A 144,179-nucleotide genomic window follows, 5' to 3' on the forward strand; every position below is an offset into this window, starting at 1 on the left:
ACCATGTTCAGAGATAGGATTTAGGTCTTAAAGAGTCAAGTGAATAAAGAAGAGAGTCAGTCTTGGGGGAAGTTCATTTCACTGAACTCAAGGAACAGATGAATAAGCCCATGCTGGCTAAGAGGATTTCACTCCACCCAATAATTAAAGTCTCCAGGTTGCCTCAGCTCACTGGTCACGGAAGGTCAACCCAGGGAGGTGGCAATTAAACCAAGACCCAGAGAATAAGGAGGTTCCAGCTTTGCAGACAGGAGAGGGGCAAATCAGATGTAGGGCAAAGCCCCCAAGATAGCTAGGGAATTCCTCTGTGCTGAGGCTCAAGGAGTAGGGGGGAGGGAGACAAGGTGGGCCCCTTAATGACTGACCTGGACAGTGGGTGCTAGAGGAGCTCAGAGGTCAGATTTCAGAAGACAGGACTGGAGGGCATCTTGAGGAAATGTCCCTTTATTCCAGGAAGCTCAGCAGAAGCGGGCATGACAAAGAGAACTATAGGCCAAAGAGAAATTATTGGTAAGCGATGAATAATACTCAATCTCTGACTCTGTAAAATAGGAGAGAAGGCTTGAGGCTCACTGGGGTCCCTCTTAGATTACTCACACCAACCTAGAAACTGAGTCCACAGCATCTTGGCCTGGGAACTGGCAGGGCTGCTCTCAAATCTCCTGAATTCCCACCAGAGCTGGCTTCCCATCCCCCACCTTGGCCCTCTGGTCATTGCCCCTGCTGGAAGAGGCTGGCAGGAAGGGGCTCGAGCTGCGGTCTGATGTGAGTGCCAGACCTCAGTAAAGCCCCTCATGGGACTGTCTGCCCAGAGGCCCCACAGCCAGCACTGCAGCCCCCAACTCTCTGATCTCTGAGCCAGTTCCTGTGTTCCCCCAGAAATTTCCCAAAGACCTCGGAACCCCTTTGATTCCTTTTTAAGCATTTCTCCACAAAACAATGTGAGGAACAGAGGAAAAGCCTCATCCTTCACGAAGTTGTTACCATCAGAAAAACAGGCCCGAGTTCTGCCAATTCTACTGAGTTTTGGAGTCTTCCTCAGGGAGGGAAGGGACAGAGAGATGAAGTTAGAGAGCACCAAGCAAAGCCCCATCTGCTGGTGGGGGCCCCTGCTTGCCTGACCTGGAGCACTGTCAGACCTCCAGACTGCAGCCTGGGACACTCACAAGAGCATCAGAGTGAAAGGCCCACAGGACTCACGTATCCAACCCTCCATTGACAAATGTGGAAACTGAGGCCCAGAAAGGGTCACCTTGCAGGTCAATCAGGTTGCTTCAAGGGGAATGACGAGTAAAGTGTATAGAACACTTACTAGATGCTGACAGTGGGCTAAGCTATCTTTCTCTCTGTCATTGCCCTCGACGCTCACAGCAGCCACCCCTGCTTTACCAGGAACCTCTGGCCTGGAGAGGTAAAGTCACCGCCCAGGAGCACACAGCTGAGAGCAGAGGCACTGGGGCTCTAATCTGGAACATTGCATCCGCTGCCCCCTGCCCCAGTTTCTTCACGTCCCCTAGCTGCATGAGAACTGGACGCGAGATCTCTGAGCTCCCAGCCCAGCAGAGCCACTATGAACCAGGCCCCTTAGTCCTGAACGTGGCCTGATCTCTCTCAACTCTCCCACAAAGAGGCCATCAGACCCAGTGGAGGCATCCAGCCCCACCTGCCCTTGAACCTGTGATTCTCTTTTGCCACTTGGTTCTACCCCTTCCCTGTCCCTACTACTCTGCCCAGATGGCTGGTTTCCTCTTCGGTCTCAGCTTAAAAGTCACCTGTTGAAGTAGACACACCCTTTTATTGCTGCCCCCTCTTCACTACTTTACAGATGTAATCATAAGCTTGCAATCTCCCCTCCAGCAGGCTTCTGCCAAGCATGGTATCTGACCTGAAATAGGCCCAACGAGAAGTTGTTGAATAAATGAACAAGTGAATGAAGGAACTAAAAAACCTTGGTTATTCTTCAAATAAATGTTTGCCTAAATCTCTCACACTTTGCTCTTGTCTAAGTGATTTTGTTAAAAGTTTGTCTAAATCCAAGGAAGTGGCAATTAAGAGGTTGCCTTTCTAGGTCCTTCTTTATGTTTCTATGCTTTACAAAGATAAACAGATGTAGTGGGATCACATTTGTGGAAAATAATTTATATGATATACAGTGTATATTCTACAAGTTCCATATACTACATATAGTATGTTGCATATAATACAAATATCCACATAGTTACATGATCTAAAGAACACACTATACATATTTTTCTGTAATTTCTTTTCTTTTTTAATGGTATACCATGGGGCCTCTCTGGTGGCCTAGAGCTTAAGTCTCAACACTATCACCGCTATAGCCTGAGTTTGATCCTGGCCAGGGAGGTGACCCACATGGCACAGCAGACCTCCTCAGCAGTGTCTTTCAGTCAATCTGCCTGTTCTGCTCCCCACTCTGTCTCTGGTGAATCCTCTCACCACCACTTCGCCCATACCTCTTAGCCTGCACCCCAGTTCTTCCACATAAAAATAAATATTTTTAAAATAATAATAATAATTACATACCATGAAAATATTCCCTCACAACTACATCAGATCTACACCACGTTGTTAATAATTACATATTATCTTTCAAAAAAAAGTCCTCATTCTTAGTGGAGACGGGACACAGGCACCTCTTCCCTCATCCCCACACTTCAGAGACCAGGAGGATTCTGTATGCAGGATGAGGCTGGATGAGGCCAGGGGTGAGCAGGGGCAGGATATGTGGAGGAGGGAGCTGGGTAAGAGCGAGACATAAAACATAAAGGCAAATCAAGGAAAAGCCAGGGCCTAGAACTGTATCAGTCAATATTAGCAAGGGGGGTGGGGAGGAGAGAAGAGGGGGGGAGAGCTGTAGACACCCCAATTAGGCACAGGGAAGCAGGAAGGAAGGGGGCTCTTCGAGAGTCAGACAAGCATAGTGGGATAGCCAGCAGCGGCCTGGGTGAAGCTGGCCCCAAAGGTCTCCCCTTTCCCCTTGAAGAAGGTGGAAAATACATCTCCCAACAGTTCTGCCACCTGGTTCTCCAACACCCAGGAGCATTCGTCTGCTTCCGAGTGTGACTTGTTTATCTCCATTATGGAATCACCAAGTTCAAAACAAACTTCCAAACAAAGGGACCCTCTGCTGTGTGGCTCTCACCTCCATTCTCCTGCAAGGACAGAGCCAAGATCCTGCGTTCCTGATGACTTTCACAGCCAGTCCACTGAGGGTCCCACCCCCAGCTTCCTCCTGCGTCCTTCCCATCCTTCCCTGCGGCCTCCAATTGTTGTGGACATCCTCACCGGGATAGCTTTTTTAGCTTCTTTAACCCTTTTCTTCCTACCATTCTAATTACGCCTGGGAAATAAGATTGTTTCCCAACAGAAGCTATTTGGAACTCTCTGAGTGGTCCAAGGCTTGGTGGTCTCCCCCAAAGGCTGAAATCATCAGCACCCAAGTGGATGTGTGATCAGAAAGAACCTAGGCCAGAAGAGTTGGTCACCAAGTGCCCTGTGGCTGGTGACTTTGAGCTTTATTCTCACAGCACTGCTCTACGGAAAAGACCAACAGGTTGATATAAGTAGAAAATGACAAGACTGTTTCTGAGGATAGGCATAAGTGAGGGGTGATACTAATAATTAGCATACATCAAGTCTTTGTTTACATGCCTTACACTGAATATTGTAATGCACACAACCATCCATGAGACAGGTACCATATTATGTCCATTTTATAGATGAGGAATCTGAGTTTGAGGCTGAGTATTTTGCCTTCATAAGTGATAGAACTGGGATGAAGATCAGCAAGACTGAAATAGCTGCTGATCTATTTACCAAGATATCATTGGGTTTACCAAATTAATGTCTTGCTTAATTACTGTTAGTCCTCTCTTCACCCCACAGAGCTTATGCTCCAGGGGGTACAGTCCTCATCTGTGCTGTTCAGCTGTATCCCTAACTGACAATACAGAGTTTAGCACAAAGTAGACAGTCAATAAATGATTGCCAAGTGAATGAATGAATACCATGATTTTATCTGGTTGTATCCAATAATATGGAAATTTCTGAATCTGAGACCTTGGGAGCTAACTAAATGGAACAGTCCTGTTAATTTTACATGTTTGGTTTACCTGCACTTTCTCCCAGAAATAAATATCATTTTCCAAGCATTAGAACCTAACAAGTTACGCACAACCTGGGAATTGCATAAGGAATATCAGTCTGAAAATGTAAGGGGTCACTAAAGAGATCTTTTGAAATAATTTAAATATTTATTAATCACTTATTATTTTTTCTAAATTATTCTATTTCTCTGCCATTTTCAGTAGCAAAGAATACCCTAGGCATCACCCAGATACTTTTTTAAAATGCAGAGCAATGAACCTGAGAGTTTGAATGTGAGCACCTCTCTCAGGTGATTGTTATGCTTTGAGAACCACTGTAAGGAGGTTGGAGTTATTTCCTTTCCCCTGGGAGAAATAAAATTAACAGGCTACTAAAATGTGTTTCAAATCCACTGATCCTTCAGTTTATCTAAAGATGGCTCATCGTTATCACATCCTGGGCTTATGAGCTCTATCTGTTTTTTTCATGAGGTGTACAGCAAAAATATTACAGGTTTCCAACAGGTGCACTTTCCCACTTTTAAGGGGTAGTGACCTACCCTAGTCCTGACATGCCACTCTCTGGTGTATTAAGGCAGGACTAAGCTAGAATGAGAAGACCTAGTCCAGTTCTGTCACAAGATGCTGTGTGTCCTAGGGCAGGTAACTCAACCTCTCTGAACCACTGTTTTCTTGTATATAAGTTGGGAGTGGCAGTGTTCGTAGCTCTTTGATTCTACACATGCTCTAACCAGAGTCATTCTATCGATCGGACTTACGTGTCCTCTCAGTCTTGTTTTTCGACACTCAAAAGTCATGCTTCAGTGACCAGTAATTAGGCTCAGAAGGTGACAGGGCAAGTAGCCAGGGGAATGTAAAAAACTCCACCCTGATGAATCGATTATGACCCAAAAATCCCAGAATAGGTTTCTATAGTACACACCTAAAAGAACTAATTAAAACAATACTTTTGGGCAAGAGTTCGCTGGCCACACAAGAACTAGGTGATCCAGTGAGGTTGAGTCAGGAGGCCCCACACCCGCTGTTTGTCTCAGATGGGGCTTGTCTCCAGGTGGGGTTCCTAGAGCGCCTCCTCTGAGTGCTGTCCAATATTCCATGCGGTAAAGACCTGGGGCATTCTGTCAAAAGGGTGTATTGATACCTACTGTGTGCCTGGCACTGTTATAGGTATTGGGCGGCCCTCAGTGAATCTCCCTGAAACACCCATACTTTATGAAGCTAACAGTCTGGTGGGGAAGAGAAAATAAACAACTGTCACAAATGAATCCAGGATAATGGGCGTACAGAGAGAGGTAGGGATAAGACAGCAGTCTGCAGGAGCCCCTCAAGTCTCTCCCACTTGGTCCACCCTCCCCCTTCTACACTTCGGGAACGCCCAATAGGGGCAGCCTGGCCAGCTCAAAACTGGCCAGCTCAAAACTTAGAAGCAGGGCTGGCAGTGAAAACCCCCGGGGACGGGTTTATATCCCCATCACTGGCTAGCCCTTCGTCCCCACAACCAAGGGACGGGAAACCAGCGCTGAAGCGCCCCCCTTGTTGGCCCCAGGACAGAGCGGCCCCCTCCAGCCTGGCCCACACCCGGGCCCGAGCCGCGCGGCCGGGCGGGGCGGGGCCTGGACCGGCGCCTGCGCGTCCAGCAGGTGGCAGCAGCGAGCGGCCGCGCCCCCCGCGCTGCGCCCCGCGAGCCCGCATCATGGATGTCGAGCTCTCCCATTTCGCGTTGCTCGCCTGGGCATTCGAGACCCCAGCCGAGGGCCAGGATTCATGAACCGGTCGCCGGGGCCCGGGCAGGGGCCTCTGGCTCCCAGCGCTGGCCGAGAGGTGGGTCCCGGGGCGGGCGGAGGCCGGGCGGGGAAGCGCTGCCCACGGAGCCCGGCGCCTCGCGCGCTGCCCCCGCCCTGCCTCCCCGGGGTCCACACCCCCTTTGGGCTGGCGAGGCGCCGGGCTGGCATAGCCGGGGTGCGCGCCAGCAGGCGCAGCTGGTCCGACTTCTGCCCGGGCTGCGGGTCGGAGGGGCCGCCGGACTTGGAGCCGGTGTGCTCCGCGCCGCCTGCCCGCTCTCACCTGCGCGGGGTAGTCCCCTGGCCGTCAAGGCCGGGGCTCCAGCCCAGACTGGAGAGGACAGCGAAGGGAGAGGGAGCACCGGAGAATCCACAGTTGGGACTGCACTGCCTTTTCACCCCCCAGGTGATGAGTGAGGTCAGAAGATCAGAAGATTTCAAAAGCCACGGGGGCCTCCGTATTGAATGAAAGACCCAGTGCAAAGGCATCGCCATGAACACGAGCAGTAAGTGGGTCCTCCTTCCTTTGCCATGGGAACCGGGTGGGGGCGGAGGTGCAGGAGCCTGCGCCTGGGCTGCCAGGAAGGAGGAAGGAAGCCTGGCACCTGGGTGGACACCTGGCCCCCGGGCCTCTTTTTGGTGCTTTCTGCCTCCCAAGCAGAGGCTTATGGGTCGGGCTTTTCATAATAATTTTGCTAATGTTCCATCGGCAGCACCACTTGCCTCTCCCGGGAAGGCTGCGGGTCTCCTTCTGGCAATGCCTGGGAAGGCCTAGAAGCAGTTGTGTGGCCATTGTCTGCGGTGGGGGCTCTAAGGAGACATCCCTGCACACAGCTGGGAAGCCAGGAAGGGCTGGGTTGGTCCAGGCGCTGGAGGATCAGGGAGACTGTCTCCGTGGGACTGGTGGGTAGGTGGGTGTGGGCAGGCAGTGGGATGGGAAGGAGCAGTTTGATAGCCAAATCATCAGGGAGCTACCTTTGGGTCAGGAGAGGGTGAAAGCTCCTGCCTCCGGCACCTGCAGGCCGACAGGCCCTGGCCCTGGTTTCTCCACCCACCTATGGCTGCTGGCCACCCTGAGAAGTAGAAAAGAGGGGCAAGCCCTTGGGCTAAAGTCTCTATCTTGCCAGAGGCAACTGCTGCTTTGCAGAGCCAAGAACAGACATTTTGCCGCTGGGCTGAGCCCCAGCTGCTGAGAACTGCAGTCAGAAATCAAGGAGGTGGGGTCCCTTGCTCTAGAATGTGGTCCCTTTGACCAGGGCTCAGGCTGAGTTACGTGGTCTGGGCTCCAGTCCCCTCTCTTACTCCCTGGGCAGCTGAGCTTGTCTGGCTCCTTCCAACAGAAGATAGGGTTCTTGAAGGGATGATCCTTACGCCCTCCCCCGCCCCCCCTCCCATCAGTGACTGCCATCAGCATCTTATCTGGATCCCAGATTGCTCATGTGTAAGATGTGAAGGGTTGAATTAGAAACCCTCCCAATTAAGAATCTACAAGTTTCTCTTAAAAAAGAAGCTAGAGCTGAGCAGCAGGGCCAGGAAAATCATTGCCTTGAGGCTCTGCCCACACAAACCCCACTGTGTCTTCACTCTCCGTCCATTTCAAGGCTGTTGGAGTGGAGGAGAGAAGGGAAGCAAAAGCCACGGAGATGGAAATGAAATATATTTATTTACTATGTATTTGTGTGACTCATCTCCGTCTTCCTCTGTGTATTGCAGAGCTGTATGAAGCTAGTGCATGTGGCTGGACTCCCCCTACCTTTTCCAGCCAAAGAATTTTGCTTCTTGCCTTTCACAGTCTGGAGTGGGGCTTTGGCTTCACACCAGGTGCAGGAAAATAGCAAAATCCTACAGACCTGTCACCTAGTGGGCCACATGTTTGCATCTGAATGCTTTCAGACAAGGGAAGATATGACCTGCCTGTCACTTCTCACTATCTCAAGGGGGAGAATGTATTTATGGGAGTCCTTTCTCACTAAATGACAGAAGAGAAAATGGCTCATCTGTTTTTCGAGGAACTCAGAAATAGGTTAGCAGGCAGCTGCCCCTGACCCTTACTCTCTCTGGAATCCTAAAATGCTGTAGTCCAGTTAACAACACTGAGTAATCCTGAAAGAAGGAAGCAGAGATTTTACTTTTCTAAAAAACAAATAGTGACCTATCAAGTGGAATACTGCATAGGAGGACTAACAAAAATGCCATTCCAGCCTCCTGCGCTTTTTCTAAGGAGGGGGTGTGTGTTTATTTTGCAGGAGTAGTGGAAAATAAGCAGAATGAATGACGTAGACAACCTTGGGGGGAGCCCTGTGGTGCCCTTAAGAGGGAGCGCTTGCTAAAGGGCTGCCTGGGGGCATGCTTGGAGGCATTCAGGTTCAGGGCTGGGCTCCATCAGCTCCAAGGCTCCTCCCGACCTGGAGAGTCTGCAGATGGAGAGAGGAGTCAGAGCTCATACAGTGAAGGAGTCACGGCCACGGGTCCTGGAGACAGGACATTGGCAGGAGGTCTTACCTTAATCTGCATGTGTGAAGTGGAATCTAAGAGAAACCCGACCTGGAAGATGGGTGTTAGGACTCCAGTTTTGTAGGTGAAACCTGTCGCTAGGGTCCCCTGACTCCTTCAAGCCGTGCAGTTGACAATGAGGCGGTGACAGATACTTGGACGCTACCATTTTTGACAGCGCGTACCATTCCCTGCTAAGGTTCATAGGTCACCACTGAAGCGGGGCAAAGCAAGAGCTGATGATTAAGTCGCCAGCCGCTTCATCCGGAGAATGGGATCGCAAGGCTGTGGTCTTGGGGCAGCGAGGAAGAGCTGTTGGGGTCGGGGGCTGGAGTCAGGTGGTCCCAGTTGCTCTTGTTTCCCTGGTTGCCGGGTGGTCTTTGGCTCAGTGATCTCACCTGCGTGATGGGAATGTTGGGGCCACCTCCACGTGCAGTGGGGGGAAAGGTGACCGTGTCGTGGCAAACACGGATGTGGTACATGGGGCCAGGCTGGCACGGGTGGTCCACCGAGGCGGTCCGGTCGTCATGGTCATGCGACTCTTGTCATTGTTGACTTTACAACCTCAGCATCAGGTCACCTTCCACATAAATTGAGAATACCAGAAGTGTGATTTCAAGGACTAAATGAGGTTATGAAAAATTGTATTGCAAACATATGTAAATTGTTATTAATAAGAAACAGGCATCTCAGCTGGCAGAGCAGGGCAGTGCTCAGCCATCGACTCCTGGAGTGTGTTCTGGCTTCATCAGGATCCTTTCTGCTGAGACCTAACTGGGCTTGAGTACACTGCAAGGCAGGAACTTGAAAAAAGGTGATTTTGGAGACAAAGGAGCAGGGTGGTGGGGCAGACCTGGACAGAAGGCAACAGCAGACCTTGGGGCCAGAGGAGGGGGAGTAGTGCTCCTAGGAGACTCCATAGATACGAGCAGGACCCTAGGGTTCGGCAACCCTGTAGGCAACCCTTCTCCAGGGTAATACTGTACCCTGGAGAACACTCCCATGGGGGAAGGGCACCAGCACCAGCTCCCCCCCCCCCATCATCCAGGCTCCACCTCACCCCGTGGAGTTGCAGGAGCCCTCCCAGTCCTCCAGACAAGTCCCCCGATGGACACTTGGCCCTGGTTCTTCATCAGACACTCATCCATGTGATCGCAGGCCACTCCTGGATCCACAGAGCAATGAAGGGGCTGGCCCTACACCACTCTCACGTGGTCCCCAGAGCCATGGGGTACAATGTGCCTCTTCTCAGGCAACAAGAAATCTTTGGCCATTCCTGCCAATGTTTCCCATTCCCATGTTGGCTCCAGGAGTTCCCAGACCCTTGGGTCTAACGTCGGGAAACCGAGTTGAACCCAGACAGCCAAGGCCCCGAGGGCCAGCGTGATTGGGTGCATCTGGAAGGCCATGCTCCCAGAGCTCCTGAAAGGTCCGGCTCTCCCAGATGCAAACTCTGGCCTGGCACTTCTCTGAGGGTGTGGAGTGCCTTGTAGGCCTCGTTCAGTTACCAGGAGCCAAACTCCCTCGTTTCCGAGGTCTCTTCCTGCCCTCCAGCCCCTCCTGGATCTGCTCATAGGTCAGTGGCTAACAAATTACTGCTGGGAGTCTAGACTTTGGAGAGTCTACTCTTTTTTTTTTTTTTTTAAGATTTATTTATTTATGCATACAAGTACTGGGGTATAGGCCAGAAGTGTGGGAGTGAGAGGATTCACCAGAGACAGAGTGGGGAGCAGAACAGGCAGACTGACTGAAATACACTGCTGAGGGGAGCAGTGGGCGAAACAGGAGAGGTCTGCCGTGCCATGTGGGTCACCTCCCTGGCCGGGATAGCTTCACAGTGCTGTGCTGAACCCCTTGCGCCACCAGGGAGACCCAACTTTGGAGAGTTTAGAGTTTGCTGTTTTGGACTAAGTTTTGTTGAAGAGAGCACTGAGGGGTCACGTAACCCCCACAAAAGCAGCCACCATACTGAGTAGTGAGAGCCTGTGCTGAGGGGGTGGCTTCCAAGTTCAGATTCCAGACCTCTCATGTGCTCTTCCTGTGACCTTGGACAGGATAGATCACTTCTGAGCCTGAATTTTATCGTGTCCAGAATGTGAGCAGTGATGCCCATGTGCACGTTTGTTGTGAGGATTAAGTGAAAAAACAGGAGAAACTCCTGAGGGTGGTCTCAGGGAATGGAGTTGAATTTGAAGTTGACTTGACCTTTGTGGAGAGCCAAGATCTGGAAGGAAGGTATGTAGAGAGCCAACCCTCAGATTGAAAACTAGCCTGTTTTTCTAGTACTGTAGCCACACTGGGTTCTGTACACAGGAAAGCCATCACTTTCCAGAGGTCTTCAGGAAGTTCCTTATCTGAATATTGTATATGCCATGGGGAAAAGAAAAGAATAAAATGGAAATTAGGATCCTAGGTGGGAGGCGGTTCCCCTAGTTCAGAAAAAGCCTGAGGATTTGGGTAGTGGTCAGAATAGAAATAAGAGGAAATGAAGTTTGTGTGGCCTAATTCTTGTTGGGTTTTAAGGGGAAGGAGAAGGGCAGTCTGTAAGTCCAGGTGTTGGCAAGGAACAGATTTGAGGGCAGTTTGAGGGGGGTTAAATAGAAGGAGTCTTCACAAGTGGGTTACTAGGGCGAGAGAAACAAGAGACCAGGAGAGTCCAGTCCTGGGAGAGCAGTGGCAAAGGCCAGTTACCACACTAACCATAACTGCCCGTAGGCCTGAGGGGCAAAATAAAGGAACCAGAGACCACCGAGGGATGTAGGGTGAAGAGCAGCCAACCTATGGCAACACCCCAAGGAAGGAACCAGGAAATAAATATCCTGTCCTGCCCCCCACCTCCGCCAATCCCCTCCCACCCCCGCTCTCCTGCGGCCGGGAGCCAGCGGGCTAAGAAGGCAGTTGATGGCCCAGAATGGTTGGCGCCCAGTACGTGCAGGCAGAGACAGGAGCAGGGTGTTTGGAGTCAAAGACACAGCTCAGGAGCAGATGACTGCCTCTGGTAATGTCATTGCCCTTGTCAGGAACTCTCAGAATTCCATGAGAAAAACATCCATGCCAAGCACAAGAACAGCAACATCCCCTCTAGAGAAAGTCTAAATTTGCAAAACAGATAAAATAGAAATGACTGTATATTTATAAAGACAGAGATATTTTTAAACAGTGCTTCCCAATGAGTGAAGCAGGTGTTGACAAAGGATTACTTGAGGCCAAGGGGGGTTAGAGGAATAATGTAAGAAACGATTTTAAAACCATCCAAAATGAATAACACAGCTCTGAAAATCACAATGTGATTTCAAGAGTCCTTGTATTGCATAAAGGAAGTGATCACAATGCTGAGCGCCAACTTTCCTATCTGGCAGAAGCTTTAACTTGCTGAGATAACATCTGCTATGGGGTAGGGTCAGCAGCTGGCTGATACTCACCATTGTGAAATGCCATTTTAAAAGTATGCAAAACAGGTGTGTGAGCACCTTTTTAGTTCTGGGGTATCCTGATAGGTTAACTGTCCTGCATATCTTACAGGCACCAACTGGAATGAGATAGTTGAGGTCAGATTCCACCGCTGCCCTTCACTTACTGTGTGTCCTTGGGCAAATCATTTACCTTCTCTAAACCTTTTGTTCCTCATCGTAATTCCAGGGAGTATAATTACAGTGCCCCTCTCATAGTGTTGTTATAAAGAATCAATAAGTTAATGCTTGTAAATTGCTTTAAAAAGTGCCTGGCACATGACAACTATTTATAAAATGAATAAAGATTAATGTGTATGAGTTTGCTAGGGCTGTCATAACGAATACCCTAAACTGGGGTGGCTCAAACAACAGAAATATATTGCCGCACGGTACTAAAAGCAAAAACTCCAAAATCAAGGTATCAGCAGGCGTGTTCTTTCTGAGGGCCGTGAGGAAGGTTCTGTCCCAGGCCTCCCTGCTTGGCTGACTTTTCCCTTCAGCCCTTCACGCCTGCTTCCCTCTGTGTGTGCCTCTGTGTCCAGATTTGTCCTTTTATAAGGACACCAGTCATACTGGGTCAGAACCCACCCTAATGACCTCATCTGAACTTGATTTCCTCTATAGAGACCATGTCTTCATGTAAAGTCACATTCTGGAATACCGGGGTTAGGACTTCAGCATATGAACTACCCGTAACAGTGTTTAAGTCAATAACTCTTCAAGGAAAGGACTTCCTGTGGATTTGGAGTAGTCAAGGAAGCTCCACAGTTGCACCCACACTGTTAAACTGTCACAGAGCTGTCTGCCCGCTCTTGATGTTTAAATCCTATTTTCCCCACCCCTGGCCACAGCGGTGGAGACTCCCTGAGAACTGAAGGGATATGTTGGCACATGGAGGCTCCCAGCAGGGAGAAGGCAGGGACTGAGCACTCCACAGTGAGTCTGTCTGCAGAGCTCACTCCTTGGCCCAGCCCCAGGCAAGTCCTTAGGCTCCACTGCAACATTTCAGTTGTGTAAAAGAACTTAGTCTTCCAGTGCAGGCTTCCGATCTGCCTCATTCCTGGGAAATGTTCACTGTGACGGCTAAGGGTTGGATTGTTTGTTTGTTCACTCAATAAACAGACCATCAATTCTGTACCAGGAATAACACTGGCTACAGTCATGTAGTAAGATGGCCTTGCCTTGGGGAATCACCAGGCCCAAAAACGTGATGAAACATGTTTATTTGCCCATCACCAAGTTTTCAATGAGTTCGAATTATTTGCCAACTTTGGGAAATTTGGAAATCAAAATTGGAATTTCTAGCTTCTCTTTTTAAAACCTGGAAGATCTTGCAACCTGCCCCTATTTTCCTATGTGACAGTAGTCAGTGGGGTTGCCTATTTCTACTGGGGCATGTGCGGGCCTCCAGGGAGGCACAGTGGCTGCCATCTCTTTAAATCGCACGCGGCCGGCTTAATGTCACCTTGCCCTGGAGACACTGGAATTTTTGAATCCAGTCTAGTGGATGATTCATCTCACAACAAGCAGGGAGAAGCACCCCTCTACACAGAGATGGGGAAACCACAGCTCACCTATTTACTACCAGGGGAGAAAGCCCTGCTGGGCTTGGCAGTTGATTAACATGACCGTCAATTGCAGTGCTGCAGTCTGCCTCATTCCCCTGGCTGGTCCACTCCCAGGGGGTGATGTCATATCCTGTTGGACACATTTAGGCAAACAGTGTCCTGCCCCAGCCCCTAGAGGTCAGTTTTGTTTCCAGGGGAACCTAGCTGTGGGCCAGACTGAAGGAAAGCCATGTTGGAGAACTGATCCCTGCCCACGGTGCCTTCTCCAGCCCAATAGAAGGTGCCATGGGCAGCTCAACAGTTTCAGGGACTGTCCTGACACAAGGTGTGCTGGTCCAGCGGGGGACTTCTGGTAGCCTGAGTATGGCCAGGGAACATCCGCCCAGCCCAGGATGACTGCTAGAAGGCCATACCTTCACCCCGAATGACTGCCCACTACCTCCCCTCCCCTGACTTCATGCCATTCTCCTGCTCGAGAAAGGAAAGTGAGAACATGGATGAGCCAACAAAACATCTTCAGTTGAGGACAATTTTTCGTTCTTTGTTCTAGAGTAAATCAACATAGAAGAAATCAAATGATCCACTCAACATGACCTAGGGCCTGGTGCCTAGTCAGTGCTCAAAAACTATTTGTGGAATCCATTCATTAATGGAAAACCTGTTCTCTTTTTATGTTTTTTATACTAAAGAGCTTCCAACTAAACTCTCCCTTACCATCTGCTAAGATGCCCACCTGGATATTCTCCAGGCACTTCAGATTCATCCAAGAATTTAATAAATTTCTTCTCTTTGAAAGAAAAAACTGCTTCAGCTCTGCTGGCCCCGCTGAGTGCTAGCACCTCTAGGTACCCACTCACCTCAGTGGTGAGACAGGGGTCCTTCTTCGATTCCCTTCCCTTCCCTCTCGTGTTCAGCCTGTGTCCACATCTGGCCGTCCCTACCACCCATTCATGACTTGAAACTTGACCTCTTTCTCTCCCCACCTGCCATCACTTGCCAAGGTCTCCGGTGCCCAGCCAGGCAGCCATTGCAGTGACAGGTTGGGGGCGGGGGTTGCTGTCATATTCAGTGGGAGGCAGAGGAGCCACATGAACAGCGGCTGGTGCAGTGCCAGGCGGCATGCAGAGAAAGTGGGTAGCATCATTGTGCAGAGGCCTGAGTTCAAGATGCCTGCCCAGGAAAAAACAGCCAGAATAGGGGTGAATGTGAAACGTGCTAGGGAAAGTGCATTGAAGGAGCAGAGTCAGCCCCACACGTGGGTTTTGTGTTTGTCTGAGTAGGGGTGATCCCTTGCAGTCTCACAGGATGCTCCCTGGCTGTGCCTTGTAATTCAGAAGTCTGTATGGGGGGCACCGGCCAGACCGGGGGGTCCAGATCGGCTCCACCACGCTGCTGTCCTGATGCTCGTGGTGCTGCTGTTCCTGCTGGTTTCCCTGCCCCACCCCCTCTCCTAGCAGAAATTCACTCTACTCACTGTATCATTTCCAACGCTTCTGCTTAATTTTGTGCAAAGCACAGGTCTTTCTCCATGGGCTGTTATCTCTTGCCCTCACCGGCACCAGCAGGGCCAATTGAAACGACTGCCTTGCAGTAGTGTAATGACACAGTTGAGCTATTTTAAGCACCTGAAGTACACTCCACTGAGTGCCAATCTCCCAGCTGTGAGCTGCTCACGGTGCAGGGCCAGGGCAGCCTGTGTCTGGTCCTGCTTTTCAAAATCGAGAGAAGCAGCACAGAGAGCGGACCCCGCCTTTCCAGGGATGATCTAGGGCAACCGTAAAATCAGATATTCTCACAGTCAGCATGAGTTGTTCTGGAAGAAGAATTGCCTGTGACGGCAGGATTATATGGCACAGCAACCTCAAGTGACCATAAATCCTTCTGTGAAAGGGCAGAGACAGAATCTGGGCCCCGATGCAGGGAGAAGGGGCTGGGAGGCAGCGCCTCAGGAGCAAAGGGAAGCCCACCCCACCACGGTCCTTAGCCTCAGACCCATTTTTTCCTCCTCCTCCTAATCAGGAGACATCCCTTCCAGCTCCAGCCTATCTTGGTGAAAATGTTGCCATGTATTATTTATTTAGTCCTCACTAGAACCCCTCATGGACCCTCCCTGCTTGTCTCTAGAAGGTGCTCAAGTCCTGTTGTCCCTCACCATCGTTCCCGGAACTACCCCACATGTGATTATTTCATCCATTAGCACCTTTACTTCGTTTCTGTCTCTTAGCCCCTCTGATGTGGCCACATGGCGGCTCTGTGATAGATCCCTCTGCTCTATTTATGTCGAGTCCTCCCAGGGGTGGACACGAGTGTCTGTGACTGTCCTTAAGGGAAACCACTCTAGTTGTAGAGAGAGGAGAAGAAAATGCAGGCCAGTTTCATTGGAAATCCTGGAGAGACTTTGTGGAGAAGGTGACCTTAAACCTTGACCTTGAGAGGTGAACAGACTTCTTCTGTTAGGAGAGCAGAAGGGGCACTCCAGATTGCTTCATCCATTCATTCTTGCAGCAAGCACCGCACAACCCCTGTTTCAGGACTCCTGAATCCTGGGAGGTAGAAGGTGGAATAAATAGACACAGAGCACTTCAGGAAATGTCCGGAAGTCCTGTTGTCTGTAGCACATGAATCGATGGACAGTGAGGAAATGAGGCTGGGGAGTCAGTGATCACGATCATCAGGTTTTGAGAATTAAATGCCAGGCTCTAGAGTATGTGATACGGTCCGTGGCCAATGAGGAGCCGTAAGAGGTTTGGAGCCGGGCAGTGACCTGACAGAGCTGTGCATTATTTAAGACCATCTCCCCGGCAACATGGACTTGCTGGACGGGAGAGCCAGATGCGGTGAGAGGTGGGTGATGCGCACAGGTGAGGTGTCAGTACATGGGTGGGGGGGGGCAAAGGGTGCAGGGTAAGATGGTGGTGGCGCTGCACCCCACAGTGTGTCCCTGTCTCTATGACTGCTCTCCTGCCTGCAGGCAGACCTGTTATCTGATCCTGATTTCTGGGACTCTGCGAACTGATACTCTGAAAACTAGGTTACTGACCAAATCGAGCTGCCTAGATAGAGCATTTGATAAGCCCTTGAGTTGAGGAGTCACTGCTGGGCTTCAAATTCCCTCTCAGCCACTTGCTCGCTGGGCAGTGTTCGGTGACTTGCTTTACCCCAGAGCTTCGGTTACCTCTCAGTGCTGTAATATTAGGGGAGCAGTGAGGCTCAACACAGAGTGAGGGAATGGATATTCGATGCGGGTACAGTGCCTGGTGCATGGGAAACACTCAATAATGATTAATAGTGATAAAGTCAAGAAATGTATTTGAAGGTGTAGGGAAACCCCTTTAAATTAACCAACACATCGTATGGTCAGGATACTCCTGGATCGTGCCGTGGGGAAAGGAGATCAGAGGTATGTATTGATAACCCAAGACTGGCCCCAGCTGACATTTGGGGAGTAATTTCTTAGTTCAAACCACAGTCTGAGCACTGTCCGTGAACTGTCTCCTTTGATCCTAGACATGAGGGGGGTGAATTAGGACAATCCTAATTAAATAGAGAGCATGTTATGTTAGACAGAGGACTAGCCAGCTTTTTCTGTAAAGGGCCAGGTAGTAAAGGTTTTGGTCTTTGCAGGCCTTATGGTCTCTGAAACAAAAAAACAGTGCAGACTAAGTGTAACCAAACGGGTGAGGCTGTGAGCCAAATAAAATCTGTTTGCAAAAACAAAGGTGATTTGACTCACGGATGGAACATAATGACCCCTACATTAGGCAGCCTCCAAGGTCTCTTGCAACTTTGGAATTCCAGTCCACACTGATGACATAGGCATGTCCAGCCCTTCTTATTTCTTTCATTTCTACCTACAAGGGGAGTTTCCTTTAAATGTGATAGCAAAGGTACCCTGGAAAGACACTCTAGATGGGTGTCTCTGTTCTTTGTGTTACTTTTACCCCATCTTCACTCACAGTCATACATGCTGGCATTAATATGACTCTTCTCAAGTGGCCACTAAATGCCAGGCTACCTACGATCTGTCCAGTAGACAGCCCTGGGGCTGCAGCAGAGATCCTCAGCAGAGATTTCCCACTTGAGAAAAGACACAGTGTGGTATGCATGCCAGTGCTTTAATGGCCAGAACAAAGTCTCTCCCACCCCACCCCCCCGCCACTTTGCTCCCCGTTCTCATTTCCTTTCCCTATCCAGGGGAAACCCACGTTCCCTGGTAATAAAACACAGAAGCCAGATGATCTGTCCAGCATGTTTTATTGTGTCACCTTCTGATTCTTTGAAAAGAGCTTCCCCCGCCCCCACCCAAGGCTGCCATTTTTGGTTCTCTGCCCCTGCCACAGGGCATGGCGCTGAACTAGACTAGCCGTTCAGAGTATGCCATCTAGTTAACCACAGGATGCGTTCATCATGGACGTTAGACCCAAGGTGGGTCAACCAGAGGGACCCTGGAATTAGTGAGGGAGAAACTGGGAAGAAGTATTCACTGCATTGAGGTTGCTGAGGCGATGAGGGTCCGGGGATACCAGTGGCCACTCTTTCCCAATATCTGGCCAGGAACTATCTAAAAAATAGAGAAAGTCATAACTAACAATATAGTAAGTCTCCTGAATCCAGCCAGACCTGAAGCCAGGGCTCCCGACCCCCATCCTTGCCAGTTGCGAGAATCAGTTAATTCCCTTTTTGCTTAAACTAGTTTCAGTTGGGTTTCTATAAATTACAATGGGAAAGGACCCTAACAAATGTGTTTTTAACCATTCCTTCCATTCAGCCATTGCCACCTATAATTACCCCATTTATCCAAATCCTAGCCATCTTTAAGCTGTAATACTCTTCCATTCCTGCTACCTCTCCTGAAATGATTTATTGCCTTTTATTGCCTGATCTACTCCTGAAGTGATTTTATTGCCTTTTCTGAAGTCCTGGCCCTGATTTTAAAACATTATTATGATTGCAGGTCATTTACTGTGAGTCAACTGAGTTTATTCATGTGTATTTCCTATCATTTCCCTTGGAGTATAAACTCCTTGAGGACAGGAGACTTGCATCAGCAAGGTAGAGTGCTGTTGTTCCCCAGCTGCAGCCACTGGGGAGGCAGACAATTATTGCTTACAAATCCATGTGTGCATCAAGCCTCAAATGTATAAATCCTGTCAAATGTATGTTTGAGAAAATTCTATGTGGCCCAAAGCTACCATAGCTATTATTTGAATGTAACACTAACATAACAAGGCTAATAGGTATTTTTTGACATTAAAAATGAGTCCTCGAAAGATCTGAATATGGTTACATGGTGGTATACAAATGTAAGGAAACGTGACCCTACCCTTGACAATCCTGCCCATCAATACACAAAAATTAATTTGAGATACCTCTTAGAGCTGGATAACTAAAAGCTAAAACTAACAGCTTCTAGAAGAAAATATGGGAGAATATTTTATGACTTTGAGGCAGGCAGTGATTTCTTCAAATGTTAAAAGCTGCAAAAATGGGCATGAAGTTCTCTCAGACGGCTCACAAAATAACATACAATTGCTCAATAAGCACACAAAAAGGTGCTCAACACCACTTATCAATAGGGAAACGCAAATTCTGTTTTTCCTCTTTTTATTGGATAAACTTGATATATAACATACTTTTAAGGTATACAGTGTGTTACTTTGAGATCTTGGTATTGTAATATGGCTGCCATTGTAATGATATTTACCACATCTCATACTCACAGTACAATATTATTGTGTCTATTCAGAATGCTTTACATTAGGTCTCTAAGGCTTACTTAGTACTCATAAAAGTAATACACTTAAATACCATATTCTTATCCCCCCACATTTAGCCCCTGGTAACCACCATTTTGCTCTCTGTTGGTTTTTCCAATAGGTTTGACTTTTGTTAGATTCCAAATATAAGTGATATTATAATCTTATATAAGGGCTGGTCTTTCTCTGTCTGGCTTATTTCACTTAGCATGATGTTCTCCCATTCATGATACTGCAAATGACAAGATGTTCTCCTTTCTCATGGCTGAATAATATTCCATTGTGTACATGTAGCATGCATCTTTTTTATCCTCTCATCTATTGCTGGTTGTTTGGGCTGTTTCCATATTTGGCAATTGTGAATATTGTTGCGCTAAACATGGGAATGCATATGTCTCATCGAACTCCTGTTTTCATTTCCTTTGGATTTATCCCCAGAAGTGGAATTGCTGGATTGTATGTTAGATCTTTTTAAAAATTGTTTAGCAACTTCCATATTGCTTCCTGTAGTGGCTGGAGGGAAATGTAGATTATAACTGGCTCTTTACACCACCAAAATGGCTCAAATTCCTTATACATTGTTGGTAGGAATATAAAATGGGACAACAACTTCAGAAACCATGAGTTTAGTAAAAATTCATTATATACCTACTTATGACCCAGCAACTCTACTCCTAGATATTTACCCATGAGAGATGAAAACATATATCTGCAAAAAGATTTGTATAAGAATGTTTCTGACAATTTAATTTATAATTTCTCAAGGCTGAAAATGAATGTTCATGTACAGACAAATGGACAAGCAAATTGTGTTACATTATACAATGGAACGCTACTCAGCAAAAAATGAACTATTGATATATGCTGGGAGATGACTAAATCTCAAAAATATGCTGAGTAAAGGAAACCAGACTTAAAAGAGCACCTAAGTATGATTCAATTTAATGATGTTCAAGAACAGGCAAAACTAATCTGTGTGGATGGAAATGGTAATAGTTTGCCTCTGGTATGGTAGGACGAGTGATTGATTACAAAAGATTGCAGCAGATTATCTGGAGGAATGAAATGTGCTCATTCTTGATTGAGATGTTTGCTTGGGTTTGCTTGTAAGTTAGACCATATATGTGATCATATGCAATAGACGTATACCAGATATACACACATATGTATACACACACACACACCCCACATAAATTAGACCATATAGGTGATCATATGCAATAGACATATACCAGATATACACACATATGTATACACACACACACACCACATATATATTTAAAGATTCCTAAGCCTAGAAACAGAACTGACACCAATCTCAGTTCTCTTATCAACTGTGAGCCACTGGTATCCTTACCAGTTCAATAGTACTGTCCTATTAACCTTGCTTGCCCCACAGGGCCATTTCAACTGTAACAACACCTGGAAAAGTACTTGGTAAACTTCTAAGCACTGTATACTTCAAGAGCCTATTCTCCAACTTATTTTGTATAGGGCTCTCCCTGGTCCTGATGTGCCAGCTACACTGGCCCCCTGAACTCACCAAATGTTTTTCAGCCCCAGGGCCTTTGCACATGCTATTTTCTTCATATGCATTGTTCTTGCCCTGGATCTTCCGTGGCCGGTTTCCTCTCCTTCTTGCAGCCTCAGCTGAAATGTTTTACCTTCAAGTTACCTGTCCCCACCCTTTATTCATCTCCTTCATTCTACTAGTTATACTTTTTATTTGTTCATTTACTTACTGTATAACTTTCCCATGGAATTGCAAACTCACAAAGGAAAGGAAACTTGCTTGTTTTATTCATAAGTGTATCCCCAGTCCTAAGCACATAGAAATTACCCAGTTAATATTGTTGAATAAAAACTGTGCCAATGAACTTGAGTGTTAGTCCACAGACTGTGTAATCTGTTTGGGGACTTTCTGCCTGGAGCCAGCTCTTCCTTGGGGCTTGGTGGATGCCTTACAAGTGACACCAGGGCAATGCTGGTAGTTTTTTGTGCCAGGGACTCAGGGAGACCTAAGGACTTCCGATCCTTAGGAAGGCCAGGACAGTTTATACCTATGGTTGTGGTTTATGGCTCCTCTGTTGGGCTGTAACCTGCAGTTCCTGCATCTATCTCCAGGTTGAAAAGAATCTGAAGCACAAATAGGCTGACTGTTCAAGGTCAGGAGAGGCCACCCCCTCCCAGCACTGTGGAATGAATGAAAGCTTGTGTCCACATCCATCTTCTTTTTGGTACTTTTCAGACCGCTGGCCTATCAGAGGGCCTCTTAGTCCTAATTCCCTCCCTCTAACAGTCAAGCCACCTTCTTTTTTGGGTTTCTGGACCTAAATGGCATCGCCCTCACTAAGGCTATGGCTGTCATTGGAGCTGGCCCCAGGTTGAGAAGCTGTCCCTGACCCAGGCGTCTCCATGGGTCTCTCTGAAACCTTGTTTTCAACAGGAATGTGTTTGCTGACCTGGATTATTTTGCTTCAGGACATCAGTGGTATGGGGAAATGCTAGTTGCAAAGTCCACTTGAGGGTATGAACTCAGAGAAGACTCTAGTGAACATCTAGGGGCTTTGAAATCGGGGAGAAGCCTGCTTTTCTCCCCACCTTCTTCCTCCATAGCCAACACTTTGCTTCCTCTCTGCCTTGCTGTCTCCCTTGGAAATCCACATTCTTTTCGACAGATAATGTCAATAAGCGCTTTATGTGAGTGGGATTTGGGACTTCTCTGTTTCTCATCTGAGAATCTGCCCTGTGCCAATGTGGGCCGCTGGCACACATGTTAATTATTGTACCAGGGCTTCTGGAGTGGGCCGGGCACAGAATGCCTCTTTGGCTAGAAGAGAGGTATTGTGGTAGGATTTTTTTTTTTTTTTGAGGGCTTACTCTAGCTTAGTGAGGCTGAAAATGCTTGTATGCATCATTAATATTTTCCTTTCTTGTCAGAGCACCATATTTCACTGAGGTTTAGGGATCAAAGATTAATATATCTCTTGGGATTTCTTAAACTTATACTGGCAGTAAGCATTGCTTGCCACCATTAGTGCCAGGAAACAAAAACTTTATTTTAGGATGTAGAACGGTGGAAAAGGATCAGGAGTGTGCAAACATAGGGGCACATGAGTAGATGTAGAGAATCAGCTAGCTGGGTGAGGAATAGGGTCATGTGGGGAGGAAAGACCCCCGACCTCAGTGTGTTCATCGATAAAGTAACAGAGATCGCCTGACTCACTCATGCGTTGGGTGATGGCATTTGAGACAATGAACGAGGAAGCATTTGAGTTAGTCTCTGTTTTGCTAGTTACTAAGTAGATGCCTCTTCCCTGAGCTGTTTTTTGAGGGGCAGTCCAGCAAACAATTGAGGGGAGGGAGAGTTATTATCATTAATCTTGGTTGCTGGCAATGTTTCTTTTACTCATTAAAATTTCATACAGTTCTACATGGGAATTAAGTACAAGGCAAATCCCACTTTACTTGGATTCTGGGTAATGAGGCAAGGCACATGCGTGTGGGTCTGTGTCCTTATGTACCGTGGCTGTCATTGCACACGTTTCATCCCATTATTAGGCAGTACCTCCATACGCTTTGAAGTATCTCGTTCAGAGAGCATGGTCTCTGTAATCAAATGATGATGAAAAGAGGTGCAGGACAGGGACCCTAGGATGGCGGCTTTGCTCTTCTCTCTATGCCTGGAAGGGCAGTGAACAGTGCAGACCCAAAAAGAAGAACCTGGGCCTCCCCAGTGGCGCAGCGATTGGGCACTGGGTTGCGAAGCTGCCCGCAGCCTCTGCAGCACCGGTTCGATCCCCGGCTGCTCCCCGGCCACCGGAGGAGGGTCCCACATGGCGCGCAGACCTCTCCTGCCACCCGCTGCTCCCCTCAGCAGTGTACTTCGGTCCTTCTGCCTGCTCTGCTCCCCGCTCTGGCTCTGGTGAATTCTCTGAGCCTCCCGTGCTTCTGACTGTACCCAGTGCTTGTATAATAAATAAATAAATCTAAAAAAAAAAAACGAATATTATATTAAAAAAAAAAGAAGAAGAAGAACCTTTTTTGTCAGGGCCATCAGAGCCAGTGACACGCTTTGGCCCACAGGCCTGAAATCACCCCTTCAGTTCTTCTTCCATCCTCCATATGAATAGCGCCATTCCGGGGAGCCACGGGATCAAACTTGAGAAGAGCCCCTTGCAGGCATGTCCGTGGGACCCCTTCTTACAGTGCCCCTGGCTCAGAGTCTGACACTATTCAGTTTCTCCTTAGTTGCTGCTGCTGACTCACCTGACAGAGGCCCAGAGCCACCAGCAATCAGGACTCTCCCCACTTCAGAATGTGTTTTCCATCTGGACAGGAAACACCTCTGGCCTGTCTTCTTGAGTGGGCACCTCCCAGGGTTGAGGACGAGTTGGATGTGTTTGAGGGGTGAGAAAGCAAACAAGCCAGTGTGGTCAACCTCTGCTGCTGGGGGGCGGAGGCCTGAGGGGAAGCGGGGAGGCTCGCAGGGGCCAGGCTGTGCAGGGCCTCAGAGACCACAGCAAAGAGTCTGCCTTTATCCTGAGAGCAAGGAAGGCTGTTATATGGTGTTCAATGCCTCTGGAGGTGGCACAAGTTGGGAGGCTGGGGAAGCACCATCTGATTTGCAGCTGGGTGGAGAATGAGTGGGGAAAGGAGCCAGTTGGAATACTCGGTCCCACCAGACAGGAGATGACACGACCAAGACCAGGGTGATGAGCAGGGCACCTTCTACTCCAGGAACATTGCCTGGGCTTGATTCCATGGAAGCTTCTATACCCTTTATACTATTTAAAACAATGACTTGGAGTCTAGATTCATTTGCAAGAGCTTCCATAACAAATACCACACATGAGTAGCTTAAACAACAGAACCTTATTTTATGAATGTTGTAGAGGCTGGAAATCTGAGCCCTGGGTGTCAGCTGGGTTTGTTTCACGTGAGGCCCCTCTCCTTGGCTTGTAGACGGCTCTGTCCTCACGAGGCCATCCCTCGGTGTGTGTGTCCTCATCTCTTTTAAAGACACGGGTCATATTGGATTTGAGCCCCCTGATGGCCTGTGTTAGCTTAATTACCTCTGAAGACCCTAGCCCCAAATACAGTTGCATTCTGAGTTCGGGAGGTTAGGACCACAACATAGCGATTTGTGGAAGGAGGGACAGGATATAATTCAGTCCATAACAGAATCTCCCTCCCCGGATTTTTCTCTTCCTCTAACTTCAAGACTATACCAATATGCCCCTCTTTGGCAGTGTCTTTACAGCCTATGTTGCTGCTTTGGGAGATGGTGATCTTTCCCCACATGAGCCCTTCTCACTTGGCTAAATAACAGGTTGGTCTTTTTGGTTCCCGGCATACTTTTGTCTTGAATTCCCTATAAACATAGACATTTCTGTTTTTGTCATGCCCTCCTCACTCTCCCCGCCAGACCCAGTGACCGCACTGTGTACAGAAATAGTTGATAACCACTGGATAGATTTCATTTGGGTTTTGGTCTTCCACCAGAAAGGTGAACTTGACCATGTTGTATGTCTGTTACAGCGTGGTTCAGCCACACACATTTCCTGTACTGTTTACTTCTTGGGAACAAGTCTATTGCATTTGCCGTCCTTGTGGGCTCAACAAATACCTGTTGTAGGAAACAGTGTCAAGTTCATCCTGACCAAAAGCTCCTCTTCTTATCCCCTGAGTGTGTCCAGATGTTTATTGAGTGCCCACAAGAATATTCCAGAGCATAGAGCCATAACTTGCATCCCTCCTTGAGCAATTTACAACCTCCTGGGGAGATTAAGCAAGTACAAAGTGCCGACAGTGTAGAGACTGTGCTCTAGCGAGTGGCTCTCAAAGTGGGGTTCCCAGCCCAGCATCCTTAGCATTCCCTGGAACTTGATAGAAATGCAAATTCTCAGTTCCCACCCAACCTCCTGAGTCAGAAATTCTGGGGGTGGGGCCCAGCATCTGTGTTTTGACAAGACTTCTAGGGATTCTGATACATACTCAACTTTGAGAGCCTCTGCTTAGTCATGAGAAGTACACGCCAAGCAGTTTTAGAAAGAGAGCTCCTATTTGGACGGGAGTGAGGGGCAAATCTGGAAATATTTCTAGAAGTTTGTTGCATGTGAGATAGACCCCAAGAAGTGGGATGCGTTTTGATATTTATATGTCAATGATTGTGTTTAGTACAGTTGCCATCTGCATGTTTATGTATTTCTTTTACGAAAGTAATTAACAGCCTGGACTCTCACTCAAAAGATCTGCTAGCTGTCCCTTCCTTGCATTTTAACTGGCTCGCTACAAATTGAGGCTTCCACCAACATATGCTCAGTTGTAGAACTGGTAATTATAGTTGGAGACAACTTGTCAGAGGATACTTTCTATTCCAAACATAGCTCGAATCGGAGGTGGAGATTCTACATCTCTGTCCTTAAGACAGAATCAAACAAAACATTCTTGAGCCTCATGGAGGGAAGGCTCTTCAAAATCCTCTCACCTAATAACACAGCCAACTAGCCTCAGAGCTGGCCTTGAAAGATGGTGGTATCAGAACATCCAGCACAGGTAACACTTCTGCCAGCCCCTGGATGATTCTATAACAGGGGTGGACAAACTAAGGCCCAGAGGCCATGTGTCTCACTCCCTATCTTTGTAAGTATAAAATTGTATTGGAACGCAGCCATGCCTGTTCATTTACATATTGCCTGGATTTGTTTTTTCAGTACAAAATGCAAAATTTTAATTCCCTCCTAACACTTTTTATTAGTAAGAACTTAGATTGGAAGTGACCAAACTCCAGTTCAAACTAGCTCAAGTTAATTAAATGGAATCTATTCTCTGACCTTTGAGGTCAAGAAAAAGTCTGGATCCAGCAACTGCCTTCTCAAACTCCAAATAGGCTGCCTCTCTGTGTACCTGCCCTTGGCATAGCTGTCGAACCCCATACTGAGCTTTCTCCTGCTCACTATCTCTTCAGCCTTCCCTGCCTTTTTCATTTCCTTCCATCCAGTCCGCTCTGCCAAGCTGAGGTGGTTTGTCTGGTGCAGGGGATCCTGCAGCCACAGGGCCTGGCCACACAGAGTCAGCATCAGAAGTCCAGGGTTCAGCACTGACTGTGCTGTTAAATGCAAAAACACGAGCTGAGATGTCAAACACAATGAAAATCAAAAAGTCCTCAATAAATATAGGGGATTGCTTTTATTCTTTTAGAATCAAAGTATTTTTAAGCTGGCAAACGTGCTGATGTTTTATCTTACCCTGGAGGCCTGGGTAACAAAATCATCTGTAGCTGTGATTCGTGTGACCCACATGGTACCCTTTATAATTTTTTGAATAATTGAGACAGGCTACACCAACTGGGAGACTTTACTTTAAAATCCAGATTTCTGGTTTTCATTGAGTCCGTGTCCCCACAAGGCAGGAATCACTTAAAACCGAGTAGGGGTACTACGTGTGCAGAGTTCCCCACTCCCTTCGTCTTACCCCAGTCCACCCATTCATTTGCAAGACATCCCTACTCCTGTAAGCACTGAGTTTCTGCTCTTTATTTATTTTTGTAAAGATTTATTTTATTTATTTATGCATACAAGAGCTGAAGCGTAGGCCAGCAGTGTGTGGGGATGAGAGGATTCACCAGAGACAGAATGGGGAGCAGCATAGGAGAATTGACTGAAAAACACTGCTGAGGGAGCAGCGGGTGAGACAGGAGAGGTCTGCTGCGCCATGTGGGTAGCTCCCTGGCCAGAGATCGAACTCATGCTGCAGTGGCTGCCGATAGCTTCACAGTGCTGTGCTTACCAGGGAGGCCCTGTGCTCCCTAATTTAATATGATCGTTCACCTCTTTCCCAAAGATCCGCTTCTGCTCTGTGCAGCCTAGTGATCATGCACTACCTAGAAAGGCAACCCGTTTCCTCTCAGCAGCTCTGGCTCTTGGGAATGTTTTTGCTGCCTAGTCTGTCCTCTTCATGGGCAACTGGGAAAATCATGGGTGCCCCAAAGTGGGTAGTGACTTGCCCTAATCCCTCAGTATGTTGGGAGATAAGAAGTCAGATGTCTCCCGTGTGACCCACTAAGGTAATAGTCTCTTTGTCCCCTCCTAATCAGGGTATATTTATTCTTTCCCATCCTTCTTACCCACTCACTAACCCCAGTCCAATTGAGGATTAGGGATGCCATTTAAAAGAAGACATTCAGGTCAAGTGTACTTTTGACTGAAATATTTGCCTTTATAAATATTCTAAGCAACAGGAGTTGGCAAACTTTTTCTGGAAAAGGCCAGATAGTGAATATCTTAGGCTTTGCAAATCATGTGGAGCTCTTCTAGAACTACTCAGGTCTGCTATGTTAGCACAAAAAAACAGTCATAGGCAATACATTAATGAGTGGACATGTGCTGTTCCAATAAAACTTTATTTACAAAGACAGGCAGTGGACCAGAATTGGCTCTGGAGCTGGTGGTTGCCCATTCTTGCCAGAGAGCCATGCTGTGAGCCAGCAGAAGTGTGTGCCTATCCTGGGTGTCCACCTGTCTTGCAAGGCTCAGCTCAGATGTGACGTTTCAAGTGGCTTGTCCTGATGCCACTGCAGAGTTATCTCTCTAGAACGGCATCAGGATTCCTGTAGCACAACAGTTTTCAAAGATGTTCGAGAGTTTCTGCAACCCTTTGTGCAGTGCATAAAGTTGACGCTGTCTCTGTAACAATCCTAAGAGTTATTGCCGTTTTCATTCTTTCTCGAGGGTACAGTCATCACTTTCACAGCTAGTGGAATGTATTTTTATGTCCTTTCTTCAATTCCCAGATATGATTTCTAATATGATAAATATCTCTAGCTGTAAGTCACCTAAACAAAAGCTCTTTGAGGTCCTCAATAAATTTTGAGTGTGCAGAGAAGTCCAAAAACCAAAGCCTTCCTCACCTGCTGCCATTGAGCTTTTCTTACACTACAAAACACTTCTCATTCTAGAATATGGACTCTTCTGATGGGCCCACAAGACTGTAATTTGCTTGCGGAGTGGAGCTGTGCTAATCATCGTGTTTCATGATTGCACATGAATTTACACAAAGTAGGATAATTTATTTTAAAAATGTTTACTGTAAACCTGCTAGGGCCAGATCTTGACCTAGGCATTAGGACTAAAGAAGTGAGCTCAGTTGAGCCCATTCCCACCTCATTAAGCTTGGAGTCTAACGGAGGAAACAGAATCAATAAGGAATCACAAGTCATACATGAGCACAGGCTGAAAATGCAAACGAGGCTGACCCCCAGGACAGTGACTGCCAGCAATAGTAGGGTTTGTACTATTACAAAGTTCACAAAAGACCTTTGGCCAGAGGTCTGTGGGATGTAGGGGACCCATCTAAAGCAGGCTTCTTCACCTTGGCACTACTGACATCTTGAACCAGATAATGCTTTGATGGAGGTGGAGAAGCTATTTTGTGCTTTGTGAGATGGTTAGCAGCACCCATGGCCTGTGTCCACAAAATGCCATTATCACACCCATGGACACACACACACACAAGCACACACACTCCTCAGTTGTGACAACCAAAAATGACTCTAGGCATTGTCAAATGACTCCTGTTTGGTGAAGATCAGGTGGGGAGGTTGGGAAATTGCCCCTGGTTGAGAACCTCTGATCCAGAAAGGAGGCATCCAGAGAAGACTCCTTTGTAGTCCAGGAGAGAGATGCTCTTGGCTGGGACAGGACTGGTGGAGCTGGAAAGACTGCCCTGGAGAGTTTTGTAAGGGATTGTCTACCTGGCTTAGTCATGGGTAGACCCTGACAGTGGGTATGAGGGGGCCAGTGATGACTGTGAGGGTCTTCATGTAGGAGGACCTGTTTTGTATGAATGACAAGCCAAAAGCTGACCTGAGCCGTCCAGGTCCATGCCTCAGAATACTCTCGAGAAAGAGCAGGCATCTTTGCTCATCTTGCCCACCCAGCTGCCCCTGTTGTTCATCTCTGCTTGAAGGCGGATGGCTCTAATAATGGAGCACAAACAGCTCTTCCTAAAAGACATGAAAACCTTAGAAAAGAAAAACCATCTGCAAGACCCCGTGAAGTAAATGTGTGTTTAATCTAGCTGTGTTAGGACATTATTTCCTTGCCAGTTGACTCTTTAGAACATTTGTGGGGGTTGGCAAACACATCGAGAAAATATACTTTGTAAATAATACTCAGGCAAATATTGGCGCATTCTCTGCAACAGCACTTTTGAGACACATTAGTGTCAAATGGCAGGATCCCCGAAATTCTCATCTCAGTCCCACAGGACGTGTGAGTCTTCTAGCCACTAACCCAAGGCTTTACAACCTTCAGTCAACAGAAGACTCTGCAGAAGAATATGCTTAAAATTTAAATTCTGACTCAGTGGGTCTGGGGTGGGACCCAGGAATCTGAATTTTGACAATCCCATGACCCCCATCCTGTGATTCTGAAGCAGATGGTTAGTTGATCACTGAAAAACATTCATGAGGTAAAAAGTGCTGTGGAGAAGTTTGCTTCCCTTACCCCACTACTCCTGCTCTCCAACCACTTCTGCCCTCCCCCCGCCTCCTTCTGGCTGACTTGTTCTTCCCGAGTGGCTGACTTAGTTCACCCCAGACAGCGCAGTGCTCCCGTGATGTGGTGCCCTCGGGTCCACTGTGTGCTGAGCCCCAACTAACAGGAACTCAGACCCAGTAGCCACAGCTGTTTGACACAACCGTGCAGTTCCAGGACTGGTTAATTCAGCCCTGGATTCCTTTTGTCTTCAGTGGAACCCTTTACTGCTCAACCGCAGTTGGGCTGCGGTTCCAACTCCCAAGTGGACATCAACCTCCAGAGGCTGCAAAGAGCCAGGAAAACCTTCCCAGGACCCCCACCCTCACCCCTGTGCAGTGTGTCTCATTGGTCAGGAATATATCCCGAGCCTTTGCCTGAGTCCCTCAGTTGGCAAAGGAATGAGATTACTAGAGTCAGTTGTCACCAGGCACGTCATGATCTCCCCTGACAGCCATGGCTTCCCAGATAAGGATTTACACAAACAGATCCCCCCAGGGGAGAAGGTTGGGTTAGCAGAGAGAGGGAGGAATGGCTGCTGGGGAGGTGATGGTGATGTCTCCTCTTCCTCCCCCTTAACACAGTCCCAATATGAGCCCTGCCATTTGAGAGTAACACGAGGGCAGGGACTATCCCGCCCTGTCCATCGCTGTCCTCGGGCAGGGACTGTGGATCACATTAGATACATGATGTCTAGCACAAAGTGGTTCTGAAACGATTGTTTCATTTAAATTGATAACAGACCATGATTTAGATGGAAAACTGACTAAGGCAGAAAGTAGTTGACTGCAAGTGACAAAACTCTAGCTTATATATCTTTTAAAAAGGGAATGGTTTGTCTCATTGGGAAGTTCTGTAGTGCAGTGGCTTTGGGAATCTATTTAGGCTCTCCCCATCTCTAGTATACTGTCAAGGTCGGGGGTTAAGATGGCCCCTGACTCCCCAGACTGCCTTCTCCTGGCTTAGCAGCTTGATGGCTTCTCCGGCAGTGCCTGTTGAAGACCTCCAGAGGGGACTAGGTCACGTGCCTGCCAAGCACATGGAAAGGGGCTTGGGGGTGTCCAGTAGGTCAGGGCTGGCTGATTTCCCTGTCTTGTGTTGGAGCTGGGCAGCCCACCCAAAGCCTGTGGAAGGGGTTCCCCATGGGAAAGAAAGCTTCTACTGCCAGAAGAAGCAGAGAGCAGATGCTGAACAGGCAAAACAACAGATGCCCACCTCATTTAGGGATGAAGAAAAGGCTGTTCGCAGGACATTATACATGGGCCAAACTATAACTGAGAACTACTTGCTGATCCACACAGAGAGTAAATATTTCCCCTCCTCCCACGACTGTGCAGATTCTATTTGAAACTCGGAATGATGCTGGGTTTCCTAAAAATATAAAAGCAGTTTTTGTCCATTGACTTTTAGGGGATGGAGCTTTGCTTTTAAAAAATCTTTTATCTGAAAAGAAAAAGTATTCTTTATCTTTCCTGCTATTATCTTTTTGTCTTTTTCTTCACTCTTTTTTTCTTGGTCCTTCATCATGCGTTCATTTCTTCATCCCACAGATCACGTACCAACCTACTAAAAACAGAAAAATTTCGTCTTCCTGTAGTGCTTTCTTCTGTTCTTCATTTTCTACGCTTCTCTCCTGTAGAAATAATTCATAAAAATGCTAGCCCCTTTGTGGGCCTCCCCTGGTGGCGCAGCGGTTGAGCACTGGGCTGTGAAGCTGCGCGCAGCCTCTGCAGCACTGGTTCGATCCCTGGCCACCGGCGAGGGGTCCCACATGGCGCTCAGACCTCTCCTGTCTCCCATTGCTCCCCTCAGCAGTGTATTTCGTCAGTCTGCCTGTTCTATTCCCTGCTCTGGCTCTGATGAATTCTCTTGTCCTCCTGCGCTTCTGACTGTACCCAGTGCTTGTATAAATAAATAAATAAATCTTAAAAAGAAAAAAAAAAAGAAGGCTGATTTAAATGCTAGCCCCTTTGTTTGGATCTCTTGAATTCCTTCACCAAGTTCTGTCATAGAGTATAAAGCATTCAGGGGTATATTTTCATCATTTATTAATATGTCAAATTTTAATTGAGTGCCTGCTAGTACTGGGCCCTGGGTGTAGCATTAACAATAACAATTTGAAAATTCTCCCCTATTCTATCCTGGGATTTTTTTCGTATAAGAGACCTGTTTTATGTTTACATCTCCAAGATATTTTGCTTCATTTTATTATTACTGCAATTTTAACATTGTATTTTAATTTAACAGAATTATAGCCAAAATGTTATTTCAAAATGTAAACACTGAAAAAATGAGAGGGATATTTTACCTCCTTCTTACACTTATAGCACACTTCAATTTGGACACAAATTTAATTAGAAATATTTGATCTGTATTTAGATTTCAAAAAATTTATAATTGAAAAAGTAGGTTCCTATACCCAGTTGTTCCAAAAGTATTTAATAATTTTCCAATAATTGAGCTGAGTGTTAGTTTTTTTAATTTAAATGTAAATTAATTAAAATTAAATGACATAGAAAACCCAATTTCTCAAACATAATAGCCACATTTGGCGACTAACATGGTCAATTGTGTAGTTTCATTTTAAATGTACTACTAGTATTATTATTATTTTCAATATTATAGAAAGATTTGGTTTAGCATTTATAATACACTAAACTGTGCTAGGTGTTTTATGTATATTGCTCTGCTCCTTTCAGAAATTCTGAAAGACAACTATTGTTACACCCATTTTACAGATGGGAAAAGTGAGGGATAGTGACAGCATCTATTTAATCTCATACAGCCCCTGAGAGAGACTGGCTTTTAATGCAGATCTGACAAGTCCCTGACCTGTTCCCTCTCTGACTCGTAAAACCTGTTCCGTAATGTCCTGTAGAGCAGAGAATGAGCTTCTGCTTTTCTATGAAGGTTAAAATGCAGTTCCATCACCATGTGGGGTGTAGGATGAGGACTTTTAGTTGTGAATCCCATGGTGAGGATAAATTTATAAGTGCCCGCTTATCATGCTAATTCCGTGTGTGGACACCAGCAGACTTTTTGAGGGCTACTTCCATTTGTTCCCAACCCACACATCCACAAGTTCAAGCACATCTCTTTGAAGTACCTTGGGCCTTGGTTTCTCCGTTGGCAAAACTAGAGTCTTGTAGACCAGGGGAGTCCAATGGAGCTTTCTCTGGTGATGCAAACGTTCTGTGCGTGTGCCAACCAACAATTGCCACAAGGCACATGTGACTTTTGAATAACAGAAATGTGGCTACCATGACAGAGGACTAAATTCTAAATTTGAGGGCCTCCCCGGTGGCACAGCTGGTTGAGCGCAGCACCGTGAAGCTGTCTACAGCCTCTACAGTGCGGGTTCGATTCTCGGCTGGCCAGGGAGATTCCCACATGGCATGGCAGACCTCTCCTGTCTCGCCTGCTGCTCCCCTCAGCAGTGTGTTTTGGTCGTCTGCCTGTTCTGCTCCCCACTCTGTCTCTGGTGAATCCTCTCACCCTCCCATGCCTCTGGCCTGTACCCCAGCTCTTGTATAAAAATGAATAAATCTTTAAAAAAAAAATTTTAAATTTGAATGGTTAAGCTTAACCAATGGTATTGAACCATGGTATTGAACCATGAAAACCTAGGATAATATTTATCCTTCCCTTTGCCTTTGATCTTTTACATATCCTACAGTGGTGTATTACAACTCATAAGCAAATCCTGAAATCAGTTAATTGGGGTAAAACACCAATGTTATGGTACAAAACTTTGAAATGGAATGGAACAGAAAAAGGAGATATCAGTCCATATCCTGTGTACTCAGAATAAGTTTTGCTTGTAAACTTTTGTTTCATATACTTATGTACTGGGTCATTGCAAAATTAGTTCCTTCCAGTGGATTGTGGTCAAAGAAAGTTGGATAACCTCTGTCTGCCCCAGAGTCACGTCACTGAGATCATGAGAGGGCCTTGCTTTACAGGCCTCCCTTCTCAGCTTAGGGCTCTGCAGATGTCATTTCAGGGGTGCACTGTTCTTCCAGATCCTACAGATGGTAATTGGAACTGAGTGCTCATCTGTCTGTCTAAATTCAGAGATCACAGCTGGTGGCCCATGGCAGAAGCCACATCCACAGCAAGGCCCTGGGACCTTGGTGTGTGTGGCAGGATCTGCCTGAATCATGTAGCTTCTTCCCCTTGAGTTGGGTCAGTCTTGCCAGTTTGGTCCCCTTGAATCAATTTTCCATTAACTTTATCTGCCTGATCTCTGAAGACATTTTGTGTTGCGACTGTCTAGTATTGAATGTGAAAGCAAATGAGGGTCACAGAATGCAACCCTTTTACTTATAGATGGGAAAACCGTGAGCCAGAAATGGTGAGTGCATCTCCCCCACCCCCAAGAGCCTCACACTAAGTTAATGGCGGAGTAAAGAGTAGAAGGAAGCGGTTCCCTCTCACAGGGAAGACCACACATTAACAGAAATCTTGCTAGGACAGAGGAGAAAGAAGTGAGGGAGGAGAGGGCGAGGGAAGAGGCAGCCGAGGGAGTGGTGGGGGAGGGACTGAACGCAATAGAATGATGGAAGGCCAACGGTCCTTACAGTGAGAGGGCTAACTGGAGTTCCGTTTGTGTGAGGGAGCCCCCCTATGGTGTGTGACCGTGTAGAGAAGCATCTAGTAAGCCAATGACTACAACCATTCTCAAGGGGAGGGATGTAGAGCTTTGAGCACTGGTATAGCCCTTTAGACACCAAAGAAGGAACCCCGGGATACCTCTGTCCACTGAGAATTGGGGGTATTTAGGATGTTCTGATCTACACCTCATCTTGGCCTGCTTTGGGAAAACTGTGCCTGATCAGAAAACATGGCGTTTTCCTGCTGATCCTAGTGCAGCCAGCATGGCAGGCACCCCAAGCCATGGGACCTTGACTGAGCTCCTTCCCTCCTGTGTCTCAGGGCTGTATCTGTAAAGATGGGGATTGAATGAGTAGATGCTCTGGGGGCTACCTTGGGGGTACAGGGGGTCACAATTAGGTGGCATGTGTTGGGAAAAAAGAGAAAATTCCCCCACCCCTCTGGGTTCTTCTGAGGCTAGACGAACAAATTAACATCAGACAGTAGGAGAAGAAGACCAAAATTAATAACATACATAAGGAGAATTTATATGCATGGCAGTAAATTCTGAAGTAAATGGAACAAACTGGGGGTTTATAGCCCATGCTAAGGAATCTAGGATGTCGAGGAAAGAAGATGGAATTTCACATGACAAGAGGGGTGATTAAATGTGGTAAAACCCTGCCTGTAGAATTTTGCCCTGCCATAAGATAAGTTTCTCTGATAAAAAACTGGTCTCTGGAGATATTCCTTAATCTATTTTCATTCTTTAAGTATTAATGGTAACAGTTCCTCCCGAGGCCTCACAGGACCTTGGTTAACCTTAGCTCCACATACCAGGGTGACACATACTAGAAAAGTCCTACTCTGGACATCTTCAAAAAAGCCTATCTCACCCTTTAGAGATGGATCCAGGCCCTGCCCTACTTCAGCTCAGCAGCCCTGTGGGCTCCAGAAGGGGGTCACAACTCCAATGCCCTTGAGCACCCCACCTTGCAGGAGAGCAGCTGGCCAAGGGTAAGGCAAAAGGAAGAGGTGGGAACCATGGTGATCTGGAAGCATTTAAAAACAAACACCAGGCCGCCAAATAAAGCTTGTCTGGGAACCACATCCAAGGCACGCAACCCCTGGCCGGGGGGATTTCCCTGAATGACCACCAGGTCACCGCATGTTTGCATTCCATGTGTGGTTTGCAAAGCAATCAGTATAACCTAGCCATTTCACCATTTGAAGAAAGTGTTGGTAGATTTTAAAAAGTGGAAACTTCTAGACTAGGTGTTTTCTCTCTCTGCTCTGATACTGGAAACCTGAATGTCACGGGGGACCCAGATGACAGTTGATGTGCCTTGGTTTCCCCATGACATCTTTGACATCAGTGGCCACCTGGGTTTCAGGAAGCAAACTTTGTATAAGTATTCAAGTCTCTGGCTCACAGGCCCAAGGGCTGAGTCATTCGGAGCACAAAGACAATTGCTGGCTTCCTGGAGTTCCTCTACTTCCAATGTGGTCTCCAGGGCTCCAGATGAAACCCAAATAGAATTTTCAGATAAGTTGAGAGAGGCTGAGAAGGGTATGCTAGGCCTCAGCACAAGGCAGCCTGTGCAACCACACTGGGCAGAGGAGGCCCAGTGTCCCCTAGGAGCGGGGGGAGAGGAGAGAAAATTGAGCCTCCTCACAGATGCCTGTCCAAATCTGTTAACATGCAGACTGAGGGGTACTCCAGCACCCCCAAACTGCCCACTCTAAAAGGGTCTGGACATCCACATGCACAAAGACAAAGGAAACTCTTGGTGTAAAAGAAACAACTCTTAATAGGATTTGTGTGCGTAGAGAGAGAAGAACGAATTGTAGTTTCTCAATAAAGCACCCAGAGTTACCCATCCCCTCATGGGGAAATGCGCAGTCAAACGCAGTCGGCTCAAAGTGGGGCCACTGAGGCCTGAAAGGTTGCCACAGTATAAGGCACCTTCTGGTGGAGAACCACAGGAAGGGGATGATTGGGACAAAATCAAAGTACAAATCAAGATAATAGCCACGATTGTCAGCCTCCCCATGTGTCTCTCCCAAGTATCATGTCTCTCCTCCAAAAGTCTCTCCAAGTCCTCCAAGTCCCTGCAGCAAGTCCAAAGCCAGAAGCAAGCACACACCCTTCTCCACATGTCTGCCCCAAGCTTACCTGCCTTTGTGCTCTATAGCTTCACCTGAGCGCTCTGCTCCACCCTTAGCTGCATGTGGGCAGGGAGAAGAGGAGAAGCGTACCTCCCCTGACCATGGTGATGCCTGGGTTACGAATCTCACTCTAGCATTTACATATCATATGACTTCAGGCAAATTAATTAACCTCTTTGGATCATGGATTCCCCAATATAAAATGGGTCTCCTACGGTGGTGTCGTCCTATGGAGCTGTTGTGAGAATTGAATGAGATGAAGGGTGTGCAGTGTCGGGGCTGGCACGTGAACCCCCCACCGCAGTTCTTGATAGATGTGTCTGGTGTCCCCTAGTGGGTCTTTTGAGGTAACCAGGGACAGTCAGCAGTGTCAGGAGAGCCGGGATGGATTGACTAGCACCACAGCAAAAGGGGAAAATGCCAAGGCGGCGGCATCCTCGGATTCTCCCCTTCTCCGTGGAATCTTGTCTCCTCTGCCATCCTTGCACAGCTCTGTGTATCATATTCTTACAACGCCATGACCAAGAGTCTCAAGATGATATTTTTGACATATTAACTGGTATTTCCTCACTGCCCCTCTTTCATCCTCCCTCTGTTCTGTGAGCCTGGCCTCAGGGCAGGGATGGGGAGCTGAAAGCTGAGACAAAAGAGGTCCCTTCCTGGCTTTTGAATTTCAAAAGCCTGTGCCCTTAGAACAGGAAGAATTTATTTAAAAGCTAAATATTCTGAGAAAATCTTAAATGAGAGAGGGTACAGATCCTCAGTTGCCCCCAACTAACAACCCCAGTGAACAACAGAGGGCCGGGGGAGGGGGAAATTTGGCTAGAATTTATTTTCTGCATATCTTGAAATAGAAACAAAATAGAGTTGTAAGGAAGAAATGAGTGGGGGTTTTTTTGTTTTGTTTTGTTTTGTTTTTGAGCCTCAAAATCTTCTATGGAGGTCAATCAGAAGTCTAGTTTTTATTTTAAAAATCATAAGATTGGTCCTCCCTGGTGGCTCAGGCCTTCAAATCTCAGCACTACCATGCTATCACCAGCTACTGCCGCAGGAGTTCTATCCCCCGCCAGGGAGCTTCCCACATGGCGCAGCAGACCTCTCCTGTCTCTTCCGCTGCTCCCCTCAGCAGTGTATTTCAGTAGATCCGCCTGTTCTGCCCCCTGCTCTGTCCCTACTGAATCCTCTCACCGCCCCCCACACCTCTAGCCTATATCCCAGTTCTTGTATAATAAATAAAAATAAATCTTTAAAAATAAATAAATAAAAATTCTAAGGTTAATATAGAAATAAATGAAAAGGTAATTCTATCTAGAACAACTGAATTTGCAAAATGAGTATCGAATATTTAATTCTCATTTTCCGGAGTGAATTTAGTCAACAAGTGAAGGTGCATCCTTCTTTCCTGGACTGTGGGGTCCTAGGCCTCCTCGCCCGTGATGCTGCTGGGGCAGAAGGCTGTCTGGGCTGAGCCTAGGTCCCTGCTGCAGGTAGCATCTGTCGCTCAGGTGAAAACAGTCTGTCTGGCCAAGAGCTTGCCGTTCTGACATGTGTCCTCACAACACAGTTCTGAAGAAAGCAGCATGAACCATGGTGCCAGCTACATGCCTGGAACATGCTGGAACATGCTGACGAACCTGGCAGAGAAGCTGTGGAGAGGTTTCTGCTGCCGCAAAGGCTTTCCACTGTGGTCTTGGGGTGACAGGCTGTGTTGCTGCCCTGCTGACATGATAACTATGGCCAGGCCAGGCCATCTGTGCAGGGACCTGCGGTTCCCAGAGGCCCCTGCCTCTGCTCTGCGGCAGCTGCCAGCAACTGCAGGGCCTGCCTCTCGGCACTGGCATGCACACCTGTCGGGCTGTACCTGCCCATCCCAGGGAGGCTCCGCAAGGCTGTATCCCCTGCCCAGGGCAGCATTCACAGCCTCTATATCATCTGGCGTAAATGTGGAATTCTGGCTCCTGTTTCCTGGTCTGCACTGTAGCGCTTTAACATGGCAGGCAGTGAAGCTGAGTGTTGGGAGCACCAGTGCTAAGAATCAGATTGATACCATAATTTCAGGTTTTCAGGCCTAGTCTCCAGCCAGGAACAGATCCCAGGCTGCAGGGACAGTGCTGAGTCCCAGCCACTAGGCCACCATGGGTTGGTGTCTCACAAAGCTGCAGCAGGAACTTCACAGATGCTCGGGCAATCAAGTGAGAAGAGGCAGATTTGTTTAGAGAAAAAGATGTAAGAAAAAGTTTATTGAGGAGAAAAGGAATAGAAATTAAGGGGACTCCCAGGAAGGTGGAACCAGGCCAGGGAGGGGCAAGGAAGCAAAGTGAAGTCATGCCTCAGGGAATATAGACCTTCTTTCCCTAATTATTCCAAAGCTCCACCAGTCTCTTTGTGATTGGTTAGTTCTCTGTGGTCTCACTCACTGTCTTAATGTCTCTGTGCCCAGAACTAAGTCTCTGTGTCCCAGCACTTAGCATACTTTTCTTTATTGCCCTTGTCTGGGGACATCCGCTGCCCCTGGTCCTGGGGTGTGTGATTAACCCCCTTTGGAAGTTGTCGTCCTTATCTCTGGAGCTTCTCTTATTCCTTGTGTTTCCGTTATTGCAGAGGCCTCTTTAACTCTCCTCCAAGCCCCTGCCTGCACTGTCCCTGACTGCTTAATTATCCCTAACTTGCCCTAGGACTCAAGATGGCCTGGGATCATCCCTGCCTCAACCAGTACTGACTGCATGACCTTGAGCAAGTGACCTCTGTGACCCTGAACAAGTGACCTCAGCTTTCTGGGTCTCCATTCATCTGTAAATGAAGAAAACAATAATGTCCCCTCTCGAGTTATGAAAACTCAATGAGATGACATATGTAATTGCTGCGCATATTTCCTAACACAGAGAATAACTCTTAAATGGCATCCTTCTAGATCTTTCCTGATGCATGTGCCCTCCTCCCTTCTTGCATGACTTCCATTCTAAACTGTCAGCTACATTTCTGCATCCTAGCCTCCAGCCTACCTACTGTAATGCTAAACTTCAGGATGACTCCAGATTTATGCTAACTTGATTTTTGCTGAGCTCTCCCCTACTTTCCCTGTCCCAGCCCAGCCACTCTCTAGGCTTGCTTCTCTTCCATTATCCTAGGACAGGCACCTCAAACGTTGGCGTGTGAGCTCAGATGAATCCCTTCTCCCTTCTGGGTTGAGCTTTTGTTTCACTGCAGTAAACCATTGGGCCAGATTCATTCATTCTTTTATTCATTCATCAAGTACTCGCCCAGCCCTTATTGACTACCTGGCATTAGGGTGAGCGGTGAACAAAACAGACATGGCCTTGCCCACATTGCCTGCAGTTGTAGTGTGTGTGGACAGACACTCTTCCAGTCCCTCTCTGCTCTGAAAGTCTGGTTCCCATTATCCACGATGGTCGTAGGTGTAGTGACATAAGATGACCCATGCATGACCTTTGGGGTTACCAAAAGTGTCTCCCTCTCCAAGTTTTCAGAAAACAAATTACTCACTTATTCTAAGTAAGTGCACACAACAAACACACTCACATGTCCCCCTGGAAACAGCAGATGTGCCCAAAATACACCGCCCCAGGATACCATAGATCATAGCCTCTCATTCCAACAACAGGAAACACCCAATTCACACATTCCTCTGCAGGATATGTCAAAAGCATGTCAGCCACCCACCTCTGCAGCCCACAAAAACCCATAAACAAAGGAAGCTTGGAAAGGGGGCAGAAAGAAGAGGTTGCTTCGGGTGGCAGATGGGCTGCAGCCTGCCATTAGCAGGGAGAGGAAATCAGAAGACCTCTGCCCAACTAGACTGGTCCCCAGATGGTTTTGCTGGTGTTGGAGCAAAGCTTACTGAATGGCAAGATGGAGGAAGTAATTTACAAAGAATCCCTGCTTTGAGTTGGAAGTAGGGATATGTGACTTTGGAGATCCTTTAATATTAATTCTTGCTTAAATTTATTATACCCAAATAACATGCCAAGCGGTAGACTAAGCATGTTTATACCATTTAAGTCACTGAATACTCACAAATAGCCAAAGTGATTCCCGTTCTAGAGATGAGAACACTGAGGTGGGGGGGGGGCAGTCTTTGTGCTCAGGGTCAGGCAGCCAGCAGGGGGTCAGTGCTGGGATCCAAAGCCAGCCCACCTGACCCCCGGTGTCTGTCACCTTAACCTCTTTGCCCTGAGCTGCTTAGCGCAGGGAGCCTGCCTCTGTGGGCTCACCACAGGAAACCCAATCAGTCCTTAGGCCCTGATTCCACTCCAGACTCCAAGCTCAAACCTAAGGTCCCTGCTGTGCCTCTCAGGCAACCCACTTGTCCCCCAGAAAATCTGGCTCCACACTTGGGTCTCCTTGGTGGCATTTAGCGCATACCTGTGAGCACACTTGGGTACTTGGGGGCTCTAACTGAAGCCCTGGGGAAGCTGAGGAGTGACAGCTGCTCTGCTGGATGTTTTCTTGGGCCCCAGGCTCTTGCAAATTCATTGCTAAACCGGTTGATTCTCTACTTGATGTTTCACTGTTCAAACAGAAGCTCCACTGTTTTTGTTACACTTCCAGCCAATTATTCACAGTTGTTATACTGTCTCCAAGTCAATTTTGTCACTCTCTTAATTATACCCAAGATAGCATAGGTGCTTCTGCCTTTTAAAGACTGACTATGTTAAAGACGACTCAATTAGAATGTGGAAGCATTTTGATCTGCAAGGTCAAGTGACCCTCCACAGAGGAGAAAAATTGTGCAGACACCCATCAGTGAGGAGAATATAATTTAGGTGGTGGTGTTGATGAGAGAGGAAGCATGCCATGATCTGCTTTTCAAAAGAAACTAATCAATCTGATAACAAATAGAGCAGTCTAATTTAAGCATGGGGCCAGTCGCCAGAGAGGAGAGGGCGAAGGGGAGAGCAGGCAGCCCAGAAGTGACATACAGAACTAGGATAATTTTTAAAATTTTTTCACTGGGGGAAATTTCAGAAATCATTTTGTTCAGTCTCTTCTGTGACAGAGGAGGGGATTGAGCCACAGAAATTAGATGGTTTGCCCGAGGTCATAGAACTAAATAACAGCAAAGAAGGAATTGGGACCCATCTTACCCTCCAGCACCGTCTAGGAGAGAGAAACACAGGAGGTGATGTTAGGGGGAAAAGGATGGCCTAAATTCCATACAGGCTTTGTGGACTCCACCCCACCCCAGGTCAAAGCCAGAGACACTGGGAACTCCAAATCCCATCACCACCAAAGGGAAGGTGGCTGGGACCTGAGGGTGGGGTTAAGCAGCCAGGTGGATATAAAAGGCAGACACGTGGGCTTTGGGGAGCCCCCATTTTTGGCTCTCCGCCAGCTCGCAGCGTCTGGCCTGCTCTGAGGTCGGATCGGGTAGGACGCATTAAAGACTTTATGTACAACTCTCCCTGAGTTGTACATTTTCCTTATTTCCTTTTCTCTTGTAAATAAACCTTTTATTAACCTTTTGTGTGTGTCTGTAGTAGAGTATTCATAAGTCCCTTTAAAGCGCATGGGTGAGGACCCACAGCCAGGAACCCCTTTAATATCGGGGTTGCTCTATAACAGTGAGAATAACAGGGAGGAGGGAAGCCATGTGGAGCACTGCGTCCTGGTTTCCTTCCTGTGTTCAACCCACGTGCTCCTCCTAATTCTCCAGGAAGCCCGTGCTCCTCCCTGCCAATATGTTGTTTCGCTCCAACAATCTTCAGTTGTGTTTGTGGTATTGGGGAAGAGCTCCGCTTGCAATTTTAGTTTGTGGAATTGAGCTGTATTTTCCTACGGAACTCTAGAGGCTTGGTGTGTGTGTAAAAGAGGCTTTAATGTTTCGGACCAATGCAAAAATATTGACCAACTGTCTTTAAAAACTATCCAGACAGTCATGGCCAACTGATTTTTTGCTTTTATTCTTGGAAAGGTTAAGAGTGTTCAATCTTGTAATGCTTGGAAAATTGTGATTAAAAAAGCAGCACTTATTTCACTACTTGGAATCTTTTGTTTCAAAATCAAATTCAGGATGGGTGTGTGTAATTGGTAAATACATTTTTAAAACTCTTTTCAAAGGAACAACTTAAGTCTGAAGTGATATTCCTGAATGAATTTGTACATGTTATTTTTATAGAAATAGGACTGAACCAGGTATAATTTCCTTTCCCCCCATTCTCAATGCTGGGTGGTCCGTTTTTTTAAACAAAGGCTGCAGCATCCAACATGGTGGCCACCAGCCATATTTGCCTATTTAACTATAAATTTATGTTCATTAAAATTAAATAAAATGAAAAATTCAGTACCTCAGGCATGCTGGGCACCTTCCAAGTGCCCAGTAGAACATATGGCTAGTGATTATTACATTCGACAGCAAACAGAGAACAGCATTTCTATATCTCAGCAAGTCCTATTGGACTACTCATGGACAGTGACTGGATATGTTTCTCCTGGGTGTCCTTTATTGGCCAAATAGCGTTCACCAGAAGCCTTGTACGCATTTTAGAAACCTATCACATGACCCATCTGTCTACATTCGGTAGCTTCACAGATTATTTCACAGTGAGTAGAGCCAATGTCCTTTGAAGCTTATGACTGCTCTCCAGATAGGTTGTGCCTCCCATGAAGAATTCATGTGCAAGTCAATTTGGAATTCAAAGGCATTTGACCATAAGAAACATGTTATAAATCATGTGACTGATTTATACTTTTTTTTTTTGGCTTTTTTTTTTTTATTTTATAGAGGCATGTTTATTTATTTATTTGTTTGTTTGTTTTGTTTACACATGCACTGGGTACAGCCAGAAGCGCGGGAGGGTGAGAGAATTCACCAGAGCCAGAGCGGGGAGCAGAGCAGGCAGAAGGACCGAAGTACACTGCTGAGGGGAGCAGCGGGCGGCAGGAGAGGTCTGCGCGCCATGTGGGACCCTCCTCTGGTGGCCGGGGAGCAGCCGGGGATCGAACCCGCGCCGTAGAGGCCGCGGGCAGGTTCGCAACCCAGCGCTCAACCGCTGCGCCACCGGGGAGGCCCTGATTTATACTTTTTAAGCACAAATTATTCTATACTTTCTAAGATTAAAAAAAAAGTTGGCAATAATAACCAGCAGAAAATCAACACTAAAATAGAATGTTGCAGGAGGGTTATAGATTGGAAGGAAGAAATATAACACCCCTTGCCCAAACACACTTGTACACACAGAGAATAAGGTTAGATGAGTTGCTAGTTTCATTATCAAGGATACAAAGTCTTACCGGAAATGAGGTGGCTTTCAGGGCACCAGCAGAGATGGCCTATCTTATTGTGGCTGGACCCCCAAGTTCCTGTTGGTTCTGTCTGTATAAAGAAATGTCTTGTCACATCTAGAAGCTCAAATCTTGCTACACCACTGCCCTTTACACAATCTCAGTTTACATCAGCAATCTGAAAGAACTGGCAGCAACAATGTGTGCATCTCTACTTTGGGAACTATTTACAAACACTAGACATGAGGAGCGCCTGCCACACTCAGCATAACCAAAGCATCAACCACATCCTGGGGGAAGCAGTGGAGTTAGGGCCAGGGGTCCCATCTGTACCTCTACTGCAGAGAGTCTGCTTTCTCCATCCATCCCCTCACTCTGCGTTTATGCCTTTTTATCTGGGTGGTTCAGGACAGAGTTGTGACTGAAGAAGACCACATCATGGTTCTGTTTCTCCAGAAATTCAAATCTCATTAATGATCAAAGTTGTTTCTTGAGCAGTAAGAGGTAGATGAAAATTTGCAGCAATTCTGAGGAATTTTTATATTTCAAGAACTGTCCCCACTTTCTTTTCAGACTCACCGTTTTATTTCCCTTGGCAATAGCAGATCTCCACTGTGCTCACTGAAGCAGGGTCTGTATCTTCCTTAAAAATTGGGGGCAGAGTGAAATATTGTCCAGGGGGCAGTTTGTAGGAACCAGAAAAAGATGAAAATGGAAAGGAGATAGAACCCAAAAGAATGTTCATGGACGTTTGTGGGAGGGAGGCGGTAGGGAGCCCACAGAGATTGCTCTGAGTTGTCAGAAGGATGTGAGTGTTATGATATCAGTGAATATTTGTAGAGCATTTAATGTACTTTATGAAAAGCTTGATGGGTAATTAATGACTTAATTAACTCTAACTCATTTAACTGTCTTTAAGATAGGATAAAGATAAAAGAGTTGGTTAAGAGGCATGAACTCCATGAGAGAAACACTGTGAGAGATATTCTCCTGACTCAGATAGCAGAGTCGGTGGAAGCTACATCTCATGGCTAAGCAGCCAGCTCTACCTGTCAGCACACTGAAGATCCAGGTGCCTGATGTGGACATTGCAGAGCATACTTCTCTCTTGTCCTTTGACTTTAAAGGGAGAAGGGCAGATGGAGTCAGTTATAGAGATCATCTTTGAGAATCTGAAGAGAACTATAGAATAATATATCTAACACCAAATTTTATATTTAATTAGAAGTATTAGGTCCCAGGTGTATCAGTCAGGATATGCCGCATTAACAAAAAGTCTTAGAGCTAATGATAGCAAAAACTTCCCCTCTTCATAATAGATGTTCTTGTGAGCCAGCTGGAAGCTCTGTTCCATGACTCCTCCCTCAATCAGGGGTCCAAGTTCATGCATCCTGCACACCCTCTGGGGGTATTGCTGGTTGCTGAGGAAGGCAATATAGAAGGTCACATGCTGGGTCTAAAGGCTTCCAACTGGAAGTGACTCACATAGTTTCCATTCATGTTTCTTTGCCAAGAAAATCACTGTGTGTAATTCTTTATTGCCTGGAATACAGAATTCAAATTTCAGTGAAGAGACTGAACTACCACACTAAATCAAGGACCCCTGAGCTAGATTTCTCTAAGTTCTTGGGCAGTGTGAGGTTTCTGTAAGTCTGAATTGACCTATTATATGCTTATTCAGAATGTAGCCATTAAATCTATATGTAGAGATGATAGACACCAATTCCCCTTCAATCAGGTGCCTTTTCCTACTAGGATATGAGCAGAAGTTTGGGACTATTCTTTCAACTTTGAGTGAGAATTAAGGAATTGAATGATTCTCTCCCTGGTGCCCCTAGGGGCTTCCTACAAGAGAGATTTGTTTCCCCCAAAGGCAAAGTTATCAAAATAGCTTATACATAATGAGGTTTTACCAGGCAGCTGCTAATAGTCCTTTCAACCCAGAGATTGTTCATTCCAGGTAGATCCATATTATTATTAGATACCAGAAGAACAGATTTAGAATGGTCAAGGTATTGCAAGGAAAGAAGTTCTAGACAATTAGCCATGAGACAGTCTAAGCAAGAGAACAAGAAACTGGATAGGCTGGGAGAGCTTAGAAACATCATCAAATGCCGACCACCGCACTCCAAACCTTCACACCCTCCATCAGCTTTTTTTTTTTCTTAACTATACAAATTTGACATTTTGTCAACGTTATGGAAAGTACTATTCAAAGGCAGCTTTAACTCCTCCTCTCCAGAGTACCTACATTTGTCTCCTTAAGACTGAGAGCCAGGGAGGGGGTGTAACATTACAAAAAGACCAGCTGGAGGCAGGCCAGCCATGCTGTTCTTTGAAACCCACATGTCAACTACAAGACCCATATTCCCTTGACAAGTTTAGGGCCTGGCTTGCATCCAGGTGTCACCCAAGAAATGGTGTTTGTGGATCATGGGCCTTGAAGCATTCTACTTCCTGTTTTATTCTTCATTTGTGAATTTGACAAAGGTCCTGCTCAACCCTAAGTCTGCCTCCTTATGGAGACTCATGGGCTCACACCCCAATGCTTCTTGCTGTCTAAGACACCTTTCCTTGGCAGCTCAGCTTGATGTTGTCTTGAAGGTACTTTTCTCATCAGTTCCACCCTCTTGGCTTTTTCTTCCAGTTAAGATTATTTATAGCAAACTTTTTTAAGCAGAAGGGGCTTCTGGATGGTGATCTCTTTGTTTCTTTCTACAGTTCCTTATCAGCAGAATCCATACAACCCCCGGGGCAGCTCCAATGTCATCCAGTGCTACCGGTGTGGAGACACCTGCAAAGGGGAAGTGGTGCGTGTCCACAATAACCACTTCCACATCAGATGCTTCACCTGCCAAGGTAGGAGGTCCAATTCCCTAACTCCCTTCTCAGATTCTTGCGTATGACGTCACCCCCAGGACATACCACAGAGGGGGCAGAATAGTCACCAGCAGTAGAGATATGGGTAAAGTCCTAAAGAGTCTTCCCTTTATGGAATTCTCCTAAGCAGTGTCAACTAAAGATGGAGATATGGGTGAGGGAAGTGTTGGGATATGGGGGAGACGGAAGCCTGAACTCAGAGTAGTCATACTCACCTGCCAGGCAAGGCAACGGTGTGGGCATGACTCGCTTCTGAAGACTCCTGATTTTGCCCCTAAATCACTTTGAGAGCAAATGACAGAGCAAGCTCTCTTAGCTGCATTTCGGCACGTTTCTGAGACGAGCACCTATTCTGTGACAATGACACCTTTTCTGTTGCCCATCCTCAAAGTTAAGGTTAACAAGGGAGAAGTAGTCTTAATCTTAGTAAGGTCTGTACTTTGGAAGCAGATGGGTACTGGGTGACCCCAAATTATGACACCTTACCCCCAGCTAAGGGGACTTGTAGACCCAGCCGAGCTGAGAATTTCTCAGAAGCAGAATACCTGGCAGCAGAAATAAGAGGGGCTCAGCAAAAAAAAAGCCTGGACAGCTCTGGCCCAACCAGGACAGTATCCCCGCCCCAGCATCCCTGACAAATGCCACTCCAGCTCTACTACCTAAGCTATTCTCCCAGGTCCTTGCTCCACAGAGCACCCTGCCTGAGGTAGAGTACCTGGTGGGTTTAGAAAAAGTTCAGTGCAAGACCCATTACTTTCACCTGTCCGTTCTCGATTTCTCTGTTCTCATGGACAGGGTGAGCACGGTGTACTTTTCCCAGTTGCTGCTCTGTGGGTGTCGCTGTGTCTTCCCCATGTCCAGCTATACTCAGGATCTTAACTTGGGCCTCTGCTGAAGTGATTCCAATTTATAGCATCATCCCTGAATCTTCCTCCTTGATCCCTTCCTGATGTGTCACTATCATTCTTACAGCATGACATCCAGAGCAGGTCACAGCTCTCAAGGTCCAGCAATTCAGCCGATACTCCATGCTGCTAATATGGCTGACACAGACTTGAATTTGTAGGCAGCCACTTCACACCATTGCTGTATAATGAATTTAAGGTTCAATTGAAACCCCCAAATCTTTCTATTTTAGTAACCACTGCCAACCTCAGTCTCACGTGTCTGAGATTGACTTCCCTTGCCGTAGAGAAAAATCCCAGACTTCTTTCTTCAGGATCAAACTGGATGCTGCATTGAGCAAATAAATTACATAACTATATTCCCTAAGTTATATTATAACTTAGGATATATTATATGCACTGAAGATATATTATAACTGATATATATTATATTATATTATAACTGATGTACTTTGAATTTCCTATCGAGGCTTGCGAACACCTTTAATGCAAGAGTATTTCAATGAGTAACCATTTTTACATCCTCAGAAATCCAGACAGGACAAAGCGTAAAGACAAATAAAACTGGAGCCTCTCTGGTAGCCTAGGGGTTAAGTCTCAGTACTACCAATGTGAAGGTCTGAGTTCAATTAGATCCCGGCCAGTGAGCTGCCCCACATGGCACAGCAGACCTTTCCAGTTTCTCCCGCTGCTCCCCTCAGCAGTGTATTTCAGTAAATCCACCTGTTCTGCTCCCCACTTTGTCTCTGGTGAATCCTCTCACCACCACCCCCCGCCCCTGCGTCTCTGGCCTGCACCCCAGTTCTTCTATGCAAAAAATAAAAAAGGACAATAAAACTGTTATAAGGAGCTTCTGACCTATGGCTACGCAATTATCTTCTTAAGAGTATATCAGTTACTAAATATAATGACTTAAAACAATCTTCTATTTAGCATCTGGGTCTCTGTGTTGGCTGGCAGTTGTGCTGAGCTGCCCACGCTACTCTCTGCTGGCCTCATTAGGATGAGGTGGTGGTCATCTGGCTGCGGCTGGCAGGCTGATGAGCTGAGTGCCTCCATCTGGCTCTTCATCCTCCCACAGGCTGGCTTGGGCTCATTTGCATGGTCTCAGACTTCCAGTGCCACAGGGGAACAAGCTTCACTAAGCAGCTTGTGTCAGAGTTAATGTCCCATTGGTCAGAACAAGTCAATTGGTCAACCCAGATTCAAGATATTGGAGAAATAAACTTTACCTTTTGTGGAAATATCTTCAGTGCATATTTCAAGGATGTGAATGCAGAGGAGGAAAGAATTTGGCCCTTTTGACAATCTATCATGAGGAGGTTATAGAATCTCTGTTGCTAGAGATTGTAGGGAAAAATAGACAATTTTTTGGACTAATGTCAATGTCAACTTGCTTCAAGGTAAAACCACTGGGAGGATTTTGTTTTCAGGAGTAACCAGTACAAAGATTAGTTATCTTCATATTTGAAATCTCTCAAATCACTATGAATTTATTTTATTACTCTTACAACATACGGACATGAAAGGAAAAAATCGGTAGAGGGGGAAAAACAAAGTAAAAGCAGAAATCCTGGGGTGACTGCCAGTGCGATTTACCCTGGATGGTTTATGCTGATGCTTGGAGACTGAGCTTTTGCCTTGATGAGTAGGGACCATGGAGAAGAGGAGGCAAAGCATAGAGCCTGATCAAAGTGAGAATCTAATTCTAAGACCAAAATGTAAGAGCTGAAACTATAAATCTCATAGAAGAAGTATAGGAGTAGGTCCTTATGCCCTTGAGTTAGCAAAATCTTCTTGGATATGGCACTAAAAGCACAAAAACAAAAGAATAGATAAAGTGGGCTTTATCAAATTTAAAAACTTTTGTGCTGCAAAATACACCATCATGAATATAAAAAGTTGACCCATGGATCGGCCGCCATAGAAAATATATGCCCACACAAAAACATTACACAAGTGTTCATAGCAGTATTACACATCATAGTCAAAAAGTGGAAACAGTTTAAATATCCATGAGATAATAAGGAGATAAATAAAATATGCTATACCCAAATAGTGAAATATTATTTGGCGGTAGGAAGAAATGAAGTACTTTTACATGCTCCTTGTGGGTAAAAACAAAAATGGCCCATAGACTTAGAATAAGGGTCTCATTTTATTAATAACCAGGGAAATAAAATTTAAAATCACAATAAGAGTGTTTCAGGGCCTCCCCTGGTGGCGCAGCGGTTGAGCGCTGGGCTGTGAAGCTGCCCGCAGCCTCTGAAGCGCCGGTTCGATCCCTGTCCACTGGCGAGGGTCCCACATGGTGCACAGACCTCTCCTGTAGCGCCCGCTGCTCCCCTCAGCAGAGTATTTCGTCGGTCTGCCTGTTCTGTTCCCTGCTCTTGCTCTGGTGAATTCTCTTACCCTCCCGCGCTTCTGACTGTACCCAGTGCTTGTATAAATAAATAAATAAATCTTAAAAAAAAAAAAAAGAAGGCAGGTGTTACAAGGACTTAATGATAACATGGATCAGGGGGAACTGTCGGTGGGAATGTAAATTAGAAAAAGTCCTCAGAAAACAAGCATTGCCTCGAAAATATAAGAATGTTCAAAACAGCATTTCCAAAAAATAGAAAAACTCAGCTTGATGTCCTTCAGAATACTGCACAGCAATGAAAATGAATGAAGTACAGTTACATGCATCAACATGGGTGAAGCTCAAAATCATAATGCCGAATGAAGCAAGCACAAAAGAATGTCACCTGATTCCATCGGTGCCAATTCAAAAACAGGAAAAACTAAACAATTTGTTATTTGTGGGTACCTCGTCGGTGATAAAATTATAGAGAAAAGCAAGGGGATGATAAACACATAATTCAAGACCATGCGGGAAGGGACGGCTCTTAGGAAGAGCGAGCAGGCTGAGAAGGTGCTGGTGATGTTCCCGCTCAGACCCTTGCTAGCGGTTACCTGGCAGTGTATTTTATTATCCTCCTCTCACCTGTACATATACACTTTATATAGTTTCCGTATGTATAATATATTTCACAATTGAAACATTTAAAATAATGAATTGGATGGCTGGCAGGGACCCCTCTAGCTCCTTGATTTGGAAATGTCATAAAACTCAATCTCTTTGATAAATTGAAAATCAGCAGGATTGTATGACAGAATCCTGGAGTCTCACATCTGAATGTGTCCTTAGTTACCGCTGAACCACTTCATTTTTACAAACGAGGCAACTGAGCTCCAGAGAGGTGGGCTAACTTTTTTTAAGTCACAGAATGGTAGAACAGTGGACAATCATTCTGGATTCTCTTAAAGCAGTTCTCACTTGTCATGTTCTGTCCCATCGTCAAACGTAGGCTTTTTTTTTTTTCACAGAATAATGACTGCCCCTTGTATATTAATCCCACACCACTTCCATCCTGCAGGGCCTCGCCAGCCCTTTCCTGTTGTTTGAACACTGGGCTGCACTCAGCCTCACATACAACTACAGTGCTGGTCCAGCCTTCCATCCTCCTGCTCCCCACTGTAATTCCAGGAACCCCTGAGATTCTTATCAACCTTGACATCCTTTCTACCAAAAACTTCCTCCTTAGCTCCTTGGGGGAAATGAAGGAACTGATTGTTCCAAGTTTGCTCAGAGCCTCCTGGTTTGCTCCAGTAGGAGAGGAGACCCTGGAGGTAGAGCTGGCGGGAGAAACAAAGGAGAGAAAAGAAGGGGAAAAAACAGAATCTGCTTCCAGTGAGGTCGGAGGCCATGACCTAACTAATTCCACAGCCGTGAAGTCAATTGAACTGCCACCTGCACGGCTAAGAACAGCCTGTGCTCTCTCCTCCCCTGCTCTCTCTCCTCCCCTGTTCTCCAGACCAGGCATTGTTCAACATGAAGAATTTTCATCGAAACAAGCCCTTGTCCACCTCCCAGCTCCACCATTACCCTGGGAGCATAGACCCAGCCCCTCCTCTGGGGTGGCCTCCAGCGGCCTCCACTTCTCCTCACACTGAGTTTTAAACGTTTAGGTGCACAGTAAGCTCTGTAGGGAGTGCTCCTTCTAGACTCACGGGATGTCAGTAGCCGCAGAAAAGCTCAGGTCACTTCTTGTCCAATTTCTTCATTTTAATGGCAGCAAACAGAGGCCACAAACAAGAGGGGCCAAGTACATTATCCCTCTAACAGTCAGTGGCAGTGACCAGAGCCTGTGGGTGAGTCTCAGACTTCTGTGTCTCCTGCTGTCCTGTCCTGTTCCCCTCATGCTGTGGCATCTGGAGCCGCCTTCTCCTCACACTCCCCACTCCTTTGAGGCTGCTCTGGCCTGAAGGTAAAAAAAACGGGCGAAATAGCTCTGGTATTCACCTGCAAGTCCCTCCTATTTTTAACCTAGCTGCTCTTGCAGAACAACTCCCCCTATTAAAGATGAGGCCATATGTTCCGGGGTGGTGGCCCCTGGTCTGAACCAGATTCTCACAATTAGCGGCTTGGGAAATGTTTCACTGGTCCCCCCACCAAGGATCCTGCTTGGAAAAGCCAACTTGAGTTAACCAAGTCGCTGGGAACCTGATATGTAAAACCACGGCGCCTGTTTACTAGACTGAACAGGAGCTGTAGCTCTCCGTTGTGCTAGTCCGCGGTGCTGTCACCAGCTGCTTCTCTCCCACAGGCAATCTGTGTGCAGACAGATGCTTGGTGATTGCAGACGCAGAGCAGAGGAGCTGGGCTGGGGCTCCGCAGGGCTCTCGGTGGCTCACCTGTGCTGGCCAGCCCCTCGCCCCCACTTGAGCTGGTTTGTCACACTTAGTGCTTCTGCTGAGCCTCAGAGCCATTCGATCTCTTGGAAGAAACTGCCTCTTTCTGCTTTGCCCATAATGTGTTGATTTCATAACTTCACTCTCAGAGGGAAATCTCACTTCCCACATTTCTAAGTCCTTTGGGGGAGAAGGGTCCCCTGTGATTCAGTTAGAATACCATATGATTCAGTTAAAATACCATGTTATAATACCTATAATTAGATCTGCCTGCTTTTTTGTTATCTGTCCTGCATTTCTTCATATTGCCTGCAAGGATATCCCAAAAGACCTTATGAAACACCTTATAGAGTCATGTCGCTTCTCTACTCAAAAGCCATCAATGGGGCCTCCCCTGGTGGCGCAGGAGGTTGAGCACAGCTCTGTGAAGCTGTCCGCAGCCTCTGCAGCGTGGGTTGTATCCCTGCCGGCAGGCGAGAATCCCACATGGCGGGGCAGACCTCTCCTGTCTCGCCTGCTGCTCCCCTCAGCAGTGTATTTCAGTCAGTCTGCCTGTTCTGTTCCCTGCTCTGTCTTTGGTGAATTCTCTCACCCTCCCGTGCATCTGGCCTGTACCCTGGTTCTTGTATGCATGAATAAATAAATCTTTTTTTAAAAAAAATAAGCCGTCGATGCAGTTGGTCAGTTTTGCAGCTGGATGATGGGGAATCATTATAATCTTCTCTCTACTTCTGGGCACATTGAAGGTTTTTCTAAATAATTTTAAGACTTTTTTAAGGTGTTTTAAATTTTATTGTTTAGGGAGAAAAACAGTTTTATTTAGTAAGAACATTTTGTTGGAGTAACATGACATGGTAGCATTATATGTTCCAGGGGTGCAGCACCGTAATCAGCCTCTGCACAGCAAACATTAAGTTCACCACCACTAAGTCCAGTTCATCCTTGACCATCCACTTGACCCTTTTTACCCAATTTATTAACCCAATCTGTAGTAACCACAAATTTGGTCTTATAGCCTAAGAGTTTATTTTTGTTTTATTTAATTCATTTGTTTGTCTTGTTTATGAACATTGGCAAAACCATACACTTAAAAGTCTTTAAAATCTAGGAGGGGGCCTCCCCTCGTGGCGCAGGTGGTTGCAGTGCTGTGAAGCTGTCTGCAGCCTCTGCAGCGCCAGTTCGATACCGGCCGGCGAGAGTCCCACATGGCGCGGCAGACCTCTCCTGCCTCGCCTGCTGCTCCCCTCAGCAGTGTATTTTGTCAGCCTGCCTGTTCTGTTCCCTGCTCTATCTCTGGTGAATCCTCTCACCCTCCCTCGCATCTGGCCTATACCCCAGTTTTTGTATAAATAAATAAATCTTTAAAAAAAAAATTCTAGGAGGAATACCATTTATGGTTTCTCGGTAAACCACAAACTCTAAACTTCTTAAGCTGGACTCAGGCCCTCCTCCAACTGGCCGTATATTTTCCTGTATCAAGGCACTCTGTTCCCTAAAAATATCACCGCTATGCTTTCCTGTCTCCACATTAAGTATTGCTTGCACATCTGACTCCATCCTTTAGCATAGTCTATTCCTTCAAACATCAACTCAGATGCCCCCTCCTCCACGAAGCCGTCCATGATCCCATCCCCACTGAAAAATATTCCCTTTCCCTCCCCATGTACAACTCTTGATGCTTGCATCATCCTAAGGCCTGTCATCCATGAGGTATAATTCTGTACAGTCTTGTAAACAGTCTTCATCTCTACATTGTAAGCTCTTCCTAGGTCAGGATTCATTTTATCATTCTTGTTTGAGAACAAACCACCTTTTATGGCAATAGTGAGGACAGATTACAAACTTCAAATCATCCATCCCAGTGCCATTTGGGATGTGAGCACATGGTCCCCACACTGCTCTCCACCTCACACAGAGTCATGTAGAAAGTACCAAGGACATTTTTAACTGAATGATACTTTTATCAAATTCATGAGACCACCAGCTGTGGCATGTTGCCTGAGCCACATGGCCTAAAGCTTTTCATCCTTGTGTTGAGAGGATCACACATCAGTCAGGAGCACTGAAATCAGCTGGGGAGTGTGCAGGTGCCTGGATTTCAGCCCTGGGAGTCTGATTCCAGTCCAGGATTCTGCATCTTCAGAAGGCCCTGAGGCAATTCTGGTGCAAATGGTCCTTGGGTCACACTTTAAGGAACCTTAAGGCCCATGCAGGCCAATGCACCACCATTCTCTGATCACTCATGCCGAGTCCCCAGTGAGGACCTCATGCTTGCCGCCCTCCCAGGACTCAACCTGCCTGTTTATCTACTCTTTTCCCCAAGTGTGTGGCTGTGGCCTGGCCCAGTCAGGCTTCTTCTTCAAGAACCAGGAGTACATCTGCACCCAGGACTACCAGCAACTCTATGGCACCCGCTGCGACAGCTGCCGGGACTTCATTACGGGCGAGGTCATCTCTGCCCTGGGCCGCACCTACCACCCCAAGTGCTTCGTGTGCAGCTTGTGCAGGTGAGAGGGTGACAAGCGGAGCTGCAACCTCACCCATGTCCCAGGGAAGGGGGATATGGCCTTTCCTAAGCAGATCTGAGCTTTCGGGGCTTTATGCTAGATGCTTAAATGTCTAGAATCTCAGGCCAGTAGTGTTCCAACCTTTTAGCAGCTGAATCCTTGCCTGCAAATACAGTCTAATGTAGAACACTTGTTTGCCCTGTGATGAAGGCAGGGCCAAAGTGCACGCCTCTTATACTCAGCTTCTCATTTCGCTTCAAAAGACCCCAAAGGAGCCCCCAAGGAGCCCCAAGTACACTGACCACTGAGAACTCCATTTGGAGGCCAGCGATCTGGTTCAGGCTCCCACACCCCCCACCATGCGTGGTACAGAGATACCGTTTACAGATTTCCTCCATGACCCCAGCAAGTGGCCCCACTGCTGGAAGCCTCAGGTGCTTCATCGACGATATGGGCATCAAAGCCTTCCCACCTCATTGAGTTTTTATGAAGATAAAAGAGATGATGCAGGCCAAGACATTAACTCCGTGACTGGTACATGATGTGTCTGCTTGTATTTTTTTGTTGTTGTTATTATCATAATGATAATCATCTAGCCTCTCAGGAGATCCCTGGAGAAGTTCACCCAGTGCCCCACCCCCAGCATCCCAGTCACTTGTTAACTTAGTAAATGGATATTAAGGGTCTACTCTGTGCCAAGAACCACATTAAGGAACTTGGAAAAGATAAAGAAAACCTCAACTCTGTCCACAAATACATTAAAATTCAATGGGTTGCTCCCATTATAAGTAAAGTATGATTGCAATATACATATACCTACACACATACGCATTTTTTGTTGTGAAAAGAATGTAATTATTCTCCCCATAAAATAACCACCTGTTAGGGCCTCCCCGGTGGCGCAGCTGTTGAGCGCTGGGTTGCGAGGCTGCCCGCGGCCTCTGCGGCTTCGGTTCGATCCCCGGCTGCTCCCCGGCCACTGGAGGAGGGTCCCACATGGCGCGCAGACCTCTCCTGCCGCCCGCTGCTCCCCTCAGCAGTGTACTTCGGTCCTTCTGCCTGCTCTGCTCCCCGCTCTGGCTCTGGTGAATTCTCTCACCCTCCAGTGCTTCTGACTGTACCCAGTGCTTCTATGAATAAATAAATAAATAAATTAAAAAAAAAATAACCACCTGTTAGTTACTAGTTAGATCCAGTTAGTCATCAGTTAGAATAACTAACCAATAAGTATTTCTGCTTGAGATAATGATGGTGTATAAGAAAATATACAGTGGAATTAATTCATTCATCCAGCCCTGAAAACCTGGATCTTGGGGAATCCCAGAGCCACTGGGGCTAAGCATAGTCGGTGTCTGTAGGGTGTAAAGTGAAGCTTTTGTCAAATCCATAGAGATGAGATGCCTCCTCAAGGTCATACCGTACCCTTGTACCACAAGTAGGAGGCTGGGTGGGGGTGAGGACCCACTTTCTGACCCTGCACCTGGCCCTGAGGTTCTCCCAGGGCAGGGAACATAGATGTAGGCGCTGGAACAGCTGCACGGTGGGAACGTTCTGGGGGTTCTCTAGGGTTTATTAGTTGGGGAGGCAGGACATGTGGAGCTTGAGATCCCTGACCTGTGTCACTCAGACTACACAAATCCAGAGGTGGAGGGAGGAGGTGACCTTCTAAACTTCTCTGAGTTTGGTGAAAGTGAAAAGTATCTCAAAGCCTACAGCATTAAGATATTACTCTTGATGGAAATCATTAGTAAAAAAGTATAATACTAAATGGCAAATCCAAAATAATCTAGCACCTGTTTCCTTGCCAAAATTGAGTTAATGACAGCCTATCATAGGATTGTTACAAAAAGTTAAAAGGGGGCCTCCCTGCTGGTGCAGGGGGTTGAGCACAGCACTGTGAGGTTGTCCACGGCCTTTGCCGCGCGAGTTCGAGTTCAATCCCTGTCCAGCTGGGGAGCAACCCACTTGGCACAGCAGACCTCCCCTGTCTCGCCTGCTGCTCCCCTCAGCAGTGTATTTCAGTAGATCTGCCTGTTCTGCTCCCCACTCTCTCTGGTGAATCTTCTCAGCCACCACAACTCTGGCCTGAACCCCACTTGAGGAAAAAAAGCTTAAAAAAGAAAGTTAAAAGGGTTAATATTTGTAAAGTGGTTAAAACAGTCCTTGGCACAGAGTAAATGCTATATATGTGTTTGTGAAATAAATAAATAAATAAATATAAATAATGGCTAAACTTCGAACACTAGTTATTTGAAAGGATGAATAAAATTAACACTTCTTTAGGATTTTTTTTTTTAAAAAGGGAGAGGAGGAAAACAAAAATTTTGGAATGTTCAAGCAGCCACTTCTAATGTGGAAGAACTTCAAGGAATCTGCTTAAACATTGCATGCAACCCTATGGCAAGTTGAAAACCATGAGCAATGTATTATTCCTCTTTGATGCAAATTATCATTATTGACCTACCTACCATTAAAATTCTGGATGGACCAGTGGCCACAGTACAGATTGGTGAATGGCACCAGGAGCAGATAACTTTCTAGTTAAGTTCTACTTAATCTTAAAGGACAGATAATTTGAAAATCATTGCAGTATTTTAGAATGAAGGCAATATGACTTCAAAATCAAGACCTTGATTAAAATAAAATAAAACAAAAATAAAGACAAAAAATGAAATTTTGGAAAGTTTGGCAGTTGACGGAATTCATCCCACACAGGGATATAGGGATAAACTGGGATGGAAAAAGTCCTTCCAGAAAAAAGGAACAAGTCTGAGAGGAGTTATTAGCTTCTTGGTTCCACAGATGAGAAATATAGGATGAGGTCATGACTGGCCCGTGTAGATGGTCCCACTGGGCCCTAGTGGACTGGCTTAGCCGGCCTGGCCTGTGAACGGCATTTGACCTTACCTGGTGCTCTAGCAGGAAGCTGTGTGTGTTTCCAAAGGCCTTTATTACATGTGTGGTCAGGTCACCAGCAGACACCCTCCAGAGAGCAGGAGCTGATTTTCTCCCTGTGCCCTTTGCAGGAAGCCTTTCCCCATTGGAGACAAGGTGACTTTCAGCGGGAAGGAATGTGTGTGTCAGACGTGCTCCCAGTCCATGACCAGCAGTAAGCCCATCAAGATCCGAGGACCAAGTCGTGAGTCCCAGCTCCCCACGACCTTCCCCCACCCCTTGACCCCGCCTCTCCTGTGAGCGCCCTCTCTCTGGACTTCCCAGCACTGCTCACCACTCCCAGGCCTGGAGGGAAGTAGGGGAGATTCCTGATCTAGAGGGCTCCAGAGCCTGACCCAGTTGGCAGGCAGCCCAGACTCACCAGCTTCCCTGAGCACAGAGGCAAGATAAGCAGGCTGCTGGCTGTCACTGTGATGCCTGAGCCACTTTTTGGCCACCAAGATGGGGCTCTTTTTAGATGAACTGGGCTCCTGGTCATATCTTCCCTCTGGAGATAAGATCCATACTCCCAATAGAGTTGATCAAGTGTTTTGCTATAAGAGATTCTCAATTTTTACAAACCCCACTGAAAAAAAAAAAGACACGTGTCTTAAAAAATGGGAGATTAGGGAGCAAACCACAAGGGCCGTGCTGGTGTCTCTGAGGGTTTGAGCACAGGCCATAATATTCGATTCAGTACAGCATCAGAAAAAATAAGACTCCCTGGGCCCACCTTCGACTTCTAAGAATGGAACTTGGGAATCTATATTCAATACAATCTTTTTAAGTGATTCTTTTGCTGTTCCTAAGATGGAAAAACACTGATTAGGGATCAGGAGGACATCTGCCCTGCCATCATAAATATTATGTTTATCACCAAAGCGTGGCTCTGGAGGGACACTCAGGATAAGCTGTCCCTTGGAATGCCCTGCTCTCAAGTGAGTCTGGCGATAAGATGTCTAAATCGCTGTTCCCAACGCCCTTGTCGGGGTGCTGGCTGCACATGCATGTGAGCGACTGAGCGCCGGTATACAGGCGGTCCCTGAGTCTTCATGAGCCAGCTCCTGTGTGCTCTCATGTTACGTGACCCTCTTGCTGGCCTGGTTGGCAGGATCGATGCAAGCCCATTAGCCCCTGTGCCGCATCACTCTGCGGGTATGGGGGTGGGGAGAGGGGCTGTCAGCCTTAGCTCCCGCAGAGTCAGCACTGGTGCTCCATCTGACAAAGGGGTGAGCACAGCACACCCCGAGTCAGCAGGGCTCAGCTCCCCAGGGGCACCCGCCTAGTGTGGCGAGCTGGGAGAAAGACAGCGGAAAGGTTCCCTCCCTTGCCCTTCCTTCCTTCCAGTGTAGTCAGCTTTGCTCCCAGAAGGCACAGCGCCCTTCCTGCAGCGTCCTTGGTGATGCTCAAGAAAAGTTTGCTGCTCTGATGAGGCCTCCATCTCAGCTGGCTCAGTGTGCATGCTGTTATCCTTAATGACTCCTCAAATCCTCCAGCGAGGCCGGTCCTGCCTGAGGCTGCTGTGTGCCCAGATGCCAGCAGGAGTGTGTGGCTGCAGAGAGAGGCAGGCTGAGAGTTAGAGCTGAGCCTCTGTGTGATGCAGAGCTGTTCTCTGGCCTCCCTGAGCTCAGTCTACCCACTTTTGCGGGGAACAAATGCATTGATAAATGGGAATCAAACTAACATGCATCTCAGTGTGTGAAATTCTCTAAATATAAAGGGAGGGGTGCTGTTGACCTGGAGATTTATTCCAGAAAGCACACCAGGGAGGACTGAGAATAAGCTTTCTGAATCTGTTGTTATCTCCTTGGATTTGGGGTGTGTTACCATGTGCTGCAAGATCTCAGACAGGTGGGAGCTTTCCTTAGCAGAACGCCGGAGTCTCCCACCTGTGCATGTTCCAGGAGAGGCTACCAGCTCCACCACAGTTCTGCAGCTCTGGAGGCAGAGGAGGGCCGGGGAGCAGGAACACACGTGGGCAGTCTCCAGGGGCAGGGGCAGGACAGTGGCTCAGCCTGTCACTATGAAGCGAGGACATCCATTTTGGGCCTGCATCAGTTATTTGTACAAATGTTTTCTCCCTGAAAGTGCTCACTGCTCATGCTGCAAATGTGAGGTAGCCTGCTGGTAAGAGGAGATGTAGACTTCTGCTGAGTTCCCCAGGGATAGATGGAACCAGGACCAGGATTGAGCGAGTGCTTAGAAGAAAAATATCATGGAAAATATGTGTATTATTGAACTAGAGGAGTATGAGGCTTCATCCCTTGGGGATGACTCCAGACATTCTGAAAAAACAGGAGCAATATCAACTCAAAATTTTGATATCAAGAGGAATATTTGGGAATTATTGAGAGAAAAAAATCCTGTTATTTGCCACAGGAGAAAGAAATGCTTCCTCACAGAGTTGACTGAGGAGAATCAACAGCAGCAGCAGCAGCATCACCAACATCACCTCACCCCCATCCACCACCACCTCCACCATTATTCCCACCAATTCCTCCATCACTGCATCACCACTGCCATGCTCACCAACACCATCACCATCACAACCATTACCTTCAACCCAACCCCACAACTACCACCACCATCACTGCCAATACCATCACAACCGACACCACCACCATCATCACCATCACAACCATCACTATCAACCCCAACTCCACCACCATTACTGCCAGTTCCATCATTATCACCTCCACCACCACCACAATCATCACCCCCAGTCCCACACCCGCCACCCGCTACCATCACCACCATCACCAGCACTATCATCACCACCACCATCACCATCACAACTGTCACCATCAACCCCAGCCCCACCATCATCACTGCCGCTACCATCACAACCACCACTACCATCACCACAGTCACCACTGCTAACACAGATTGACCATTACTAATGTCAGCTACTGAACTAAGTTTCCTCTGTGTACTTTCTCATTTAATCATTACAACTCTGTGAGGCAGATAAATAGTTGTTTTACAGATGATAGACTAAGACTCGGGACTATAAGTAATGGAACCGGGATGTGAGCCCAGGCTGTTTGACCCTAGAGCTTATTCCCTTAATGCCCTATACCAGAGACATGACTTGCTAATTGGAAAGGGTCGGTCTGCCTGGAGTAGTTGGCTAAAATAAGGTAGGCAGCTTGTCATGACTCATTAACCCACTCACTTTTGCTGATCTAAGTAGAATGCATGACACAGTCAGGTAAAACTAGAAATGGCTGGCTGGGGTCTTCAAAGATCTGAGGAAACAAGGGATTTAGGAGAAACAGGTGGTGGCATCAGACTTTCTGCCAAGTTGAAGGTGGCACTTTGGAATCATTTTGGAGTTGAGAGGGCCATTTGAGGCATGGACAGCTGGCCCTGCAGCCAACTTGGAGCGGGGTGTGGCTTTCCTGGCCCTGTTTGTTACACCAGACTCGTGACCCCAGATGGAGTCTGCCAGCGCCAAGTAGTCATGAGTGAAAGGAGGAAGACGGAGAAAAAGGTTCTGACAAATAGAAACCAATAAAATGAAGGAGCAGCATAGTAAAACATGAAAAGAAATCACACAGAGAAGATTTCCCAGGATTCTCAGGAGGAGTCAACCAATCTTCCCGACAGCTTCTGACCTCAGATCAAAACCAGAGAATGCCCAGGAAGTGAGTTGAAAGCACACGGATGTGAACTAATGACAGTGGCCTAATGTGAACTAGTGAACTAATGACACTCTGAGGCAATAAGCACCACACCCTGTGCTAAGCCTTGACCAGCCTGACTTTGGTTCACTTGGTAACAGCATCTTAGGAAGATGATCGGATGTGCTGTCATCTAACTAGTAAGTGGAGGGCCTGGGGTCCTCCTGGGGCCAGCGTCTCACCACTCACTTTCACTGCTGCACTGTTCTGCCGCCCCAATTTTAACTCAGGGTGCTGTATTCTTTTCGGATGAATCACTGCAACTTAAAGAATGGGACTCCTTATTGAATGTGGCACACAAGGGGGCAGTTTCTCCAGTGAATTCTATTGAAGAGATAGAGAATTGTGTTGTTGGCCAAAAGCATGTCTCTCTCCATGGAATCCACAGTGGACTTGGTCAAGGGATGAACATATCAAGCAGGGCCAAGAAGAGTGAAGTGTAAGGAGCAGACAGAGGAAACTGTGGCTGTCTTTAAGTATTTAAAGGAAGTGCCTGTGGGAAAAGAGATGAATTACTCTTGGTTTCATAAATCTGGGGGGGGGGGTGTACCAAGGAATCACGTCTCGGCTCCCTGTAAAGCAGGCAGGCATGACAGTCCTGCCTGTCCAGACTCAAAGTGAACTTCTTCCTCCGCGTGGGCCGGCAGAGGACAGTGCCTGCCACCTGTCAGGAAGGCTGTAGATTCCCGCCTTGGGCGGGGTATTTGAACAAATGCTCTGGGAAGTCCAAGGCCTGATGGGATTACTTAACGCTGGCAGGGAGGCCCACAGAGATTACAAGTTCAGTCCGGGCATGTGTCACTTTATTGCACTTGACAGATACTGCGTTTTTTTACAAATAGAACACACACAGCGATCCTACACCGAGCAAGCCTGCTGGCATCATTTTCCTACCGTATGTGCTAAAGTTCTTGTCTCCGTCTCATTTTGGTAATTCTCACAGTATTTCAGACTTATTCATTGCTATTATGTCTGCCATGGCCAACTGTGATCAGTGATCTTTGATGTTGGTATTGTTGTTTTGGAAGCAACCCCAGAGGTGGTGGAAATAGCAAGAGAGCTGGACTTGAAAGTGGAGCCTGGAGCTGTGCCTGAATGACTGCAGTGTGCACGCTGTATAGCAAGTGAGAGTCGCTGCCTATGGATGAGCAAAGGAAGTGGTTTCTTGAGATGGTCTCTACTCCTGTGAAGATGCTGTGAATGCTGTTGAAATGACAACAAAGGATTTAGAATATGGCATAAACTTGGTTGATAAAGCAGCAGCAGGGTTTGAACAGATTGAATCCAATTTTGAAAACAGCTCTAGTGTGGGAAAAGTGCTATTAACCAGCATCACATGCTGCTGAGAAATCTTTTTGTGCAAGAGTCCATCGATGTGACAAATTTCATTATTGTCTTATTTGGAGGAATCACCACAGTACCCCCTTTCACCCCCCACCCCGATCCGTCAGCAGCCATCCCCATGGAAGCCAGCCCCTCCAGCAGCAAAAAGATGACAACTCACTGGAGGCTCAGATGATGGTTAGTGTGTTTTAGCAATAAAGTATTTTTAATGAAGGTGTGTAGGTTGGGTTTTTTTAGACATAATACTGTTGCACACTTAATAGACTACAGTGTGGTATAAACATAATTTTGATATGCTTTGGAAAGCCAAAAAATTTCATGTGACTTGCTTTATTATACTAGTCACTTTATTACAGTGGAGCCAAACCCTTGAAGTCTCCAAGGTGCTTGCCTTCATCTGTGACCAGGCTTGAGCTCTCTAGACTGAACAGGAACACTTCAACTGTCTGTCTACAGAGGGGAGGGGGTCACTGAAGTCTGTCAGCTGTTATGTTCTGAAGTCTTGATTTTGGGGATGGAGCATGGCGTGGGGGGTGAGAAATGGACTTGACCTAGTAGAAAAGAAAGAAAAAAATCTTCAAACTATTCTCAGTCCTCACTGAAGGCCTGTGCTTGATGCATTTTGCAGCAGGAGACCTTCTGGCCCCTGGCTTGTGCTGAGGGATGTTAAAAAGGCACCAGGAGGCGGGTCCTGTGGGAGCTGCCTCCCTATACAAACACTTCATCACGCAGACCCCACCCACCCCAGCCTGCCAGGCCACCACTCCTCTCTTGCAGACCTGCAGACACAGCAGCTTCTCCCCAGCTGGCCCCCCAGCAGGAAGTGAGTGTTCCCTCCACTCCACGTGCATTTTCTTTTCTCCTCACAGCTCCCAACTGTGCCTTGGTCTTGCACAAGAGGGAGCTTCGTCCTCTGATAACCTTTGCCTGGTGACCCTTCCTTCTCCAGAGTGGCCATCCGGTTGGCTCTGCCAGAATTCCCAGCACCTCCCAAGTACCTTGGATGCTGGCTCCATTTCCTCTCTCAGAGTCGATTGAGCAACAGGCAGACGCCAGGGAGGGGGACATTCTGTGCAGGATTCAGGGTGATGGTGACTGAGGGTGAGGGCATCTTTCGGGTTTGGGACAGTTTCATCAGACTCTTTAATCCTTGCTGCTTGGGGAGGCAATCCTTGCTGCCCTCTGGGAAGGGACCGGCACAGCATCTTCTGTCCTGGCCCAGGTACCTCCAGGCCCACCCTTCCATCCGCACACGGCAGATATGGTGTGAGTTCCACCTAGGAGCCAAACGTGGTGCCTGGGAGGGGGCAAGCTTAACCACAGCACACACAAAGCACAGACACAGCCCTTGCCACTGAGCGGTCACCTTGGGTGAGAACAAAGCCTACCAAGCCTGTGGCCTGGAGTGGTGCTTCACATGCACGGGATCTTGATACATTTGGGAGAGCGGGTGGGCCCCAGAGGCATGTCCCCCTGCTCCCTGGCTGCGGAGAGTAGTGGGAGCTGTTGGCAGCCTGAGGACAGGGTAGGGCAGCGCGGGCTCCACTTGAGGGACAGCTGTCGGATGACCGCAGGGAACTTTCTGCAGGAACCCTAGAAGCTCTTTCTTCCTCCCAACAAGAACACTTATGGAGAGGCCTGGGCTCCAGTGGCCTTCCCCTCTGCTAGCAGAGTCACAGCCAGGCTGCAGGCACTTGTGGGAAACTGGGGTGCACAGGGTGGGGCTTCCAGGTGCGCTGGGGTGTGAGATGGCAGAGTGGTCGCAGGGGCCCGGGATGTCTTGCTCAGTGGGTCCCCTTGTCGTTGCAGACTGTGCGGGGTGCAAGGAGGAGATCAAGCACGGCCAGTCGCTCCTGGCACTGGACAAGCAGTGGCATGTGAGCTGCTTCAAATGCCAGACCTGCAGCGTCATCCTCACCGGGGAGTACATCAGCAAGTGGGTCTCCCTCCCCTCTCCCGCCTCCTGCCAGGCCTGATGCTCTGGGGCCCCTCCCAGATCTCCAGCAGCACCCCCTTCATTTCCATGGGGCACAGAGGTCATCGCAGCCTCCCTGCTTTTCTTCTGCCTGGGATGCTCTTCCCCCTCCTTCGAGCTGCGTGTGCTTTCTCCCTCCCTCCCCCCTGATCTGGGGTCCCAGGATTCTCCCCTAGAAGGCTTCACACCATCTGTCTCTTACCACCCCAACCTTATTCCAGGCACTCCCAGTCCCCTGCTCACTTCCTTCATATGGGCTAGAGTGATAGAGTTATCGGTGTTAACTTTTTAATAATGATAATAATACTAGTGACATTTATTGAGTTTTTATTAAGTATAAGAGACGTACTGAAGGTTGTGTATGTTTCATCACATTCAATCCATTAACTACACACATGAGGTTTTTATCCCCATTTTAAAAATCATGGAAACTGAGGCTCAAAGGAGTAAGTGACTTGCTCCAGGGATAATATTTACTGTCTGTCCTCACCGAGCGGGGGACTCTATCACTGCTACCTTCAGCCCAGAGCCCGACCCCTAGTCCATTACCTGGTTGTTGAATGAAGCTACTTGAAATGAGAACTGACAGACACGTGATATCACCAGGATGAGGGCCAGCCCTGGCCACCTGCACACCGCAGAGCTGGACAAGCCCCTAGTTGCCAGGCCTGGTGACCACATCTCCATGTGCAAGTTCCTTTAAAATGTGTGACCACATACCCTCATAGCTTTAACCCAGCTCTGGCCCAGTGCTAGACAGAGCTGGCATGTGGGACTGAGGCTCATACGGTTCTGCTGTCAACGAGGCCCGGTGAGGAAGATAAGCTGTGTGTGGAGAATTAGGGTGCTGCAGATGCAGGGGGAGGATAGAATCTTTCCCAAGAACTCAGCGTAGCCCAGGGCTACTTCCGGCTCACTAGACATAAGTCACATACCCCTGCCTGACCACTCACTGGCCAGGAGGCTCTGAACCCAAAAGCTAGAGAATAGTCCTCTGTGACCCACAGTAACTCTGGGGGGAAGAGGTTGCACCCAAGCACACCCAGACCAGCAGAGAGGAGATAGATGCTGGGATAACACAGTGTCAGAGGTACCAGGGAAGAACTGAGGGTGTTTAGAGACAGGAGGACTCATGTCTAGCCAGCAGGTGTCAGCAACCTGTGAGTAAAACCTCACAAAGCGGGGTAAGATTTGAAAGTGCAAAGAAGAAAGGCTCCCAGGCAGAGCCCCAACCTGGGCTAGGCAGGGAGAGGAAGGTGCCATGTGCACCCATGTCCTTGGCCGGAGCTCAGGGGGAGCGGGGTCCAGGGTGCAAGGGGTGAACTGAGGTCGCACCGCCCAGAGCTTCGAATGCCTGGCAGGAGGAGCTTGGCATTCCCCTCCATGCCTGCCAAGTAGGGAGTGTCCTGTGAGTCGCCAGCCAGGAGTCCTCGTGTCTGGGAACCTAAGTTAGAACTCTGGGGGAGTCAGGTTTGCGCAGAGCTCTCCCAAGCAGCCCCGCCCAGACTGCCCACCACACCCTGGGCCGCTGCAGCCTGGCTCTGGCTCTGCTGGCAGAGGGGCAGGTGCCAGGCACCAGCTGTGGCATCAATACCCAGTTAAACCCAGCCTGCCTGACTCAACTTCTCTGAGACTCAACTTGTCTGACTTTGCGTTCCCTCACTTACAAAAATGGAGATAAGAAGACCTACCTCCTAGGGTTATGTAAAGGCTCAGAGATCTGTGCTGTGTACCTAAGTGCCTGGGAAATATTACCCTTCCCATCTGCCTCATTCTAGATTCATGTATTGCAAATTCCCCAGGAATCTTCATTGACCCATGGGGCCTAATCAGGCGCTTTTGGCATTTATACCCAAATTTTGCTGCCTCATGGTTCCCACCTCCTGACAGCTGGCTTCCCACCTGCAGGGTTACTCTCCTACCCCCTGGAGTTTGGGGCGGTGGGGGCGGTGGGGGGGCTATGTTCCAGTAAGCCCTTCCCCATGGGCAGGGCCACATTCTGACTTTGCTGGGCATCGTCCTAATCACTGCTTCCCCTTCAGGAATCACCTGTATCTGTGTTGCTGGAGTGGGCTCCCGGCCAACCTGCATAGCCACAATCCTGAGATGGGAACATGGGGTGCCTGTCCTTTAGGTCTCTCTGTGAGGGGGCAGTTCTGTTACACCCCTAAGTGAAGAAAATGTCCCTCCCTCACAGACGACATCAGCTCCAGTCCATAGAACCAGGCAGGGCCCAGAGGCAGGGCTGAGTTCTCTGGTGCCATAGCTTTTCCACTTGGGCCCTGGAAAGCTGAACCCCAAATGTCCCCCTTGGAGGCCCCTCTCGGCCATCATGGGAGGAGGGTCTCTCTAGCTGTCATTTATCAAGTGCTCATGACACACGGAGCATTGTGCTGAGCCCTTGGACAGCCTGGAGCCAGGTCCTCTAATCCTTGTGACAACCTGACCACCTGGGTTTGAATCCAGTTCTGGTTCATCCGAGTTGAGAGTTCTCATCCACACAAAGGGCAGGCCTTGTCGGACTGTTGAGGATTAAATGAAATATCTATGCAAAACCCATCAGAGGGTACACACACATCAAGCAATAGAGTTCCAGGGCTATTGGTGGTGGAGGATAGTCTAAGAGTAATTAACAATCTCTTGTGAGTTTGCCCTGTGAGTTTTAAGCACCAGACAAAGTTGGGACACACAGGAGGTGGTCAGGAGGCTCCTGTTACCTGCTGATCTGAGAACACCATAAGATGAGCCTTTCACTACAGGTGGAAGAAACTTTTAATTGAGGATAAGGCAGAAATTGATCACATTGATTACTTGCTGGGAGGGGCTGCAAGAACCATGGAGACTTTCCCCTTATGCTTTTGTGATGGGCCATATGCAGCTATTACCTAAACAAAGTAAACCCTTAATGGTTTTTTTAAATAATTTTTTAAAGAGCCCTTTGTGATAAAGGGGAGAGAATGGGGAACCTTGGGGAGGAGATAGTAGAGTGGAAAATGGGTGCCCACAAGAGCAGCAGACCAGTGGTTCCTGGATTCACTTGTCAAGAAGCAAATTCCTGCCCCACCCCTCCCCCAGGGTGCTCTGATGCCATTGGTCTGAAGGGTATCTGGGGAATCTGCATTCTTGAGTTTCGCCAGTGTGTCTAATCTTGGCCCAAGTGCCGTGGGCTGCAGGTCCTGGAACTGCCACTTGACAACCCCAAGACCCCCCCCCCCCCAGCTTCTTCTTCCCATGTGGATTTCCTCTTGCAGGGATGGCGTTCCATACTGCGAGTCCGACTACCACTCCCAGTTCGGCATTAAGTGCGAGACTTGTGACCGGTATATCAGCGGCCGAGTCTTAGAGGTGAGTGGCTACAAATAACTGTGAAGGTGTTTGAGCAGGATGGCTGAACCCCAAAAAGTCATCACCGAGGAAGGAGAAAGTCACTGCATACCCCTTCTACATAACCCCCACCTACCTGCTTCCTCTGCCCCAGCTTGACTTCCTATATGACCTTGAACAGACAACCTTGTCCCTCTGGGCGTCCCCAAAATGAGAAAGAGGACAAAATTATTCCCAGTTCAAAATATGCTATGCTGGGCTGTCAGTTGCTTCCCAGAGGCTCAGTTACTGGGAAGTGACAATTTTGATTTTCTCCCCAACACTGCTAGGGGGTACAGTGTCATTTATTTTTTAAGTGGTCTGTAATGTGCTGATTTAAGAACCAGCTTGTCTAGCAGCTTGCTCCCAGAGACCTCCTTTGGCTGGCCCGTCACCATGGCAACAGCTCTCCTCAGCCTGGTGCTCAGCTGGCTCTTCTGCCAGCGACAGACAACCCAGCACTCTGACTGAGACCCCACCCCCCTCAACCTCGGCCTGCCTGGCCTTCCTTCCCACACCCGGTACACCCAGAGTAGTCTTCTGCACTTTGGTGACCACCCACCTTGAAGAATTTGAAACAGGGAAGAATATGGTGTGACGGAGAAACAGTGTATGAGTGAAACAATGGGCGCTACCGTCAACTCAACTGCTAACTCGCCCAGGTTTGGGCTGAGGATCTTTGCCTCTCTAGGCCTCACCTTTCCCAGCCCACAGTGACTGGGTGTGCTCTGACAAGCAGAACCACTAGTTCTGACAAGTCTGGTGGGTCATGGTCAGTGGAGCCAGCACTGTTGAGTCTGCCACATCTCAGCTGGCGGGGAGTGTGGCACCAGGACCAGACTCAGGAGAGGCAGCCAAGCTGACTCTGTGAGGAGGTGGCTGTCAGGCCAGGACTAGAAAAGAGCGGGCTTTTCACATTCAGGGAAGAGGCTGGACTTCCCAGATGATGGGTGGGGGTTTTGCGAGGGAGGGGTGTATCATATAGCGTATTTCACATAGGGCTTTGTGGAATTGTTAGGAGCTGAATTTTATGGCAAGTTCAATAGCAGCCATTGGAGAGTTTTAAGCCAAGGAACACGATGATACAGTTAAGTTTTTAAAAGAGTATAGAGATTCAGAGAGCAAGATAAGTGCACAGAGTGACCATCTGTGGAGTGTTCGCAGGGGCAAGTGGAGTGGGACGTGAGGACAGGGCCTGGAGCTAGGAAACACCTAGCGGGATGGCCAGCTGAAAGCTGCACTGTTGAGAGAATAACATGATGTGTGTGGACTAAACTGAAGGAAAGAAACCAAAGGTGGGAGGCCAGTGAGGAGGCTATGACCCTCTGGGAGGACTCAAAGTCCTGATGGTTATAGTTAGGGCAACCACTCTGCCTCCAACATGGCAGAAGTGGAATTCCAAACGTTTTCCAGTTGTAAGGAAGTGAAGAAGAGGGCAAAGCCTCAGGCCTAGAGGTACAAATCCTGGTGTTGTCATAGATGGAACTGGAAGAAAGAAGCTGACCTGGGCAGAAAGATGGCAAGTCCCATTTGGAATGGGTTGTGATAGGAATCCCACAAAGGTTTCAGGAAAGCACTCCCATAAATGTGGGCAGCTCAGGAACACCACTCTGGTTGAGGGGCCCTTCTCAGAAATACTAGGCTTTGAGTAACAGCAGCACCGTGAGAGTCATCAAGATTAGCCATGAAGGGGGGGGGGGGGCACAGATGGCCTTGCGGGGTGACTTCCAGGTGGCAGAGGACAGTGAGGAGTCACCAAAGAAGGAAGCAGTGCAGTCAGGGCCCTGGAGAAAGGGGGAGAGCAGTGAGAGAAAGGGGGAGAGAGGGACATGAGAAAAGATGGGGAGGCTGGCAGAGAAGCCGCTGGGCCGCTGCGGAGTTGAGAACCATGCAGACGGTGAAGGAAAGGCTATAGGGTGTGGGGGAGCTCCCCTTCTGAGAAAAACCTGCTGGGTCTGCAGGATTGGAGGGGAGAGGCATCCAGATTGTACGGGGAAGGGTCAGTGGGCCAAGAGTGTCTAACAGCAGACTTTTCTCTCAAAAGAGAAAAACTTGGATTGCACACAGAGCTGCAGTTGGGAATGGTCCCGGCATTTCCCAGCCACTCTGAAATTATGTCAGTGGTGGCCGTCTTTCCCCCGCGCTGTGCTCTTGTTTAACATTGTGGGGGCCTTTCCTCCCGGGCAGCTGTTGTGACTGGGTTTCGATTGATTCCATTTGTGTGAGGCTCCATTAGCATCTTGGACATATTGATTTTTTTTTCCTTAGAGCTGGAAGAGACTTTTAGAAATCAACTCGTTCACCCTCCTCGTTTGACAAACAAGAAAAGCGAGGCCTAAGACATGCGATGCTTTTCCAAGGTCACACACAGTATTTCCGAGGAGACCTAGCTCAGATCTAGGCTCGAGCTCCTGGACCCCACGGCAGTGCCCTCAGCTCTCAACCATTGAGGGGTCTTTGAGGTGGCATGATGTCATGGAAACACAGGGTTGCAGTGAAGCAGGCTTGTCCAGTGTCACCTTAAGCAGGACACTTTTCTGCGTCTCAGAGTTTTATCTATCAGTGGAGAATACAACTGTTACTTAACTCCTGATGTTGGCGCAAATAATAGAAAGTGTACATATTGGTCTCTGCCTCCCACCCCCTACCCGTTCCTGGCACAGAGCTCCTAAGGGCCTTGTAATCTCCCAAGTGACAAGAGTGCTAAGAGCATCTCTTGTTCAAATATTTGGTCTTTGACCCCAGTTCCTGGCACAGGTTCCTAAAACCCATGTCATTTCCTGGGTGATAGGATTGTCCTTTGTTCTAATGAGGCTCTGAGTGGACCCCAGGACCTGGCCATGTTTGGAAGCTTGGAACGGTCAGTCTACATCCTCCAGGGAAGGGAAAGGACTGGAGATGAGTTCATGGTCAGTCATACCTGTATGATGAAACCTCCATAAAATCCCGATGAGCACGAGGTTGGAGGGCTTCCGTGGAGGTGCTGGCAGGTGCTGGGAGGAGGGTGGGGGAGAGGGCAGGGAAGCTCCACAGCCCTCTCCACAGACCTGTCCTTACACATCTCTCGTCTGGATGTTCATCTGTATCCTTTGTCATATCCTTTGTAATAAACTGGGAGACATGGCTCCTGAATCCTGTGAACCATTCTGGAAAATTATCGAACCCAAGTTGGGAGTTGTGAGAACCCCAGTGTATAGCTAATTGGTCAGAAGTGCAAAGTGACAACCTGGGACTTAGGATTAACCACTGAAGTGGTGAGGCCGGGTGGGAGAGCCCTTAACCTGTGGGGTCTGATCCTCTCTCCAGGTAGATAGTGTCAGAATTGAATTAAATGGTAGGATGCACAGCTATTGTCTCAGATCTAGTGGGAGTTAAAAAAAAAAAAAATACGTCTGCTGTAGTAGTGCTGTGGTGTGGTAGTAGTGTGAGAATGAAAGACATGCACAGGAGTGTGTTTGTGCTCCATAGTTAGTCAGGACTGTGTTGGTTACTGGTAGAGAATCTATACTTGAATGGCTCAGGTGAGAGAAGGTAGGCTTCAGGCACGGCTGGATCCAGTGTTCAAATGCACTTGGAATATCTCATCGTCTTAGCTCCACTCTCTGCTATGTTGGCTTTACTCTCAGTAAGGCCCTCTTCATGATGGGCACCTTGGACACCAGTGGCCCCCAAGGGACACCCCATCAGCCTGAGTCTCCAGTGGGAACAGAGCCGCTTTTGTCTAATAACTCAGCAGAGAGCCTGGGACTGACCCACTGGCCTACCTCGGGCCCACCTCTGCCCCAATAGTTGTGACATAGTGTCAGAGTGCGTTTATTGGTGGCCTGACCCTGGTTGCCCACCTGGACTAATTTGGGACTAGCTAGTCCCACCCACTCAAGGTTGGATACTGTTCCTGGAAGGAGAAGAAAGGGTGGTGGCTAGACAGAAACAGCAACTGCCCACTCCAAGGCCCAGCCAGGTACACAGTAGGCCCATAATTAAATTCTGCTTCCCTTTCCCATTCCCTCCCAGGCTGCCCACACATAGTCCCTCCCTCAGTGACAATCAGCATGCTGAATGCCAGTTGCTCTTCTTCCTTCCTTGTCTGTGCCCTCACCAAGGAGAACCACAAACTGATGTCCTTGAACTGCCTTTTCTAGCCTTGCTTATGATTCTCAGGCCTGTGTGAGATGCCCCAGTTTCCAGGTACTAATTTTTTGCCTCTGTCTATTCTCTGGTCTTCATTTTGTCTCACTGACTCAGTTTCCCATCTGCTGGCCAGTGCAGGCTGCTCTAACAGCCTCCCTTCCTCCGAGTCATTTTTAAACTCTCCCTTCACCCCGCCCCCACCAGGGTGCAGAGAGGCACAAAGCCTCTTTCAGCAGGGGTGGGGTGGCGGGGCGTGACATTTACAAAGATGCCAAGCTTCAGTTTTGCCAAGGCGCTGGTACCACCCTGGAAAACAGATCTATAATTGAAATGATAAAGAGACACAAAGTAGGAAAAGGCTACTAATTAAGCTGATTATTCTTGTCAGGGTACAAGGCAACCAGTCCCATGACATCGCAGCTTGGGAAAAGAGTAGGCTCCTTCCAAAGTTTGAACACAGTTTGTTTGGATGATGATAAGGCCATGTTATCATTGGTGGGCGCCACGCACACAACCACAATTGAAAAAAAGAGAGGGATGTTGGAGAGGTTGTGTTTTTTTTTTTTCTTTTTTAGAAAATCTACCTTCCCACATTCTTGCTAAATTTTCCGAATAAATCAAAGGTCTCCAGAATAGACAAACCCATGCCCAACCCCCCCCCCGCAAAATGGTTTGAAAATAGGCTGCCTTGTGCAATTATAATCTTTATGAATTAGAAGGAAGCCAGTGGCATCAGACCAAGTGATGACTTGGCGGTGGGGAGACCTTTAGCAAACCCCAGTATCCATCAGTTTCCCCTAGGTGGACCCATCCCCTCCAAAAACACCCTACATACAAAGTAACCTTCAGAGCATTCAAAGTACCATCCAACTCAGTCGATACACCAAGCACCTCCCATCCAGACATTCTGGAGCTGCCACTGAGGACCCTTCACTTCAGGTCCCTGAGGCTGGGACCTCAGCGGCAGAATCAACCACATGGAAATGAGCACTGGTGCTGGGCCGGTGAGTGGCCGCAGGGGCCAGCTCTGCGTTTCTGCTCACCTGAGGCAGATCTCTGAAGCTGCTTCTGACCCCTATGGAAGAATTTGCAGCTGCCTAACAGTTTCATGTTTACTACATAATGGTAGGCAAGAAAGTGGGAAGAGAGAAGGGAGCTCCCCAAAGCCAGACTGGGGTGAGCGGGGCAGGCTGGAGGGAGGGCTTGGGGGGCTGGCCTGAAGGCATCTGAGGCAACAGATGCAGGACTGAAGGCATCTTTGACCTGGAGCTCAAAGTCTCCCCAACAGATTCTAACTTTGTAGGCCCCATTATTAGTTTACTGAGCCCTAAAATTCTCTTTCCTGAGCTTCTCTGACAGCTTTTTACCCTATCTATGAACTTCATGTACCCAATCTTACCTAATCCTTTCATTGTCTTCTAGGTAGCTCACTTCATATAGAAAACTTACATATCAAGAAAACCAGGACCGCTTGCTATATTGCCAATAACCAAAAAATAGAATTCTAGCTAAATTTAATTGCTTCTGGGGGCTCCATGCTCTCTTTCTTAAAAGGTAAATTGGTGAGTTTTGGGGTAGATGTTGAAGACACAACTGGTACTTTCATCTTGAAAAAAATCAGAGGACTTGACCGAGGCTGGAAAAGGAGACATTTTTTCTCCCCCATCTATTGTTATTCCATCCTGGTCCACATACCACTTAAAATCAGCTCACATGTCACCAGTGATAGTGGTGAGGGCCTATTCTTAGGGAAATGCTGGGATGTCCCAAAGCAAAGATTGTCCTCCCATCTGGAAATGAGATTGGATTGGTGGTCTCGAAGGGACGAAATAGAAGGGAAAGTGTCCAAAGTTCGCAGATGTGGCATCATCAGCCTTCCCAGTCGTGATGCCTCTGGACTCCCCCTCAGGGCCATGAGACATCAGCAACACTGACATTCCCTGGGGGTGTCCACGCCCAGCCTGCCCTCACCGGACAACGGCTCTGACCTCCTGTTTCATCTGCTCATTTCCACAGGCAGGAGGGAAACACTACCACCCAACCTGTGCCAGATGTGTCCGCTGCCACCAGATGTTCACTGAAGGGGAGGAGATGTACCTCACAGGTAAGCGAGTCTGGCCCTCTGGGAGGCCTTTGTAGCCTCCCATGACTGAAAAGGAGATACAATCTCCTTCCATTGCAGCGTTAGCTCTGCTTTTGGCTTGGCCTCAAAATTGCAATTAATTCACCCCTCTCTGGGTGGTTCGGGAAAGCTGCCGGTGTGGCTAATATGAAGTGACATGTAATCTGCCTTCCATCCCTGCGCGCCTCCACCCACTGCTTGGCTGGCCAGCTTCCCGGGCAGTGCTCTGAGCAGACTCCCCGGCTCTGCCTGGGGGGTGGAGGTTGAGTTACACGGGGCCAAGGAGTTGGAGGAGCTCAGGGAGATGCCTTGGTTATAGAGTGTCACCAGCCTCCACACGGCCCCATCTCAGAACCCTGGGCCTCTGAGATTCCGGTTCAGGAAACTGAGTTACACACAGGAGGTGCTCAGCTACTGCAAGACTGCAGCAAATGGCACGAAGGCCTCGTTGCCCCTAGCCACTTGACTTTGCACTTGGTTTAAAAATGTGTCTCATGGTCTTTCTCTCCCTGTCCCCTGCCGAGCATATTTCCTAGTGTTGAAACTGCTCGCACATTTGCATCACCAGCAAACACCTTTAACTTCTGGTCAGAATTCCCAGTCCTAGTCCCTCCCCACGTGGTGCTTTGGCCCAGAGTTGAATCCTGCCTCTTCTACTCACTAGGTTTTTGACCTCGGGCAAGTGTCTGAACTCTCGATCTTGGTTGGCTACTCTGTAAAACAGGCTAGTACCAGTCTCTATAATGTTGACGGTCAGTGAGTGCCCGACACTGGGAAAGTCGTAGTTCATTCATTGAATAGGACACCACCTGTGTGCCCAGTGCCATCCTACCAGCCTGAGATAGAGCCTTGAGCATGTCACAAATGTCCCTGTCCCCACGGAACTCAACCTCATGCATAATGGTCTTCCAAGCCTGCTTCCAACCAGAAATTCACACCAGGCTCAAAGAATTAAGCAAGGAAGGGAACAGCTTTGTGATCATGAGCACACATAATCAAACCTACGGCAGCAATGCCCCAGGAGGTGGGAGATATTCTTGGTAAAGGAGAAGGGCCTGTCATCCTCCTCCTTAATTATCCCCATTCCCACCCTCCCAGCTCTTGGGAGAGTGGGAGTAATTGTAGGGCCTTCAAGGACCTGCCTCGAAGGATGCTGAGTGATCCTGGAAGGAGGGGCCTGGACCACCCGACGCTGCAGTCATGGGGACTCAGGCTGTGGGCGTCTTGGGGGTGGCAGCCATGGGGGTGGGGGGGACAGTCAGCTAATGCTCAGGGCTGGGCCGGTGGTTGCCTAGGACACCCTCCTGGAGTGGGCACACGGGAGCTGAAATGATATCCCCCAGAAAGCCCTGCTCCCGGGCAGCCCTGGAGGGTAAGAACCAGCTGAGAGGCAGGGCTCCTGGGCCCAGACGTGACCTTGAGAAGCAACACTCTTCTCTGAGCCTCTTCCTTCACCTGGAAAATGAGTATAATCACACTGTCTTTCATCCATCCATTCAAACCGAGGCCATGCTGGTGCCTGGCTCTCTGGGATGAGCCTGGTATCCTGTGAAGAGTGAGGCCTGATGCCTGCTTCCATGGAGAATACTCGCAGGAGGGGAGACTGACTGTAATCAAAAAGAAGTGGAAACATTCATCGGCAAGCTGTGATAAGTGCCATGCAGGGAGTTTGGAAACTACGGGAGTGTGTCCTAAAGCTCCAGTCTAGTCTGGGAGGCCAGGGAAGCTCTGCTGAAGGAGGGACATTTCAAGCCAGGATTTTGAAAATGAGTAGGAGGTGGGAGGGGAGAGTGTGGAGCAGAGCGAAGAGCAGGTGCAAAGGCCCACGGTAGGAGGGTGCCTTGTGTGTAGAGAAACCCGCACAGGCCCACATGCCCAGCACAGTGAGCAGCGCACACCAGAGGTGAACCCAAGGGAGAGAATGAATGTGAAGATGCCTAGCACCCCACAGAGCAACATATGGGAAAGGGGCGAATTGAGAATCTATAACTCTTAGAAACCGCTTTTGCCAATTCCTTAGCAGAACACAGCTAAGTGGAAGTGGCCGGTAGTCCCGAGGAGGGGGTTTTGGTCAGTTTGACTATTTTAATTGGTGTGTGATGGCTTTCCGATGGACTCTAATTGGGAGAGAAGTCTGAAGTCTGTCTGGGTGAGAACTTCCGGGGCCCTGGGAGACCAGAGCAAGTTCTCTTTGTTTTAAGTTTTGCTGTGCATTCAGTCTCTTAACTGTTTTTTGTAAAGATGCCAGATTTCTAATCTGTTTGTTGCCCAAACCCTTCATTTGGGCTTCACCAGGAAATTAGGTCACTGATCTTGTGCAGCAAAATAATGGCCACAATGGCCAGGTTCAGGGCAAAACTAAGATGGAAATCACTAAGGTTACAGTTGCTGCATCGGTGGGCACTTTGCTAAACCCCAACTGTGGCTCATGAAATAGATTTTCTGCTTGTTCTAAATATGCCTTTACCCAGGAAATGTGGAAGAGTCTTTTTTTCTCTCCCTTCTCCCTGCACTAACCACACCCCCTCCCCCACCCCAGCTCAGTCTTAGGACCTGAGACAGAAATAATAACACTGGAAACACAGACATTTAGCTGCACATTTTAAGCAGCTGTTTGTTATCATTTGTATGTTGTATCACAAAAACCTGCCAGGCAGGAAATCATTTATGAAATCCTTCCTTCTAAGGAAAATATTCTAACAAATTGTAAATACTACCAATAATAACAACAACAATAATAATATGCCATCAGGTGATTTTTAGGGCACTCACGGTGTGCTCTAAACACAGTGTTTTATTTTATCCTCACAACTGCCCTGTGAGCTGAAAGTCATGAATATTGCCATCTTAGAGAACTTGTGTCCCTGGGCCGAAGTCAGCCAGCCTGTCCAGCTAGGATTTGTTTTAGACATTTTTCTTCTGTTTATTACTGGAATCCTTACCCTGTGGTTCATCGCTGGTCTTCTGAATTCTATGGATCCCCTATTTTCCAAAATTTGTATATAGGTACATTTCTCTAAGGAGAGAATCCATAATTTTAATCAAATTTTTAGAGGTATCCAAGATCAAGTGGAGAAACTTAATTCTGAATTAATCTAATCAATCCAATTTAAACAGAGCCCTGAATGTTTCGTTGATCAAAGGCCCTTGTGCAAATGAGTTTATTTCAGAAAACATCATTTTTTTTTGCTCAGACCATAGTAGGTCCTGGGACCAGCAGCTGTCTTTCTGGCACAGCTGGGAGGCCACTGCTATTTCACTGAGGTCTCATTTTTCTCAGACAAGTGCCTTCTAAGAGGACACTGAGCTAACAGATGTGCAAGAGGGAGCCCCCATCGTTAAGGATGGTGGAACACTGCCCTCAGGAGAGAGCTACACCTTTCCTCAAACCCGCTTTAAGGGACGCTGCATGACACCATGTTGGCTGGTATAATTGAGTAGCTTTGCATTATTTTAAATGGGATCTCTTTACTGACAGCTTAAGTTGTGGGAGTTATGCTTAAAAACTTAAAATATTATGTTTCCCCAACCCTACTATATAATTTTAGACTCTTCAAAATATCCTGTTAGTGTACTGAATTGATATTTCTTCAAGTCTGAATCCACTAAGCTTATTTCATTTTAAAAACAGTACATTTTAATTTTTGATGAGCTGCAGTATTTTTTTATTTTATATGTATTTTACATCATTCTTCCTTTTTGTACAGTGTATGCTTTCTCCTCTCTAGTATAGTCCCCATAAAATTCCCACCACCAATTCACCTGTGCGCTATCACCACAGTCCCGTGTGCTCTTCCCTCCCCTGCAGAATGTCTCTGATCTATAGTCGCCTGTTAATGTTGTTTTCTAATTTATTATATTTTTTTCCTGATCCCTTGTTTGGCTTCCCCTCATTCCTCCTGTAAGAGAAACCATCCGATATTTTTCTTTTTCTGGCTTATCTGACTGAGTATGATCCCTTTATAGAGGTTTAGGATTATCACACATCTCGAGTCATATAGAAAATATTACAGTGTCATCGTGTGGGGTTGTATAAAATCTCTCCTCCTCCTACCTGGCACCTCTCAGATCACCACAAACTCAAGGTGATAGATCCATTTCCTTGTCAGTTACATGTCACATTCACTTCACTGACCAATTTGTCCATGTTGGTCAGAATTAGGTTCTGAGTAGCAATTTTCTTGCTTGCTTCCTCTATTTTCTGGGAAACAGAATTGCCTGCGGGTAAGTCAAGAACTTGTCAGATACTCGGGTTTTAGCTCAATGAGATGTTTTATTAGTCTGGACTTTTTAGGAGGCAGAAACCCAGCTCAAACCACATTAGGTGAAAGGGGATTAATTGGCTCACAGCACTGAGAAGCATCTAGAAGCAGCAGGACTGGGCTGAGGTCCCCGCAGGGTACAGAGGTGGTTCTTCCTCCTGCTGCTTTTAGTGTCTGGCCTGTATGACAGCCGTCCAGGTCGGGGACATAGGGCACAGCTTGCCCTCGGCTTCCATGGGCACAAAGGGAGTGTTCCCTGCAAAGGGCCACGGCTCTTGCCCATGCCAAGAGGTCACAATGATGAATGGGCAGGCAAGACATCTCAGCTCCCTAAACCCCAGTTTCCCCTTCTGAAAACACGATAGCAGTAGGCCCTCCTCACCAGGCTGTTGTGGGAATTAAATGAGCAAATGCACATTAAAGGCTTAGCATAGTGCCTGGCACTGCCAGCTCTGGCATCCGAGCTCATGATAAATGCCCTGTTGTGTAGAAATGACCATCCCCCATGATGTCAGGCAGTAATAACTGCTGCTCCTGTCAATATTATCCTTATTAATAACACTTAGCATAGGTCTCAGCACACATGCTCCATCAGTGTTAGTTAGCAGTGCTGTATTTTACTTAAATACTATTGTTATCAACTGTACAGCTTAAGGCCTAGCACAGACATGCTCTAAATATTAATTATTATAGCCACAATAGGAAAGATAAGAACTCTAAGTGCCTGGCACATGCTACATTCTCAGTATGCTTTAATTACCTTCCTGTTATGATCAGCTCCTCAGTGGTGCTTATTTCCTATGAATTACTGGGCACCTGGGCACTGCCATTCTGCTCTCCTCCTACCTGGTACCCTCATGGGACCAACTTCCAAGTCGTAAGCACTTTCTCTGTCAACCTCAAGCTCACCCACTTGATCATGTCACACCAGCCAAATGGCCTTTCCCACTTCCCCCGGGGCCTCTTCCCTGGGCATGAGCCAGCCCCCCAGGAGGATGCACTGGCAGCCACGCCACACTTCTGTCCAGAGGCTCCACCTGCACAGCTGGCCCTCCGCTGGCTGCCTGCCCCTGCTCACCAAGCCCGGCTCTGGCTCTGGGAGAGGCATGAGCACCACCCACCCCCTTCAAGTCATCCCATAACCCCTTTCCTTTTTCCTAAACTAAGTCCTGGCCAACCTGGGGGGGTGGTGAGAGGTAGGGGAAGGGAGGTGATAACAATGACAACTAAGACTTTCATAGCACCTGTGTAGGTGGGTAGTGTTCTCCTTTGCTTCATTCATTCATCCTCACCACAAACCTGTGAGGCAGGAGGCCACATCCCCATCATACAGACGCAGAAACTAAGGTGCAGAGAGCCGGCCCACCTGCCCCAGATGGTGCAGCTGGATACTGCAAGGAGGATGGAGCTTTGAACCAGCATTGCAGTGCAGGGTGCAGGAGTCTGGCACACAGAGACTGACTCACCAGGGCTGAAGGTTATAATGACTGAAACATTGTTGTTATTACACATCAAATTCAGCAGAAGACTTGCTCTCCCACCACCACCCTCTACCCCCTCAGTGTGGAGCCCTCAGTGACAAACTTCCAGCCCAGTGCCTGCTGGGGAGACAAGAGAGAGGATTTTTTTTTTTGAGGTGAAATTTATGTCACATAAAATTTTAAGTGTACAATTAAGCAGCTTTTAGTGCGTTCACACTGCTGTGCGACCCTCCCCTCTCTCTAGTTCGTAACAGTTTCATCATCACAAAGGGAAACCCATAGGCCTGATGCAGTGGCTCCCTATTCCCAGCCCTCTAGTCTCAGGCGACCACCAACCTGCTTTCTGGAGACATGCCTGCTGGGGATATTTCATGGCAGTGGGACCACACAGTATGTGGACTTCTGTCTCTGACTCTTTTCACTTAGCCTAATGAGTTCTAGATTCATCCATGTTGGAAACTTGATTCCGTCTACTTTCCTTCCTTTCTGTAGCTGAATAATATTCCATTGTGTGGCTACACTACATTTGTTTATCTGGCCAGGGATTTTAGAGGAGCAGTTCCAAGGTCCTGGCAAGTCTGTGTCACAGAGGTGGAGCGGCTGACGTAAGGCAGCACTGTGAGAAAGCTCCCTGACCGCTGTGGTCAAGAGAAATTAGAGAAGAACCTGCTGTGGGAGGACACCCTGGCTGGTGGGAGGTTGAAAACTCTAAGAGCTGCCTAAATGAGCAGAAGGGACAGGAGGCAGGCAGCTGGGAGGTCTCAGGCCTCCTGCAGGTTTAAAAACAATCATATTCACAGATGCTTGAAAAACACTATGCTGGCCAAACAGAACCTTTTGGCAGACCCATTTCAGTCACTGCTGTGTTTGCAACCCTGGCTGGGCCTTCTGGAAGACTTACCACACCAGCTCTACCCTTGCATTAATATCACCACTACCACACACACACACACACACACACACACACACACACACACACACACACACAAGGATATGGGAAAAAATTGAATTCAAGGTCCAACAGAGATGGGTGGGTTCCCAAATATTAATAAGCTCAAAATGATGTGGGTAGGGGCTGTGCTATAACTGGCCTGAGAGATAAGACAGAATGCTGACTCTGCTGAAGATTAAAAACCGCCTTAATACTCAGCTGAGGGACAGTTTTGGAGATTTGGATCTCTATCTCTGAATCAGTGGATGTAGAAATAGCTAATCCTTCACTTCCATAACCCTCACAGGAGATTTTAACTGCTGAACCTGAAATTGTGGGTGACAGTCTCAGAGGACAAAAGTATGACTGGTGGAACTCAGAATCTAACAAGCAAAAAATGGTGGATTTTTTTTAAAGATTTATTTATTTATGCATACAAGAACTCGTGTACACTCCAGAGGTACGTGGGGGGTGTGTGTGAGAGTATTCACCAGAGACAGTGGGGAACAGAACAGGCAGACTGACTACAATACACTGCTGAGGGGAGCAGCAGGCGAGTCAGGAGAGGTCTGCTGCGCCATGTGGGTAGTTCCCTGGCCAGGATCGAACTCGTGCTTCAGTGGCTGCAGATAGCTTCGTAGGTTGTGTCATAACCCCTTGTGCCACCCAGGGAGGCCCAAAATGTTGGATTCTTACAAGACGCTAAAAGAGTTCTGTCTTGTAAAATTGGTCTCTTTATGCCATGACATTCCAAGGGAACAAATTTGGAGAGTTAAGTGGTATTTAGCTCCGTGGTTCTCCAGTTTGAGCTCTAAGTCACCTGGGGAGCTAGGTAAAATCTCACTTTCCCAGTCCTCACCCCTAGGAAGTTGCTTTCAGGGACTGGGGAGCTGGAGTGGAGCAGGAATCTGTACTTTACCAGGCTGCTGGATAGTGGTCCCCAGCTCACTCTTTGACAAGCCCCAACCTACTAAATACTCTCAGAGACATTGAGTCTAGAGTTGCAGCTGTGGAACTGAGTCTCCATTATGCCTCTTGCCCAAATCTCTGAGTCCAGCTTAGAGAATTCAACTGGCCTAACAGAAAATATCATCTTTCTTTTGTTTTGTTTTGTTTTTTTTTTAATTCACACAATGAGTATTTATTGAGAATCTGCAATGCCTATCCCTGTCAGGAGTGATCTGAATGCTGCTCCCTACAAAACTTATATTCTAATCAAGATCATTGATAGGGATAAATAATTTTTTATACATAGAAATCTATTAAAATGGAAGGATAGACTCTTTAAAGACTGGGAGGGGTAGGAAACATCCCTCAGTGTCACCATCACCCCTGGAGAATAACCTGCTGATCATTTGCCACCAGTGTGTACTTCCATTACCCCAGGGATGGGGACCTCACTGTCAGAATGAACCCTGAAATCCTCAAGGTTGCGTTTTCCCTGCCCTGGAACTTTGGCCCTTTGTGAAAAGGGGGATCAACTGGTTCTGCATGTCTTATAAAGTAGAACAAAAACAAAGAGGCTTTAAAATATATCCAAAACCATATTCATCATTCTCTTAATTCTCTTTTCCATGGTGAAACCCTGCCTTCTGGCTTAATCTTGTGTTCTCACTCCATCCTCTGGATGCATTTCACCTTGTCCTTTTTTTTTTTAATCAAGGGTAGGATCCAGTCATTCATTCATTTATTTCTTCATTAAACATACATGACCTATTGTTTTAGGCCCCGGGGAGAAAGCACACAGATGCTGTGTGTGTCAGGGTGCAGCTATGACTGTCAGCCAGCCTCACTTCACAGGGGTCTGCAGGAGCAAACCACCTTTTCTTACCTTCATTTAGCTAGACGTGTCGCTACCTACCAATGAGTTCCTTCTTGCTTTGATTTAAATGATGTATTACCAACTCCCAAGCTTGTTTTTTTTTTTTTAATTTCCAGTTGTTTTCTTTCTTTTTTCTGATGTGTGCATATGCATGCACACACACACACACACACACATATACACACATTTGTGCTTGAGCTTTATTTCAGAACAATGTTAGTGGTCTGGAGAGACCATCTTGTCAGATCTCCTGGCTTTATATGTCATTCCCACCCCGCCCCATGAGAACTTCTGCCCAACCTTTCCCTGAGTCTCTGCCATTTAATCTCATGACCTTCTTAGACACCTGTGTCCACCTCGTCCATTTCCCACAGTGACCTGTAACACGTGCTTCCTGTCAGAGTCACAGTGGTAAACAACTCCTGCTGGATTCAGCAGCCACTCGGAGCGAACCCGGAAATGCTCTCTAATAACTCCCCACGCAAGGATCCCCACCCTCCCCCTGGATAGGTAGTGGACACGCCCTCCGGTGGCTGCATCCAGTTGCGGACCCAGGGGCCCTCTACTGGGCTCTGTGAGCAAGTGCACTTCGCATTAATATAAGCAAACAGCACGCTCCCTTTCCCACACATGACAGCACTGGCCCTAGAATTAGAATGTTGGAAATGGATAATCTCCAAGATCATCTAGACCCACTGCATTATTCAGATGAGGAGACTGGACTTACAGAGCAGCCATGTTAGGGGCCAAGCAGAGGCAGAAACCAGGCCTCTGTCCTTGGGGCCCATGCTCTTCCCTCCACCCATCCAGATCTAATTCCCTTACAACCAGTCCCCAGTGGCTTAGCCAGTTTCCAGCCCCAGGGGTTCCAAGCAACAAACTATAATTGAAAGTAGATCCTAAAAACAAAGCTAGACAAACAGATGCCATCTGGGTGCTCAGGAATCTAGCCATTTGCTGCCTCCTTTCCTTTTAGGGCTAGTGATGAGATGGATGGCACCAGAGGGATAATATGTTCCTATTTTTCCTTCTAATCCAGGACACCTGTTCCTTCTTAGGGGCATGTGTAGTATTTGGGGCTGCTTCTTAACATGTGATCAGCCACCTGTTGCTCATGCCTTTCCAAATTGGCCTCTTGGGTTTGGGGACAGCCAACTGGACCCCCATCCATAGTAAAATGTGGGCATTTGCAATATGCTAAATTTGAACAATCTGAGGTCTGTTGGGAATTAGCAGGTCAAGACAGTGCTCCCAAGCAGCACACACACCATGACACGTCCTCTCCTTAAATGGCTGCAATAGCCGCAGCCACCAGTCTTTGAAGAGAAAGGAAGGTTGGAGTTCGCCACGTCTGTCCTTTTATTTCACCTCCACTGCCACTCATTCATTTATCAGCTATCTATCTACCACCTGCTATGTGTCACTCACTGCCAATCATCCAGCCGATAAACATGTATGGAGCCTCCGCTGAGAGCAAAGCCCCAGGCTGGAGGCTCTGGGACATCCAGCAATGAATAGAACTCAGCCCTTACCCAGAAGGAGCTCTTAATTTAGCTGGGGTGATAAATCAGTCCTCAAGCTACTGTAATTTAACACCATATGTGTTGAGAGCTACACAAAGGACTATGGATCCCAGAGCAGAGAGAAGTCACACCCAGCTGGCAGGTAAGAAAGTTGGCAAGATGTTGCATGAGACCTGGACCTTGAGGAATGGGTAGAATTTGAATAGGCAGGAAGAGACTGTGGGTGGCTGAATCAATGAGTGTTGGTGGATGAAGTGGCAAAGAACAAGGAAAGCCAGGTTCCTCACGGCTGGTGCGTGGGGTACAAGGGCTGCAGAGGGAGCACATGAGGTGGGGGATGGGGAGAGACTTTGAATGCTGGTAGGCAGCAGAAAGATCTGAGCTACTCTTATTTCCCTGGCCCCTTAGGTTCTGAGGTTTGGCACCCCATCTGCAAACAGGCAGCCCGGGCAGAGAAGAAATTGAAGGTAAGCAAGCTGGTAGTAACACCAGACCAGGGTCTTAGGTCACAGGTTGGGGACACTGTGCTTTATTAGCGAATCATCATGCCTTGGTGTGCAAATTCCCAAGAGTGCCTTGGATTTCCTTAATGGTAACCCTGGGCTCTTACGGGAATCTCAAAGGAAGTAAGCCCTTGGACGTGAGCCACTTTGAAAACTGTAAAGCACTGTATTTGTGTGAGTTTGCTCCCTGGTATGAGACTTGACCCTCACCATTGCTTACCAAGATGATTCCCCTATGAGGAACTCACACATACCCCCCACCCCAACCTAAGGTCATCTGTTAATAATGGTAGTTAATATTGTCACAGAAATTGACAGTTTGTAAGGCATCTTCAGAGCCACCATATGATTTAATTTCTTCAACCTGCAGAGGCAGATGGGGTAAGGGATTTTATCTTCTCTGCTGATGATGAGGTTTCAAGAGGGTGGTCGTTTGCCTGCAGGAATGCAGCCCGGCAAGGCACCACAGTGGCCCCAGCGACACTGGGCCAGCAGAGGTCCTGCATCCCTCTTGAGTTACTATGTTCTGACAGGTGCCAGGGAGTCTTGGGAGTCTGGGTTCTGGATCTAAGAACTGCTGGAAGGGAGTGGAGTGAGACCTGGACATGGGGTTGGGGGCTGGCGGCAGGGGTTGTTGGGTGGCACTCTAGGATTTCCAGGGAGCTTCTGTACTATAGGCCCGGATATCAGTGTGGCCCCTTGGGGGTCCTATGAAAAGTCACCTGCTAGAGTCTCACCTAAAAATATGTGTACAATTTCTGACCAGTTGGCTCTGTGTTGGGTCCTTTGCCATCTCTCCACCTGATATGAGTCTTGTGAAAGAGCTTTTCTACTGATGCATTTTTTGTTTGAGCCATGAGGTTTTTTCCCCCTGTTTCTTCCAAGACTTCTGCCATTTAAGGTGAAAGAAAACCTAATTGTCCTTTTTCTTCAGTTTCCTCCTCTTTGATGGCATTTCTCAAATTTCAATTCTCTTTCCACAAATCCTGATGCTTTTCATCACATCTGTGTATTCATAATTATATACATAAATTATATAAATAAGTGTATAAGCATATAAATAAGTGTATAATCATGTGATATGATTATATACTTATTTATATAATATATATTTATATGTGTATATTATATATAATTTTATCTATATAATTATATACTTACTATATATATAAATTATACACTTAATTTTTGCTTATAATCAATTCACCACTTTTTCTTTAGCCAAATGCATTTTAAAATAAAATTTTGTATCACCAAGTGGAAAGCCAGTATTACTTTCTATAAATAGAAGGTAATTATAAGATACATTCAATGAAAATGAAATAATTCTTCAGAATAAATTTTAGAAAGTCTAGCTAGGTCATGTTACCTGCACCCTCTTTGCTTGTAAAGAGGCATTCGTAGGTCCAGAGAGTTGTTAAAATGTCTTCACACCAAATTAAGACTTCCTCCATTACCTAGTCAAGAGGACTGAAGTAGAAATTTGCGTTTACTCTCACTCGTTTCCATGTTATCAATGTTCCACCTACACCTGTCTCCCAGAGCCACCGGAGTTCACAGTTCATACTCCAGGAAATAGTTCTCTCTAGTCTCACTAGAATGCTTTAAATCAGAGGGTGAAAGATCTGGAAGGGAAGGTAGCAATCCTTAAAACCAGCCCTTTCATTTTACAATCAGAAACCTGAGACCACTAAAATCACCCTGCTCACGAGAGGTCCTTGATTCCCGGTCTTTCTACTTTTAACTTAACAAGCTGCTCCTCACATGCACTAAGATTGACACCACAGTCCTCTGCTCCAGGAGCCATTAATCCAACTCTGGTTGTTCAGAAAAGACTTTATCATTTAGGTTGATGTCTAGTGGCAATGGCTATGCTGTAAAGAATCAGTATATTGTGCAATTATGTGGAATTTAACCTACCTTCCCATTTTGTGTGACCAGACTGCTAAGGAATGAACACTCCCCAATTTTATTCATAAAATCATGCGAGAACCCAAAGTGAAAATTTTGCATGTAACTTCCTCTCTAAAAGACCAATTACAAGCATGTGAAAAACAAAATCATGTTCTCTGTGTTTTGGTTTTCATGCCCACTCAAACAGTGGTTAGACAGGCTGAAAATAAAGAGAAAGGACAGCCCACGGTATTGCCAAAGTCCCTGTCACAGTCACCAGTGCAGTGTCTCACCTCCTGTCTCCCCCACAGCACAGGCGGACGTCTGAAACTTCCATCTCACCCCCCGGATCCAGCATCGGGTCTCCCAACCGAGTCATCTGCGTACGTATCGCTTTACAGTCACCAAAAGGCCTTTCTTATCCCCCAGGCCGGTACCCGGAGAGTTTTTAAGGAAGCCAAGGACAGCGGTCAGGCTCTCTTCCAACTGAAACCTAAGGGCGCTGGCCCCGTGCTGGTCTCCGGTGGGTCTGAGAACACAGCGGGTACGGGGAGGACAGGGACCTGACCTCGGAGCACACGGCCCAGTAAACAGTTCCAGGCATGGTCTCACATGTCAGCAGGAGCACAAGAAAGAACCTATAGTCACGCTCGGACTAGCTCTGAAACCTACATGGTTCTCCTCCCTCCCCATGACCTAACTGAGACCAGGGCAAGAGAACAATGGGGGTCAGAGCATTTTCAGAGTGGGTGTTGGGTGTGCTGTTGTTGTGGAGATAGTGGCGCATGTGATAAAGTGACAGAAGGGAGAGGAAGCCAGGTGAATGTGGAAACGCGGCCATCGAGGATTTACAACTGTAAGGTGCTTTCTCCTCGCCTGAGAGGCCAGGAAAGGAGTAGACGGTGTGGGTGTGTCTGAGCTCCCACTCCGGAGGCACTCCCATGGGGAGACAGTGCCATATGCCAGGGATGTAGCAGAAGAGACAAAAGTCACCTTAGAGGACCTCAGAGGTCCTTGGTTATGTCATTCACGCACTCATTCATTCATTCAACAAATGTGGACTGAGTGTCTGCTCTGTGTCCTGGGAAGCGGTGCTGAGCCACCCTGCCCTGCTGATGCTCTAACCCTATGTGTGTCTTGGGGATGAGCAGGTACAGTTCTGATCAGTAGAAGGAAGAGAAAAGCACAGGGTGCTCTGATGCTGCTGCCGATGAGCAATGGGGAGAAGAGTCCCAAAGAACTAATAATAGAACTAATACTTAAACTCAAAACAGATCAGAAGAGACATAAACCAACAGCCATAGGGGAGGTAGAGCCTGGGGACTGAAATGAGCAGAGGAGAGGCTGACAGCAAGCGAGCCTTGGCCAGCCTGAATCCACCTGCTCCAGCCATGCACAAGTCAGACGAGCCGAGGAGTACAGAAATGTGGGGAAACAGTCTGCAGCAGGAGGTCCACTCCTAACACGAAGCTCTAGGTACAGACCGTGACCAGACAATCGGGGCAGTCGCTGCTTACTACTGCTAGTCAGTATTTACCACCATTCCATATCCAGTTTCCTCCTTGATCCCTGGGTAATAGTGCCCATTGATGGAACTGCTTCCCTTTCTCCCCTGTTCAGATGAGCAAAGAGACCCGAGTTGCCATTGACAGCAGCTTCAGTATGGGTCTGAACTGCCACGTGGCGCCCACAAAAGACAAACCAGAGGGACCCCAGGCGGTCCTCATTGGAGATTCCTGTTCAGAACAAGAGAATGGGCACCCTGCGCTGTGAATGGGGCCCACCCAGGCAGGCTTAGTGAGCTCAGTTTCAGGTCTGACACCGTGAGGAGGTTATGGCCGTGAGCATGCTTCCAGAAGGTTGTTCCTGGAATACACGAGCCTCGTTGACCTTTGAGAAGTAACGTAGACCCTGTGATGTTGACCTGGAATTGGGGAGAAAGCTGTTCAAGTGGTCCTATAAGGAGAACCATAGCATTTGGGGCCACCCACCTGGATCAGTCACCCCTCGAACCCTGGTCTAGGCACAAATCCCCTTCGGCGCCCAGCCCCACCCAGGGCCTCACCCTGAGCTGCTCTGGGGACATTAGATCACTTCAAACCCAGCTTCCAAATTCAAGGAAAAAACCCATGCAACCACTTTGGGGTCATGCAAGTCTTATCCTGAAGATAATGTTGAATTTTCCTAACTCGTGGAGTTTAGTACCAGCGGCCCTGAGGTGGCAGCTTTGGCCCATTCCCCTTCCTGTTGGAATCGTCCTCAGATGGCGTGACTTCCACCTGCCTGTGTGGTGTCTTCCTTCCTCCCTGCTAATGTTGTTTAATCTCTGTTCATTCACTGGGCCCCCAGACTTAAGGCTTATAAACCAGGTGGCTGTAGGAAGAAATACAAATTTAGTATTTTTGAGGTTTGGCATAAAGTGCCAAAATGGAGATGGATGGGGGTAGAGACAAGTTTATAAGATGTCAGGAGCTGTTAAGGTCAAGACCATATATCCAAGGACAGAGGCAGCAGTCATGTCAGCAAGGTTCCTTTGACCCATACACCCCGAAGTTGGTCCAGCCATGGGTGTCTGCACTGGGCAGGCGCTGGCAGGGATGAGATGGGATCACCTTCATGAAGGAACCATTTACAGAGGTCAGGTGGGGTTGGGGCACACACACCATCGTGAGGCTTCCGGGGCTAGCAGAGGGGGTCAGTTGTCACCACCCTCGGTGGTCACCAGCAGCCACGGGACAAGAGCCATGCCTGACCTCAGCCTGCCAGGCAGGGGGATGCAAGGGAACACACCACCTGCCTCTCACTCCCTCACCTGCCGTCTGCCGGGGCCTTGAGAAGCCAAGCCCACCTGAGCCTGGGGTGCCTCAGAGCCTGCATCAGGGCAGGAGAGTAGATATTGGGGCTAGAAAGAGACTGATAGTGCTGCACCCCAACAGCGGTGGGCTGGGACAGGGACAAAACAGCCCTGGGAAGTGTTTAAAATATCAGCACTCATAAGGCCCTTATAGAAGCTGCTCTCTCTCCTGAGAAGCCAGGGCTCTGACTGCCCCTCAGACTTACCTGGCTCGAGGCAGGGTGAGGACATTCTGAAGCTGATACTTCTCTTAGGTTCTCTATCTAGTGTCCTCTGTCTTCACTGACCTCCCCTTAGGACCTTGTGAATCACAATAGGTGGCGGCTGGGGGGTTGGGCCAGAAGCTGGTCGACCACAGCAAAAACTGGGCCCCAGAGGGAGCAGCTGGAAGAAGCAGGCATGGAAAGGACACGCCTCCAGAGCCAGGAGACGTGGGCTGTGTGCAGGGGAAGCTGTCTCATGCGGTTCTAGAGGCTAACCTCAGGCCAGGTCAGTAGACAGAGGCTCGTTCCTGTTGAGTGAAGGCGCATCTTCGGGAAGACAGCCTCTGACATGCTAGGTGAGAGCCCCCATCCAGTAAGCCAGGAGAGGCCCCTAGGGAGGCCAGGCTCCCAGTTTAGACCACCGGATTTGAACTCTGGTTTTGCTGCTTACTAGCTACGTGCCCTTAGACAAGGTCATTGATTTCTCTGGCCCTGTTTCCTTACTCAAAAATGAGGAAAAATTGGGTCTCCCCGGTGGCGCAGCGGTTGAGCGCTGGGTTGCGAAGCTGCCCGCGGCCTCTGCGGCGCCGGTTCTATCCCCTGCTGCTTCCCGACCACCGGAGGAGGGTCCCGCATGGCGCGCAGACCTCTTCTGCCGCCCGCTGCTCCCCTCAGCAGCGTACTTCAGTCCTTCTGCCTGTTCTGCTCCCCGCTCTGGCTCTGGTGAATTCTCTCACCCTCCTGCGCTTCTGACTGTACCCAGTGCATGTATAAAACAAAAAAGAAAGAAAGAAAGAGAGAAAGAGAGAAAGAGAGAAAGAGAGAAAGAGAAAGAGAGAAAGAGAGAAAGAGAGAAAGAGTGAAAGAGAGAAAGAAAGAAAGAGAGAGAGAGAGAGAGAGAGAGAGAGAGAGAGAGAGAGAGAGAGAGAGAGAGAGAGAGAGAGAGAAAGAAAGAAAGAAAGAAAGAAAGAAAGAAAGAAAGAAAGAAAGAAAGAAAGAAAGAAAGAAAGAAAGAAAGAAAGAAAGAAAGAAAGAAAGAAAGAAAGAAAGAAAGAAAGAAAGAAAGAAAGAAAGAAAGAAAACATGCCTCTATAAAAAAAAAAAAATGAGGAAAAATAACTACCTACCATTAGAGGTGTGAACTGGGTGGATACGCTGAGTTAAGGGCCTTAGCGTCCATTCTAACAGGTAGTAACAGCCCATCAGATGTTAGCTAGTGGTTTACTACGGTGCTTCTATCTGACATTACCATCTTCATCATCTTCTTTAAGGACTCTGTGATGGGGGTCCTCCTTGTGTAGGGTCAAAGGTGGTCAGCCCCAGACTGTAGTTCAGACTGGATTGAAACCCACTAAGGGGCTCCATTTGCAGAATTTGGAGCCTCAGTTTACTCATCTGGAATATGGGAATAACACACTGCACAGAGCCATCGTGACACTGAGAGGAAGTGGCTCCTGAAAAGCCAGGGCCTCCCCATGCTGCTCCTGTGGGAACCGAGGGCCTCTAAGACACATCTCACTGGCCTCTGGAGTCTTCTGCCCTAACATCTTGTGTTTAATGGAATCTGGAGAAGTTCCAGCCTCCATGCCTGCTCTCTGCTTCCTCTCTCCTGTCCCTCTTACCTGTCCACTTCTTTCCTTCATTTCCCTCTTCCCCAGGCTAAAGTGGATAACGAGATTCTAAATTACAAAGACCTGGCAGCTCTCCCCAAGGTCAAGTCCATCTACGAGGTACAACGCCCAGACCTCATTTCCTACGAGCCTCGTTCCAGATACACGTCTGACGAGACGCTGGAGAGATGTGGCTATGGAGAGGTATTGCGTCTCGCCCCTCTGTGGGCCTGGCGGAGGAGTGCTCCCTCCAGTAGGGGTCCCCACTCCCCTTTATCACACATAATTTGTCCTCCATGCTGTTGGCCCCCAGACTCTTAAAACTAGAATTTATGTCAAATTCAAAAACCAGAAGATTTCATGCACAAATCTGGCTTTTTCAAAAAAATCAGAACTGGCTACATGATACCCTATTTCCACCATCTGGAGGTGGGAAGCAGCGCCCCCTGTGGAGAGGACAGGGACTTCCTGGTCTCCCACGTCCCTGCCACTCCCTGAGAACCCACGACCACTCATCACTGGGGTTGGGGATGTGTGGTGGTGAAGGGGTTGTGGCAGGGGAGGAATTCCATGCTCAGCCCGGGATGCTCATTCCTGCCAGGCTCAGTGGCCATTAGGTAGGTTCTGTGGTTTGGGCACCTGACCTTACATCTCTGTGCTCAGAGCAAGACACCCGTAAAAACTCAATGTCAGGTGACTTTTGAAGCAAAACCATCAAAAAGATGGCTGCTGGAGAATAGAACATGTTGTCAGGGGAAGGCCGGTGGCCCCTGCCCTGGCGGCTAACAGGGCCATGTCCAAGGAGGTTTCTGGGCCCCTGAACTAAGCGTATTGGAGCAGGGACCCTGGTGCAGGGGTCAGGGGCCTGTTCTTGTTCCCGCTCCACCACTGCCCCCTTCCTCTTGAAAGGGAGTGGGGTCCCATGTGGTTTAATTGCCCAATACTGAGACGCGTGGGGGTCTGCTCCCTGAAATGGATCACGAAAAACATGCTAAATGTTTGGCTGAAGTTGGTAAGCAGGATTCACCGGCCACAGCTGGCCCCAGGTTGGTTTGTTTTACTCCGCAAAGTACATTCTTTAAGAATGTACGTTGCTTGTCAACATTTAAACATTTGGGCCATTTCACATAAGGATCTGCATTTCTGAATTGACGTGCAAGTTTAAGAAGCTGTGCTGACTCTGCCAGGCGCCCTGTCTGGCCCCGACACATAGCAGCAGAGAGCACACTGTCCTGACAGGGGCCATTCCACCTCCACCGCCGCTCCCCCTGCCGGCCCAAGTGCTGGACATCACCAGCCTGGCCCTGCCCTGCTTTGGGGCCCCTTGCCCTGGGCCCTGTCCTCATGAACCAGAGGGTTCAGGAACCGGGAGAGGGACAGCAAAGGGGCAGGAAATGACTGAACTGGAGAAGCGAAGGCACAAGCAAGGGCCCGGCCTCCCTGAGTGCCCGGGCCATCCCATTCCCTCTCTGACCCGGGTTTTCAGAGGAGGGTCTTGACCTCCAGCTTTCCTGCCACCTTTGGACTGCTGAGATTCCAGAACTCAAAGCTGTCTGAGAGGGAGCTGCTGGCAACCACAGGCCTCTCTGCTGAACTGCCTAACCACACTCTCTGTCTCCATCTTGCCTCCCTTCTCTCCTTCTGCTCCTTCCACGGCCACCTTCAAACTTCGCCTCTAAGTCGCTGGGAACGTTATCTCCCTACTCCCAGGTAATCAAGCTGGTTTGAGGAGACTTTTTACATAATTATGTCCTTTTGTGCTGACCAAGCAGACTCCCAAGTTCACCCCATAAACCCCCAAGGGTCCTGAGCCCTTGTGTGGGTGCTCCCCCAACCAGGGCACAGATGGGGAGACCTGGGGGCATGACCTGGAGGAAGTGGCTGTGGCATAAAGGGAAGAAATGGCTTGGGGAGACCCTGATGTTCCCTTTCTACCTGGATGTGATCTCACTGATGCCTTGCAACTCCAAAGGCTGGAACCATGGCTTCCATTCACGGCCTATGGGTGGGGCTGAGGACCCTGCAAATTCCCTGCAGCCTTCCTTGCACGTGGAACCCAGCACCGCTCGTCAGCCCCTAGAACCTGGAGTCCGTGTCACCCCCCCACCTGCTTGCAGACCCTGGGCCACTGGTCACCTGATTGGTGGCCTGACTCTGGCCGCTTCCTCCCCCAGGACATCTATGAGAACCTGGACCTCCGGCAGAGACGGGCCTCCAGTCCCGGATACATCGACTCCCCTACATATAGCCGGCAGGGCATGTCCCCAACCTTCTCCCGCTCACCTCACCACTACTACCGCTCTGGTAAGGAAGGGGAAACCACCAAGGGGTGGGACGAGCCAGGGACAGCACAGTGGCCTGCTGCCCACAGCTGCGGGGATAGCGCTGGACTTCCTGGGACTCCCACCCAGCATAGTCCTGTGCAGACCTGTGGCTGCACTGGGTCCCTGAAGATGGCCCTGGCAGGGGAGGGGAGGGGGCGATGGTGCAGAGAAGCAGCAGGAAGGTAGCCGTGAGCTGCCAGGAGAGGGGGTGGAGGGCAGTCAGTGGCCCTGTCCGCATGAAGGCTCCTCAGTCTGACCCTTGCCCTGTGACCTGCCCATCCAGATGGTAGGGGTGACTGGAAGAGGGAGTAGTCAGGGAGGGGCCCAGGTGAATGGGGCTGGGGAGTTCAACAGAGTGAAGATACCTTCCTGAAGCTCGGTGGAACCCACAAAATCTGACTTTGGGGAGAAGCAAGAAAACGGGGTCAAGCCTGTTTCTGCAGACACTGTGCATGAGAGCAGAACCCCTCCTCACCCCGCTGCCATCACTCACTGCCGCCTCCAGTGCACCCGGCTAATGCCTGTCTCCTCTGTGCCTCTGTTCTCTCTGGGGACCACTGCCTGCGCCCCAGGGCCCGAGAGTGGCCGGAGCTCTCCATACCATAGCCAGTTAGATGTCAGGTCCTCCACTCCAACCTCTTACCAGGCTCCCAAGCACTTTCACATCCCAGGTAGGCTGCCAGCCCGAATGCCCGCATGGTGCATGCTCCGCTGGGTCGCCGGGCACTGAGGAGAAGCCGGTTTCCGGGGACCTCCCTAACCAGTCACCTGCACAACCCCACCCCGCAGCCCGACACGCCCCTGCTTTAGTCCACCACTAACAGAACCAGCCTCAGTCAGGACCACGGCGAAGCACAGGGAAGATTGTAAATGTCTGAGGGTCGGGAAGGAGGTGGCGGCCACCATGCATGAAAGTCTAGGAATTGATTCCGTTTCCACCATTTAGACTCATGATGCTGGGCCAATTATTTAGCTTCCCTGAGCTTCTGCTGTTCCCTCATACAGCCGGGTATTCTTCTGGGCCCTAAGGTTGCAACACCTTCATGGTGTTTAAGTGCTAGTGTGGAAAGAGATAATAAATGAATAAGCAAACCAGTAAAAGGGTCGTTTCAGGTAATGGGAGGTACAATACACATCCCAAGACAGGGCACTATGAGAGAAAGACCTGGGTGGGGGAGGTTGGGCTCCGTGGGGTAGTCAGGAAGGGCTTCTTGGAGGAGGTGACATTGATGCTAAAAGATGAGAAGCAGTCAGGTTTATGAGGGCCACCAAAGAAAACATCCCTGGTGCAGGGAAAACATCCCTGGTGGAGGCAAACGAAAAGACTGTAAAACTGAAACAGCAACAGGCCGCTGGCTGGAGGTGGTGACGTGAGGGAAAGCGATAGGAGATAAGAGGAAGGGCAGGGGCCTGGTGGTCTTGTGGGTGTGATTTAGACAAGGTCTCATCCTGCGTTCAGCAGAGCCAGGCCTATACCCCAACCTCCCAACCCTGAGCTCAGCTTTGTTTCCCACTCACTTTTCCTAAGAACTGGTGCTGCTGATCCATCTACACCTCTCTCCACTGCTCCAGGAAGGTCCCATCCTATTTCGAGGGGGGGGGGAGGGAGACTGCCGACCCACGGCTGCAGCATTTGGGGGTTCTGCATGGAATGAGGCATGGCTGCTGCTGGGTGGAGGTTGCAACACCCTCCTGCATGGGGTCCTGCCGAGCGCACCCCGCCCTGTGCCTGCATGCCCACGCGCAAGCCTCAGCCCCTTCCTCCGCTCCGTCTGGATCCACCCAGCCCCCTCCTGAACCCAATGGGGTGAGGTTGGGAGCTCAGCTTTGGAAACTCACCAGGGGAAGACAGTGGCGCCTTGGGGAAGGTTGCTGGCCCTCTCTTCTGAGATCGACTGACCAACTCTGTCTCTCCTCTGTTCTCTGTCCTCTCCCCTTGCCCCCCCTCCTACTGCCCCTCCCATCTGTCTGGCAGCTGGAGAAAGTAACATCTACCGGAAACCCCCGATCTACAAACGGCATGGTATGATAGAGGCAGCTAGGGCTCAGCCAGGCCTAGGGAGGGACAGTCACTTGGGGGTGACTCTGGGGAGGAGTTTGCCATCATTACAAAAGAGCAAGAAAGGCCTCATATCCCCTAAGCCCTTTCCCACTTCCTTTCCAACCCCTAAACCCTGACGCCCTAAATTCTGTGCTCAGAGCACCCCTTCATATGTTAGCACCCTGAGAGTGTCACACTCCGAGGCACTGATCCTCAAACTTGGCTAGTTGGTTAGCATCCGATGGGAGGCACGCGGATTTGGACGCCCCACCCCAGACCTATTGATTTGCAATTTTGTAATTGTAGCCATTTATCCTTGTGGTTCCAATGCCCAGCCCAGTTTGGGAACCACTGCTTAGAGCAGTGGAGGTTTGATGAGGGCGTGCATCACTGAGGTGCTCACCTTCATTCATTCATTCATTCATTCATTCACTCATGCAGTATTTATGAAAGAATGGTCTGTAGCTCCCTAGTACCGGACAGACTTACTACTAAAGCAGATGTACCCCCGAGCCCCTCTCTAGGGGCCTGATCCCAAATACTGAGAGTCTTTCCTGACGCCAGGAGTCGTTCCTGATTCCCACCTGCACCCAGTAGGAGAGCACCCAGGGCCCAGTCCCGCACCCCAGTCAGTCTCATGCTCAGCTGACCAAGCGTGTCCCTCCTGCGCAGGACATGGCGGTGCAGCTGCCGCTGTTCCCATGTTGCCCTCACACGCCCGTGTGTCTCTCTGGATAACAGAGGAGAGCCCAGAACTGGGCGACTATGGACATGGGCAGGAGAGGCCCTGTTCTGAGTCCACACTCACTCAGCTGGTGGGGTGCAGAGTGGGTGTAAACCATCGCTGTAGGTGCCAAGACCCACAGTGTAGACAGACATCCTCGATTTTGAAAGGAGCTGGCCAGGTGAGTCTACCCACGGCCTTGGAGGTCATGTGTGTGCCCCTGGGGGCCACGGACAGGCACCGACCTGACACGCTGTCTGTTTTGATGTCCAAAAATGGCCTCCACCTTAGCTGAGGCACCTCAGGACTGCACGGAGTTTTCCAGGTTGGCCCCAAAGCAGGCCGAAGAGGAATGCGGGGCAGAGGCGGATGGTGGTGAAGAGGTGATAAGGGGAAATCAGCAAGGGTGGGAGGGGCTGCCCAGGACCCAAGTCAAAGAGAATCAGCACGTTGGAAGCAAGTGGCGCCGGGGGAGGTCCTGACACAGGACCCTCAGCTGCTCAGACACCACCGAGAAGGGAGAAGCAGAGAGCACGTCCCTACAGCTTCTCTCCCGTGACATGATGGGGCGCTTGCTCCCCCAGCCCTCTCTCTATCCTCACCAGACTCTTGAGTGTCTGGGCCAGAGCTGCTGCCCTGGCCAGAGTCGCTGTCTATGGTGGATTCAGTGATCACCCTGTGTCGCAGATTTCAAGTGGAAACTGGAAGCTGAATAGTATCTGAGCTAGCCGACCAATCCTGATCCTCACCGATGAGGAGACTGAGGCAGAGAGGGGCAGGATTTGCTCAGTGTAACAACTGGGTTAAATGGCAGAGGCGGGACCAGACCCAGGTCACTGACTCCCCACCCAGGGTTCCTTCCTGCAGGCCACATAGCGCCCCCCAGGTGGGATTGGGCATTTCAGTGTGAGGAGAAGGTTGAAAACATACATTGTGGCCCTACTTGGTAATTCACATTCTAGACATGACTTAAATCCATAACAAGGCAGAGGGTGAAAAAGGTAAGGGCTAACGCTCACCTGGCACCTGTCTAAATCTTACTTGGAGAGGCACAGCCTTCATATTCCTTAGGAGCACCCCAGAAGTCCATAGAATATGGTGGAAGGAGCCCTAAGCTGGGGCTGCCTTGCTGTGTGGTCACGGGTGAGCCCTGCTCCTCTCTGATGTTCAGATGCCTAACTTGGCTCCAGTGCCTCCCCGGCTCTAATGCCCATGTCCCAGCCCCTGGCCTGAGTATCCTGAGTCCCTGGGCTGGAGCCTGGCTGGACAGAGGACAGGGCACATGGTTTCTGCCAGGCCGCTCTCCTCCCCTGACCTCTCCTTGGGTCCTTTGCAGGTGACTTGTCAACCACCACCAAGAGCAAAACAAGTGAAGACATTAGCCAGACCTCCAAATACAGTCCGGCCTACTCCCCAGACCCCTACTATGCCGCGGAATCTGAATACTGGACCTACCATGGGTCCCCCAAAGGTAAGCCACCCCACAGGTAACCAAGGACCACAGCCCTGTCACATAAAATGAGGACAGAGGACCAGGCAGATGCCACCCTCCCCTTCACACTATCATTCACGTATGCATTCAGTAAGCCTATGTTGAGGGCCAGTCATGGACCCTGGGGAAGCAATGGGAGCAAAATAGACCAGGTGTCTGCGCTGTGGACATAGGTGTGCACAGGAGGTGCTACACAGCAGGTGGAAGAACCAATGGCAGGAGGGCACTGTCCAGCCTGGAAGATGACCAAAGTCCTGGGTACAGAGATTCGGTTGCTGTGGCCAGGGGAGGACCAGGGCAGCAGCAGAGTAGCCGTGCAGGTGCACACACCCAGGCTGGGAGGGCGGCTCCACTGGAGAAAGGAAAGGCATCAGCTTACCCCGGAGCTCGGAGAAGGAGGGAATAGGCAAGGGTGAGGGGCCAGATCCCAGAGGCCTTTTGGGTGGAAGTAAAGATGTTGGTCTGTGTCCCAAACAGTAGGAACTCACTGAAAGTGGTGACATGGTCAGATTTCTGTCTCTAAGACATCACTTTAGCTGGGGTGCAAAATGATTTGGGGGATAGGGACAAGCATGCGGGGAGAAGGAAGTCTCCCATAGGCACCTGGCAAGGCATTTTGGGTGCTCTCGGGCAGCATTCCAAGTAGATAGCCCAAGCCATTTCTTTCCAGTGTGGAGAGGAATGTTCTTTCTATTCCTCTTTGAGCAACATACTTTGTTGCTTGAATGTCCATTCTGAGCAAAGCTTCATAGGAGTTCAGAGGTGACCCCTGCCTCATTGCCAAAGAATTCTCCACTTAGAAAAGAGGAGACACAAGCATAGCACAACACAAGTGGATAGTAGCCAGTGCCCTGGGAGATGCATGAGCAGAGGCTGCAAGGACAGAGGAGCCACTCCCAGCAACCTGAGGACAAATGGGGAGTCTTAGATGAGATCACTCGGTCACAAAAAAAAAAAAAGGAAAAATGAACCCCAAGTGGCTTAAGCCAAAATAGGACTTCCTGGGTCATGGACTGAAAGGTTTTGAGGTGTATTGACTTGGGGCACAGCTGAATCTAAGGATGAATGAGTGTCATCAGGACTTGACCTGTGCCCTGGGTGGCTTTGCCCCCATCACAGCGACATGAGCTCCAGCAAGCGCAGGCAGCTCCACTGTGTCAGAAAGAGACTGTCCTGCCAGCAGCAGCAAAGTGCAACACTGATGCTTATTAGCTCTGATCAGGCTTCACCTGCCCTCAGGACCAGAGAATAGGGTTCAGGGAATGGCATATTACAGTAGCATGTGGGAGGCCCAGAGTGGGGGCATTTCAAACAGCTGGAAAGTGCCAGAGCCAAGAGAGCCCCTGGCTAGCCTCTACTGCCCCTCTGTGCCCTCTCCCCAGGGGAGGCTGAGTGGGGAGCATATGCTGGAGCTGATCCTAGCTGTCTTTTGGCAGTGCCCCGAGCCAGAAGGTTCTCATCTGGAGGAGAGGAAGACGATTTTGACCGCAGCATGCATAAGGTAAGCAGGCCATGCCTCTGAATGAGATGCTTATGTGCTGTGTATCTGAAGCCTTCTTAATTTGCAAGTGATAAATCAGATTCAAACTCACTTATTTTAGGAAAAAGAAATGGTTAGCTTTGCCTAACTGAAAAGTCAAATGGTGGTGTTAGTTTCAGGTACGGCTGGATCCAGCCTCTCAAAAAGTGGCCATAAAGAAATTGTCTCTCCTTTCTCTTGAGCCTGGCCTCAGGCTTAGGCAGGTCCTCATGAAGTGGAAGTACACCTCTCACGTATTGCAGTAATGGAAAGTGGTACAGCTGCTGGTGAAATATTTTGACTGCTCTTCACAAAAGTACTTAGAATTACCATAGAACCCAATAACTCCACTCTTTGCAGACACCCAGAAGAACTGAAAACTGGCACACAAACAAATACATGTATACAAGTGTTCATAGTAGCAGTGTTCACAATAATCCAAACATAGAAACAACTCAAATGTCCACAAACTCCCAAATGGATAAATAAATCATGGTCTCTCCATACAATGGAAAATTATTCAGCCATAAAGAGGAATGAGATACTGTACATGCAATAATGTGGCTTAACCTCAAAAACAAAATGCTTAGTGAAGGAAGTCAGACACAAAATCATATCATAGGATTGTGTTTACTTGCATTGTCCAGAATAGGTAAATCCATAGAGACAGAATACAATATAGATTGGTGAATTTCATCTCAATTAAAAAATTATTTTAAGAGATGGGTGCCAGTGACTCCACTCCGAGTCCCAGGGAAGACTCCCCAGCCCATTGTTGAACCAGTCACTGTGGCCAGGGCATATGGCCCTGTCATTGGCCAGGCCTGTCTTTTATGCCCATCCTAAGAGCCCCACTTCAACCGCAGTCTACTTGTGAAAGAGAGATGAAATTGCAAAGGAAAATGTGGGTGCTGCCAAGAACAAGGGACTCTGAGAAGGCAGAAATGACAGAGGCTCACAGTAGGGTCGATGCCTCAGCCCTTCCAAAGGCTGCTCCACCTGTGTTCTTTGCTTCCTTCTAACTCATCTTACCCCTCTCACCCCCACACCAGCTCCAGAGCGGAATTGGCCGGCTGATCCTGAAGGAGGAGATGAAGGCCCGGTCCAGCTCCTATGCGGATCCCTGGACCCCGCCCCGGAGCTCCACCAGCAGCCGGGAGGCCTTGCACACAGCTGGCTATGAGATGTCCCTCAATGGCTGTAAGCACTGCACCGGAGACCCAAACACAAGGGGGCGCTTTCCTCCCTACCCCGCCATTGAATCTGAACTCTTCTGGGCTCACCTGGGTCTGGAATACAGATGGGGGTGGGGGTCATGCCCTGCTCTAAGAAGTCGCTTCTGCTTCATTGGGGCATCTGAAGCTATGGCTTCTAATCAGTTTCAGTGTAAAGAAAAAACATCACTTAATGGTCTATATGGCTCAACAATATAAAGGGCTACCAACTGAGGTAGTGATCCCTCTGTCACTGGAGGTATGCAAGCAGAGGCTTGCTTCAAGCACCTTGCCCTAAGACTCTCTCACTGTAAGTTCCTCCCTGTTTCTGGACACACACATGCTCTGTCTCCTCTCTTTCTTATATATGTGGGATTCAGTCTTGCCAGGAAATCCTATCTCAAGTCTGTACTTGATGGATAATGTGCCAGGAATTTGTAGATACATGGGCATTCTGATCCTCACAAAGACCCAGAGGGTAGTGAACCTCACTTTACAGATGAGAGGCCTGAGATTGTCACTCGTCCAAGGTCAGGAAGCCAGTAAGTGACGGAGCCAGGTGAGGGTGACCCCACGGCCATAAACTTTTCCCTCCTCACCAGTCTGTGCCTTGACTCCAGGTGAGAATAAAGATGATGGTGGTGCTGATGATGATAAAGCCAGTTTTGTTTGTTTTGCATCATGCACTGTGCTGGCGCCTTACTCTAGTGTGTCTAGTATATTCTTACTCTAGTGTGTCTAGTATTTTCTTCGCAATAACTGTAGAAAGGAGACACTATCTCTCCACACCCCACCCCACCCCCATTTGAAAGATGAGAATACGGAAGCTTGATTACCTCCCGGAAGTTCGCATCTGCTAGTGGCAGAGCAGGGATGAAGGAAGGAGCTTTACTCCCTGTTTGACCTCTGAGGGGCACTGCTGTCACCCCAGGCTCTGCGGGGCAAACTTCAACTCTGGGCAATGGTGTTGGTGCAGTAGATGTCAAGAAGCGCCTGTGATGCTCCCAGCACGGGGCAAAGGGAGGATGGAAACTGACCAGGGTGAAAGGAGGGAACAGAGGAGGACCCTCCTTACACCAGAGCAGCCCAGATGTCAGAGCCACGGACGTCTGTCTGTCGCCACGAACACTGACTGATCTCCGACTTCTCTCTTGCAGCCCCGCGGTCCCACTACCTGGCTGACAGCGGTGAGTTCTGCCTTCCAGGCCCTCAAGTCCATCATGTCCTGGGTGGGCCAGAGCTGGGGTGGCCACAGGGGCCGTGACCTTAAATGACCCACAGCACAGCACTATGCTTCACAGTCAGTAAGATTCCATTTTGAGGTTCTGGAACCAGAGTTGCCACAAACAACTCCTTCCAGGGAAAAAAATGAAATCCCAAGCCTCTTCCACCCACATGGACGCCTGCCTGGCTGGGTCCTGAGTGGGAGGTTGAGGGCCTTTGCGCAGGGCACAGGGCTCCTCAGAGGAAGATGATGGTGCAGGTAAAGGCCAGAAGGCTGCTTGGGTACTTCAGGTGGGCCTAGGATTCTGCAGGGGTAGGCACCCCTAAGACAGTCAGTTGCAAAGCTGGGAGGTAGTGGGAGAGACTGGTGGGGAGTAATATGAGCCATTTGCAGCTGATAAGTCAGGGAGAAGGACCCCTGGCTGGGGGTTCCTTGTAATTGTTTTGGCTCCTTCTTTTCAGACCCCCTCATCTCCAAATCTGCCTCCCTGCCTGCCTACAGAAGAAATGGGCTGCACAGGGTAAGAGGGGACCCCACATGGGCAGCACCATCCCAAGATGCTAACAGTCCCAGCCTCACCACTGCTCAAGTGGTCACTGTGGGACAAAGCCCCGGGCCAGGAAGCCAAAGGCAAGATTGCTCTTTTGCCATGGGTGTTCCTCAGTGCTTACTGGGCCATCACTCCTTGCCAGACACTGTGCTGAGCACCTGGCAAGCACTAACTCATGCCACCTCACAAGAGGCAAGGTAGATTCTATTATTAACCCTGCATGTGGGTGAAGACGTGGGGGTGGAGGCAGGGGACCAGGGGGGACGTGCTTGAGCTCTCATACCAGTGAGTGCGGAGCCAGGGCCAGAGCCCAGACCAGTTGCCCCCACGGCCCCCGCCCAAGTGCCAGCCTCCAGGTGAGACGCGGCATGACCCATAACCTTCACAGAGACCGCTGATTGGCTTCAGGACTGAAAAGAAACGAAAAATCCATCTTATTAGCAAAATGAGAGGCTGTGTTACCTGACGGGTGATGGAGAAAGGGCAGGGCCAGTGAGACAGAGGTCTATTTTCTGAGCACCTACTATGTGGCAGGAATGTTCTAGGTTCCAGGGTTACTGCAGGAAATAAAACTCCCAGGTAGCTCATGTTCTAGCCGGGGAGACTGACAAGCACACAGTTAACATGCAGTGCGAAGTCAGTGGTCACAGTGCTAGAATAAAGCAGGGGGCGAGCAGGAGTCCAAGAGGGGCGGCCAGGGACTTCGCCACCGAAAGACCTGCAGGAACCATCCAGAGAGGGGGGCGCTTCTAAGTCCCTGGGCTAGGGGGACGCAGTGGGCCCCAGCCAGTGTCGGGGTGGAGTGAGCCAGGAGAGGAAGCCAGACTGGAATGTCACTGGGTCCTGGGCACTGTAAGGACTTGGGGGTCTCCACCAGGGGTGCTGTTTGATCTGACCTGGATTTTCAGTGGACTCTGGTTGTTGCATGGAATAGAGCCGTTAGAAGGACCAGTGGAAACTGCAGATCTGCTAGGAGGTTATTTTGGGCTAGAGCCCACAACAGGGAGACGTCCAGGGAGAGTGAGCTCCTGCTGAGGAGCACACGGACTCCACCTCAACACGCATCTCGAGCAGACATTTCCTGAGAGCCTTGTCTATGCCGGCCACTGCTCCCGTGCTGAGAACAGCCACATACAAGGCCCCTGCCCCTCGGGCCTTATATCCTACCACAGAAACAGAAAGCAAGAAGTAAATAGTAAACAGGTCAAGTTTTATATAGAATTTAGAAGTATGATGAATTTAGAAGCTTTGTATAGAATTTAGAAATATGAATTTAGAAGCTTTGTATAGAATTTGGAAATATTATGAATTTAGAAGTATTGTATACAATTTAGAATATTATGGGGAAAAATGGGCAAGAGAAGGGGGCTTGGCAGAATGGCATTTGGGGAAAGGACTACTTGCAGTTGTGGGCAGGTTATAGAAAAAAGCGGCATCTGAGCCGTGAGAGAAAGCCTGAGATGCTACTCACCAATTAGTGAGTGGGTATTGAGTGCCCGCCATGTGCGGGCATAGGTTGAAGCCCCCACCCCCGTGTCCCGTGGGTCTGTCCCTTTCTGCATGGGTGAGTGCTCCCGGGAGGAGGAGGAGCCTCAGGCCCGCTCTGGCCTTGTCTTCCGCAGACGCCCAGCGCAGACCTTTTCCACTACGACAGCATGAACGCCGTCAACTGGGGCATGCGAGGTGAGCACGGGCCTGTCTCGGGACTCAAGGACAGTCCATGTACACTCCTAACTGTGCTTGACCTTCCACAAGCCATTGCTGCAGATCCTGCCCCAGAGCTGGGCTCTGTTCAAACCCAAGTTTCCCACTGCTGTCACTTCCCATTCCCTCCCTCTCCCCTCATCCTTCCGAGGCCCTGGCCTTGGATGGTCTCCAGGCCATCTGTCCCATCTGGGTTCCATCGGGAGCGCTTTTCTCCCGGAAAAACTGCTGAGCCAGGATTGCCTGCCAGCCCCAGGGGGGAGGGAGACACTCAGCCAAATTTGAGTTGTTCCCAGCAAACTTCCATGAGGTTCATGCTCTCTGCCAGGACGCTGTCCTGCCAGCCCCCCCCCCCCCAGCTCCCCCAGGCAGCTCAGGCAGGAGCACAGCTCACAGCAGAGCCCTGGGGGATGGGAGGGTCTCCCCAGTGGAGCCCCCAACCTCGGGATTCTTCGCATTTCTATTCTTAGTACCTCAAAAGGGATTTTTACCCCAAAGCCATATTTCTGGATCCTTCCGGCCACCCACTGTGCTCGGATCAGCCTTGGTTATCTGCCACAGCGGGTCCAGCAAGGACAGGGCGGGTGTAAGCAGGGGCAGAGTAACAATGCAAAGCAGAGACCGCTGAGTGTCCATTGTGTGTGTCTCTTTTCTCTCGACAGAATACAAGGTAAAGGAGATGCACAGACCCTGGGGGTCTCCGGACCCTGGGAGCTGCTACATGGGGACCAGCCAGAGGCTGACAACACTGTGTATGCAGGGAAGGAAACAGATAAATAACCCCAGGGGTGCTCTCAAGACCAGCATTTCCAGTTCCTCCTAGACTTCCTGTCCATGAGCCTGCCCCAATTCTCTTGCCTACTGAAATCCCATAGTCCCTCAAGGCCTCAAAGACTTTCTAGAGTCTTGACAGTCACCACATACTGGCCATTTACATTCAGGAGGCCGTGGGCCCACCTTAATTCCAAATGCCACCAACTTTATTCCTGGCAGTATTAGAGCATCTGGGCCTTGCCTTTGGGGTGCCCTGGGGCTACCAGGCAACTCCAAAGAGGACAGACCAGCTTTCTCCAGACTAATCTTTCTGAGTAGAGGAGGGAATCCAAAAATGAGATGTGGCTAAAAGGAACAAGTCCACCACCACCCCCAGCCTGGAAACCTCCCTCTCTCCTTAGATCTACCCTTATGAACTGCTGCTGGTGACCACAAGAGGCCGGAACCGGCTGCCCAAGGATGTGGACCGGACCCGCTTAGAGGTAGGTCTGGAACATTGAGCAAGTTGGCTTCAGAGGGATCCCAGAAGTGGCCTGGTCTAAGCCAGCTATGGAAGGGTGGACAGAATGAATGACTCCAGGGTCACACAACTTACTGACAAAGCAGACTCAAACCCCATTTCCATAGTCTAAGACTGTTCCCTGCTGTCCTCGGTTCTGTTAGCATCGGTGGTCACAGCCACTGTGTGTCCCCACCTGGGGCTGGGCCTCCTGCAGGCACAAGAGGGCTAGATTTGGTGCCTGTGCTCGAGGTCCTCAGTCTGTTGGTCAGCAGTGCAGGGCTGGTTCTGCACAGGGCAGCACAGCCAGCAGCACTGATGAGGAGGGGGGTGGCGCTGCCCAGAAATGAACACAGAAGACTCGGCTCCAGCTCTGAGCCTGCCCAGCCCAGGCGGGAGCTCGGCTGCTCTGTAAACCTCAGTTTACTCCTTTGTCAAGAGGGGGTGATTTGTGCTTCCCACAAGTTGCCGAATGATATCTATGAGGCGGTACGCATAGAGCCCTTGGCAAAGAATCTGCTGGCATGCCGAGTTGTTCCTCACAATGCCCCACTGGTGTCACTCAGAGAGGACCAGGATAGCTGGCTTAGTTTGCACAGCCTTCCAGACAGAGGAAGGATTTTGAAGGTGGGCAGATTGGGGTGGCTGGAGAGAGGAAGAACAGCCTCATGAGCAGTGGGGATAGTATAAATAAGAGTAGAGGTGGCCCAGGCATGGCATCAGGCGTTCACAGTCCAGCCGCGTGGTGTGGAGCTCCTGTCCCAGATCACTTCTGATCCACGAGTGCTCTTCCCTCTCCACCCCATGCCTGCCCCTGCTTTTCCCATTTCCTAGAATGCCTTTCCCTTCTCCCCAGCATCCTCACTCCTTGGGTTCCCAATCTAGTGACAGGTGTGCCCCCAAATCTCTGCCAACCCTTCCATAGAGGGTGTTGCTTCCCTATTCATCTAGCCTCCCACACCCTGTGTCCAGAGCACGCATCAAGCCCCCCCCCCATTGTATCACATCATCGAGATGTCCACTTCCTTTTAGACAGTCTGTCATCTTCCACGGTTCCTGGCCTAGGAGAGGTGTCAGCAAATGTCTGTGGACTTGAATGCAGGCTTCTAAGGGGGCTCAGAATATCAACACCCCCGACACTGACAACTGAGGAATTTGTTTGGAGTAGGGGGTTGGAGGAAGCTCTGTGAGTCCTTGTAGCTCTGACAAGCTGGGATAGCAGCCCAAGAAGCAGTGATCCCCCCCGCATTTAAAGGGCCTCCTTTCATGTCAACCAGAGTGTCTGCTGGTGCTGAACGGGACAGCTCCCAAGGCAGCGCCAGGGAGCCTGCATTCAGGGAAGGGAAATTCTGGACCTTGGTTCATCTGGAGGACCAGTTGCTCCCTTACCTGCTTCAGGACACCTAAAAGCTCAAACCGGGGAAGCACAACCTTTCCTAAGCACCAGGATCACTCAAGAAGCTTTTAAAAACAGCAATAGAGGCCTCACCCTAGACATTTACATCATAATCTTGGCAAGGAGCCCAGGCATCTGTATTTCTCAGAGGCCCTGGGGATGTAGGCTGTAGAGACACTACTCTCACCCCCTGCAGGAAGGTTTCTACAGAAGGAGACCGTGACCCTGACTTTAAGGAGCTCAGCTTCGGTCTTCCTTTATCCAGTGAATAGCAAACGCATCTGCACGCCAGGTGCTGTCCAAGGTGCTGCATATCAACAAACAGCGCAAAGACCCTGCCCTCTTGGAGCTGGCATTTTCATGTGAAGAGACAGATAGTAAGTGACACAGAGAATCAATGACATAGTATGTTGGCAGGTACTAATATCCAAGGAGAGAAGTAAAGGAGGGACAGTGAAGGGACTGGGAATCGAGGGGTGGCTTGCACATTAAATAGAATGAGCAGGGTAGATCTCACTGAAACAGGACATCAGAGCCAGACTTGAAGTGGGAGAGAGGGTGAGCCAAGAGCGATGGGACCGGCCACTGCCAAGTCTCTGGGACAGGAGTGAGACTGGTGTGTTTGAGGACTGCAGGAGGTGAGTGTGGCTGAGGTGACAGTGCACAGGAGAGAAGATGAAGGCCAATGAGGACTCAATCACCTGGGGGAGCACACAGAGAGGTCGTTGCCAGAGTGAGAATGACCAGGGGCCAGGTGATTTCCGCTCACCAGCCTGTGCAGTGGGCACATGAGCCACATTGCCTGATTCTCCCTCTCAATTCCCCTGATGCAGGCGCTGGGATGCTCCCACTTCCCAGAAGAGGTGACTGAGGCTCACTGAGACAAAGTGACTTGCCCAAGGTCACACACCCATATCTGCCAGGCTCTAAAACCAGTTCTTCACCCTTATGCCTCAAAGTCTGTGATGAAGGTCAAATGGGCAGAGCTGGTGAAAGTCCCCTGAGCAGCCAGGTGGGTGGAGGCCCCAGCCTTACGTAGTGTGGCCCCAGTTCAAATGCCTGGCCCTTGGGTGGAGAGTACAGGGTAGAAGCTTCAGTCTCCTTCAGTGCTGCCTACTGCAGAGGCTTTGCTTTACTCAGTAGAGTGGCGCTACCATCCCTGTCACCTCTAACATGTCCACTGGGCCTCATAAAAAAGATTTTTGAGCATAGTAGAGAAACCAGTATCGGGTGATCAGCTGTAGCCACTACCTCCAACAACAAAAAAAAAGAGCAAAGAAGAAGAAATGACTGTTGCTCTGTCTTTCCTGTGAAAGTAGAGAAGAGAGTGCCCTCACATCCAAATTATTTTTCAGCATTCATTTGAGTAGAGTAAAACAAATATGGGTACATCAACAGCCTGAGTGTGAAGCAGGCACTGTCTGCACAGGTAAGACTTAGGGATGTAACAGGGCCTCCCCAGTGGTGCAGGGTTGAGCACTGGGCTATGAAGCTGCCTGCAGCCTCTGCAGTACCAGTTCGATCCCCGGCCACTGGGCGAGGGTCCCACATGGCACGCAGACCTCTCCTGCCGCCCACTGCTCCCCTTAGAGTGTACTTCGTCAGTCTGCCTGCTCTGCTCCCCGCTCTGGCTCTGGTGGGTTCTCTCACCCTCCCGCACTTCTGACTGTACCCAGTGCATGTATAAATAAATAAATATTTTTTTTAAAAAAAAAAGACTTAGGGACGTAACAGCCATACGTGGTGTGGCCCCAGTTCAAATGCCTGGCCACACAAACTACCTTGAAAAAGACATTCTTGAGACAATTAGACGCTGGCACTGAAGGAGTCTAAAGCTTCTACTCTGTACTCCCCACCCAAGGGCCAACTGGGGCCTCCACCCACCTGGCTGCTCAGGGGACTTTCACCAGCTCTGCCCATTTGACCTTCGTCACAGACTTTGAAGCATAAGGGTGAAGAGCTGGTTTTAGAGCCTGGCCGATATGGGTGTGTGACCTTGGGCAAGTCACTTTGCCTCAGTGAAACTCTTGTTGTGCGTGGGATTAGGTGACTCTGAGGACTTACTGTTGGTCGTTCTTAGGTGTGGCCGTGGCCTGTGGGCTCCCGAGGAAGTGGCCAGTGTGTTTGTGATTATCTACCGCAGTAATAGAACGAGTGGACATGATAGCTGGGGTTTGCTGTAAAAACACTTCCGCAAAGGAAGGAGATGAAGCAAATATGCCAAACTCTTAATAACTGTTGAATCTGGGGGCTGGGCATGGCTATGCCTTGTGCTCCTTTCTCTTTCACAAATTCATGGAAGTTTTTCATGATAGAAACACTTATTTATGAATTGTTAATGGACTTGACCAAGAGGGACAGTTGGAGTCCCACATTTGGAATCAGAAAGTCTGGGCTTGGGTCACAGCTCTGCCACTTACTGACCTTCCTCCTTCCCTCGCTCTTGGCCGAGTAAGTTATTTTAATTCTCTGACTTCTGGTTTTCTCATTTTTGAACTGGATGGAAATTATTGTTGATTTTCAGGTTGGCTAGAGGGTTAAATGAGAAAAATGAGAGATGAACTATTAAGTATGACCAAATGCAATTCAAGGACTCGTTGATGTTCTTAGCTAATGCTAAGTATTGAAAAATCAGCTCAAGGTCACCAGCAGCCAGTGACAGCTATCGAAAGTATCAATATTACCTTTTCTTGAAGTTCTGCAAATGTGGTCAAAATATTATTTCATAGTGACAGTTGGCCAGAGGAGTGGCTAGGCATTACCTGGCTGTGTACCTGATTCTCAGAGTCTTCTTCAGTGCTTTAGTAGGTAATGTAACTACTACCAACAGGTCAGCTCAGTGAATCCAGGACATTTTCAGGCAAGATAGAGGCCATATGTTCCTCTCTTTCAATGTAGTTTAAAATTTTATTTTGAGAAAAATTTCAGAACTCCAAAAAAGTTGTTAGAAAAGTGAAATGAACATCCACCTACCACTCACCTAAATACACCAAATGTTAACATTTTGCCACCTTTTAAGTGCCATATATGTCTAACTCTAAAAGTGTTAGACAATGTGTTAACTTTCAAAGGGGGAGAGATGGAGGGAGGCAGAACGGGGTGGAGGGGGGTGTCCCTGAATGCAGAACAATGATTCTCTGGCCCAGTTTTCAGGACATTTCAGTAGGTGGAGAAATATGAACGGAAATTTTTTTCTTTGGTCTCAGAAACAGCCTTCCAGAGCATTTGTAAAAAATATTAATAAGAGGAAATATAGGGTCTCACTGGTGGTGCAGGGGGTTAAGTCTCAGCACTATGAAGCTATCCAGCCACTGCAGCACAAGTTCAATCCCCAGCCAGGGAGCTACCCACATGGCACAGCAGACCTCTCCTGTCTCGCCCACTGCTCCCCTCAGCAGTGTGTTTCAGTAGATCTGCCTGTTCTGCTCCCCACTCTGTCTCTGGTGAATCCTCTCAGCTCTCCTACACCCCAGCTCTTGTGTGCATAAATAAATAAAATAAATCTTTAAAAAAAAAAAAAGGAAATACAAACCATGGGCACACCCCCTTTTTTTCTCAAAGGAGAAAAGCAGAGCATGAATCCATGCACCCCCGTGGACAGGGTACATGTAGCAGGGAGGCAGATAGGTGAGGTGAACCAGGCATACTGAGGGGTGTTAGTGAAATCAAAGTCCCACCTGAGTCTTGGGGGTGAGAGGTGACCCCCGGACCAGCTCCAGAGGCCCCTGTGAGGAGACAATCACTCACGCATCCACCAAACAGATATCCATCACACACTTCCCCGGCTGAGCCACTCCCAGGCACGGGGCCCGGCACCCAGAGGAAACACAGTGACCGCTCCTGCCTCCACCTACCCCAGCCCGCACCCCATCCTCAGGCTGTTCCCTCTCTGTCCCCTCCCACTTCCTTCCAGCGCCACCTGTCCCAGGAAGAGTTCTACCAAGTCTTTGGCATGACCATCTCCGAGTTTGACCGGCTGGCCCTCTGGAAGAGGAATGAACTGAAGAAGCAAGCCCGGCTGTTCTAGGCAGAGGCTCTATAAATATATATGCACTTATATAAAGATATATGTAAAATCTCTATACTGAAGCTTGGTATAATCCTCTCTTGTGTAATGGGACTCACTGCCTGCCATGAGACTTGCTTTTCTGTACTGCCAGGCTAGCCCACGTCATCGAGGTATTTTTATGCTCCTTTCTCTCTCTTTTCTAAGTGCTTTGGGGTTCGGGAAAGGATTTGAGGGGACTCCCATTCTTTGACCAGGGAGCCTTTTTATACCGAAACATCTGTCCCAACTTGAGTCCCCCAAGGTCCAACTCTCTTTCCTAAAGGAGGTGCCTGACGAAGTCTCCCTTCTCTCTGTGTCACGATGCTTTTCCCTGGTCTCCAGGACAGATGGTGACCCCACAGTTGTCACACCTGCTAGCCCCTGAGGAGCCCTCCCAGGGGAGAATCCACAGCCACCTCTGAAGTCACCAGGCACCTTTGAGAGCCCATGAAGGATTTTCTCATCACTTCTCACTAGGGGGTGGGTATTCTCTGGGAGGGTCTCAGCTAGGAGGGTGCCCCCAGATCTCCTCATTTGAACAGGACCCAGAAGTGGGTGGGGCCTGGCCTCTCTGTAGCCCTTTCATCTTCCTTCCCTTGACCCCAACCTCTCCCTGGCCCAAAGCTAAGACTTGTGGTAGGAGAAGAAAAGGCACTTCCTTTCCCTGCACCACTCCAGCTGGCCCCTTTGGACGTGGAGAACCAGAGGGACGGGGCGGGCGCTGAGAAGAGGAGAGGGGACACCTGTTTGAATGCAGCTGCAGGACCCTGAGACCCTCCTCCCCCTCGCCGCCCCAGCACCTCCTGACCTTCCCCTTTGGAGGCGTGGCCCCTGGGGGCAGCCTGTATTCTTCAGCCTTACTACAATCTATGTGCCTGACACTCAACACACCACAGGGCTAACGTGGCCACAGCTCCGACCCAACAGCTAGACAGCCGCCTCTGACCACACACCTGAAGGTAACCTGGACCACACCCCCAAGAAAGTCCTCAGCCCACTGCTGGTCTCTAGGCTAGAAGGGCGACTGCCAGACCCCCCAGTCCTGGACTCCAGCTGCAAACTTGGCCGGGGCTCATGGGGGAGATTTCCGGAAGAATGGCTGCTCACAAGATTCCAAAATGAAGCATTGACCAGCACCACTCCTGGTCAGCCTGGATTTCCCCCAGTGACTGCCTTTCTTGCCTCCTTGCCTTCTGGGGCAGGGGTGAAATCTTAACCATCTCCCCTCCCACACCTTCGACCCCGAGTTGGTGATGTCTGGTGGGGTCTGTTTCTTCTTGGCGATACCTTGAGTTGGACTGTTTTGAAGACTGGAGGAAGGATGAAGTAGAATGACAGCTGAGACTCTCAGGGGCTAGTGATGGGACTTGTCCAGAGTGGTACCAACTTCAATTCAACAAAACCTCACTGAGCACCTGCTGATGCTGAGCACCTGCTGTAGACTGAGCACAGGCATGCTGGGATGGTCCACATGCACCAGTCTGGGGGACATAGCTGCAGTGATGGGTCTCATAAGGCAGGACTCAAACATGGTGGTTGTAAGGCAGGAAGTGCTGGGAGTGGGCATGGGAACGTGAGTGACGTGACTGAGAAGGCAGGTGCAGCAGGTGCAGCTCAAGAGAAGCTTTCTCAAAGAGATGGCGTTTGAGCAAAGTTCAGGAAGGATCTTTGTAAACAGGGAGGAGACTGTAGTTGAAAGGATGAAAGGATAAGGGGCCAAGAGGGGGGTGTAATATACTGTCATTTAAAATGTCCGCCCTCTCTGCATCTTTTTTTTTTTTTTTTTGGCCAAGGTCTTTCAATTTTCCTGACCCTTTAGAATGTCCCCAGCCAGACCAATCACTGACACTGCCTCATTATCACTGGTTGAGAACTTGGTGAAATTGAAGGGCTTTTGTTATTGTTGTTGGATATTTTTGTTTCCCATAAAAGCACATAATTTTAAGCCAGTCCTGTGTCCTTCTGTCATTTCTAGCGTGTGTAGAAGTGCGTGGCTTGGGAAGAGGCTGAATCACACACGTTATTTCGAAATAAAAAGAGTCTGGAAAGAGCACTACCTCGACTTCAGTTTCTCCTTCTATAAAGCAAACACATTTGACGAAGGAGCATTACTCAGACCCGGTCCCACAGAATGCAGGGTCCTGCGAGATTGTAGAGGATGTTCAAACAACAAGTAACGTCCTGTGAGAAAAATACTAGCAACAGTAATACTAGTTCTTGTTATTAGCACAACAATGTGCTTAATTCTCTGCTGAGAACTTTATGCTATCATCTCTTTGAAGCCTCTGTCACAGCCCAGGAGGAAGCCATGTTTTTATCTCTACATCATAGGTGAGGAAATGGCTTTGAAGGGGACACTGAATTGCTGTGGTAGAGACAGGAGCCAGTTCTAGCTTGTCCACTCTTGCCAATCAGGATGCCTCCAGCTGAAGGAAAGAACACCTTCTCAAAAGGGGCTTAAAAATGAGCACACACTTGATCTTGCACAAGCAGAAGTCCAAGGTGCAGGGCTAGTCAATTCAACATCCCTCTAAAGTCCATCTCTCCACGCCACTGGGCTCAGCACATTGGCTTTTGGCCTTGAATGTGTCTCTTCCCCTCAGTTTTACAGGGGGGGTCACCCAGTCTGAAATCAGACTTGCAAAACTGGAATTAGAGCACTCGTTCTTAGGGAGGTAAGGACTGATTGATGGGCTCGGGGTACCATACCTGGCTGCAGGGAGATGCACGTGAGCCGCAGTTAGAGCTATCAGACTACCAGCGCCCCCTGTGGGTCAGTCCCGAATGACAAGAGGGAAGGTGTGTGGACTGCAGCCAGGTGCCTTTCTCTCCCAGACCAGAGACAAGACTAAACAAACAGAAGAAGGTGGAGCCAGGAGTTGAAGAGAAAATAGCAGCAGCTTTGTTTGCTTTCCTGGATCTGGGCTCGCCTTAAACTCAGCCTTGCCTCTTTAACTTTCAGTTACACTTCGAGCCGGTTTGAGTTGTGATCCCATCACTAGTCCCCAAAGGAATTAATAGGGAATAAACAGGGACACTGGGGTCCGGCGTGTGGGCCTTTGCTCTTTGAGGGAGAGGGATGCCAATTTAAATAGTCCAGGGCCCCAAGGAGGTGCTATGGGGCAGGGGACATACTAGAGCAGCCGATAGAACTCACTAGAAGGGGAAGAATTTGCCTCGATTGATTGACCAGAAAGGGCCCGGACCAAGAGCCCTCTTGTTCCCAAAGCTCTTTTGTGAATAAAGTATGTATTATTATCCAATAACAATTGTGACTAACACTAGAGGGTCTTGCCCTCCCGCATGAGGAAATTGTTCCAAATACACCATAGCAAATGCCACCCCTGAGCAGTCTGTGGGTAACAGGAGGTAGAAGTTCAGGGGTCCGTGTCCCTGCAGGGAAGAGGAACCAGCAGAGTGGATCCCAACCGTTTGATTTACATAAAGCTCCCTGCAGAGGGCAGCCTGGCTGTGTGATGTGATCTGAATAGCCCTTAATATTCTACAAGCATCTTCTGAGGAAACCCATGCGATTACAGTAAGAACTCACACTCTGATCCTGGGGCAGACATGCACTAACCACTTCACACATCTGGTTTCATCTTCGGGGTATGCCTCTCACCTCTGCCATACAGATGAGGAAATGGAGTCTTGAGTAATTTGTTCAAGGTTTCAGAGCTGCGCATGGCAGAGCTTGAACTCAGGAAGTCTCCCCACAAAGCCCTGGCCCCATGATGTCCCTAAATGAGGTGCTGACTGCACTCTGAGGAGGTGACCTCTGAGCCAGGCAAGGTACCAAGCGCTAGGGCGCATGGGGCTCCAGCCTCACAGACACTGTGTGAGGGAGACTTTACAAGCCCTATTCTTAGATGAGGAAACTGAGGTTCAGAGAGTTTGAAGATCATGCCCATGACTTATCAAATTCAGCTTTCCTTGTCTCAAAGTCCTGTTCTTCCCCCAAAATGTCCCCCCAACTGGACAGAGTGACTTTTGTGGGGGTGGGAAGAGGGTGGTTCAGCTGATATCAAGTTGGGGGCCCCAACCCTACTCCCGATTCTCCTTCTAAAGTCTGTGTGATTTCAGACAAGATTTCTTCCCTTCACTTGGCCTCAGTTTCCTCATATGACAAGAGAAAGGGCCCGACTGGCAGGTTTCTCTCAGCTCCAGCTTTCCTCACTTAACCAACTAAAGGGTGTTCTTTTCCTGAGGAAGAACCGAAAGGGAGGGGCAGGCTTTATGCCACATTTGGGCATAAAACAAACATTCCTTTTCCTCCAAACACGAGCAGCACACTGGACTCTGTTGACACTAAGCCCTGCAGCCTGCGTGCACGTCAGAGCCCTGATCCCTGGAAGAAGGAGCTAACGGGCCACAGAAGGAAGGGTTTCCATCCATCCATGAAATTCTTTCCCAGCAGCCACCGCTCAGATCTCTATCTGCTTTCCGGGGCCCAGGGTGGCCCAGCAGGCTGGTGGCATTTCCCTAGTTGGAGCTATAATGGCGACATTGTGCTGCGTGGAACAAGAGAGGTTTTCATGCAGCAAACAGCCCTGGGCAGATGCTGGAGGAAGGGGCTCTGGGGCTCAGCCTGCACAAAGGAGCTTAGGGGACCCTGAGCCAGGAGAAGCCCCAGGAACTGGACAGCAGGTCCACGGCCACGAGCGGTGTAGGGGGGAAGCAGAGGGATTTCTTGCAGAACACTTCATTGTAATCTCACTTCCCTCTGCAAGTCAATAAGCAAATAAACCACCAGAGGATAAATGGACACCCCCACCCCACCCCAGGAGACAGGCACTGAAGGAAGCCTCCTCCATCCACAGCACGTTACCGATCTCTCCATGGTACTCAGTGCCACTCACAAAGTGCCTGGCACTGGAAGAGGTTTTGGGGGTCCAATGATGAGTAGGACACAGCACCCCCCACATACAATGCTTGCAATCTGGGGCCCAGGGACAGGTGAGGAGAGAGTCGCTATGAAGTTCTCCATTGAAACCCAGCAGAGGAGCTGAGATTCTCACATGGGAGTCAGTTCAAGAACTTGGGTCTGAACCCCCGATCTGTGGTTTTCCTTCCTCTCCCTATGGCCTCCTGAGATAGCAGTTTGTCTGCTTTGAGAATGGTGGGTTGGGGCTCAGTGAAGAAGACACCCCAAATACCAGAATATGAAGCTGGACTTTATATAGCTCCCACGGTACTGGGAGCAAGGTGGGCTACCACGTTCTTTTTCAGAGGGGTTGACAGGGATTGTGGGATGGCCGTGCTGGGAGCAGACCCAGAGGCAGAGTGACAGGTTAGAAGCTATAGTGTGTTTTTCTAACTAGGACAAAGAACCTTTAGTCTCCAGATTTTTCTTTCCCAGGGCTTCCCAGTTCTACCTGATAGGCTGAGAACAAGACTGGGGAGTATCAGTTGTTTTCACAAGCCTGGGAGGGAGGCCGAGGGAGTTGAAAGCTTTCTTCCTGGAATTGTTCACTGGGACCAAATTTGATATCTTTTAACAGAGCTAGAACTCTCCACATAGAATTCTTCAGACAAGCACCAGGCAAACCTAGAAAGTGTGGTATTAAGCAAGCAAGAAAGGAATGATTCTAGACAGACCATAAAGACCCTTCCAGAGAGTCGCACTCTCTCATGGAAGTGGAAAACTGAGAAGAAAGCCAGGCAGCCACACCTCCTTCCCTCCCCCTTCCATGCTTGCCAAGGGGACCCTCCATGCGGCCAAACCAAACCAGTTTGCAGACGCTGGGCCAGTTTCCTCTCTCTGCCTTTTCTCTCTCTGCTTTCTCTGCCTATAATGCTATCATCTCCCCACTGCATGCTCACAGCACCATCTGCACCATCACTAAGAAATTCTGGTTTCATCCTGATGACCTCCAAGTACACTTAACCTCTCTTCTGGTACTTTTCACATAATCACTTGTAACTACATTAGTTTGTACATATTTAACTCTTCTAAATTGCAGGTGTCGTCAGGCTGGAGATCATTGCTCTTTAACATTAGCTCCTCCTATAGAAAATTGTAGAGTGCAATAAATATTCCTAGGCAAATTGATGAAAGGTGGGGGTAATTTTAATGGTAATTATAGACCTCATGAAAGGAAAAGTGAAGGAAAAAATTGATAGTTCTTGCACAAAACCCACAAAGAGCCTCTGCGTCCATCTCATTCAGCCAGCCTGACAGCAACCAAGCTGTAGGCAACTTAGTCAACAGTGCCACCTAGTGGAAATTATGGGTATTATATAAACCAGAACCACCGCGAGATCATGGCGCTTTGTTTTTGCTGATGTTTAGAATTGTTCACAGACACGCTTCAGTTAATCCAACCATAAATGAATCCACCCATATATATATAAGTTCTCCTTAGTCCTTTTTACTCTTCTGTTCCAATTCTCTAGAGAACCTCCAAAGTCTTGAAAATTCTCTTTAAAATCTCTACAAAAGCCTCTATTTTTGCAATAATTACGTTTTCTGCTTTAAAAAGGTTATTTCAAATGAAAGAGTGTTTTTCAAAGTATTAGTGGGTTATCCTGGGAACTTAACTACAATTTGTAGCCTGATTTTCAAGCGTTTTAGAGTTCAAAAAGTGAACTTTTGGAACTTCATCCACTTGTAAATTGTTGATTGTCTGCTTTAGAATTTAAAGTGACCTTTGCAAATTGGAAAAGTGGGCAGGAACAATGAGGAACTTGGAAATAATAATGTCTCACATTTGTATAGCTATTTGTGGTTTATAAAGTGGGTTTGTATCATCCTTTCATTTGCCCTGCCAGTAGCCTGTGAGGTCAGTATGAGGTTTCCACAGACGGCTGTGCAAGCAAGCCCCACAGGCTGAAAGTGACACAGTTGGTAAGGAGAGGAGCAAAAGTTCATCCAACAGTTTTCAGACTCAAATCCCATTCTGTCTCCAGGACACTGAGTTTCCACTGAGTACACACACACACACACACACAAAATAAACTACCCATGCAATTTTGCTAAAGACAGTGTTCATTTCTGCTTACCCTGAAAGCAACGGAGAAATAGCCCCAGTCCAGGAACAAGGAGGGTAGACCCTGGGCCCGTCCCTTACTCTCGCCCTTGCACATGGTGTTCCGGATGCCACCGTGTTCTAAGCAAAGCAGTGGCCTAGACCAAACCGAACACCCTGGCCTGGCCCATCTTGGGGAGGAGAAGAGGGGTGTTTAAGAGGACAATTTGGATCTGGACTTTATCTTAAAATAATGAAAGGGTCTTAAATTCATACACAACATAATGTCTATAAATGGGTTAAATTTATTCAAGGAGGTACACTATTAGGATGGGGGAAAATGAAATTTTCACACAGGTTTAAACCCTGTCCCACTGCTGGCCGGCACTAACCGCAGCGATATTTCCTCAACATCTTACTGTTATGCGGGAGCGCGCACTTACATCACAGTGCGCATTGTTACGCGTGCTGAAAGTGTTCTCCTGTCCACGAATTCATCTCTCCATTTTGGCATTTCTTCCCGTTTTAGTACAAAGGGAACCTCAAAAGCTGGATGTCCAGGGCCTCCCTGGTGCTGCAAGGGTTGAGATGCAACCTATGAAGCTATCCGCAGCCACTGCAGCATGAGTTCGATCCCCAGCCAGGGAGTTACCCACATGGAGCAGCAGACCTCTCTGTCTCACCCGCTGCTCCCCTCAGCAGCGTATTTCAGTCGACCTATTTGTTCTGTTCCCCACTCTGTCTCTGGTGAATCCTCTCACCCCCACCCCCCAACCACCTCTGGCCTGTACTCCAGTTCTTGTATGCATAAATAAATAAATCTAAAAAAAAAAAAAAAGCTGGAATTCTGTGCACCTTTTAGCAATCCTGTTTCTCCTTTCCTAGGTGGCTTGCTTTCTGAAAATCTGTGTTTATTATCATCATCATCTTACTTTTCTTTCACCCGGTTAGTGACACTGCACGACCATAGCGCCCTGACTCCAGAAGGTGCTAAGCAAATACCTGACAAATGCAGAAGACAAACCCAAAGCTAGGAAACTGGGGGCAGACGCAGGGAAAGAGGTTTTGATTCCACCCGAGGAAAGCCCCGGCCACAGGGGCCCGGGAGCCGAGGGTGAGCCCTCCGGCACCCGCGAGCGCCAGCCGGCAGAAGCGCCTCGGGGGCCGGGATGGGCGCGCGGGCGCGGGGTCGCCGGGGGTGGGTCCGGGCCAGCGGGAGGGGCGCGGCTGGCAGGGCGTGGCGCGGGCGAGTGCGGGCCCCGGGACACCGGCCGGCGGCCGAGGGGCGCGGCGCGCTCGGGTCTATTCCGGGAGCGCCGCGCAGGGCGGGCGGGGTGGCGGGGCGAGCATCCTGCCGGGGGAGGGACGCGCGGACGGAGTGGAGAGCGCCCGCCGCCGCCTCCCCGCTGGAGCCCGGCGCCCCGCGCCCGGGATCGCTGGCGCCATGGACCGAGGCCGGGGTAAGAGCCGCGGCGCCCGCTGGAGACGGTGGCTGCGCGGGCGGAGAAGGGAGAGCCGGGCCGGCGGGGAGAGGCCCGGAGGGGGCGAGCAGAGGGCGGGGGGCCATGGAGCCGGGGCGGGAAGGAGTCGGAGGGGCGCGCGGGGGCGCGTGGAAGGCCGGGTGCTGGACGCAGGTGCCTCCCGGGGCCTCCCGGGGTCTGTTGGTCTTGCTGGTCTGGGGCGGAGAGGCCCCCTGTGTGGGAAACTGCAGCTTTCACGCGCTTGGACTCAACTTCATGAAAGCTCCACACTGGGCTCCGGCCAGGCGAGCTGCTCCCCTCAAAGAGGGTAAAATAGGGTTGACAGGTTATGCTCCCAAACTCCCACTGACATGGGCTCTGCGAAGCCCCAGGAAATAGAAGTTTGGGGTCTTGGGGCGATTGGGAGGAGGAGGCGCAGGCGTGTGCAGGTCTGTGGTCTGCTTCTGTCCGTGAGGAGCTGTGTGACCTTAGCCCAGTTGTTTTCTCCCCTCTGGACTAGTAACAAAGTCGGACTAATTGCTCTGAGGCCCCTTCCTGCTGGGATATGTTTGCTTTAAGTTTTACACAAGTGGGGGGTGGGGATGCCTGGGGGTTGAGATTTTCTTGGACAAAGAGCCTTCTTGGGGGCCATGCTGGAGTCATGGCTTAGATATCTCAAGGCCACGTGGATGGTCGCGGGTGGCCTACGTGAGGGCAGGGCCAAAGGCTGGGAATCCTAACCCCACTTCCAGCGTCCAGAGGTCACAGGTGGCAATGCACTCTGCCAGGGGGAGTGCTGTGCCAGCATGGAAACGTTATTATTCGTGTTATTATTAATGGAAATTTCCTCCTCCTGCCTACAATAATCTCAGACTCTTCCTCCACCTGCTTGTTTGCTCAAGGCCCCCAAGGGGGTAAAAAGGCGTGACCAAGGGTGTGGAAACTAGGTGGGCTCTGGAGCATGAGTTAGTGTGTGAGAGGAGTCTAGGTCACCTGCCCTGCACCCCCAGGACAAGTGGAGCCGGCTGTGGGGGACTTCCAGTCAAGATGCAGGGCCAACCTCCCCACCCACCCACCCCCAGCACAGATGCTCGCTGCACCCTCTCCTTTCTGAGTGTCAGGAAGGGCTGGCAGAAAATGGAGGGGGACCATGTGGCTCATGGGGGCTGAGACTGATTTGTGAAGCAGTCCCCACCTGTTAATTGAGTACTGGAAGTTTATACACTGGACCTAGAATGTTCACACTGGCCCCGAGGAAATCCAGAAAGAGAACAGAGGCACCTCTGTGCCCCTTGTCCTCTGTCCCAGCCTTCCACATTCTATATCTGAAGCCTCATCACCCCTGCAAGTCGTCAGATACCAGTACTGTACCGATCCCCAGACTGTGTCTTCTTCAGACACACCAAGAGTGACACTATTTCCCTCGGCTTTAAATGCTTAGCTGCCAACTCCTCCCCTCAGAGGCTGCCTGCAGGCGGGCTTCCTGGGAGTGTTAGTCTCAGAATTCTCTGCATCTGCCCCAGGGCAGGCTTTCTAGCTGGTATGCCTTCTCCGTCACAGCTCTTGTCACAATGTGCTGTACTTTATGGATATACATTCCTGCATGGAAGCTTCCAGAGGAATGGGCATGTATGTGTGTGGCGCCTGCTGACACAATACCTGCACACAGTAGGAGCTCACTAAAGACATTCTACTCCTTCTTACACATGACACCTCACGGTGCAGCTCAAGCTGATTAATTGTAAAGTGGATTTTTAAAAGAACATTTCTGAATGCGCACATCACCACAGTTTGTAGTGACTTGAAAAGCTTTTCCAAAATGCGAGTAGTCTGTGAGCGGCCCACGAGACAAAGTTATCCATCTAGATGGTCAGTTGTTTCCTTTGATGAATGTTTGCAGACATCTTGTGAATCAAAACAGGCATTCACTATGTATGAATTAGAATGCAACACTTGTATGCTTTTTAGAGACTTCAGCGATCATTTCAGAAAACCTTTCTTGTTGTGACCCTGTCCCCAGCTGGGTATGCAGGGTCTTCTGTTGTCAGGCGAGGTTTAAGAAGTGCAGGTCTCATTTCCACCCCAAACCTACCCTGCAGGAAGTGGGATTGTTGTGCCTAGGACACTGGAGAGGAAGCTCGTCTTCGGTATTAGTAACAATAGCAACTGGAGTCATGGGGCTCCGGCCATGCGCCCAGCACCCTGATCTGCTTTTCCAGGACTTTTCTAGGGACAATCAGTGGGCAAGAGCAGGGGCCAGGAGCAGGCTCTGTTGTTGCCCCCTCTCCCTTATTTGAAAGCAGGCTCGGCAGGCTTATTGGTTGGCTGGGGTTCCCACACACCCAGCGGCTACAACAAACTTATTTTCTCATAGTTCAGGAGACAGAGATCCAAGATTAAGGTGCCATCTAGGTTGTTCCTAGTGAGGCCTCTATCTGGTTTCCGGTGAGGGCTAGCAGTTGGCCACCTTCTAGCTGTGACCTCAGGAAACCTCTTCTCTCTGTGTGTGTCTTCCTTTTCTTACCAGGACACCAGTGCTATCAGGTTAGGGCCCTACCCTTATGACTCCACTTAACCCTAATGATGTCCCGAAAGGCTCCAGACTCCAAATGCAGTCACAGTGGGGGTTAGGGCTTCAAAATATGGATTGGAGACCATACAGCACAGTTAGGTTGCTGATAGTAATTTAGACAGTCACCTCCAGAGAGCTGAATTTGAACAAAAGTCTTGATCTTAAGCTACATCTGACCATCTCTGTGGACCAGGTGACCTGCCCAAGGCCTAAAATAGTGCTTAGATACTGAATTTTCCTGCAGCAGGCCTGGATGTTTCCATGGAATGGTCAGATCTTCAGTGGCAATTGTAGCATAAAAACTCAGCATCAGGGCCTCCCTGGTGGCCTAGGGGTTAAGTCTCAGAGCTATCATCGCCACAGCCTGAGTTCAATCCCCAGCCAGGTTGCTGACCCACATGGTGCTGCAGACCTCTCCCGTCTCACCCGCTGCTCCCCTCAGCAATGTATTTCAGTAGATCTGCCTGCTCTGCTCCCCACTCTGTCTCTGGTGAATCCTCTCACCCCCTGCACCTCTAACCTACACCTCAGTTCTTCTATGCATAAATAAATAAATAAATAAATCTTTTTTAAAAAATTCAGCATCAAAGTCTGGAGCATGGAAACAAAGCTGGGAAGTAGGATTTCTCTTCTAAAAGAAGCTGTGTCTTCCTATGAATAAAACAGGACTCATATGCTGCAGTAACTGACATAGAAACCACTTACACTATAAGGAGATTCCTTCCAGTGGGATTTCTAGATCCATGAATATCATACAAAGAGAATCAGCCTTGGTGAAAGTGTTACACCTTCACTGCAGGCTGGTGACTAGAGACACCACTTTCTACAGGTCAAGTTCATTAACTCTCTATTCTTATATGAGGATAAAAATTGGATGCTGAAAATACCTATTTCTTGGGGTTGTAAAAATTAAATCATGAAAAATACTAGCACATGGAACCTGCTCACTAAATCCAGGCTTTTATAATAATTATACTCTCTTTTATCAGATTCAGCATAATAACTTTGCTTTATAGAACATCACTGGTTCTTCCATAAGCTGGTCTGCTTTTGATGACAATTTCTGAGTCCTTATTCTTTTAAATACTGGCTAGACAGCTTTGCATATATCTCAAAGATAGGGACCACCCATTACTTTCCTTCCTGGCGCTTGTCCCTGGAAAATCTATCATGGACCTTCGATAACTGGAACACTTCTGAGTGATGGATAAAATGCTGGTACATTTTGTCCATATACCCATTTTCTCTCATTTATCTGTGCCTCTGGCATTGATTCATAACATGGAATGGTTGTGTCTTCACAATTTTACTTTTGTGAACTTTGCTTTCTTTTTTTTTTTTAAGATTTATTTATTCATTTACACAAGAGCCGGGGGACAGGCCAGATGCGCGGGAGGGTGAGAGGATTCACCAGATACAGAGCGGGGAACAGAACAGGCAGACTGACGAAGTACACTGCTGAGAGGAGCAGCGGGTGAGATAGGAGAGGTCTGCGTGCCATGTGGGACCCTCGCTGGCTGGCCGGGATCAAAGCGGTGCTGCAGAGGCTGCGGAGAGCTTCACAACACGGCGCTCAACCTCCTGTGCCACCAGGGGAGGCCCGAACTTTGCTTTCTTAAGCCATCTTCTCTGTAAAGTCTTTGGTCTAACTTTTCTCTGGTTTTTTAAATATGCTTTCTGCATGCCCAAGGTGATGTCTGCCATACCAGGCTCATGCGAGGTGACTAATGTCTCCAGGGTCCCTTTCCTTTCCCCTTCACAATTGCTTCTTTTTCAAGAACTGGTTGAATTCAACCCAAGTTGAGAATTTCTTTTGCCGTATTCTCTATTCTGGGGGCGGAGACGATTTTTTTGGCTAGTGGAAAACTCAAGAGATCAATTCCTTTCATTATGTGAATTTTTTAGGGCTCAAGAGATGGCAGAAGAACCCTTTTCTGTGTCTTTCCTCTTTGAGGTCCATATTAGAACCACCTCTTCTCTATCTGCAGCTTCCACTACCCAGCAGCCCATAGCTGTCCCTGCGTCAATCTGTCCCCGTCTTCCGTCCCCAAGACTGTGAATTCTCATGCAGACATACTTCTTCCTGACATCCAAATTCATTCCACATTACTTCTACCAATTATTCCCCTTCTGAAAGGAACACTCATTTGTATTCATCTTTCCATCCAAACGTATCCCATGAGGTCATCTTTGTCAGCCTAAAGATGCAGTAGAGCTGAGTGACTCAGAGAACAGGCAAACTTGGGTTTCAGTTTTGACTGTGACTTTCTAGTTGAGTGATCTTTTATGAATTGGATAAACAGCTTAATTCTTAATTTCCAGGCCTCCCTGGTGGCCTAAGGCTCAACACTATTACCGCAATGGCCTAAGTTTGATCCCCGACACTGAGCTGACCCACATGGTGCAGCAGACCTCTCCTGTTTCACCCGCTGCTCCCCTCAGCAGTGTATTTCAGTAGATCTGCCTGTTCTGCTCCCCACTCTGTCTCTGGTAAATCCTCTCACCACCACCCTCGCACCTCTGGCCTGCACTCCAGTTCTTCCACACAATAAATAAATACCAACTTAATTTATCTGAACTCCATCTAGAGTGTCATGGGGTATATGAGTAGGCTAGCACTTAGGAAGCATTCAGTGGATGATAGACTTATGTTTATCAGATAGTCAGATATAATGCCTTGGATGTCAGTCCCAATCAGCAGTGGGTGTAATAGGCCTATGGGGCGTGGAATTTGACCTTATTCTCTCCCCCCTTGAAGTCTTCAGTTTGTCACCAGGCACTACATCATTTCCTGTCCTGCTCAGCCTCCATGGCTTTTGGCTTCTCCATTTTCTTCAAATATCAGTTTCAACCCTCCTCCCCCTTTTCATATGGGTGAGCGCTCTGCCAATTAAGTCCCTCCTTCCTCACCCTCTGCCAGGAGCCTATCATTACTCCATTCTGATCTCTGGTTTGGAGAAATAATCTTGGCTTTGGATACCATCCACTTCTCATACCCTTCTTACTCTTATGAAAAAACTTGCAGCTGAACAAAAAGTGAAGCATACACATGCTCACCCAGTCATATGTGTGAGCACATACTCACATGCATGGACACATATACTCGTTCACACAGGTGCACACTCATACTCACGCTCACTTACATGCTTTCATACATACACCCACAGACCTGTATGCACTAACATACCTGCCCATATCTATACACACTCATGCACGCCACCACCCTCATGCATGCACACACACACACACAAATACATACCTGCACACTGACATCTGCATACACATACACTCTCTCTCTCTCTCTCTCTCTCTCTCTCTCACACACACACACACACACACACACACACACACACCCCACAGCCCCTCAGCACTCACCTCCTTTCTTTCCTGGCCAAACAAATAGTCAGCACACGTGGCCTCCCGTCCTTGCACACACGTTTCCTCCACTCCCTGCATTCTCGCTGCCACTCACACCTTCCGCAAAGAGTCCCCTCCGAAGGGTTCCGGGTGCTTCTGTTTTGTCTAATCTCTTGCCTCTTCCATGTCCTGTCTCCTGGGCTTCTCTGTAGCTTTTTGAACCTCTACTCCTTTCCAAATGTGTTCTCCTATTTGCAGAGATGGGCGAAGTACAGAATGTTTTGGAATCAAAAACTTCTGTGGTAGATAATCACACTTCATCCTTCCAAGAAGCCTTTTCTGCCCCTTCTCTGGCCCCCCAATCCCTCTGTTACAGGTGCTCACAGCCTCTGGGCTTCTCCTGCCCCAAAGCCAGTTACCCAGTTAAGTCTCGTCCCTCCATCTGTAAAGCAGGAGGAAAGATGCCCAGAATTGGAAGACGACGTGTGGTGGCATTAGCCCAGCACCCTGCCTGGCCCACGGTGTGCTGACTAATTCTGCCCCTCATCCCCCTCTGCTCAATTGTCTTTTTCTCCTTTGTTGGTCCCCTCCCCTTTCTCCCCTCATCTGCTCACCCACTCTCTCTGCCCTTGCTCCTGTAGAGAACCCTCTGTGAGGATGGCGCTCCAGTGTCCACCTTCAGCCATGAGTTGGGCTCCCATCTGCGGTACATTCCCAATCCATGGTCATCCCAGCCTCCAGTGACCCAACTTTGAACTCATCTTATTCACCACCAAATCAGATGAGCCTTCCTATTTCCCTCTTTCTGTTAACAACATAACCACGTGAGGAGCCACTGAAGGAAATGGGACTTCTGTGAACAAGACTATATTTGAAAAGCGCACCTGGGATCAGCCTTGTCCTGTAGAAGGGGCCCCAACACAGCTCTCCAGGAAAGGCTGGCTCAGGATAAACAGGAGCTTCCCAAGGGCATGGCAAAGTAGAGATTTAGTGGGCACCAATCAGGGCAACCTCGGAACACAGCTCTGGGGCCTCAGTCTCATAAATATACAGCTATACTACGTGTACATGTTAAGAACTGTCATGCGATATTCAAATGGCTTCCATCGGGGGGCTCCCTGGTGGCCTAGAGGTGAAGTCTCAGCACTGTCACCACTAAGGCCTGAGTTCAATCCCTAGCCAGGGAGCTACTCACATGGTGCAGCAGACCTCTCCTGTCTCACCCGCCGCTCCCTTCAGCAGTGTATTTCAGTCAATCTGCCTGTTGTGCTTTCCACTCTGTGTCTAATGAATCCTCCCAAACCGCCCCCGCCCCCACACACACCTTTGGCCTACAACCCAGTTCTTATATGCACAAATAAATAAAATAAATCTTAAAAAAAAAGTTTTCCATTAGTATGACCCTTTTGCAAACTCTAAAGAACAAGCCTTTTAGAAACATACACTTCATGTCTATTACTTAAATATACATTATATCATAGCTTGTAAAGGGATTTATGAGTGAGCTACACTTGAGGAAGGAATTTTGGAAGAAGAGGACCTAAAGAATTAAAAATTTTAGATATAAATCTACATTTTTGTATAAGTCTGTACAGATACATTTATAAAAATATATTTTTATTTTACTTTTTTAAATGAGGTGTCCTTTATTATTTTTTAAAGACTTATTTATTTGTTTGTTTGTTTGTTTGTTTGTTTGTTTATACAAGCACTGGGTACAGTCAGAAGCACAGGAGGGTGAGAGAATACACCAGAGCCAGAGCAGGGAACAGAACAGGCAGACTGATGAAGTACACTGCTGAAGGGAGCAGCAGGCACGGCAGGAGAGATTTGCGCGCCATGTGGGACCCTCACCGGAGGCCGGGGATCAAACCGGTGCTGCAGAGGCTGTGGGCAGCTTCGCAGCCCAGCGCTCAACCACTGCGCCACCAGGGGAGGCCCAGAAATATATTTTTAATATATACCTGATCATGCTTAAGCCTTTCAGAGGCTTCTTATTGGTCTTAAGATATAAACTATAAGTCCTCCCCTGGTGGCGCAGGGTTGAGTGCTGCACTGTGAAGCTGTCCACAGCCTCTGCAGCATGGGTTCGATCCCGGCTGGCCAGCGAGGGTCCCATATGGCGCAGCAGACCTCTCCTGTCTCATCCGCTGCTCCCCTCAGCAGTGTATTTCGTCAATCTGCCTGTTCTGTTCCCTGCTCTGTCTCTGGTGAATCCTCTCACCCTCCTGCACATCTGGCCTGTACCCCGGTTCTTGTACGAATAAATAAAATAAATCTTAAAAAAAAAAGATATAAACTACAATTCTTGCCAGCCTCAAGGCCTTGCCCCACTTACTTTGGGTTCCCATCTGCCTCTTGCTCTGGGTAATCCTTACTCTGGTCCTTGACCCTTCACCTGGTTAACTCCTGCTCATCCTTAGCAACCTTCTCAGACATGGCTTCCTCAAGACTGTTTACCCAACCCTCTGTGGTGCCCCTGGCACCCTGGCCTCACCATGACGTAGCCATTGTCACACTTAGAGATAACTATGGGGTTGCCCCAGCTGTTAGCACGAGCCCTGGGAGGGCAGGGCCCTTCTGACCTAGTTCACTGCCCTTCGCCTGGCACCTAGTAGGTGTTTGAAAAATGCCTGTTGAGATGATGAATGAAATGAAAAAAACCACAAAAGTCACTGAATACAGGTCAGACACGGTCACTCCAGCTCCAGCATTCTCCATACCAATGATCCTTAATTTAGCAACAGGAATGTGTCTTCATCATTATCCTTTCCTTGACTTTGTCCTTTAGACCATGAGACCCCAAATTCTGTTGATGGTTATTGAAATCTGTGTGTGGGATGACTTCCCCTGTGTCCTGCCACTGCCTAGAGGGGCGTTGTTGATGTCCTCGCCTCCACAGGCCTCTTCTCCGAGGCCCGCCCTGTGTTTGTCTGAGCAGTGGGCTGCTCAGAACTCACTGGACTAAGACCCGCCTCCTTCAGACTGAGTCCCGAAGAGCTGGGTCTGGGTGAGGTGTGGGAACGTGTGCTCTGCACAGTTCCAAGGCATCCAACGCAGCCGCTGTTCTAATGCTCTGCTGGCATCACGCCCTTGACTCTGCCCAAACACCTCCTGGGATTGCCTGTTGCTTCCCCAGCACTGCCTTTCATGCTTTTCAGAGCAGCCTTCCGAAAGCCAAAGATGTCTCATTGTATCTTTAAAGAACCCAGCAGATTTTCTATTATAGTCAGTAATAGATCTGAACACCCTCCTTCCTCCCCTGAGACAACTTTAGTGCACTGGCCCTCAGCAGAAGCACTGTTTATCCCGGGTTCTCCCACCCTGCCCGCTCTGCACCGTGGACGCCCAGGGTATGTGAGCTCTAGCCTGAGAAGACGAACCTCCAACAAATGTCCAGCACCGTGCCCGAGTGGAAATGGACTTGGACATGGAAGCAGAGATCCCACATCCTAGCCTGACTCAGCCACTCGCTTCTGTGATAGGAGAAATAGAGATTTAGAAGGTCTTTAGCTTTTTTAAAAAAGATTTTATTTGTTTATTTTTTGCATAGGAGAGCTAGGGTATAAGCCAGATGTGTGGGGGGTGATGGAATTCACCAGGGACAGAGTGAGGAACACAACAGGCAGATTTACTGAGATACACTGCTGAGGGGAGCAGCAGGCAAGACAGGAGAGGTCTGCTGTGCCCTTGGGTCAGCTCCCTGGCCAGGGATCGAACTTAGGCAGTGGCAGTGATAGTGCTGAGACTTAACCCCTAATCTTCAGCTTTCAGAAGCATGTTCATCTGCACCTCTTGTGACCATTTCAGCTTAGTGTCAGGTGTTGAGTATCATCAGGTGCTTCATGCAGGCACCCTCTGGTGATAGACACATTGTCACTCCGTGCTAGCTCACTGGGGGTTCCCTGTGGCCAGGATGGAACCTGTGTATGAAGAGGCATCATCAGTCAGAGACCTGACCACTGAAATCATTTCTCTGGTGACCATCCCGGCCTGACTTTCTATTCTGTGGCTTCCCTCAGCTCTGGCAAGCGCCCCATGAAGTGCTCAACTGAGACATTCTCCCCATTGAACAGATGCGTACACTGAGGCTCAGTAAGGTGACTCTGCTCTTACTTCTCCCTGAAAGATCCTGTTCAGCATCAACTGCCTCTTCAACTGCCATGTCCCCCCTCCACCTCCCTTTGGACTTTGGGTTCCCACCACCCTTCTCCATCTTGGCTTTTAGACGATTTTCTTGCACTAATTTAAATGCCTCCTCTAGGTATTTACAAGTCTTGTGGTCTGAGACTGGCCTTTCATCTCAACTCCAGTGTCTTACACATAACAGATGTTTAATCCTAGTAACCAGCCGAGCCTCCATGCAACAGGCAGCTTGCCTCTCAATGGTCATGAAGCCAATGGAGTTTAACCCTCACGTGTGTAAAATATGCCATTCATTTTACTGGCGGAGAAATGCCATCCAAAAATGTTGCCTAGAGCTATAAGTTCAGAGTGTCTTATAGTGCGTAGCTTTTATATTCTAAAATTGCAGATTGGACATGTATATGAATGATAAATATGTACGTGTGATTTTGGATTAAAAGTTTTGTAGTTTGTGGCAAGTCTTGCTCTGTGCAGGCTAATATGTACAGTCCCTGTAAAGGACTCTTCATGATTCAGGTCAGCATGTGATGCACAGACTATTCGAAGTGTTTGATAAATGTTTCTTTTCCTTGAGCACCACCATCTCACTCACCAAGGAAATTAAATGGCAAAGGTTTATCATGACTTGCCTCTCTTGCATTTTACTTTTATTTATTTATTTTTGTTTTTATTTTTTTTCAGCGCATAATTGAGAGCTTGTTTTTTTGTGTGGGTGTAGATATATCTCTATATATGCTTCTTTAATTATCCCCATTTTACAGATAAAGAAACTGAGGCTTAGAAAGTTCGATTAAGATATTTAACACACAGCTCTGCCCACCTCCAAACCTCAGTTCTTTACTGAATGTTGGAGGATCGTCCCCAAGTCATTTGTCTTAAGGACTGGCTAGATAGCTACAGGGATGCAGGGAGGGTGCTGAGAAGTCGGGGAGGGAATGGGAATTCGAGCAGTTCCAGGGGAATGGTATGACCAGGCAGCTGGCAGATTTTATTTCTTACCCTTCACACTCCCCTGCGGTGGCCCTTACCAGTTCTGATCTTCAGAATTCATCCCCTGGGTTTAACAAAGAGGCTGCCTGGGAGGGTTCAGAAGGTTTGTCCTCCATCTAAAATTCCATGCGGGGAATCCCAGCCATGCCCCGTGGGGGTGGAGGTGCAGAGCTGGCCAGGCAGGCGTGAGTCTCCTGGTCCAGCTGTCAGGCTCATCTGGGGCAGAATGTGGCACCACATTGCAGTCATTCCAGCTCTAGAGGATTTACCGGCAGCAGGTCCCATGGCGGGGCAAGCTCCAGGGCTTTTTATAGCCCTCTAAGAACCTAGAGGAAAACTGATCTCCTGACAGAGAGAAAGGGGCATGTGTCTTTTCTGGGCACCGCTCCCTAGAATGTGGAGCCCCAGATACCTGTAGTTCAAACTGAGCTAAGAGTTATGACTGAGCAAGCAGCTGTGGGGGGATGGGAGCACGCTTGCTGTCCTGGAGCCAGGAGCCAGCCACGCCCTGTTCCTTAAACCCCCTCCTTGGGCAGGGCAGTTTCTCCACCTGCCAGGTGAAGTATGACAGTGCAAGGATCAGCACCCCTCGGCCCTGGGCCAAATCTGGCTCACCACCTGTTTTTATAAATGAGATGGTGTAAATAACGTCTTATTGGCCCACAGCCACCTCCTTTGTACCCATTGTCTGTGGCTGCGTCCTCGTTACAGGATAGTTGCGACAGAGGCCGACTGACCTGCAAAGCCTGATGTGTGTATTCGCTGCTCCTTTCCAGAAGTTTGCCAGCCCCTGCAAGAGATGGTAGAGTTTGGGAGAGAGGATTCTCAGGGTGTGTCCAGACGGAGGAATGAAGCGCTGCCCGTAGGGAATAACCGAGAATATTTATTCAAGAGCGGTGTTGAAAGGACCCCAGAATGCCATTTATCAGTGTTTTTTCAAACCACTTTCAGTCCCAGAATCCTTTTACAAACAAATCTTAAGCAATCGCTGTTATGGGTGAAGTGGGGTTGAGAACACGGAGTACAGCACACTCCAGCCCTCCTGCTCCAAGGCAGCCCCTGCGGGAACCATGCAGACCCCCCCCGGCTCCATCAGAAGAGCATTTGAAAACCACCTATCTAAACCCTAAGCCCCTCATTTTACAACTGGGGAAACTGAGGATCAGGTTCTGGATCAGGCCTCGTGTGCCCGAGGCCATACGACGGGCTTCCAGTTGGCTTCCATGAAAGCACTAATTCGGACCAGAGAGTGGGCAGGGTTCAGGGCTTAGCTCCGCTGGACAGAAAGCCTGTCCATTGGCTTTGGGGGTCCAGGGATCTGTCAATGTGTGGATGTCCCTGATGTGCCCTGGCTACCCCAGCCGCTCACAGGGGTTTCCGGCCGAGACTTGGCCAGGACACATTATTGACACCTACCCATACTTTATGGTGGGAAGTCTCTTTTCTGAGCTTCCAAAGAAGAAAACAAAAACTGAATTGGAGCATATTTTTAAAAATTTTTTTTCATTGATGCTGAGACATTTTTTAAATATCAAAACTTACCTAATAGCTGATACACTAATGTATTTCCTTTTCTCCATTTTTTTTAAAAAGCTGTTATTTAGTAGATAAAACATCTTTAAATAGAGCATCTTAGAATGGAGAAATTATGATAATTTATACCAAAGCTTTCTTTTGAAGATGAATCAGATTTATTCATTTCTAGAATCAATATTTATTCTTCCTGCCCATTCTTGTTGGAGGGTTTGCTGAGCACAGATCCAGCTGATATGAAACCAATAGGGATTTTTTTAGCTGCACTTGAACCAAGAAGAAAAGTGAACCAGGAGTATGCTGGGAAGCTGGAGAGACTGACTGTGTTTCCTCACTTCCAGCCAGCAACAGGGTGCAGCTCTGGAGAGCAACAGAGGGGAAGCTCAGGGTCCCTGCACCCCAAATCTTCTAGTGAGGCTGAGACAGTGAAACTTGGTCACCAATGCCAGTGACATTAGGTCATATCTGGTCAGTGTCCACCAAGGACCAGAGGGCTCTAGAGCCAGCAGCCAGAAACACTGGGGGGACAGCATTAGGTGGGTATGGAAGAAAGGCACAGAGTACACTCAGGTTGAAGCAGGGGGCCTGCAACAGCTCTGGGATCGGGAAGCGTTAAGTGGCGCCTCCACACCCCGCCCAAGAGAAGGATCTTATCCTGTGCTTCCTAACTGGGTGAGTGTGCAGCCCAAAGGCCGTTGTAGCTTGTGATTTGTAGCTAATAATAGAGGCAGCATGATATGAAGGCACAAGCGCTGCCCACGGTGTCAGATAGTCTGGTTTGAATTCCAGTTCTGCCTCTTCCACCAAATCCCCTGAGTTTTCGACTAGAAGCAGAGACAATGAGCTCTTGCCACCTCCAAGGGGTCACTGGATTTGTGCAAGACCACTCAGCACTGGGAAGCACTCGGTTTTTAAAAAGTCAATGCTTAAAATACAGGCTTGTAAGTGATCGCCTTTCTTAGTGAATTTGAGAGGACTCCAGATTCTCACCTACCTGCCCCGGGAAGGGATGGAATTCCAGAGGAACTGGGAAGAAACTTGGGCAATGAATGGAGCATGTTTCACCATCCATGTCACAAAGGAAGCTGGTATCTGGGCCCTGGGGAGCTTTACCAAGTGGTGAGCAGGAGGGGATTACGCTAAGCGATGCAATCTGGGGACCTTAGGAAAGCCAGCAGGGTCAGATGGGATCGGAAGGGAGAGCTTGGGAGCAAGTGACCAGCTGGGAGCTGCAGGTGGGTGCCAGGACTGTGAGATGCACTAGCCTTCATGTTTAAGAACAGGGAGACATAACATTGCAAACTCTGTCCATTTGCAAGCACAGTTCATTGTATAAAATTGTTGAATTCGTGGATGAGCAGAGGACACATTGGTCTGGGAGTCTGCAAGACTCCAGGCTTGTATTCCTTCAACCCTTGACCATCATTTTATTTTTTTTTTAAGATTTATTTATTTATGCATACAAGAGCTGTAGTGCAGGCCAGAGATGCGGGGGGTGAGAGGATTCACCAGAGACAGAGTGGGGAGCAGAACAGGCAGATCTACTGAAATACACTGCTGAGGGGAGCAGCGGGCAAGACAGGAGAGGTCTGCTACACCATGTGGGTAGCTCCCTGGCTGGGGATCAAACTCGTGCTGCAGTGGCTGCGGATAGTTTCATAGTGCTGCACCTTAATCTTTTGCACCACCAGCAAGGCCCCAACCATCATTTTCTTGATCCCCATGACCAGCCCTGGAGATAGGAAGCAGCCAGGGGTTTCCCACAACCTGCTCTCCAGACTGAGCTTCCTGTGGGCTGGATTCCTGGGTGCCTGACCCAGAACTAAGTGCAGGGTGAGCATTGGGAGGATTTTGTAGGAGAGGGGGAGGGAAAGAGAGGGAGAGTAGAGACTTCCTACCTGGGCATCAGTCAAGGTCACCATTCTGAGCCTAACTTTGAGCCTCCCACCTGGAAATAGTCTAATTTCTGGGGAATGTTTGACTCCCCTGTGACCGCTAACAATAGCAACAACCGAGAGGTCTTAGCCAACCTCTACAGAGGATTCGTATGTGCCGGGCATTATTCTTCATGCTCTGTGTATATTATCTTCCTTTCTGCTCACAGTCTCCCGGGTGAGTGCTCTCATGATCTGTTTCACAGATGAGAAAACAGGTCACAGCACCTGCCTGGGGCCTCCAGGCCATGGAGGGCAAATCCCAGGCTTTATGCTGAGTGGTCCTCGCCCCAGGTGCCCACTGATGACTCCCCACTGTACTGTCACCCCCACCTTCCTGCCAAGGAGCCATCCCACTAAGTCCAACCTGCCTTGGAAGAGACACCTGCCTCTCTTCTTACTCTCTCCTTACATCTTTCAGACATCTTCTGGATTTCTGGAAAGTTCTTCCACACAGTGAATTGAATATTGTAGTCTTGGAGCTGTCACCACTGGTCCAGCTGTGCCCTCTAGAGCCCCCAGCATCCCAGGAATACAGGCCTCTTCACCCTCCCTCTCCTCAACCCCCACGAGTCCTTCTGGAAACAGTTGTCACAGGCAGGATGACAGCTCCTCCCTAGTCTGTGGGCCTTCCTCAGGTTTCCAGGTAGTTAGTTAATTCCTCCCCACTACACCTTACTGTGTCAGGCCCTGAGCAGGTTATAAATCAGGAATCATGTGGCCTCATGGCATCACAGTTTAGTGAAAAGCACATTGAACAAGTCCTCTACTCTGGAGGATATAACAGGGTGACTTCACCTTTCCAGGAAGGCGGGACTGGCTTCCTGGAGGAAGTGGCATCTAAACCAACTATACAGGATGAGTGGGCACTGTCTGGGGAGTGGGAGAGATTTCCAATAGCAGTAAGTCAACTTGGCATCAGGAACTGCTCTGAGAACTCCATGTAATATCAACTGGATCCTCAAGACAACTCTAAGGAATATGTATTATTTGCTCCATTCTACATACACAAAGAAGTTAAGTAACTTGCCCATGGTCAGACAGCTAGTAGTGGGTAGCAATTGCAGAGGGAAAAGCTTTGAAAAGGAAACACTGGTGTGGGATCTAAGATACTGAAAATAGGTAAAAAAATAGTTTCAAGTGATTTTTAGAACTTCCATTGACTAGAAATAAGATAAATACATGCTATGTTTATGTGCAGCCTGAGGTTTGTACTGATCATTTTCTGGTCCCTTCAGTACATGGAGGTTTCTAGAGGCTGGCTGTCGACCTAATCCTTACCCCTTCTGAATAAGGATGCTGTTCACTCTCATCCCTGAATCCGAGGCAGTTTCTGATATTTGATTGTGGGGAAGGAGAGCTGGTGGCATGTATTCTGTTCATCAAATTTACCAATTTACAAAACATCAGTTTAGAGTGCTCTCACTTTTCACAGACTTTGGATTGGAGATAAGAAGAAGGTAGGTCCTTAGCTCCGCACTTTAATGTTGAGGAAAATGAGGCTCAGAGACATGAAACCACTTGCCCAAGGTCACACAGTCAGTACATGCGGAGCTGGGACTGAGCCTCGGGTGTCTGACTCTTGTTCCTGGCTTTCTCTTCTCCATCCAAAACACGGTGTACCATGGGCGGCCAGAAAGATTTGAAATTAACAGCAAGACTCACATCCTCTCTGGGCCTGATTCTTGACTGTAAAATGGGAACAAAATGAGCTCCTACATAGGCTTGCTGGGGAGATTAAATGAGGTAATAGACACAGAATATTGGGCACAGAAAATAGTCCCACAATGGAATATCATAGAATACAATCAGTGAATACAGTGACAGATAACAATATGGATAATTCCTGGAGTGCAATTTTAAAATAAAGCTCACAAAAGATAACCTGTAGCATTATACACTTCCAATAAAATTAAAAATTTTTCAGATTATTTTCATGGCCTCCTCTAGCTGCAGTGACACTACACCTGAGGAGAGAAGTCGGCAGTTAAAATGGGGAGCAGCAAGAGATATAAATACTTGATGTGTTAATCACATAGTTAGATAACGTGATAAAGAAAAGAAACAGGAGTCTAGGAGCAGACTGTAGGATGCAGGATGCTGCTCAAGAGCAAGATCCTGGCCTTTTTATTGAGGGTGGGTCAAACTGAATACTGGATTTCGGGCTTTAGGGAGGGTGAGTCTGCTGATATACTTCTGACCCCCACCCATGGCTCCAATCTTATTAACAAGGCATTCCATTGATCAGTCCCTGAGGCCCAGAGCACAGCAGTCAAGCGCCCTCCAGGCATTCCCAGATCATACCTCAGTATTTACATCTCTTGCCCCAGGGCAATCAAGCGTCCTGCCCTTGTCTAACTTGAAAGGAGCATTGTATGGACATCACACCCAGTTAGATGTAAGGTGCTGCCCCATCCTGGCTTCTGCTGTGAGTGGTAGATTTATTTGAGCTTGTCACATTAGCAAAAATAACTGACTATGTAGATAAATAACTAAATCCAAATGGAGTATGCATAGACCAAAGATGAGAGAGTCTCATGAGGCAGCAACTAAGATTAACTCAATTGTTACCTCCCTCAGGTCCTATGTATAAAAAGAAATAAAATTATTAGGCATAGTACCTAGACTTCAGGAAACGATTGATAAATGGTCACTGTCATTCTTGGATATTTTTATTATCATCAGCGGCATTATCTGTCTGCTAAGAGCCCAATATGCCCCAGCCTGTTGAGCTCAAAATCAAGCTTCACAGAAGCAAAAATCTCAGTTCCATCTAGGGCTCATGCCAGATCCCCCTCCTGTGAGTGGACACCAGAGAGGAATGGTCACGAGGGGCTCACTACTGGTTCCAGCAAGCTTTGGCAGTAGGGACCCTTCCACTTTCCATGCTGCAGGCGTGAGAATTGGGTCAGGCTTAAATCATGGGCTCCTAGTGATGTACCTTAAGACCAATGACTATGCCTGTCCTGAGCCTCAAGTGGTTCATATGTAAGACAAAGGGTGAAAACAGTACCTACCTCACGGGGTCATTAGAAGGATTAAGTGAGTAATCCATGCAAAATGCCTAGCACCACATCTGGAACATCACTTAAGAACTCAAAAACACTACCTGCTTTTATCATTGATGTCCCAGACCACTCCCAGCACCACTTGTGTTTCCCCAAGCCTTTGGTGAAGGAGATGGTGCAGGTGACCAGAAAGGAAACAGCTGCCATCTTGGGAGGAGGAGGGGGATCTGTGTGTCACAGTTTTCCACTTCCTCCTGGAACCATTTCCTTTGTGAGCTAAACAAGGAGGAATCTGCAGACAAAGAAACAATTCTGGGAGAGCCCAGTCCCATAGCCAGAAGTCATTTCCTCGGAAGTCCGTGGCTTGCCCCACCCCCTCATGTGAGGCAGAGAGCCTGCCTGGTCTACAAGTGGCGTATTGCTATTGCTCTGCTGGCAGCCCAGAGCTGAGAAACCAGGTGCCCAGAGAAAGGGCTCTCCTGGGCAGAGCTGCTGCTAGAAAGGTAATTTAGGACGCAGGGCTTCCCTGAGCCTGCCCTAACCTAACCCTGTCCACCACCCAGCAACAACCCGCCACCTGCTTCTGCTCTGACCCTTGCCCTCCCTTGAACTCTTGCCCCCCCATCTCCCTGTAGTAAGAGTGGATCAGAGAACTCGCCATTCCTGATAGTGACCCTGCTGCTCCCTAAGTCTCCCCAGCCGCCTCCACTGCCCCCTGTAAACCTACTCGTGAGTATTTGAACGCCTTCTTACAGGAGAGGAAAGTGATGCTCAATAGAGTTTAATGACTACCCCGAATTCCACTCTAGTAAGCAGAAGGAGTTAGAGCCAAACCTGAAAATCCCAACCCCCCCTCCCCCCATCGTCGACCCTTCTTTTTCCCCTTCCTCAAGATTCTGTGTTTCTGCTGTCCCTTGGACTCAGACTTTGCTATTCTCTTCAGCTTGAAGGATGTTCAATTTCCTGTGCTAACTGCAATTAACACACACAAAAGCCTTCCAAGGTGACCTGGTGAGCCCTGCCCTCCCTCGCATGGGGCTATATTTAACTGCTGGGAAGCAGTCAGCACGAAGACTTGACTTTGCTGCTGGGGTTTCTTTGCTGCTTCTTGTCCATCCTTTTCCAGCCAGCATGAACCTCGGTCTTCCCTCTACACTCTGGGACAACAGGAAGAGTTTGTTTTAGCAACCAACAATGCTTGTCCCCCCAGTGTTGCCCCATCCCACATTCTGCCCAGTGTTTGGCCTTCATTTGGACTCAGAGAGAAGTGCTTACAAATTCAAAGGAAGGAAGGAAGATGTCCCCAAGGTTCCCAATGGGTAGATTTGCAGCAACCTCAAGACACAAGTAGCAGGGTAAAGAGATTTCTACACCCACCAAGTAAAGTTGCTTCTATTGACTGGTTGCTGGTACGTTGCTAGTGTGTTGCTGTGGCCGTAGCATTAACCCACAGACAGAGCAGCCTCCTGAAGGAGCAGTGGGGAGGCATCACTGGGTAGCTCCCTGTGTTCTTCCCATTCCGTAATCCTCAATCCTCACACTGTAGAGTGGGGCCAACCCACTGTGTAAGGAGTAGATAATATAAATACCACATGTAAACGCTCTTAAATCAGGGAATGACATATGACAGTAATGGAAGAGCAATGTAAATAGCTAACATTTATTGAGCACTTACAGGTCCTCCTAGCACATTCTCATGTATTAGGCCTATTCCTGCTGATGAAGTAGATATTCTTGTGGGTCACTGACAAGTGCATGAGGTATGGGGCGGTCATGTATGTGTCCCAAAGGAGCACAGCTAGGAAATGGGGAGCAGAAGATGAACTCAAGTAATGTGGGTTGCTCAATATATGCTACTCATCATTATTTCCCAATGATATGTTAGGATTAAAATTCACCAACTATAAAGGATGCATCAGTTTGCAGCCATTTTCAGATGAGAGAAGTTCAACTAAATAGGGCTTAGGGAACTTAGCCAAAAAAGCTTAGCTTTTATTACCCCAAGCATGTATGCTGAGCCACTATGAGGACACATAGCTGGTTGTTAGACTTTATTAATGTTTAAGAAAACTGTGTTCCAGAAATTCATTCATTCCATAAATACTTAAGCACTCCACTGTGTCAGGCATTCAAGAGCTGGCACTCTTCCTGCCCTCAGGGAGCTCAGGCTGCACTGGGGGACACTGACTTAATGAAAGAAGTAATACATATCACATTTCACTGTCACAAGGGCCACAGGGAGAGGGATGCTGTCACAGCACAGAGGAGCATAGTGGATGTGGGCTTGACGAGGACCATTTCCCTGAGATAGTCAAGAGTGAGTTGAGAGCTGGAGGGGGCAGTGGAAGGGAGTTCTGATCCGTGGAGGGAACAGCATATGCAAAGGACCTAGGTTAAGAGTCAGAGGACTGGACCGAGCATGAAGTCATCCTGGAGGTAAAGGCACACAGAGAAGCTTCCTCTTCCTTTCCCTACCCCCACCCAAACACTGAGATGACCCCCACCCAAACACTGAGGCCACACTTGCTAAGTGTACTGCTTTCCTGCCACAGTGACTTATGTCCCCATTTTATACCTTCACGATGAGGATAAGTTATGAGAAGTGAGTCCTCAGGTGATTTCCTCATGATGCAAACATAGTAGACTGTATTTACACAAATGGAGATGGTCAACCTACCACACACCTGGGCGGTTTGGTGCAATCTATTAGGGCCACCAACATCTGCCATTGACCCAAACATTAAGTGACATGTGACTGCAAGGTGTCATACCTCATTCAACTGTGAGTTTATTTTTTTTTTAAGATTTATTTATTTATTTATACAAGCACTGGGTACAGTCAGAAGCGCGGAAGGGTGAGAGAATTCACCAGAGCCAGAGTGGGAAGCAGAACAGGCAGACTGATGAAGTACACTGCTGAGGGGAGCAGCGGGTGCGGCAGGAGAGATCTGCGCGCCATGTGGGACCCTCACCGGCAGCCGGGGATCAAACCGGTGCTGCAGAGGCTGTGGGCAGCCTCGCAGCCCAGCACTCAACCGCTGCGCCATCGGGGAGGCCCTCAACTGTGAGTTCATTAAAGCACAATATGTTGAAAATAATCTCTAAGTAAGTAATGCATTTGTTCTTTCTCTGGACAGGAAACTCTATGAGATGGAAATTGGGTTATTTTAGGTAAACCAAAAGAAAAATTGTAGGCCCTTCATAAAACCACATTTTGACAATTCTTGCTTTTTTAAATATCATGTTGGCTGCATTTTCTCTGACTTAGAAAAAACGATAAGGATGAGTTATCTTTGTCCCAAAGAGGCTTGTCAAGTAGTGAGGTAGGGAAAGAGAAATTGCACTTCCTCCTAATACTTTGCGTTTAATGAAATTGTCACTTGAAAGCTGCTTTCAAGCATTGTTTTACTTAATTCCAGAGTCTAAAATGTGCCAGTGATGAAATCACAAATCAGAGCATCCACTGGGTTTGGGGGTGACCTGATAGGAGCCAAGCCAGGGGTTATTATTCCTGTGATTTGCTGGAGTTTAATTATTCACTTCTCTTTTGTTATGGAAATTATACTGAGTGCCTTTGAGATCTCTAAATAATTCTGCTCTCCCAGCACTCAAACCTATACTGGCTGTGATAAATGCCTTTTGTTTGAAGGTTTCACTCAGGCCATCAGGGGTTCAGACCAAGGATGTAGTCCTAGGAGCAAATGATAGTGTATTTTGCCTGTGACTTAATTCCTGCTATGTACCATCTCATTTGGATTCCAATGAGATGGGGAGGGTAGAGGAGCAGAGAGAAAATTGATCTTGGTTGGGTATTGACCAGAAACAATAAGCACTTAGTGGTCTAATCTTAGATACAGTTTTTAGTAGGTTTCTAATTTTATTTGGCTACCTTTTTTGCATCAGAGAACAATTATTGCCCAACTTGGGTTTCTGAGCCTGTCTGTCCCACTTAGGGAAAGATTGAAGACTTACAAACAATAATTAGACCTTTCTTGGTTGTTTTTTTTTTTTTTCTTCCCCCATTGGAATTCACTGCACCTCCCTTAGGCTCAACTAAACCAAACAAAATCAATGAAATTATTGGTGGTTCTAAATATACTTCAGACATAAAATCATTCCCAGTGCCCCAGTCTGTCCTCAGAAAGCAGAGGAGACATGGATGGGCAAAGATGGGGGTGGGGGGCAGAACTGTGAGAGATATCTTTCTGGATTAGGAAAGGGGACAGGATTCCTCAGCTGCCTTACTGCCAAAGATGCTGGAAGATGCTGTTCCTTCATCTGGCCTGAAGGGGGGTCCTTGAGATGGAGCACCTGGAGGGAAGTGCTCTGGGGCCTCTTATTGCCCTAAGCACTCTGAGTCCAGGGTCCAGAACCATGAGCTGGTCACACATGCAGTGTGGCCCGAGTCCTCTTGCCCTCAGCTACTCCCTGTGCCCGCCTACCATTGGGGAAGAAGCTCATTTTCCTCTTCCCTTCTTGGTCCATAAACTGGAAATTAATTAAATTGACACAAGAGAGATTAGCAAGAGAAAAGACCAAGTTTAATTATATACACAAGGAGGTCCACACATTAGAATGAGAGAACCTGTCATCTGGGTTATTCCAGTGAGGATATATAGTCTCTAGAAAGGGTGCAATACATTTAGAAGAGAAAAACCTAACAAAGAGCTTTTAATTTAAAGGGAATTTTGCAGGGTTTAATCTACATATGCATCGAAAACAGCCTTTGCAAGCCCTGGCCTGGTGCAATGAAACACTAAGACTACTCCCACCTCCCCAGACATCCCTGGTTTTAGGGAGATAGGTAATTAGGCAAAACCTCATTCTTGGATCTTCTGTCCCTGCATCAACATGCCACTTAGGCATTTTCTGAGGCACTCTGCCTGGGCTCCCAGCACTCCCTGCACTGAAACTGCCAGAAGTCACATGTCCCTGCAGGAACAGAACACCTTTCGAGGTTGCTGAGCGCTATAAGCTCTGCCCATTCATCCTCACCACAACCACGAGGAGCTGGAAACTTAGGAGAGTTAAGAAGCGTCCTGGGAGGCCCACAGATGGAAACAGCTGGAAATACCCATGTGGTGCTGTGTTTCCAGCCACTCTTCAGTGACCCGTCAGACTTTTCGTGAACATTGGCATTTAACACTACTTAGTGTTTTTGATTGAACCACATCTTTAAAATGAGACGGTTAGAGGAGGTACTCAAAATAGTGTGTCATTGAATAAAGGCTCCTTTGGCATCTACTGATGAATGAGACACAGTCCCTGTCCCCTGCTGCATAGAGCTTGTACCACAGCTACAGCAGCTCCACCGCTGAGTGCTGTCTGATCCATCCTTGGAATCTGTGTGTTCTGGGGTGTGCTGGTACATGGCACAGCAAGGATGCAGGACCGCACTGTGTGAGCACTGGCTCCACACCGAGGGCCCCGCGGGCATGGCCTGACCTAGCTGTCCTAGAAGGTGTTGGACACCCATTATTCACACTTTAGAGCTGGGAAAACCAGGACTCTGCATTCGCTGACGTGCTCATCTTTGCACAATTTGTAAGGGATGGCGGGTATGAGGATTTTAGTTAGCTGGTCTGACCCCGGGGTCCTGTCAAGGGCTCCTGTAAGCAAGACTCCATGCACCGTGGCACCTTCTGTGAGGCCCTTCCTCCTGCCTTGACTCAGTTATTTCAGAAGCGACTGTCCAGTAATAATGTTGTTAGGAATGAGAGCGGTCTTCCACATTCCTGTGTTCACAGACATGCTCAGTGTATGTTTCCTAGGGGAATATTTTTCAAAGGTTGAGCCTGGACCAACCTGGAGTCCTTGTTAAAATGCAGATTCCAAGGTCCCATGCAGGGCTTGCTGGATCAGACTCTCTGCCTACGAGGGCGAGGGCCGGATCTACGTTTCTGACAACCCCCTGGGAGAGTCTTACTCTTCCTAAAATTTGAGGCTGCTCTTAGCGCTGTGAGTCCTGACTGAACCATTTACCTGTGCCTTACATATGCAGACTTTCTCTCCAAATTAAATTCTTTGACAGTGTAGATCACTGTGGTTGGGAGTATCTGGCGTGTGTGGCAAAGCTGCCCTGAAGTCTCTTCTGCACTTGCTGTACCTGAAAACTCTCTCTTGGGCGAGTTCTGAATTGTCCTTGAAGAGCCTGGTGCTGGTGAAATGTTTCCTGTAACCACGTTACAGAAGGTTCTCCCTGGGATAAGATCCCGCTGATAAGTCAGGTATATGCTAGCCTCACTTGTTTTCCTTCTGTGAGATCTTCACAGTTAGGACTCTCAAGTTCAAAGGGTCGGGTGGAGAGAGCCCAGGGAGCAGGAATTCCAACAGTTACAATGGGGGGGGGGGCCACCCACCCAGGCCAGGAGTATCAAAGAGGTCTTGACCTGGGCTCCTCAGCAGGAGGGCTTTGAGGGGCTGCCTGCCTTCTCCCCATCCTGACCTCCCCTGCCTGGAGCCCAAGTCCAATTGAGGAAGCAGGCGCAGGGGTGCAAACTTTGAAGTCACACTTAGGCTCAAGAACTGGCCTTACTGCTTACTGGCTGGGTGCCCTTATTTCTCTGAGCCTCTGTCCCCCGCCCCCTTTGTAGGGCAAAGATAGTAACACTGTGTACCTCTTGTGGGGCTTATGGGGACTGCGGTGACGCAAGCTAACTGCCTAGCACCCATTCAGCTCCAGAAGGGTTCTTGCCGACCCTGCCTGCAAACTGAGCTTTTGCTCACACACTCCTGCCCACCGCCCTGGGACCCACGTGAGGGTCCCTCTGCCACCTACTGCCCCTGATTCCCTCCAGGCTGCAGAAAGCCAGCAGCACTGGCAGCCCCACCCCCCACCTGCTGCTTCCTCCTCACTCAGTCCCTGCTTTCTTTGCTCTATTTGGACTTGTGTGATCACACCTCAGTTCCACATAAAAAGCATAGTAGTCAAGATTCCACTTTAAGAATCCCATCAAGAAGCAGGAAAAAAGTGGAAGAAAAGATTTTATAGAACTTGGGTGCTAAAGCTCATGATTGAAATGCAGAGAGCTCCCGCAAATTGTCTTACTTTAGCAGCAATTGTAAGAAACCTTAAATTAGAAGCAGGAGAGCTTTTAGAAACAGGAATGAGAGAGGCAAGAAGAAATGGGTGCAGCGAGAGAGACAGACACAGGCTCCCATGGTGTCCCGCGGTGACTTCCCGGCCACATGCATTTACCTTGGCCTCCTCATCCGTAGTTATGGGGGTGGCGCTGAGGAGGAGAGAGAGAGAATGCCCACTGTATTCTCATTCTTTTCTAATTTGCACTAGTATTCAATTCTACTTGTTTATTTTCTAA

The 144,179-nt window shown here is 48.6% G+C and overlaps 1 protein-coding gene across 1 annotated transcript; it reads left to right on the forward strand.

Annotated features, from left to right (window-relative positions):
• Positions 1-6,373: 6,373 nt before the first annotated feature.
• On the forward strand, positions 6,374-110,871 carry ABLIM3 (actin binding LIM protein family member 3; the record flags this gene model as incomplete). Its single annotated transcript, XM_084252243.1, is given in 24 exon segments — positions 6,374-6,385; positions 6,387-6,414; positions 46,441-46,578; positions 54,565-54,748; positions 57,775-57,887; positions 64,519-64,645; positions 67,936-68,029; positions 74,195-74,282; positions 84,728-84,786; positions 87,027-87,098; positions 91,431-91,586; positions 93,063-93,092; positions 93,557-93,686; positions 94,279-94,377; positions 95,682-95,729; positions 97,808-97,942; positions 99,400-99,464; positions 100,535-100,682; positions 101,854-101,883; positions 102,383-102,441; positions 104,094-104,154; positions 104,838-104,845; positions 105,351-105,431; positions 110,758-110,871. Coding segments are annotated over 24 exon segments (2,079 nt in total).
• Between the last annotated feature and the right edge of the window lie 33,308 nt (positions 110,872-144,179).

Source organism: Talpa europaea (assembly GCF_964194135.1).
Source record: "Talpa europaea genome assembly, chromosome: 13".
NCBI lineage: Eukaryota > Metazoa > Chordata > Mammalia > Eulipotyphla > Talpidae > Talpa > Talpa europaea.